The sequence below is a fragment of the Triticum urartu genome, chromosome 7A (genome assembly GCF_056163025.1).
Source record: "Triticum urartu cultivar PI428250 chromosome 7A, HENAU_Tu73, whole genome shotgun sequence".
Lineage (NCBI taxonomy): Eukaryota > Viridiplantae > Streptophyta > Magnoliopsida > Poales > Poaceae > Triticum > Triticum urartu.
In genome coordinates this window covers 660,698,084-660,842,262 of record NC_141879.1, presented here as the reverse complement: position 1 = coordinate 660,842,262, position 144,179 = coordinate 660,698,084, and the positions used below count along the sequence as shown (strand labels likewise).

The following is a 144,179-nucleotide window of genomic DNA, read 5'->3' as shown; positions in this document are numbered from 1 at the left end:
AATGAAAATTTCGATCCATTCTGCCCTATAACTCCATCCATCCATGATCCATCCATCCGACTCTTCTAGATCTAGCCCTACAGGCTACAATACATCCATCCATGATCCATCCATTTAGCCCTACATCTACATGACTACATCCATCCATCGATCCATCCATCCATCCATCAGATGCATGCTAGTTTAGACACCTACGGCTAAGGATTGGGACGGAAGAACTACATGAGTACATCCATCGATCCATCCATCCATTGATCCATCACATGCGTAATTAGTAGTTCAGAGAGTTGCGGCTAGGGATTGGAAAGGAAGGAGGTACCTGTTCCTGCTCGTCACGTTCGGCGAGAAACCAGGGGAGGTGCGTCCGTCTACGTCCGACGTGGTGAGGAAACGTGGCGTCGCTCGTCGCCGTTGAGCCCGTTGCTATCGGTGCGGTTAGGAAGCGCGGCGTCGCTCATCGTCGCCGATCCAGCTTTGGGCACAAAGCAGAGAAAAGGGCGAGGTAGTACAGAGCAGAGAAAGGGGGAGGCGGCGCTCTCTCTGCTTCTCTCGTGCCCTAATGCGTTGCGTGCGATGGAGATGGACGAATTGGGCTGGGCCTCGAGCGAGTCACCGAGTTGGACCGGGCAAAACTCGGCTCGGCTCGGTCGGGAATCGGGCCTCTTTTTCCAACTGGGCTTGCTCGTTTATTGTATCGGGCCGAGCTGTAACGGGCCGAGCTGGAGTGAGCTTCGGGCCGAGCCGAAAAGCTCGCTCGGACGTCCAGTCCTAACCACGTGCATCTGTAAATCCAACAACTGAACACATTGACTAACCGCCTCCTTTTCCACGTGCAAAAGATGTTCTAGGGTTTCCAACAGATCTTGCTCTGCTATAATAGGCAAACCTTTTAACTTCATTCTCTTTATGATAATATTACAGTCAACCTGCCCTGCAAAGTTCTGTGATGAATGTGGTTCTCCATATTTAGGATGCACCATACCAAAGTGATGTGCAAACTATCGCACCATGAGGCTAGGGATCTGATGTAATTGTCTCTGCCCATGTTTAATCTCTTGTTGCATTGTGTCCTGTCATCGTACGTAATATATTACTATCCGTTTATTTTTCATTCTTCCGCAGGATGCTTCTTCAAAATTTTGCACACATCTTGTGATCTTGTCTAGTTTTCCCAAAAGAAATATTAAGTTTTTTCTTTGGTTTTCAGTCATGTAATCCAAAAGATTTGGTCTGCAGGTCTTAGCTGAAATCGAACTGACATTACTAGTTTCCAACAAAATGGCATTCATATCCTTCTCCGGTGAAAATTTTGATCGTCTTTGTATGTTTGTTGGTTCCTTTGAAACTTTTGACCATGTGCAGTAACTTGTTTACCTGTTTTAACGACATCAAATACAACAAATTAGGCCAGCCCATCCGGCTATCTTTGATTGTTTGTTGCTCTTGCTAACAGATGCCCATTGACATATTTTAGCCATTACGCAGATATTTGAATAATTGTTTGTTGAATTGTAAATTTGATTGCACATTCCTCTGCCAAGTAATTCTACACTATACTCTTGAACTCCGGATAGATAAACAAATGACATCATGTCAGTAGCATCTGATAAACAAATGACATCATGTCAGTAGCATCTTTCTGAGAATATATTACAATCACTAGTGTGTGTACTAGCCTGGTTGGCATGCAGGTTCTATTTTTTTCGAAACGGAGGCAAAGATTGCCTCATCTATTAATTAAGCAGAAGAGAATTGCCCAGTTAATTACGGAAAATCGAGCAAAAACCGGAACAACAAGGGCCGAGCCCACTCCCATAGACTGAAACACACAGGGCAAAGCCCACCCTCCTCGACAACATGTCGACCTGCGGATAGACAACGCAGCTCCGATTCTGACGGAGAACTCAGAAGAACGAAACCAGGCACGGCTGGCGCCACGGAAGATCGCCGAAAGGACACCTGGAACCAGTCATCATATACCACAGGGCCTCGCCGCCGCAGCTTCGACTCCACAGTAACAAACAAACCGAGGCAATATCGTGGACACGCCGGAGAAGAGCCGATTATCGCAACCATTGCCGCGTCGCCGACATCGCTCCCACCATCATCGTTGCCACAGAAGTCTGGACGCCATAATGATTTTCTCGGGGCTGCCGCCCCGACATCCACCGCTCCGTCGCGCCTAGCACAATCAACCGGCACCACCTTCCGGGGCCGCCGCCCCGACGTACCACCGCTCCGCTCGAGCAGCAACGCCGCGCGACCCAGCTGCCCGCAGCCCGCGCTGCTCAGGGCAACCGCTCGTAGACCACGAACGTCGCACCACATCCGGGGCCGCCACCCCGACGCAAAGTCAGACCGCCCCCTCTGGAACGCGTCGACCGGACCGACAAGCCTGCCACCCAAGTGGCCCAAGATTGCCACCCAAGTGAAGGCCGAGCCACCGCCCCGCCCCATGGAGCCGCACCGCGTATCACTTTCCGAGGCCGCCGCCTCGGCATTCATCAGTCGCCCGGGGCCGCTGCCCCGGCATCCACCAAACCCGACGTAGGAGAAAACCAAACGCACCAAGCACAAGCTAACTCTCCCAAGCAACGCCCCCAAGAGGGAAACGACGAAGACGCCGCCGTCGCCCGCTCCAGAAAATCTGGAGCTTAGGTTTTCACCCGGAGAGCCCGAGCCCCACATAGAAGAAGATGAGTTCCACAACGACGCCTCCAAGAAGGGAAACGATGCCCGAAAGCGCCGCCGTCGACGGCACCGACAAAGTCGGGTCAAGGCTTTCGCCCGGAACACACACATCCCTATGGAGGCCCGCAGATCTGATCCACCCAGAAGCGTGGAGATCATTGGAGCCGGTCCTGTTGCGCCTTGCACTCTCAAACGCCGACCACCAAGCTTCACCGCGTAGCACCCTCAGCAGCAGCACCTCAAGCTGCGAATGAGAAGCGAGCGCACACGACACCATGGCCAAAACACCATGGCTTCCAGCCCGGGGCCGCCGCCCCGGCTTCCTCCTCGCGTCACGCCCGCCTGTCGAGCTTCCCTGCCCGTCGCCTCCTGAGCCGAACCACCTCCCGCCCACACGCCCGACTTGCGCCGCACACAATGCACGCACCGCGCGAGACGCACGCCCGCACGCATCCGTGCCTCCCCTTGATGGCGGCCCTACTTGAGCGCCAGACCCCGCGCCCCCTCGGACCGCCCGCGATTGAGCGAGCCCCCCGCCGTGCCGCGACACCCCTCGGACCGCCGGAGCCTCACCAGCCCGAGCCAGAGCCACGCCCGTGATCCCGCCCAAGCTCACCGCGCCCTCGCGCCTCGCAGAGAGATGCTCCGCCGCCACCCTCCCTGGAGCCAGACCGGGCTTCACCGGCGAACTCCTCAGGCGGCGGCGAGGTGGGGGGTGGAGATCATTGGAGCCGGTCTTGTTGTGCCTTGCACTATCCAACGCCGACCACCAAGCTTCACCGCGTAGCACCCTCAGCAACAGCACCTCAAGCTGCGAATGAGAAGCGAGCGCACACGACACCATGGCCAAAACGCCATGGCTTCCAGCCCGGGGCCGCCGCCCCGGCTTCCTCCTCGCGTCACGCCCGCCTGACGAGCCCGCCTGACGAGCTTGCCTGCACGGCGCCTCCCGAGCCGAACCACCTCCCGCCCACGCGCCCGACTTGCGCCGCACACAATGCACGCACCGCGCGAGACGCACGCCCGCACGCATCCGCGCCTCCCCTTGACGGCGCCCCTGCTGGAGCGCCAGATCCCGCGCCCCCTCGGACCGCCCGCGCCGGAGCGAGCCCCCCGCCGCGCGGCGACACCCCTCGGACCGCCGGAGCCTCACCAACCCGAGCCAGAGCCGCGCCCGCGATCCCGCCCAAGCTCGCCGCGCCCGCGCGCCAGATGCGCCCTCGCGCCTCACAGAGAGATGCCCCGCCGCCACCCTCCCTGGAGCCAGACCGAACTTCGCTGGCGAACTCCTCAGGCGGCGGCGAGGTGGGGGGTGGAGGGAGGAGGGAAGGTGGCGGCGCCAGAGTGGTTCCCCCCGTGCCGCCAGGGAGAGGCGACGCGGGGGTCGGGAAGGTGCGGGCTTGTGACCAGCCTCGACTTGGATGGGTTGCAGGTTCTATTTTGGTTGCTATGATTGCAGTATCAAAATCGTTTGTTTGCATGTGCAACGAAATACCTCATTAGGACAATAACTAAAATTAGAAGAACACCCTAGGTCTTTAAGTCAGTAAATGCACACTTTAGGCCATAATCTATTTAAGCACTAAACATAAAGCCAAAAAATGATTCTAGAGGGGAAAAGCCCTTTAATGCCCCCTCCATCAGAGGCCCGTTTCACCTTGCTTGGCATTTGTCACAATAATATAAATTTGTCACAATTGTAGTGTCATCTTGTTGCGTGCATTAGGAATATTTGCTACGTAAGACAGGATTATTCGTTGCTGTATATTTGACATATGCGTTGTCATAGTAGTATGTTTTTGCTGCAATCTGTTGGACAAAACACTGGTGTTTTGTTGCATAATTTGTTGTATGATGTGTATGCATAATTCATAATTCTTTTTCCTATATGTTGACCAAGTCATGGTCATTTTTTCAGGTGTCTATTTTGCATAGACTAGGAAGTTCTCATGGGTACCAAAATAATGTTGCATATACGCATGTATTTTTCCCCATGTTCTTTTTTTGTAAATAAAGTGTGGCCTTTGGATGGCATACACGAAGGAAACACATGGATTTTCCTTTAAAAGGGAAACGCACGAATTTTGGAGAAATGACTAGAGACAATATATTGTACTGGGGTTTTGAAAATAAATATCTAGAATGAGATTGAGATTATGCTAGTTTTTCCACAAAATTAAGGGCGTAGCCAGCATTCCTTGGGAATTTAAAAACTCCAATCTATCATAATGCCCAACATTGGTCCTCCCAACTTTGATCCTCAATCTAATGGGATGTCATGTGTATGTCTTCTCTCTCTCTCTCTCTACCATCTCCTCTGCAACACACACATCCCCTACACCAATGCTCTCCTCATCTTTGGCATCGCCCTAGAGTCACTAGGTATGTTTCCCTCTCCTTTACTTCTACTACATCAACTCTAGTGTAGGTTGACTGAGAGTAAAAAAGTTCTTGATTATCCTTAAAAGGACAATAATTAATAGGATGAAAGAGAAGAAACAACAGGGATCATGTAAAGTAGCTAGTCCAGATACATTTTACAGGACAACCGAGTAATACTCAGCAAATCTAATTAACACTAAGCACGACAAAATGAGCATCTAAGACGACGTGTATCATCATCTATATGTCGGAACTCTATTATTTAGGATACATCAATGTCTCTTCTAATAAGATTATAGATAACGTAATATGTGTTCCACTTATTTGCCTTCCTCATCACTGTCGTCGATGAACTCGTACTAGTCGTCGGGGATATTGTAGGCACCCACGCGTGGACCCTTTGGAATTGTCGCAATAAATTAGTGATCGAGCGCGTCATCCCTTGCCGTGTCACTGACGCCGTCTTTAAAATGTATGGCTTCTTACAGCTCTGGAGACCGCTTAGCAAGCGACGGGATTGTGACTACATCGACTCGATCGTCACCGCTCTTCGCTCTTCGGCCGCCGCGATGTCTCCGCCGTCTCCACCACCGCCTCCGGATCCGGACTAGAGCTTCTTTCTTGTGATTCGAGCTTGTTGTGGCTGTGCCCCCAGCCAGACCTCCGTGTTTTTCTTTTTGTTCTTTGTTCTGTTATCTGTTGTCATTGGATGCTTGGCGGTTTGTTTTATAATTTAAAGCGGGGGGGGGGACCTTTTTCGTGATATTGTCCCTTGGGTTGTGGCCATTAAAGATGTCATCCTAGACTTAGGTGGGGTCACAACACTGGAAGTTGGCGAGGATCCTCTCATTCTTGTCGCGCTCGGCCTTGATGGCATCTAGGGCCTCGCAGACCTCCCCAGGCAGGTTGGGTAGGGGAGGGCGAGGATTCTTCTCCCACTCAAGCATCAAATTGATGTAGTCATGCCGCTCGTCCATCTTCATCATCACCTACCACTAGTAGAAAAAGGGCCTTTAGTCCCGGTTCTGGAACCGGACTAAAGGGTCGGTACTAAAGCCTCCCCCTTTAGTCCCGGTTCTAACTGGAACCGGGACTAAAGGCCCTCCACGTGGCCGCTGCATGGAGGTCCACCTTTAGTCCCGGTTGGTAACAACAACCAGTACTAAAGTATATTTTATGATTTTTTTTTGAAATTTTTTTTTGAATTTAAAATTTCTGAATTATTTTAACCTCTAATTTCTAATCACCCCTCATCACTGCTCAATTTAACCTTTAATCTCTAATCACCCCTCATCATTCCAAATCATCTAACTTCCCGAACGGTCACCCATCCTCTCACTACTCCAGCCTGAGCACGCTTAACTTCCGGGTTCTATTCTCCCTCGTTTCCAAGTCTGCACTTCTAAAAATCAATAATTATTTAGTAACACTAATATTTCTTGAATAAGTAGTTTGACCACAGTTTGACCTTAGTTGACCAAAATTCAAAAAAACTGAAATAATTATTTAGTAACACTAATATTCTTGAATAATTATTTAGTAACACTAATACTTCTTGAGTAAGTAGTTTGACCATAGTTTGACCAGATTTAACAAAAATTAAAAAAAAGGAAATTTGAGCATAACTTTTTTTTCCTTTTAGAATTTGAGGATTCTTAAAATTTGCAAACAGGCCTACTAATTGATTAAATGGCCAATTAATTTGCTGATTAGCCTATTAATCCCCTACTCGCCAGCCAACCGAAAAGCTACCAGTTAACGATTTCCTCAACAATGGACAAAACACTACTGTTTTGTTGCATATTTTTTGTATGATGTGTATGCACAATTCATAATTCTTTTTGTTATGTTGATGAAGTCATGATCATTTTTCTCATGTGTCTATTTTGTAGACTAGGAAGTTCTCATGGGTACCAAAATAATGTTGCATATGCGCAGGCATTGCATGTGTTTTCCTGTGTTTTATTATAAATAAGTGAAGGAAATATGCCCTAGAGGCAATAATAAAGTTATTATTTATTTCCTTATATCATGATAAATGTTTATTATTCATGCTAGAATTGTATTAACCGGAAACATAATACATGTGTGAATACATAGACAAACAGAGTGTCACTAGTATGCCTCTACTTGACTAGCTCGTTAATCAAAGATGGTTATGTTTCCTAACCATGGACAAAGAGTTGTTATTTGATTAACGGGATCACATCATTAGTTGAATGATCTGATTGACATGACCCATTCCATTAGCTTAGCACCCGATCGTTTAGTATGTTGCTATTGCTTTCTTCATGATTTATACATGTTCCTATGACTATGAGATTATGCAACTCCCGTTTGCCGGAGGAACACTTTGTGTGCTACCAAACGTCACAACGTAACTGGGTGATTATAAAGGAGCTCTACAGGTGTCTCCAAAGGTACATGTTGGGTTGGCGTATTTCGAGATTAAGATTTGTCACTCCGAATGTCGGAGAGGTATCTCTGGGCCCTCTTGGTAATGCACATCACTTAAGCCTTGCAAGCATTGTAACTAATGAGTTAGTTGCGGGATGATGTATTACGGAACGAGTAAAGAGACTTGCCGGTAACGAGATTGAACTAGGTATTGGATACCGACGATCGAATCTCGGGCAAGTAACATACCGATGACAAAGGGAACAACGTATGTTGTTATGCGGTCTGACCGATAAAGATCTTCGTAGAATATGTAGGAGCCAATATGGGCATCCAGGTCCCGCTATTGGTTATTGACCGGAGACGTGTCTTGGTCATGTCTACATTGTTCTCGAACCCGTAGGGTCCGCACGCGTAAGGTTTCGATGACACTTATATTATGAGTTTATACGTTTTGATGTACCGAAGGTTGTTCGGAGTCCCGGATGTGATCACGGACATGACGAGGAGTCTCTAAATGGTCGAGACATAAAGATTGATATATTGGAAGCCTATGTTTGGATATCGGAAGCGTTCCGGGTGAAATCGGGATTTTACCGGAGTACCGGGAGGTTACCGGAACCCCCCGGGAGATATATGGGCCTTAGTGGGCCTTAGTGGAAAAGAGAAGAGGCAGCCAGAGATGGGCCGCCCGCCCCTCCCCTCCCTTGGTCCGAATAGGACAAGGAGAGGGGGCCGGCCCCCCTTCCTCTTTTCCCCCCTCCGCGAATCCTATTCCAACTAGGATTGGGGGGAATCCTACTCCCGGAGGGAGTAGGACTCCACCTGGCGCGCCACCTCTAGGCCGGCCGCACCCCCCCCCCTTTGAGCCTTTATATACGGAGGCAGGGGCACCCCTAGAGACACAAGTTGATCCACATGATCATATTCTTAGCCGTGTGCGGCGCCCCCTGCCACCATAGTCCTTGATAATATTGTAGCAGTGCTCAGGCGAAGCCCTGCGACAGTAGTACATCAAGATCGTCACCACGCCATCGTGCTGACGGAACTCTTCCCTGACACTTTGCTGGATCGGAGTCCGGGGATCGTCATCGAGCTGAACGTGTGCTAGAACTCGGAGGTGCCGTAGTTTCGGTGCTTGATCGGTCGGGCCGTGGAGACGTACGACTACATCAACCAAACGCTTCCGTTGTCGATCTACAAGGGTACGTAGATCACACTCTCCTCTCTCATTGCTATGCATCACCATGATCTTGCGTGTGCGTAGGAAAATTTTGAAATTACTACGTTCCACAACAGTGGCATCCGAGCCTAGGTTTTTATGGTTTGATGTTATATGCACGAGTAGAACACAAGTGAGTTGTGGGCGATATAAGTCATACTGCTTACCAGCATGTCATACTTTGGTTCGGCGGTATTGTTGGATGAAGCGGCCTGGACCGACATTACGCGTACGCTTACGCGAGACTAGTTCTACTACCGTGCTTTGCACATAGGTGGCTGGCGAGTGGCAGTTTCTCCAACTTTAGTTGAACCGAGTGTGGCTACGCCCGGTCCTTGTGAAGGTTAAAACAGCACCAACTTGACAAACTATCGTTATTGTTTTGATGCGTAGGTAAGATTGGTTCTTGCTTAAGCCCGTAGCAGCCACGTAAAACTTGCAACAACAAAGTAGAGGACGTCTAACTTGTTTTTGTAGGGCATGTTGTGATGTGATATGGTCAAAACGTGATGAGATATAAGTTGTTGTATGAGATGATCATGTTTTGTTGAAGTTATCGGCAACTGGCAAAAGCCTTATGGTTGTCTCTTTATTGCATAAGATGCAAGCGCCAAATAATTGCTTTACTTTATCGCTATGCGATAGCAATAGTTGCAAGAGCAATAGTTGGCGAGACGACCATGTGACAACATATTGATATAGATCAAGATGATGGAGATCATGGTGTCATGCCGGTGACGATGGAAATCATGACGATGCTTTGGAGATGGAGATCAAAGGCACAAGATGATGATGGCCATATCATGTCACATATTTTCATTGCATGTGATGTTTATCTTTTATGCATCTTATCTTGCTTTGATTGATGGTAGCATTATAAGATGATTCCTCACTAAATTTCAAGATAAAAGTGTTCTCCCTGAGTATGCACCGTTGCCAAAGTTCGTCGTGCCCAGACACCACGTGATGATCGGGTGTGATAAGCTCTACGTCCATCTACAACGGGTGCAAGTCAGTTTTGCACACGCAGAATACTCAAGTTAAACTTGACGAGCCTAGCATATGCAGATATGGCCTCGGAACACTGAGACCGAAAGGTCGAGCGTGAATCATATAGTAGATATGATCAACATAGTGATGTTCACCATTGAAAGCTACTCCATTTCACGTGATGATCGGTTATGGTTTGGTTGATTTGGATCACGTGATCACTTAGAGGATTAGAGGGATGTCTATCTACATGGGAGTTCTTAAGTAATATGATTAATTGAACTTTAATTTATCATGAACTTAGTCCTGGTAGTATTAGCATATCTATGTTGTAGATCAATAGCTCGCGTTGTTGCTTTCATATGTTTATTTTGATATGTTCCTAGAGAAAAATTGTGTTGAAAGATGTTAGTAGCAATGATGCGGATTGGATCCATGATCTGAGGTTTATCCTCATTGCTGCACAGAAGAATTATGTCCTTGATGCACCGCTAGGTGACAGACCTATTGCAGGAGCAGATGCAGATGTTATGAACGTTTGGCTAGCTCAATATGATGACTACTTGATAGTTTAGTGCACCATGCTTAACGGCTTAGAATCGGGACTTCAAAGACGTTTTGAACGTCATGGACCATATGAGATGTTCCGGGAGTTGAAGTTAATATTTCAAGCAAATACCCGAGTTGAGAAATATGAAGTCTCCAACAAGTTCTATAGCTAAAAGATGGAGGAGAATAGCTCAAGCAATGAGCATGTGCTCAGATTGTCTGGGTACTACAATCACTTGAATCAAGTGGGAGTTAATCTTCCAGATAAAATAGTGATTGACAGAATTCAATAGTCACCATCACCAAGTTAGTAGAACTTCGTGATGAACTATAATATGCAAGGGATAACGGAAACAATTCCCAAGCTCTTCGTGATGCTGAAATCGACGAAGGTAGAAATCAAGAAAAACATCAAGTGTTGATGGTTAACAAGACCACTAGTTTCAAGAAAAGGGCAAAGGGAAGAAGGGGAACTTCAAGAAGAACAGCAAGCAAGTTGCTGCTCAAGTGAAGAAGCCCAAGTCTGGTCCTAAGCCTGAGACTAAGTGCTTCTACTGCAAAGGGACTGGTCACTGGAAGCAGAACTGCCCCAAGTATTTGGCGGATAAGAAGGATGGCAAAGTGAACAAAAGTATATTTGACATACATGTTATTGATGTGTACTTTAGTAGTGTTTATAGCAACCCCTCAGTATTTGATACTGGATCAGTTGCTAAGAGTAGTAACTCGAAACAGGAGTTGCAGAATAAACAGAGACTAGTTAAGGGTGAAGTGACGATGTGTGTTGGAAGTAGTTCCAAGATTGATATGATCATCATCGCACACTCCCCTATACTTTCGGGATTAATGTTGAACCTAAATAAGTGTTATTTGGTTTTTGCGTTGAGCATGAATATGATTTGATCATGTTTATTGAAGGAAATATGCCCTAGAGGCAATAATAAAGTTATTATTTATTTCCTTATATCATGATAAAAGTTTATTATTCATGCTAGAATTATATTAACCGGAAACATAATACATGTGTGAATACATAGACAAACAGAGTGTCACTAGTATACCTCTATTTGACTAGCTCGTTAATCAAAGATGGTTATGTTTCCTAACCATGGACAAAGAGTTGTCATTTGATTAAACAGGATCACATCATTAGTTGAATGATCTGATTGACATGACCCATTCCATTAGCTTAGCACCCGATCGTTTAGTATGTTGCTATTGCTTTCTTCATGACTTATACATGTTCCTATGACTATGAGATTATGTAACTCCCGTGTGCCGGAGGAACACTTTGTGTGCTACCAAACGTCACAACGTAACTGGGTGATTATAAAGGTGCTCTACAGGTGTCTCCAAAGGTACATGTTGGGTTGGCGTATTTCGAGATTGGGATTTGTCACTCCGAATGTCGGAGAGGTATCTCTGGGCCCTCTCGGTAATGCACATCACTTAAGCCTTGCAAGCATTGCAACTAATGAGTTAGTTGCGGGATGATGTATTACGGAACGAGTAAAGAGACTTGCCGGTAACGAGATTGAACTAGGTATTGGATACCGACGATCGAATCTCGGGCAAGTAACATACCGATGACAAAGAAAGGGAACAACATATGTTGTTATGCGGTCTGACCGATAAAGATCTTCGTAGAATATGTAGGAGCCAATATGGGCATCTAGGTCCCGCTATTGGTTATTGACCGGAGACGTGTCTCGGTCATGTCTACATTGTTCTCGAACCCGTAGGGTCCGCACGCTTAAGGTTTCGATGACAGTTATATTATAAGTTTATACGTTTTGATGTACCGAAGGTTGTTCGGAGTCCCGGATGTGATCAGGACATGACGAGGAGTCTCGAAATGGTCGAGACATAAAGATTGATATATTGGAAGCCTATGTTTGGATATCGGAAGTGTTCCGGGTGAAATAGGGATTTTACCGGAGTACCGGGAGGTTACCGGAACCCCCCGGGAGATATATGGGCCTTAGTGGGCCTTAGTGGAAAAGAGAAGAGGCAGCCAGAGATGGACCGCGCGCCCCTCCCCTCCCTTGGTCCGAATAGGACAAGGAGAGGGGGCCGGCCCCCCTTCCTCTTTTCCCCCCTCCGCGAATCCTATTCCAACTAGGATTGGGGGGGGGAATCCTACTCCCGGAGGGAGTAGGACTCCTCCTGGCGCGCCACCTCTAGGCCGGCCGCACCCCCCCTTTGAGCCTTTATATACGGAGGCAGGGGCACCCCCTAGAGACACAAGTTGATCCACGTGATCATATTCTTAGCCGTGTGCGGCGCCCCCTGCCACCATAGTCCTCAATAATATTGTAGCGGTGCTTAGGCGAAGCCCTGCGACAGTAGTACATCAAGATCGTCACCACGCCGTCGTGCTGACGGAACTCTTCCCCGACACGTTGCTGGATCGGAGTCCGAGGATCGTCATCGAGCTGAACGTGTGCTAGAACTTGGAGGTGCCGTAGTTTCGGTGCTTGATCGGTCGGGCCATGGAGACGTACGACTACATCAACCAAACGCTTCCGTTGTCGATCTACAAGGGTACGTAGATCACACTCTCCTCTCTCGTTGCTATGCATCACCATGATCTTGCGTGTGCGTAGGAAAATTGTGAAATTACTACGTTCCACAACAATAAGGTGTGGCATGTGGAGGGCATACACGAAGGAAACAAATGGATTTTCCTTTAAAACGGAAATACACTGGAGAAATGACTAGAGATAAAGAGATATTATTCTTGGGTTTTGAAAATATAAATAACTAAAATGAGACTTGAGCTTATGCTAGTTTTTTTACGAAACTAGCAAAAGAGTCTGTGTGTTGCAACAGGAGAAAAAGATAGCACATGCCCAATCAGGAGTCATGGCCCCAATAGGTCCACATTCTTTATTTAAACATCCTATCCCATCTATGTAGTTATTTGTCTTCCATCCCATCCCCGCCTACGATGATCTTAGTGCTATAGAAGCACAACGTGTTTGAATGTGGTCAATCCTAAGTCGTCTCTTTCTCAACATAAGATGAGAATATCTTTTGCTTGCTAGGTTTGTCCAGGCGTGCATGTGTGGTTATCGACAATTTCTTTCGTCTACAAATTTGTTTGTCGAGGTGTTCATTTGCAATCGAGATCGGCGCTCATATGAAGGAAATACGGAACACACACTATTGATTAAAGTTTCACTCTAAATAACATTTTTAAAATAGTTAATAGATAAAATAACATCGTATTCAAATTATACACATTTTTCTAATCAAATTTCATATATAAACATGTTTTGTACTTAAAAGTGAACTGCGGGTTAATTACCAGAAATTGTAGGGGATTTTCTATAAAATCAATAAAATCAATCCGTTTTGTCACCTAAAAGTGAACTGTGGGTTACTTACCTGAAACTGTAGGGGGGCTTTTCTGTAAAAACATAAAAACGATTCTTTTATTGATACTGCGGGTTGATTTGTCAAAACGTAAGGGACTTTCTACAAAACTGCCACGACGGTGAATGGGCAGAAGCAAACCGTACTTTATTAGTAGGTATCTATTAAGGGCGTATCGTGCATTCCTTGGGAATTTGAAAGCTTCAATCTATCCTAATGCCCAATGTTCGCCCTCCTAACTTTGATCCTCAATCTAATGACCTGTGTTGCATACGTCGTGCTGTCTCGAGTTTCTCCCCCCCCCCCTCTCCCCACTCTCAAAATATTTTCTCAAACTACATGCTTGGGACTTGGAAGTTGTGGTCTTGAGATTGTTTCCTATTTTCTGACGAGTTTGGGTCCCAAGCATTTTTTCTTCTCTCTGAGGATGGCGGCTGCTGCCAAGCCAACGATGCCATGCTCCTCGCCGGTGTGTCCCTCGTGTCGGGCGTCGCTCCGCTACACATGCATCCCCTACGCCGATGCTCTCCTCATCCTTGGCAACTCCCTAAAGTCACTAGGTATGTTTCACCCTCCTTTACTTCTACTACATCAACTCTCCCCTCTAAAGTGTAGGTTGACTGAGAGTAAAGTTCTTGATGTTTTCTTAAAAAGACAGTAATTAATAGGATGAAAGAGAAGAAACAACATAGATCATTTAAAGTAGCTAGTGCAGATACATTTTATAGGACAACTGAGTAACACTGAGCAAAACTAATCAACATTAAGCATGACTAAGTGAGTATCTAAGATGACGTATCATCGTCTATGTCACAACTCTATTATTTAGGACACATCCATGTCTCTTCTGAAAAGATTAGAGACGACCTAGTATGTGTTCTACTTCTTTGCCTTCCTCATCACTATCGTTGATGACCTCGTACTGGTCGTCGGGGATGTCGTCCCTTGGGTTTTCGTCGTTGAAGACGTCATCCTGGACGTAGGTGGGGCCGCAACACTTGAAAAGTCGAGGAGGACCCTCTCGTTCCTGTCGCGCTCGGCCTTGATGGCATCCAAGGCCTTGCAGACCTCCCTAGGGAGGTTGGGCAAGGGAGGGCGATGATTCTTCTCTCACTGAAGCATCAAATTGGTGTAGTCATGCCGCTCGTCCATCTTCATTATCACCTACTCCTTGATCACGTACCCCTCATACAGGTCAAACATAAACCAGTTAGAGGATTCGACACCAGCAACCATTGTTGCCTTCTCCATCGAGATTGAAGCCTCCTTATCCATTGAGATCGATTGATTCCGATGGTGGATGTTGTGTTGGTAAGGTGCCCCGAGGGGGCACATGCATAGTTGCCCCAGGGCTTAGGCCATCCAGAAATGGATTATGTAACAGATGGCCCATGGGATTCTACCACAACCTGAATTTTATTGAATTGAAAACCGGTTTTACTTCCCTAAAAAAGACAAATCGAGCATACGAGCGGTGAACGATCTAAATTTTCCAGTCGCTTCTGATTGCTTGCTTGTGGTGAAGACTTTCAAGACAGATGGGCTGCTTGCTTATGACCACATCATCGTTGAAATCAGATTACCAGATGCCTTACGTAGGCATCGAATCATTTGCTGAGAAGAGGCAACAAGGAGGGCTATCGAGTAACCCTAGCTACCACGGCATCACCATTCATCTACCCTCTCACTGTCGTCAGGGCTCGTCGTCTAGCAAAGCATGTGTGGTGTCGGCCACAGTGGGGAGGTCCATATAGGGGGGTTCTGTTGTGGAGTTGGGGGGTTGTTCTGGGATGGTGAAGGAGATGTTCGATAAAGCGAAGGCTTTCATCGAGACTCAAACACTATACCACAGTGGCATTGGTGAAGCTGGCAACGGCCTGAGGGAACCAGCACGAAGATCCTCATTGACGGTCTAGCCTGGTTGGATCATCGAAAAACAAAGCGTCAGTGTACTCCCTTCTATACAGCGGCGAGCTCGACATCGGATCCAGACATGCGATACAATGACAATTGTGATTTTTTCTAGGTCTTTTAGGGAGTCTTCGTGTTAGATTTGGGGCGGTGAAGTGGCAGCGTTGCCTCAATATAGGAATATTGTTCCCCCCGCCCTAACCTCGTTCCAGTGGTGTGGTTTTTTGCCGGCTGATGGCATGTGGGGTCGTGTCTTTGGCGGGTTTTGGGGGATCCATGCGATTTATGTTTCCGCTGAATACGTCTGGATACAGTTCGCTTTTGTGATTTTCACAGCCCTTGAAGTTTCTACATGCCCTTATCGGTATTTTTTTCTCATGGGCGGTGACTTGCTTCATTGATCGCGGCCGCCGGCATCTCCAAGGCGGAGGCCCAAGCTGGCATCAAACTATGCTTACGACGTGCCGTCGGTAGAAGCTGGAAGAAGAAGACTTTGACACCTTCAAAATTTTGAATGTTTTTCTGTTTTGCTAAAAGGGAATGTTTGTAAGGACCCGTAAACTTTAATATATGAATTTAGGCTCCCTCAACAAAAATATATATGAATTTAGGCCTTTAAAAAAACATCGTCAAAATTATTGAGCGTTGCAAATATTAAGAAGGTACGTTTTTTTTATGTGAAGGTCGGTTTTGTTCGATATAGTAGCGCTGAGTTATGACTCATGGGCTGTGGTAGAAGCCCATGGGCCGTCTGCTACGGAATCCGTTTCGAACAGGGCTAGTCCGTTTCGAACAGGGCTAGCCTTGGGGCGACTTATATATGCACGGCACGGCACCCCGGGAGCACCCGGCCAACACCATCCACTCCTGTAATCGATCGATCTCGATGGCGAAGGCGGCTTCGATCTCGATGGAGAAGGAGGCGGCGCCTGCTGGTGGTGCTGCATCCCCCGAGAGATTGAGGCTCAACCCGTATGAGGGGTATCGGATCAAGGAGCAGAAGATGGTGAAGATGGACCATCGGAACAGCTACATCAAGTGGCTGCTGGAGTGGGACAAGAAGCCACGCCCTCCCCTGCCCAACCTCCCCGAGACGCTCCGCTCCATGGTCGCCATCAAGGCCGAGCGCGCCCACCATGAGAGGGTCCTCGCCGACTTCAAGCGCGACGGCTACGCCTACGTCCAGGTCGATGTCTTCAACGACGACGACCCAAGGGCCAACGTCCCCGACGATCAGTACGACGTCATCCACCACGACAGCGACGAAGAAGCTTGATCTACTCAGCAACATCTATCTATCTAATATGTGCCATGGATTAGATTGTGATTCCTCCTAGCGATATACTGAGTCTGAAGCTTATTTATGTCCGCAAGTGATGATGTTTGTATCGTAGCTATGCAGTGTGTCCTCTGTCTTTTGTAACCAGGCAAGCTAATATTGTGCTAGTGTTATTTCGCTTATTTGTATGACACTCATGGTATTTAATCTCTCTGTTATGTTGCTCTTCAAATCTGAATCATTTTGGAGGTCTAAGATATGTTCCATATATACTGCAAAACATCTATCGGGAGACTGGCCACAAGCTGGATTATAGCTCAGAAGCTGATGAAGCTCAATGTGATGTCAAAACACTAAGGTGTGATTACCTTCACTATCACGAATAAGTTCACCTGCCTTCGGTTTTCTCATTCATGCCTTTAACTACGCACTAAATACATATATATAGTATTATTGTGTCATGTGGTGCTGTAAGTTTCTTTTTTGTGTGTGTTAAAAGTGATTTGTAATTGACTGATTGCTGACTGGTATGACTTTAAGCCGCACGGTCATAGTTTCTCTTTCATGTTTATTTTGGTATGTGGGACTGACCAGGGAAAGAGTCCTGCCTATTTTTGTTGCTATTGTCTTTTCTTTGTATGATCCCAGAAGTAAAATCAGTCATTTTTATCCTTCTGTCCATAAAGTTTATAGGTGTCAATCTTCATAGTTGGTGCTTTAGACAAGTTCAGAGGGTGAAGATAGCTGCAGGATATTTTTCAATAATGAATAGCCATGTGTCATATTAAACTTTACACCATGGTTTGCACTTTCACGATGGTAGATTTTGACCGCAAGCACCTGTAATTATGTGAATCCATAAGTAATACCACGTGCATCTGTAAATCCAACAACTGAACACATTGACTAACCGCCTCCTTTTCCACGTGCAAAAGATGTTCTAGGGTTTCCAACACACCTTGCTCTGCTATAATAGGCAAACCTTTTAACTTCATTCTCTTTATGATAATATTACAGTCAACCTGCCCTGCAAAGTTCTGTGATGAATGTGGTTCTCCATATTTAGGATGCACCATACCAAAGTGATGTGCAAACTATCGCACCATGAGGCTAGGGATCTGATGTAATTGTCTCTGCCCATGTTTAATCTGTTGTTGCATTGTGTCCTGTCATCGTACGTAATATATTACTATCCGTTTATTTTTCATTCTTCCGCAGGATGCTTCTTCAAAATTTTGCACACATCTTGTGATCTTGTCTAGTTTTCCCAAAAGAAAGTATTAAGTTTTTTCTTTCGTTTTCAGTCATGTAATCCAAAAGATTCGGTCTGCAGGTCTTAGCTGAAATCAAACTGACATTACTAGTTTCCAACAAAATGGCATTCATATCCTTCTCCGGTGAAAATGTTGATCGTCTTTGTATGTTTGTTGGTTCCGTTGCAACTTTTGACCATGTGCAGTAACTTGTTTACCTGTTCTAATGACATCAAATACAACAAATTAGGCCAGCCCATCCTGCTATCTTTGATTGTTTGTTGCTCTTGCTAACAGATGCCCATTGACATATTTTCGCCATTACGCAGATATTTGAATAATTGTTTGTTGAATTGTAAATTTGATTGCACATTCCTCTGCCAAGTAATTCTACACTATACTCTTGAACTACCGATAGATAAACAAATGACATCATGTCAGTAGCATCTTTCTGAGAATATATTACAATCACTAGTGTGTGTACTAGCCTGGTTGGCATGCAGGTTCTATTTTTTTCGAAACGGAGGCAAAGATTGCCTCATCTATTAATTAAGCAGAAGAGAATTGCCCAGTTAATTACGGAAAACCGGGCAAAAACCGGAACAACAAGGGCCGAGCCCACTCCCATAGACTGAAACACACAGGGCAAAGCTCACCCTCCTCGACGACATGTCGACCTGCGGACAGACAACGCAGCTCCGATTCTGACGGAGAACTCAGAAGAACGAAACCAGGCACGGCTGGCGCCACGGAAGATCGCCGAAAGGACACCTGGAACCAGTCATCGTATACCACAGGGCCTCGCCGCCGCAGCTTCGACTCCACAGCAACAAACAAACCGAGGCAATATCGTGGACACGCCGGAGAAGAGCCGACTATCGCAACCATTGCCGCGTCGCCGACATCGCTCCCACCATCATCGTTGCCACAGAAGTCTGGACGCCAAAGTGATTTTCTCGGGGCCGCCGCCCCGACATCCACCGCTCCGTCGCGCCCAGCGCAATCAACCGGCACCACCTTCCGGGGCCGCCGCCCCGACATACCACCGCTCCGCTCGAGCAGCAACGCCGCGCGACCCAGCTGCCCGCAGCCGATGCTGCAGGGCAACCGCTCGTAGACCACGAACGTCGCACCACATCCGGGGCCGCCGCCCCGACGCAAAGTCAGACCGCCCCCTCTAGAACCCGTCGACCGGACCGACAAGCCTGCCACCCAAGTGGCCCAAGATTGCCACCCAAGTGAAGGCCGAGCCACCGCCCCGCCCCATGGAGCCGCACCGCGCATCACTTTCCGAGGCCGCCGCCTCGGCGTTCATCAGCCGTCCGGGGCCGCTGCCCCGGCATCCACCAAACCCGACGTAGGAGAAAACCAAACGCACCAAGCACAAGCTAACTCTCCCAAGCAACGCCCCCAAGAGGGAAACGACGAAGACGCCGCCGTCGCCCGCTTCTGAAAATCTGGAGCTTAGGTTTTCACCCAGAGAGCCGAGCCCCACATAGAAGAAGATGAGTTCCACAACGACGCCTCCAAGGAGGGAAACGACGCCCGAAAGCGCCGCCGTCGACGGCACCGACAAAGTCGGGTCAAGGCTTTCGCCCGGAACACACATATCCCTATGGAGGACCGCAGATCTGATCCACCCAGAAGCGTGGAGATCATTGGAGCCGGTCTTGTTGTGCCTTGCACTCTCCAACGCCGACCACCAAGCTTCACCGCGTAGCACCCTCAGCAATAGCACCTCAAGCTGCGAATGAGAAGCGAGCGCACACGACACCATGGCCAAAACGCCATGGCTTCCAGCCCGGGGACGCCGCCCCGGCTTCCTCCTCGCGTCACGCCCGCCTGACGAGCCCGCCTGACGAGCTTGCCTGCACGGCGCCTCCCGAGCCGAACCACCTCCCGCCCACGCGCCCGACTTGCGCCGCACACAACCCACGCACCGCGCGAGACGCACGCCCGCACGCATCCGCGCCTCCCCTTGACGGCTCCCCTGCTGGAGCGCCAGATCCCGCGCCCCCTCGGACCGCCCGCACCGGAGCGAGCCCCCCGTCGCGCGGCGACACCCCTCGGACCGCCGGAGCCTCACCAGCCCGAGCCAGAGCCGCACCCGCGATCCCGCCCAAGCTCGCCGCGCCCGCACGCCAGATGCGCCCTCGCGCCTCGCAGAGAGATGCCCCGCCGCCACCCTCCCTGGAGCCAGACCGAACTTTGCCGGCGAACTCCTCAGGCGGCGGCGAGGTGGGGGGTGGAGGGAGGAGGGAAGGTGGCGGCGCCAGAGTAGTTCCCCCCGTGCCGCCAGGGAGAGGCGACGCGGGGGTCGGGAAGGTGCGGGCTTGTGACCAGCCTCGACTTGGATGGGTTGCAGGTTCTATTTTGGTTGCTATGATTGCAGTATCAAAATCGTTTGTTTGCATGTGCAATGAAATACCTAATTAGGACAATAACTAAAATTAGAAGAACACCCTAGGTCTTTAAGTCAGTAAATGCACACTTTAGGCCATAATCTATTTAAGCACTAAACTTAAAGCCAAAAAATGATTCTGGAGGGGAAAAGCCCTTTAATGCCCCCTCGATCAGAGGCCCGTTTCACCTTGCTTGGCATTTGTCACAATAATATAAATTTGTCACAATTGTAGTGTCATCTTGTTGCGTGCATTAGGAATATTTGCTACGTAAGACAGGATTATTCGTTGCTGTATATTTGACATATGCGTTGTCATAGTAGTATGTTTTTGCTGCAATCTGTTGGACAAAACACTGGTGTTTTGTTGCATAATTTGTTGTATGATGTGTATGCATAATTCATAATTCTTTTTGCTATATGTTGACCAAGTCATGGTCATTTTTTCAGGTGTCTATTTTGCATAGACTAGGAAGTTCTCATGGGTACCAAAATAATGTTGCATATACGCAGGCATTTTTCCCCATGTTCTTTTTTTGTAAATAAAGTGTGGCCTTTGGATGGCATACACGAAGGAAACACATGGATTTTCCTTTAAAAGGGAAACGCACGAATTTTGGAGAAATGACTAGAGACAATATATTGTACTGGGGTTTTGAAAATAAATATCTAGAATGAGATTGAGGTTATGCTAGTTTTTCCACAAAATTAAGGGCATATCCAGCATTCCTTGGGAATTTAAAAACTCCAATCTATCATAATGCCCAACATTGGTCCTCCCAACTTTGATCCTCAATCTAATGGGATGTCATGTCTATGTCTTCTCTCTCTCTCTCTCTCTCTACCATCTCCTCTGCAACACACACATCCCCTACACCAATGCTCTCCTCATCTTTGGCATCGCCCTAGAGTCACTAGGTATGTTTCCCTCTCCTTTACTTCTACTACATCAACTCTAGTGTAGGTTGACTGAGAGTAAAAAAGTTCTTGATTATCCTTAAAAGGACAATAATTAATAGGATGAAAGAGAAGAAACAACGGAGATCATGTAAAGTAGCTAGTTCAGATACATTTTACAGGACAACTGAGTAATACTCAGCAAATCTAATTAACACTAAGCACGACAAAATGAGCATCTAAGACGACGTGTATCATCGTCTATATGTCGGAACTCTATTATTTAGGATACATCAATGTCTCTTCTAATAAGATTATAGATAACGTAATATGTGTTCCACTTATTTGCCTTCCTCGTCACTGTCGTCGATGACCTCGTACTAGTCGTCGGGGATATTGTAGGCACCCTTGCGTGGACCCTATGGAATTGTCGCAATAAATTAGTGATCGAGCGCGTCATCCCTTGCCGTGTCACTGATGCCGTCTTTAAAATGTATGGCTTCTTACAGCTCTGGAGACCGCTTAGCAAGCGGCGGGATTGTGACTACATCGACTCCATCGTCACCGCTCTTCGCTTTTCGGCCGCCGCGATGTCTCCGACGTCTCCACCACTGCCTCCGGATCCGGACTAGAGCTTCTTTCTTGTGATTGGGGCTTGTTGTGGCTGTGCCCCCAGCCGGACCTCCGTGTTTTTCTTTTTGTTCTTTGTTCTGTTATCTGTTGTCGTTGGATGCTTGGCGGTTTGCTTTATAATTTAAAGCGGGGGGACCCTTTTTCGTGATATTGTCCCTTGGGTTGTGGCCATTAAAGATGTTGTCCTGGACGTAGGTGGGGTCACAACACTGGAAGTCGGCGAGGATCCTCTCATTCTTGTCGCGCTCGGCCTTGATGGCATCTAGGGCCTCGCAGACCTCCCCAGGGACGTTGGGTAGGGGAGGGCGAGGATTCTTCTCCCACTCAATCATCAAATTGATGTAGTCATTCCGCTTGTCCATCTTCATCATCATCTACCACTAGTAGAAAAAGGGCCTTTAGTCCCGGTTCATAAGGGCCTTTAGTCCCGGTTCTAGAACCGGGACTAAAGGGTCGGTACTAAAGCCTCCCCCTTTAGTCCCGGTTCTAACTGGAACCGGGACTAAAGGCCCTCCACGTGGCCGCTGCATGGAGGTCCAACTTTAGTCCCAGTTGGTAACACCAACCGGTACTAAAGGAAATTTTATGATTTTTTTTGAAATTTTTTTATTTATTTTTTTTGAATTTTTTTTGAATTTCAAATTTTTGAATTATTTTAACCTCTAATTTCTAATCACCCCTCATCACTGCTCAATTTAATCTTTAATCTCTAATCACCCCTCATCATTCCAAATCATCTATGTCACACACTAGCTAGTTCAAGTATTAAAGTGTGCATCATGTTTAAATTCCTCTTAAATTTGAAATGGGGATGACAGAACCCCCAGCACCCCCCTGGAACAACTAGGGTTTACTAAAAACTTTCCCAATGAACCTAAAATGCCCTTCTAAAAAGCCCACCCTTTTTGTTTTGGGTTAAAACCCCTGACAAAAATGGTGCACATTTTTCTAGGACATCTTAAGGTCATTGGATTAATCCTTATAGTATTTGCATTTGGGCATTTAAATGCTATAAAATATTTCAAATGCTCAAATAATCATAAACTAAAATGTTTGTTGCTGGTTATATTCTAAGCAGTAGCCATGATTAATTTTATGATTTGTGGAAATGCCCTGGCATTTTTAATAAAGCCCTGAAGTTACAGAAATAATAGATTAAATAAAAAACAGGAAAAGAAAGAGAGAGAGGAACTTACTGGCGCAGCCCACCTAGCCCACCAGACGGCCCACCTGGCGGCCTAGCACTATGCTGGCCCGCGCCAGCCAGCTGCTTCTTCCCCGCCAGGCAGGCAAGGAGGTGACGTTGGCGCGCCTGGGCTCGCCACGGCGCCACCTGCTTGCCGCCCGCGCCCCTGGACGCCTGGACGCCTCCACGCCGCACCCCGAATCCCCTGGACACGCCATTCCCCCCTGTCTCTCTCCCTCGCCGTTCCCCACTACGGCCGACGCCCCTGTCGCCGCACCGTCGTCGTAGCCGCGCCCTCCGTCGTCCTCGCGCCGCGCCATCGTGTCCATGAGCTCCGCCATCATCGACTACATCGAGTAGGCCGAGCCATGAGCGCTCGCTCGCCCCGGAGACGCTGCACCGAGCTCGTCCTCAACTCCGGCCACCGGAGATCCCCTTCGCCGTCCCTGCCGCATCAGCCCATCCCCGACCTCTCCGACTGCCTCGACGAGACCCCCATGAGCTCAGCCACCTCCCCACCCTCTCCGTTTTCTCTCTCGAGCCCTGTAGCGACCGCACGTCGCTCACCCGCACGCACCGCCGCGGAGCTCGTCGCCGACGAGGCTCCGGCCACCCAATGGCCGCGCCACCCTGTCCACTAGTCCTACCGCACCTCCAGGAGCTCAACGCACCAAACCACACGCCTCCCCGTGCCCCCTAGCGACTAGTTCATCCTCACCTGAGCTCCGACCGCCGCCAAACTCGTCGTCGGCGATGTTTCCGGCCACCCCAGCTCCACCCACTGCCACCACTCGACGCGGCTTCCTCCCCGCATCACGTAGATAGTCTCCGCCGTCCTTTTGGTCGCCGGAGTGCAAATCCTGCACTGCTCCGCCGCGTCTGGCCTCGCCGGCGGCTAGACGCCAGTGAGTTGACCCTGTTTGACCCCGTGTGGGCCCAGGTTGACCCCCCCTGAGTCTATGACAGGTGGGCCGGCCTGCTAATTAGTTTAGGATTAGTTTTAACTAATTTTAAAGTTTAGTCACTGACATGTGGGCCCAGTCCCCTTTGACAGTTAATTAGTGTTAATTTAATTCTGTTAATTAGCTGAGTCACTGACAGACAGGGCCCACTAGTCAGGTTTGACCTGGTCGACCCAGTTGACCGCTGACGTCACACCTATGTCATGCTGACGCATTAATTCAATTACTGGATTTATTCTTATATAAGAAATTCCAGAAAATAGCCAAAACTTCTAAAAATCATAGAAAATCAACCATAGCTCCAAATCAAACAATTTATATATGAAAAATGATCAGAAAAATTCAATATATCCATCTGTAATGGTTTCATGCATGACAAAACAAGTTAACCTTGCTGTTTAAGCAGAATAAGGTAATGCACTAATAAGGCCATATTAAATGAGCTAACATTTGGATCTTTGATTCAAATGAGCTCATTCCTTTCTGTTTTAGCTTGCATTAGGCCAACTTACTTTCATTTTGCCATGTCATAGCATGCATCATATTGTTGCATATTGTCATGTGTTGCTTATGTTCGGTGTGACTTCCGTGGTAGGTTCTACCTCCGAGGATAACCCCGAGTATCCGTCTGAAGGGCAGTACCCTACTACCACTACAACAGGCAAGCAACCCATTGATCTTTCCGATACAAACCCATGTTCTCGCTTATGCTCTTGTTTACTGCATTAAGACAACACGATTCAAACTGTTGTGTGCTACGGTAGTTGAACCCTTATCCTCTACATGACCTGTCATTGCCACAGTAACTAGATGAAACCCACTAGCATGTGTAGGAGTTGATTGAGTCATGTATGTGATTCCTACCTTTCTATGCCTGCTATGCTTAGAGTTGTGTCAGGTCTGGTTCATCTGGGTGATGGGCTAGAGTGAAAGGATTATGTCGGTAATGTGAGGGATGTGTTGAACATGACTTGGTAAAGGTATCGATGAGAGGCCATGTAGGAGTACATGGTGGGTTGTTTCATTGAGACCGTCCCTAAGAACTGAGATCTGTATGTGTGATTTTAAGAATCAGCTACTACCATGCATTGGGATCCTTAATTGACCCTCTCGGCTTCTTAATCACCCTAGTACTCTGTCTAGGAGTTGCAATTAGTTTATGGTGTTTGTAGGTTATGTGTTGGCGGCCGTGCGTAGCGCTGACCCTAGGGGTGGGCTATGTTGCGATAGATACACCGTGGCACGGTGTACCAAGTCACCCGTTTGGAGTCTCGGGAACCCTGTTCATATCGTTCGGGGCCGTATGTGGAAACCTCGGACGGACTTCCTGCAGATGGAACCTAAATAGGCGATAAACCTGGACTAGAGGCTTGAGTGCTTAGGTAGGCCGTGGCTGACACCCTCGTTGGGCTTCCGCTTGAAGGTTGCCGAGTACATGTCGTGTAAACGGCGGTAAGTGGTGAAAGCGTGTATGAAGAAGTACACCCCTGCAGGGTATAAAACTATTTGAATAGCCGCGTCCGCGGTAAAGGACCACTTGGTTGCCTATACAGTTCATAGACAAGTTAATGGATACTACTAAAAGACTCAAGATAAGTGTGAGTACCGAGGAAGGCCTCTCGTAGGATGACGAGGGAGGATCCCCAGTGGAGTATTGTGTTGGTGAGTAGTGGACTCGTGTGCGAAAACTATTTTACTAGTGGAGTTCCGTAGGATAGTTTAGCCAAGAGTCAAAGCTGGCTTGCTGCAATAACCCCACCACCTTCTTGAGAATGAGCATGTATAGTAGGTACTGTTGTAAGACTTGCTGAGTACCTTTGTACTCATGTTTGCTTAATTACTGTTTTCAGACGACAACACCGCCCCCTCCGATGGGTTCTACGTAGACCTTGGTGTCGATGAGTGACTAGCCACCCAGGTGGTGATCCTGGCCATGGAGGGCCCTATGTAGATAGACAGGCTTCGAGAAGCCTTCTTTCTTTCTAGTGTCTGTACTCAGACTATTTGCTTCCGCATGTGCTTGTATGCTTGTATGACTTGAGTGTTGGGTCATGTGACCCCTACCTGTATGAACATATTATGTATGGCTCTCTGGAGCCTTTAAATAAAGTACTTGAGTTGTAGAGTTTTGTTGTGATGCCATGTTGTATGTACTCATATTGGGCATATTGTGTGTATGATTGAAATGCCTGGTATGAGCGGGATCCGACAATCTAGTTGTTTATCCTTGGCAGCCTCTCATATGGGGAAATGTAGTCTAGTGCTTCCTGAGCGATAGTAGTCCGCTACAGCCCGGTCCACCGGAGTCCTGCTAGCCCAGCACTACTGCTCTTGACACTTGACTGGTCGGCATGTGTTTCACCTCGTTCCTATGTCTGTCCCTTCGGGGAAATGTCACATGGAGACATCCGGAGTCCTGCCTAGCCTGCTACAGCCCGGGTTCCCCGGAGTCCTGTTAGCCCAGTGCTACAGCCTGGATTCACTCGCTGATGACCGACATGTTCGATGTGACTCATGTATGCCTGTCTCCATAGGTCTGTGCCGCTTTGGGTTCACGACTAGCCATGTCGGCCCGGGTTCTCTATCATATGGATGCTAGCGACACTATCATATACGTGAGCCAAAAGGCGCAAACGGTCTCGGGCCATGGTAAGGCGACACCCGTGGGTTACCGTGCGTGAGGCCGCAATGTGATATGAGGTGTTACCGGCTAGATCGATGTGATATGGAATCAGGGTCCTGACAGCGTTGGCATCAGAGCCGGACTGCCTGTAGGTTCGTTGAGCCAAACTAGACGATGTCGAGTCTAGAAATGCTTTAGTTATATGTAGGGGAATTGATTGTGGGAGGGAACATAAGGCTCTTTTACTCCTTTACCTTATGCCTCTGATCTGAGTCATTCTCTTCTCATTCAACATGGGTTAAGGACTAGGCTCTCTTCTTCTATCAGGTTCACGTGTTACTAATCCGTCGTAGCTTATAGGATTGTTGTTACAAGCCTCAGTATAGTTTCTACTACTTTTAGTATGTTGCTAGTTGAATCAGAACCTCGATATGATGTTGTTGAGTGGTATTGCAAATTGTTGTGGATGTCTCAAATCTTTTTCTGAGCATTTACAGCTGTTATGTTGTCCAATTTTCCCTAGAAATTCTAATGTCTTTGCATTGTGGTTGTGCTTTCAGATGGCCACCCGTGCTCAAAACCAAGTGGTTCGCCTGACCCGGTGCCTTGATGTGCCCGGTCATACTGCTATGTTAGTCCGGGTAATGATCGAGACGGGTTACCGTTGGTATCCCGAATACACTGTCGAAGAGAAGTTCCGAGACTTTAATCAAAGCCAATATTTCTGCACCGTCAGGATATTTCCTTCTTATCCTGGATCTACCGATCCCCTCCACTGTTCCTATGAACTAGGGGTTACTGTTGAGATGGCTGTGCAGGATGCTGCCTATTCCATGATGACCATCATGCGAGTCCGGACTGGCCTGCTTCGGAACACCGACTTCCGTTACATGCCAACTTCACTTCTGGGAGCGCAAGGGTATCTTCAGGCTATCTATGCTGACTCCACTCAGGAGGACTCATTAACTCGTACCACTACCTAGATGCTCGAGGATAAGGATCGAGAGAATCGGGCCTTGAGGCTGGAGCTTTTCAACACCCGTGCTGATCATTGGGCCACATTGACTCGGTTTGCACCTGCGGTGCAAGCATGATGTATGGATACAAGGGATCTGTATCCTGTGAGATCTGCTCTGCCAGACATGGTGGATTGGCGTGATGTGGGAGGCATCACCCCACCCCGTGGTCCCCGCAGGCCACTGTTTGTTGGTCCAAGACCTCATCCTAGCCCCTTTGGTCCACAAGCTCCTCAGGACCGTCTGTTCCCGGATGATCATGTTGAACTCCCAGGCTATGGAGGTGACTTCTATGAGGACTACTACGGAGCTGTCTGAGTTAGTAGTAGTATCACTAGTATTGTAATGGTTGTATCTCCACTGTCCTGCGTGACTTGTGGAATATGACTTTGTGTGTAATCAATCCCGGAGGTGTAGACAAATAATGTATAGGAGCTTGGAATGCCTCCGATGAGATGTAACGTCTTTCTTCATAGTTGTACTGTAGTCTGGGCTTGTACTAAACTATGTACGGTGTGTATGACCAATGGTATATATATGGCAGTTTCTATATTACCATGTCGTGCACTGAACATCTCTGCATTCCATGTTATCCATTACATTCTGCACTTCCTTGCTAGGTTGTGCCGTCCTTATCTAAACCGTTGTTTTGTTTTCTCCTAGGATGGTCAACACCCGCAGCAACCCTGCTGCCCCGGAGCAGGGGGAAGCCAGTGCAGCTAGGGGTGAAAATCTGCCTCCGCCTTCCCTGGCCGAAGTGATGCTGGAGGCGGAAAGAAACAAGTGTGAGACTAACCGCTTGCTGGAGCGGGTTGAGCAGAACACTGCATGTCATCCGCGAAATGACTTGGTGTCAATCAATGACTTTATCAAGCTGTACCCACCAAAGTTTAACCATTCCGTCGAGCCCCTCGACGCGGATGACTGGCTTCGCAGCATCACCCACAAGCTACGTTCAGCCAACGTAGCCGAAGCTGACAAGGTTACTTATGCTGCCTATCACCTCGAAGGTCCTGCTAGCCTTTGGTGGGAAAATTTTGAAGCCATGCGCCCGGTCGGCCAAATCACTACTTGGGCTGAGTTCAGTGAGGCTTTCCGTGAGCATCACATTCCGGAAGGTCTCATAGATCGCAAGAGGGAAGAGTTCTGCAATTTCACCCAAGGAAGACTGACTGTGGATGCATATAGTCGTGAATTTGGGAATCTGGCACGATATGCTCCTGAAGAGGTATCTACCGACGCTAAGAAGCAGGCAAGGTTCCGCAAGGGACTTAGCCCTGAGCTTCGCCGCGATCTTCGTCTGCATGAGTGCACCTCCTTTCAGAAATTGGTCAATAAGGCCATCAGTGCTGAGTCAGGCCAGTCTGACTATGACGCTTCACGCAAGCACTCACGTGATTTTGGCTCTTCATCCGGCTCTGGATCTCAGAAGCGCCGGGTGTGGATTCCAAGCATGGCACTGCCACCCAGGTTCATTCCGAGGCCATCCTTTGAGGCGCCTCGTCCCAACCAGCAGTTTGCACCGCCCAAGCCCTATGGTGGCCCCGCTGCTAATGCTGCTCCACGCCCCAATGTTGTGACATGTTTCAAGTGTGGAGAGCAGGGTCATTATAGCCGACAGTGTCCTCAGAAAAACAACCCCAATCAGTCTGGGAAGTCCGTTGGTCGTGGTAAGCCAGCGGGAAAGACAATCTACACCAAGCCGGTCACCACTGCACTTGGCCATGTCAACTATGTCTCAGCCGAGGAAACTCATGAGGATCCTAACGTCGTCCTTGGTACGCTCCTTGTTAATTGCCATCCGGCATCTATTCTTTTCGATATTGGAGAATCTCATTCATTCATATCCGAGAACTATGCTCGATTGCATAACACGACATTCTGTGACATGCCCACTTCCATGGTAATTCAAACTCCAGGTTCCAAATGGCAAACTTCTAGAGTAAGCCATGGTAACGAAATTCTTGTTGATAGACTTGTCTTTCTTGCATCGTTAATAGCTCTCAAGTCCTCGGACATTAACATCATCTTGGGTATGGACTGGATGTTAGCCCATTACGCAAAGATTGATTGTGCCACTAGAACCGTTCAACTTACTCACCCATCGGGCAAGACGGTCAATGTCTTAACTCGAGTGGCCAAGCGCCAGCTTTACTCCCTAAACGCCAACCCCCTTCCAGACCTTGAGGATGTTCCGGTAGTCCGAGACTTTCCGGATGTCTTTCCAGAAGAACTGCCAGGTGTTCCACCTGACAGGGATGTTGAGTTTGTGATAGACCTTGTTCCAGGAACCGTTCCAATTTCTAGAAGACCCTACAAGATGGCACCCTTAGAACTAGCCGAGCTTAAGAACCAACTCAATGAGTCCTTGAAAAAGGGTTTCATCCGTCCTTGTTCCTCTCCTTGGGCTTGCCCCGTCCTCTTTGTCAAGAAGAAGGATGGAACGGATCGAATGGTTGTAGATTACCGACCTGTCAACTTGGTCACCATCAAGAACAAGTATCCGCTTCCCAGGATCAACGATCTGTATGATCAGCTCGCTAGATCCTCAGTCTTTTCCAAGATGGATTTGAGGTTGGGCTACCATGAAATCAAAATCAGAAACGGGGACATTCCCAAAACGGCCTTTGTTACTCGCTATGGCCAATACGAGTACACCGTTATGTCCTTCGGTCTAACCAAGGACCCAGCCACCTTCTCTCGGTTAATGAACTCGGTCTTCATGGAGTATTTGGATAAATTCGTCGTAGTATACCTCGATGACATACTCATCTACTCCAAGAATGAAGAGGAACATGCCGAACATCTAAGGCTGGTATTGACGAAACTTCGAGAGCATCGCCTTTATGCCAAATTCTCCAAGTGTGAATTTTGGTTGCCAGAAGTGACCTATCTAGGCCATGTAATCTCTGGTAAGGGTATTGCTATCAATCCCAAGCGAGTTCAAGCCGTCCTTGATTGGACTCCACCTGAGACGGTCAAGCAAGTTCGGAGCTTCATTGGCTTAGCGAGCTACTGCCGCCGCTTCATCGAGAATTTCTCCAAGGTTGCTAAACCTCTAACTGAACTCCTCAAGAAAGATAAAAGGTTCGAGTGGACTCCATAGTGAGAGTTCAGCTTTCAGGAACTGAAAAGACGCCTGACATCTGCTCCCGTACTGGTACCACCAGATTTCTCCAAGGACTTTATTATCTATTGCGACGCCTCATGACAAGGACTAGGTTGCATACTCATGCAAGATCGTCAGGTAATTGCCTATGCTTCATGGCAATTACACCCACATGAGGAAAATTATCCCACACATGATCTAGAGCTTGCAGCTGTAGTCCATGCACTTAAAACTTGGCGACATTACCTCCTCGGTAATCGTTGCGAGATCTTCACCGATCACCAGAGTTTGAAATATATCTTCACCCAACCAGATTTGAATCTCAGGCAATGACGTTGGGTCGAGTTGATCCCGGATTACGACTTAGGAATAACTTACACCCCGGGCAAAGCCAATGTCATGGCTGATGCACTAAGCCGTAAATCCTATTGTAACAACCTGATGTTACAAAAAAGTCAACCACTTCTCCATGAGGAATTTCGTAAGCTTAATCTTCACATTGTTCCTCGAGGATTCCTATCCACCCTGGTGGCGAAGCCTAATCTTATGGATCAGATCATAACCACCCAGCGGTATGATAAGGGCATTTCCCGAATTAAGGAAAACATAGCTAGCAGAGTTGCTAAATGTTTTTCCATAGATGAGCGAGGTGTTGTTTTCTTCGAGAACCGCTTGGTGGTTCCCAAGAAACAACATTTACGCCAGTTGATCCTTAAGGAAGCTCATGACTCCCCTCTCACCATTCATCCCGGTAGTACTAAAATGTATCAAGACCTACGCCAGAGGTTTTGGTGGACTAGGATGAAGAGAGAAATTGCTCAATACATTGATAATTGCGATGTTTGTCATCGTGTTAAAGTAGAGCATCAACGGCCTGCTGGCACCCTTCAACCTTTGACTATTCCTGAGTGGAAATGGGATAAAATCAGTATGGATTTCATTACTGGGTTTCCCAGGACCAAGAGAGGGAATAATGCCATCTTCATCGTGATTGACCGTCTTTCCAAAGTAGCCCACTTTCTACCTGTTCGTGAGAGTATCACCGCTAGCCAGCTAGCCGACTTATACATCTCCCGAATAGTGTCTCTTCATGGTGTTCCATTGGAAATTAACTCAGACCGTGGGAGTCTCTTCACCTCTCAATTTTGGGAAAGTTTCCAAAATGCTATGGGAACTTGTCTCTCTTTTAGCACCGCCTTTCATCCTCAATCAAGTGGTCAAGTAGAGCGAGTCAATCAAATTCTGGAAGATATGCTCCGAGCTTCTGTCATCTCATTCGGAATGGGTTGGGAGAAATGCCTTCCATTCGCGGAGTTTGCTTATAACAATAGTTATCAAGCTAGCTTGGGTAAAGCTCCTTTCGAAGTCCTCTATGGACGAAAATGTCGAGCGCCTCTTAACTGGTCAGAAACCGGGGAAAGACAACTCTTTGGCCCGGATATGATTCAAGAAGCAGAAGAGCAGGTTCACGTTATTCGTGAAAAATTGAAAAAAGCCCAATCTCGTCAAAAGAGCCAATATGATCGTAAACATAAGCTCATGACTTATGTAGTCGGCGAGAAGGCTTACCTTCGGGTTACTCTGTTAAAGGGAACCCATCGTTTCGGTATCAAAGGCAAGTTGACTCCTCATTACATTGGACCCTTTCGCATTCTTGCCAAACGAGGAGAAGTTGCCTACCAATTGGAACTACCTTCGCATCTTTCCAGAGTCCACGATGTCTTCCACGTTTCACAACACAGGCGTTGCTTCGCGGATCCTATCCGTGGAGTGGACCACGAAACGCTTGATCTACAAGATAACCTCTCATATCGGGAATATCCCGTTCGTATCCTTGATCAAGCCGAGCGTACCACTCGACGCAATAATATCAAGTTTCTCAAGGTTCAATGGTCACACCATTCCGAGAAAGAGGCCACTTGGGAAAGGGAGGATCGTCTTCGACTCGAGTACCCCACTTTCTTCCCGGAGGATCCTAAATCTCGGGACGAGATTCTTTTGAGTGGGGGTGAGTTGTCACACCCTAGCTAGTTCAAGCATTAGAGTGTGCATCATGTTTAAATTCCTCTTAAATTTGAAATGGGGATGACAGAACCCCCAGCACCCCCCCCCCCTGGAACAACTAGGGTTTACTAAAAACTTTTCCAATGAACCTGAAATGCCCTTCTAAAAAGCCCACCCTTTTTGTTTTGGGTTAAAACCCTTGACAAAAATGGCACACATTTTTCTAGGACATCTTAAGGTCATTGGATTAATCCTTATAGTATTTGCATTTGGGCATTTAAATGCTATAAAATATTTCAAATGCTCAAATAATCATAAACTAAAATGTTTGCTACTGGTTATATTCTAAGCAGTAGCCATGATTAATTTGATGATTTATGGAAATGCCCTGGCATTTTTAATAAAGCCCTGAAGTTACAGAAATAATAGATTAAATAAAAAATAGGAAAAGAAAGAGAGAGAGAGGAACTTACCGGCGCAGCCCACCTAGCCCACCAGCCGGCCCACCTGGCGGCCTAGCACTATGCTGGCCTGCGCCAGCCAGCTGCTTCTTCCCTGCCAGGCAGGCAGGGAGGTGATGCCGGCCGCGCCTGGGCTCGCCACGGCGCCACCTGCTTGCCGCCCGCGCCCCTGGACGCCTGGACACCTCCACGTCGCACCCCGAATCCCCTGGACACGCCATTCCCCCTGTCTCTCTCCCTCGCCGTTCCCCACCATGGCCGACGCCCCTGTCGCCGCACCGTCGTCGTAGCCGCGCCCTCCGTCGTCCTCGCGCCGTGCCATCGCGTCCATGAGCTCCGCCTTCGTCGACTACATCGAGTAGGCCGAGCCCCGAGCGCTCGCTCGCCCCGGAGACGCTGCACCGAGCTCGTCCTACACTCCGGCCACCGGAGATCCCCTTCACCGTCCCTGCCGCATCAGCCCATCCCCGACCTCTCCGACTGCCTCGACGAGACCCCTGTGAGCTCTGCCAGCTCCCCACCCTCTCCGTTTTCTCTCTCGAGCCCCGTAGCGACCGCACGTATCTCACCCGCACGCACCGCTGTGGAGCTCGTCGCCGACGAGGCTCCGGCCACCCAATGGCCGCGCCACCCTGTCCACTAGTCCTACCGCACCTCCAGGAGCTCAACGCACCAAACCACGTGCCTCCTCGTGCCCCCTAGCGACTAGTTCATCCTCACCCGAGCTCCGGCCACTGCCAAACTCGTCGCCGGCGACGTTTCTGGCCACCCCAACTCCACCCACTGCCACCACTCGACGCGGCTTCCTCCTCGCATCACGTAGATAGTCTCCGCCGTCCTTTTGGTCACCGGAGTGCAAATCCCGCACTGCTCCGCTGCGTCTGGCCTCGCCGGCGGCTAGACGCCGGCGAGTTGACCCTGTTTGACCACGTGTGGGTCCAGGTTGACCCCCCTGAGTCTATGACAGGTGGGCCGGCCTGGTAATTAGTTTAGGATTAGTTTTAACTAATTTTAATTAGTTTAGTCACTGACATGTGGGCCCAGGCCCCTCTGACAGTTAATTAGTGTTAATTTAATTCTGTTAATTAGCTGAGTCACTGACAGACAGGGCCCACCAGTCAGGTTTGACCTGGCCGACCCAGTTGACCGCTGACGTCACACCTATGTCATGCTGACGCATTAATTCAATTACTGGATTTATTCTTATATAAGAAATTCCAGAAAATAGCCAAAACTTCTAAAAATCATAGAAAATCAACCATAGCTCCAAATCAAACAATTTATATATGAAAAATGATCAGAAAAATTCAATATATCCATCTGTAATGGTTTCATGCATGACAAAACAAGTTAACCTTGCTGTTTAAGCAGAATAAGGTAATGCACTAATAAGGCCATATTAAATGAGCTAACATTTGGATCTTTGATTCAAATGAGCTCATTCCTTTCTGTTTTAGCTTGCATTAGGCCAACTTACTTTCATTTTGCCATGTCATAGCATGCATCATATTGTTGCATATTGTCATGTGTTGCTTATGTTCGGTGTGACTTCCGTGGTAGGTTCTACCTCCGAGGATAACCCCGAGTATCCGTCTGAAGGGCAGTACCCTACTACCACTACAACAGGCAAGCAACCCATTGATCTTTCCGATACAAACCCATGTTCTCGCTTATGCTCTTGTTTACTGTATTAAGACAACGCGATTCAAACTGCTGTGTGATACGGTAGTTGAACCCTTATCCTCTGCATGACCTGTCATTGCCACAGAACTAGATGAAACCCACTAGCATGTGTAGGAGTTGATTGTGTTGGGGAACGTAGTAATTTCAAAAAAATTCCTACGCACACGCAAGATCATGGTGATGCATAGCAACGAGAGGGGAGAGTGTGATCTACGTACCCTTGTAGATCGACAACGGAAGCGTTAGGTTGATGTAGTCGTACGTCTTCATGGCCCGACCGATCAAGCACCGAAACTACGGCACCTCCGAGTTCTAGCACACGTTCAGCTCGATGACGATCCCCGGACTCCGATCCAGCAAAGTGTCGGGGAAGAGTTCCGTCAGCACGACGGCGTGGTGACGATTTTGATGTACTAATGTCGCAGGGCTTCGCCTAAGCACTGCTACAACATTATCGAGGACTATGGTGGAAGGGGGCACCGCACACGGCTAAGAATATGATCACGTGGATCAACTTGTGTCTCTAGGGGGTGCCCCTACCTCCGTATATAAAGGCTCAAAAGGGGGGCGGCTGGCCAAGAGGAGGCACGCCAGGAGGAGTCCTACTCCCTCCGGGAGTAGGACTCCCCCCCTTTCCTAGTTGGAATAGGATTCGCGGAGGGGGGAAAGAGGAGAGAGAGGAGGAAGGGGGTCGGCCCCCTCTCCTTGTCCTATTCGGACCAAGGGGGGGAGAGGCGCGCGGCCCATCTCTGGCCACCTCTCCTCTCTTCCACTAAGGCCCACTAAGGCCCATATACCTCCCGGGGGGTTCCGGTAACCTCACGGTACTCCGGTAAAATCCCGATTTCACCCGGAACACTTCCGATATCCAAACATAGGCTTCCAATATATCAATCTTTATGTCTCGACTATTTCGAGACTCCTCGTCATGTCCGTGATCACATCCGGGACTCCGAACAACCTTCGGTACATCAAAACGCATTAACTCATAATATAACTGTCATCGAAACCTTAAGCGTGCGGACCCTACGGGTTCGAGAACAATGTAGACATGACCGAGACACGTCTCCGGTCAATAACCAATAGCGGGACCTGGATGCCCATATTGGTTCCTACATATTCTACGAAGATCTTTTATCGGTCAGACCGCATAACAACATACGTTGTTCCCTTTGTCATCGGTATGTTACTTGCCCGAGATTCGATCGTCGGTATCCAATACCTAGTTCAATCTCGTTACCGGCAAGTCTCTTTACTCGTTCCGTAATACATCATCCCGCAATTAACTCATTAGTTGTAATGCTTGCAAGGCTTAAGTGATGTGCATTACCGAGAGGGCCCAGAGATACTTCTCCAACGATCGGAGTGACAAATCCCAATCTCGAAATACGCCAACCCAACATGTACCTTTGGAGACACCTGTAGAGCACCTTTATAATCACCCAGTTACGTTGTGACGTTTGGTAGCACACAAAGTGTTCCTCCGGCACACGGGAGTTGCATAATCTCATAGTCATAGGAACATGTATAAGTCATGAAGAAAGCAATAGCAACATACTAAACGATCGGGTGCTAAGCTAATGAAATGGGTCATGTCAATCAGATCATTCAACTAATGATGTGATCCCGTTATTCAAATGACAACTCTTTGTCCATGGTTAGGAAACATAACCATCTTTGATTAACGAGCTAGTCAAGTAGAGGCATACTAGTGACACTCTGTTTGTCTATGTATTCACACATGTATTATGTTTCCGGTTAATACAATTCTAGCATGAATAATAAACTTTTATCATGATATAAGGAAATAAATAATAACTTTATTATTGCCTCTAGGGCATATTTCCTTTCAGTCTCCCACTTGCACTAGAGTCAATAATCTAGTTCATCTCGCCATGTGATTCGACACTAATAGTTCACATCACCATGTGATTAACATCCATATTTCACATCGTCATGTGACCTATACCCAAAGGGTTTACTAGAGTCAGTAATCTAGTTCACATCATTTATGTGATTAACACCCAAAGAGTACTAAGGTGTGATCATGTTTTTCTTGTGAGATAATTTTAGTCAACGGGTCTGTCACATACAGATCCGTAAGTATTTTGCGAATTCTATGTCTACAATGCTCTGCACGGAGCTACTCTAGCTAATTGCTCCCACTTTCAATATGTATCTAGATGGAGATTTAGAGTCATCCAGATCTATGTCAAAACTTGCATCGACATAACTTTTTACGACGAACCTTTTGTCACCTCCATAATCGAGAAACATATCCTTATTCCACTAAGGATAATTTTGACCGCTGTCCAGTGATCTACTCCTAGATCACTATTGTACTCCCTTGCCAAAATTAGTGTAGGGTATACAATAGGTCCGGTACATAGCATGGCATACTTTATAGAACCTATTGCCAAGGCATAGGGAATGACTTTCATTCTCTTTCTATTTTCTGCCGTGGTCGGGCTTTGAGTCTTACTCAATTTCACACCTTGTAACACAGTCAAGAATTCTTTCTTTGACTGTTCCATTTTGAACTACTTCAAAATTTTGTCAAGGTATGTACTCGTTGAAAAAACTTATCAAGCATTTTGATCTATCTCTATAGATCTTGATGCTCAATATGTAAGCAGCTTCACTGAGGTCTTTCTTTGGAAAACTTCTTTCAAAACACTCCTTTATGCTTTGCAGAATAATTCTACATTATTTCTGATCAACAATATGTCATTCACATATACTTATCAGAAATGTTGTAGTGCTCCCACTCACTTTCTTGTAAATACAGGCTTCACTGCAAGTCTGTATAAAGCTATATGCTTTGATCATCTCATCAAAGCGTATATTCCAACTCCGAGATGCTTGCACCAGTCCATAGATGGATCGCTGGAGCTTGCACATTTTGTTAGCACCTTTAGGATTGACAAAACCTTCTGGTTGTATCATATACAACTCTTCTTTAATAAATCCATTAAGGAATGCAGTTTTTGTTTATCCATTTGCCGGATTTCATAAAATGCGGCAATTGCTAACATGATTCGGACAAACTTAAGCATAGATACGAGTGAGAAATTCTCATCGTAGTCAACACCTTGAACTTGTCGAAAACCTTTTTGCGACAATTCTAGCTTTGTAGATAGTAACACTACTATCAGCATCCGTCTTCCTCTTGAAGATCCATTTAATCTCAATGGCTCGCCGATCATTGGGCAAGTCAATCAAAGTCCATACTTTGTACTCATACATGGATCTCATCTCGGATTTCATGGCCTCAAGCCATTTCGCGGAATCTGGGCTCATCATCGCTTCCTCATAGTTCGTAGGCTTGTCATGGTCAAGTAACATGACTTTCAGAACAGGATTACCGTACCACTCTGATGCGGATCTCACTCTGGTTTACCTACGAGGTTTGGTAGTAACTTGATCTGAAGTTACATGATCATCATCATTAACTTCCTCACGAATTGGTGTAGTAGTCACAGGAACAGATTTCTGTGATGAACTACTTTCCAATAAGGGAGAAGGTACAATTACCTTATCAAGTTCTACTTTCCTCCCACTCACTTCTTTTGAGAGAAACTCCTTCTCTAGAAAGGATCCATTCAAAGCAACGAATATCTTGCCTTCAGATCTGTGATAGAAGGTGTACCCAACATTTTCTTTTGGGTATCCTATGAAGATGCACTTCTCCGATTTGGGTTTGAGCTTATCAGGTTGAAACTTTTTCACATAAGCATTGCAACCTCAAACTTTAAGAAACGACAGCTTAGGTTTCTTGCCAAACCATAGTTCATACGGTGTCGTTTCAACGGATTTAGATGGTTCCCTATTTAACGTGAATGCAGCTGTCTCTAATGCATAACCCCAAAACGATGGTGGTAGATCGGTAAGAGACATCATAGATCGCACCATATCTAATAAAGTACGGTTATGACGTTCGGACACACCATTACATTGTGGCGTTCCAGGTGGCGTGAGTAGTGAAACTATTTCACATTGTTTTTAACTGAAGGCCAAACTCGTAACTCAAATACTCTTCTCTACGATCAGATCGTAGAAACTTTATTTTCTTGTTACGATGATTTTTCACTTCACTCTGAAATTCTTTGAACTTTTCAAATGTTTCTGACTTATGTTTCATCAAGTAGATATGCTCATATCTGCTCAAATCATATGTGAAGATCAGAAAATAATGATACTTTTCGCGAGCCTCAATATTCATCGTACCACATACATCAGTATGTATGATTTCCAACAAATCTGTTGCTCGCTCCATTGTTCCGAAGAACAGAGTCTTAGTCATCTTGCCCATGAGGCATGGTTCGCAAGCATCAACTGATTCATAATCAAGTGATTCCAAAAGCCCATCAGCAAGGAGTTTCTTCATGCGCTTTACACCAATATGACCTAAACGGCAGTGCCACAAATAAGTTGCACTATCATTATTAACTTTGCATCTTTTGGTTTCAATATTATGATTATGTGTATCACTACGATCGAGATCCAACGAACTATTTTCATTGGGTGTGTAACCATATAAGGTTTTATTCATGTAAACAGAACAACAATTTATTCTCTTACTTAAATGAATAACCGTATTACAATAAACATGATCAAATCATATTCATGCTCAATGCAAACACCAAATAACACTTATTTAGGTTCAACACTAATCCCGGAAGTATAGGGAGTGTGCGATGATGATCATATCAATCTTGGAACTATTTCCAACACACATCATCACTTCACCCTTAACTAGTATCTGTTCATTCTGCAACTCCCGTTTTGGGTTACTACTCTTAGCAACTGAAGCAGTATCAAATACCGAGGGGTTGCTATGAACACTAGTAAAATACACATCAATAATCTGTATATCAAATATACCTTTGTTCACTTTGCCATCCTTCTTATCCGCCAAATACTTGGGGTAGTTCCGCTTCCAATGACCAGTTCCTTTGCAGTAGAAGCACTTAGTATCAGGCTTAGGTCCAGACTTGGGCTTCTTCACTTGAGCAGCAACTCGCTTGCCGTTCTTCTTGAAGTTCCCTTTCTTCCCTTTACCCTTTTCTTGAAACTAGTGGTCTTGTCAACCATCAACACTTGATGTTTTTATTGATTTCTACCTTCGTCAATTTCAGCATTACGAAGAGCTTGGGAATCGTTTCTGTTATACCTTGCATATCATAGTTCATCACGAAGTTCTACTAACTTGGTGATGGTGACTAGAGAATTCTGTTAATCACTATTTTATCTGGAAGATTAACTCCCACTTGATTCAAGCAATTGTAGTACCCAGACAATCTGAGCACATGCTCACTAGTTGAGCGATTCTCCTCCATCTTTTAGCTATAGAACTTGTTGGAAACTTCATATCTCTCAACTCGGGTATTTGCTTGAAATATTAACTTCAACTCCTGGAACATCTCATATGTTCCATGACATTCAAAACATCTTTGAAGTCCCGATTCTAAGCCGTTAAGCATGGTGCACTAAACTATCAAGTAGTCATCATATTGAGCTAGCCAAACGTTCATAACGTCTGCATCTGCTCCTGCAATAGGTCTGTCACCTAGCAGTGCATCAAGGACATAATTCTTCTGTGCAGTAATGAGGATAAACCTCATATAATGGATCCAATCCGCATCATTGCTACTAACATTTTTCAACACAATTTTCTCTAGGAACATATCGAAATAAACACAGGGAAGCAACAACGCGAGCTATTGATCTACAACATAATTTGCAAAATACTACCAGGACTAAGTTCATGATAAATTTAAGTTCAATTAATCATATTACTTAAGAACTCCCACTTAGATAGACATCCCTCTAATCCTCTAAGTGATCACGTGATCCAAATCAACTAAACCATGTCCGATCATCATATCTACTGTATGATTCACGCTCGACCTTTCGGTCTCCATGTTCCGAGGCCATATCTGTATATGCTTGGCTCGTCAAGTATAACCTGAGTATTCCGCGTGTGCAACTGTTTTGCACCCATTGTATTTGAACGTAGAGCCTATCACACCCGATCATCACGTGGTGTCTCAGCACGAAGAACTTTTGCAATGGTGCATACTCAGGCAGAACACTTCTTGATAATTTAGTGAGAGATCATCTTATAATGCTACCGTCAATCAAAGCAAGATAAGATGCATAAAAGATAAACATCACATGCAATCAATATAAGTGATATGATATGGCCATCATCATCTTGTGCTTGTGATCTCCATCTCCGAAGCACCGTCGTGATCACCATCGTCACCGGCGCGACACCTTGATCTCCATCGTAGCATCGTTGTCGTCTCGCCAATCTTATGCTTCCACGACTATCGCTACCGCTTAGTGATAAAGTAAAGCATTACAGCGCGATTGCATTGCATACAATAAAGCGACAACCATATGGCTCCTGCCAGTTGCCGATAACTCGGTTACAAAACACGATCATCTCATACAATAAAATTTAGCATCATGTCTTGACCATATCACATCACAACATGCCCTGCAAAAACAAGTTAGACGTCCTCTACTTTGTTATTGCAATTTTTACGTGGCTGCTACGGGCTTAAGCAAGAACCAATCTTACCTACGCATCAAAACCACAACGATAGTTTGTCAAGTTGGTGCTGTTTTAACCTTCGCAAGGACCGGGCGTAGCTACACTCAGTTCAACTAAAGTTGGAGAAACTGTCACCCGCGAGCCACCTATGTGCAAAGCACGTCGGGAGAACCGGTCTTGCGTAAGCGTACGCGTAATGTCGGTCCGGGCCGCTTCGTCCAACAATACCGCCGAACCAAAGTATGACATGCTGGTAAGCAGTATGACTTATATCGCCCACAACTCACTTGTGTTCTACTCGTGCATATAACATCAACATATAAAACCTAGCTCGGATGCCACTGTTGGGGAATGTAGTAATTTCAAAAAAATTCCTACGCACACGCAAGATCATGGTGATGCATAGCAATCAGAGGGGAGAGTGTGATCTACGTACCCTTGTAGATCGACAACGGAAGCGTTAGGTTGATGTAGTCGTACGTCTTCACGGCCTGACCAATCAAGCACCGAAACTACGGCACCTCCGAGTTCTAGCACACCTTCAGCTCGATGACGATCCCCGGACTCCGATCCAGCAAAGTGTCGGGGAAGAGTTCCGTCAGCACGACGGTGTGGTGACGATCTTGATGTACTAATGTCGCAGGGCTTCGCCTAAGCACTGCTACAATATTATCGAGGACTATGGTGGAAGGGGGCACCGCACACGGCTAAGAATATGATCACGTGGATCAACTTGTGTCTCTAGGGGGTGCCCCTGCCTCCGTATATAAAGGCTCAAAAGGGGGGGGGCAAGAGGAGGCGCGCCAGGAGGAGTCCTACTCCCTCCAGGAGTAGGACTCCCCCCCTTTCCTAGTTGGAATAGGATTCGCGGAGGGGGAAAGAGGAGAGAGAGGAGGAAGGGGGACCGGCCCCCTCTCCTTGTCCTATTCGGACCAAGGGGGGAGAGGCCCCCTCTCCTCTCTTCCACTAAGGCCCACTAAGGCCCATATACCTCCCGGGGGGTTCCGGTAACCTCCTGGAACTCCGGTAAAATCCCGATTTCACCCGGAACACTTCCGATATCCAAACATAGGCTTCACATATATCAATCTTTATGTCTCGACTATTTCGAGACTCCTCGTCATGTCCGTGATCACATCCGGGACTCCAAACAACCTTCGGTACATCAAAACGCATAAACTCATAATATAACTGTCATCGAAACCTTAAGCGTGCGGACCCTACGGGTTCGAGAACAATGTAGACATGACCGAGGCACGTCTCCGGTCAATAACCAATAGCGGGACCTGGATGCCCATATTGGTTCCTACATATTCTACGAAGATCTTTTATCGGTCAGACCGCATAACAACATACGTTGTTCCCTTTGTCATCGGTATGTTACTTGCCCGAGATTCGATCGTCGGTATCCAATACCTAGTTCAATCTCGTTACCGGCAAGTCTCTTTACTCGTTCCATAATACATCATCCCGCAACTAACTCATTAGTTGCATTGCTTGCAAGGCTTAAGTGATGTGCATTACCGAGAGGGCCCAGAGATACCTCTCCGACGATCGGAGTGACAAATCCCAATCTCGAAATACGCCAACCCAACATGTACCTTTGGAGACACCTATGGAGCACCTTTATAATCACCCAGTTACGTTGTGACGTTTGGTAGCACACAAAGTGTTCCTCCGGCACACGGGAGTTGCATAATCTCATGGTCATAGGAACATGTATAAGTCATGAAGAAAGCAATAGCAACATACTAAACGATCGGGTGCTAAGCTAATGAAATGGGTCATGTCAATCAGATCATTCAACTAATGATGTGATCCCGTTAATCAAATGACAACTCTTTGTCCATGGTTAGGAAACATAACCATCTTTGATTAACGAGCTAGTCAAGTAGAGGCATACTAGTGACACTCTGTTTGTCTATGTATTCACACATGTATTATGTTTCCGGTTAATACAATTCTAGCATGAATAATAAACTTTTATCATGATATAAGGAAATAAATAATTGTTAGGGAACGTAGCATAAATTCAAAATTTTCCTACGTGTCACCAAGATCCATCTATGGAGAGACCAGCAACGAGGGGAAGGAGAGTGCATCTACATACCCTTGTAGATCGCTAAGCGGAAGCGTTCAAGAGAACGGGGTTGATGGAGTCGTACTCGTCGTGATCCAAATCACCGATGATCAAGTGCCGAACGCACGGCACCTCCGCGTTCAACACACGTACAGCCCGGTGACGTCTCCCATGCCTTGATCCAGCAAGGGGATAGGGAGAGGTTGAGGAAGACTCCATCCAGCAGCAGCACAATGACGTGGTGGTGGTGGAGGAGCGTGGCAATCCTGCAGGGCTTCGCCAAGCACCACGGGAGAGGAGAAGGACTTAGGAGAGAGGGAGGGGCTGCACCAAAGGCATAAGGGGTTGTGTCAAGATGCCCTCCTACCCTCACTATATATAGGGAGCCCAAGGGGGGGGGGGGTGCGCCAGCCCTAGGAGATCCAATCTCCTAGGGGGCGGCGGCCAGGGGAGGTTTCCCTCCCCCCCAAGGCACCTAGGAGGTGCCTTCCCTCCTTGGGACTCTTCCTTAGGGTTCCCCCTTCACCCTAGGCGCATGGGCCATAAGGGAAGTGGCGCCCCAGCCCACTTTGGGCTGGATCCCTTCCCACTTCAGCCCATGGGACCCTCCGGGATAGGTGGCCCCACCCGGTGGGCCCCCGGGACCCTTCTGATGGTCCCGGTACAATACCGATGACCCCGAAACTTGTCCCGATGGCCGAAATAGGACTTCCTATATATTAATCTTTACCTCCGGACCATTCCGGAACTCCTCGTGATGTCCGGGATCTCATCCGGGACTCCGAACAACATTCGGTAACCACATACAAACTTCCTTTATAACCCTAGCGTCATCGAACCTTAAGTGTGTAGACCCTACGGGTTCGGGAGACATGCAGACATGACCGAGACGTTCTCCGGTCAATAACCAACAGCGGGATCTGGATACCCATGTTGGCTCCCACATGTTCCACGATGATCTCATCGGATGAACCACGATGTCAAGGACTTAATCAATCCCGTATACAATTCCCTTTGTCTAGCGGTATTGTACTTGCCCGAGATTCGATCGTCGGTATCCCTATACCTTGTTCAATCTCGTTACCGGCAAGTCTCTTTACTCGTTCCGTAACACATCATCCCGTGATCAACTCCTTGGTCACATTGCGCATATGATGATGTCCTACCGAGTGGGCCCAGAGATACCTCTCCGCTTACACGGAGTGACAAATCCCAGTCTCGATTCGTGCCAACCCAACAGACACTTTCGGAGATACCTGTAATGTACCTTTATAGCCACCCGGTTACGTTGTGACGTTTGGCACACCCAAAGCATTCTACGGTATCCGGGAGTTGCACAATCTCATGGTCTAAGGAAATGATACTTGACATTAGAAAAGCTTTAGCATACGAACTACACGATCTTTGTGCTAGGCTTAGGATTGGGTCTTGTCCATCACATCATTCTCCTAATGATGTGATCCCGTTATCAATGACATCCAATGTCCATGGTTAGGAAACCGTAACCATCTATTGATCAACGAGCTAGTCTACTAGAGGCTTACTAGGGACATGGTGTTGTCTATGTATCCACACATGTATCTGAGTTTCCTATCAATACAATTATAGCATGGATAATAAACGATTATCATGAACAAGGAAATATATAATAATAATCAATTTATTATTGCCTCTAGGGCATATTTCCAACAATAATAACTTTATTATTGCCTCTAGGGCATATTTCCTTCAGATTGAGCCATGTATGTGATTCCTACCTTGCTATGCCTGCTATGCTTAGAGTTGTGTCAGGTCTGGTTCATCTGGGTGATGGGCTAGAGTGAAAGGATTATGTCGGTAATGTGTGGGATGTGTTGAACATGACTTGGTAAAGGTATCGAGGAGAGGCCATGTAGGAGTACATGGTGGGTTGTTTCATCGAGACCGTCCCTAAGAACTGAGATCTGTATGTGTGATTTTAAGAATCAGCTACTACCATGCATTGGGATCCTTAATTGACCCTCTCGGCTTCTTAATCACCCTAGTACTCTGTCCAAGAGTTGCCATTAGTTGCTGGTGTTTGTAGGTTATGTGTTGGCGGCCATGCGTAGCGCTGACCCTAGGGGTGGGCTATGTTGCGGTAGATACACCGTGGCACGGTGTACCGAGTCACCCGTTTGGTGTCTCGGGAACCCTGTTCACATCGTTCGGGGCCGTATGTGGAAACCTCGGCCGGACTCCCTGCGGATGGAACCTGAATAGGCGATAAACCTGGACTAGAGGCTTGAGTGCTTAGATAGGCCGTGGCCGACACCCTCGTTGGGCTTCCGCTTGAAGGTTGCCGAGTACATGTCGTATAAACAGCGGTAAGTGGTGAAAGCGTGTATGAAGAAGTAGACCCCTGCAGGGTATAAAACTATTCGAATAGCCGCAGCCCCAAACTTTTAAGAAATGACAGCTTAGGTTTCTCTAAACTATAGTTCATTCAGTGTCATCTCATCGGAATTACGTGGTGCCCTATTTAAAGTGAATGTGGTTGTCTCTAATGCTTAACCCATAAACTATTGTGGTAATTCGATAAGAGACATCATGGTATGCATCATATCCAATAGGGTGCAGTTATGATGTTCGGACACACCATCACACTATGGTGTTCCAGGCTGTATTAGTTGTGAAACGATTTCCACAATGTCTTAATTTTGTGCCAAACTCGTAATTCAGATATTCATCTCTATGATCATATCATAGATCTTTTACCCTCTTGTCACGACGATCTTTCAACTTCACACTGAAATTACTTGAACCTTTCAATAATTCAGACTCGTGATTCATCAAGTAAATGTACTCAACATCTACTCAAATCATCTGTGAAGAAAGAACATAACGATATCCACTACATGCCTCAGCACTCATTGGACTGCACACATCAAAATGTATTACTTCCAACAATTTGCTTTCTAGTTCCATTTTACTGAAACCGAGGCTTTCAGTCATCTTGCCCATGTGGTATGATTTGCATGCCTCAAGTGATTCAAAATCAAGTGAGTCCAAACGGTCCATTTGCATGGAGTTTCTTCATGCATACACACCAATAGACATGGTTCGCATGTCTCAAACTTTTCAAAAATGAGTGAGTCCAAAGATCCATCAACATGGAGCTTCTTCATGCGTTTTATACCGATATGACTTACGTGGCTGTGCCACAAGTAGGTTACTATCATTACTATCTTTTGGCATGAACATGTGCATCACTACGATCGAGATTCAATAAACCATTCATTTTAGGTGTAAGACCATTGAAGGTATTATTCAAATAAACAGAGTAACCATTATTCTCCTTAAATGAATAACCGTATTGTGATAGACATAATCCAATCATGTCTATGCTCAACACAAACACCAATCTCGATGGTAGAAGGAGCGTACGATATTTGATTATATCAACATTGGAAACACTTCCAACACATATCATCAGCTCACCTTTAGCTAGTCTCCGTTTATTCCGTAGCTTTTATTTCTAGTTACTAACACTTAGCAACCGAACCGGTATCTAATACCCTGGTGCTACTAGGAGTACTAGTAAAGTACACATCAACACAATGTATATCCAATATACTTCTATCGACCTTGCCAGCCTTCTAATCCACCAAGTATCTAGGGTAATTCTGCTCCAGTGGCTATTCCCCTTATTACAGAAGCACTTAGTCTTGGGTTTGGGTTCAACCTTGGGTTTCTTCACTAGAGCAGCAGCTGAATTGCCGTTTCATGAAGTATCCCTTTGTTCCCTTGCCCTTCTTGAAACTAGTGGTTTCACCAACCATCAACAATTGATGCTCCTTCTTGATTTCTACTTTCGCGGTGTCAAACATCGCGAATATCTCAAGGATCATCATATATGTCCCTGATATATTATAGTTCATCACGAAGCTCTAGCAGCTTGGTGGTAATGACTTCGGAGAAACATCACTGTCTCATCTGGAAGATCAACTCCCACTCGATTCAAATGATTGTTGTACTCAGACAATCTGAGCACAAGCTCAACAATTGAGCTTTTCTCCCTTAGTTTGCAGGCTAAGAAAATCGTCGGAGGTCTTATACCTCTTGACGTGGGCACTAGCCTGAAATCCCAATTTCAGCCCTCGAAACATCTCATATGTTTCGCAATGTTTCAAAACCGTCTTCGGTGCCTCAACTCTAAACCGTTTAACTGAACTATCACGTAGTTATCAAAATGTGTATGTCAGATGATCGCAACATCCACAGACAACGTTCGAGGTTCAGCACACTGAGCGGTGCATTAAGGACATAAGCCTTCTATGAAGCAATGAGGACAATCCTCGGTTTACGGACCTAGTCCGCATAATTGCTACTATCAACTTTCAACTAATTTTTCTCTAGGAACATATCTAAACAGTAGAACTATAGCGTGAGCTACGACATAATTTGCAAAATCCTTTTGACTATGTTCAGGATAATTAAGTTCATCTTATGAACTCCCACTCAGATAGACATCCCTCTAGTCATCTAAGTGATTACATGATCCGAGTCAACTAGGCCGTGTCCGATCATCACGTGAGACGGACTAGTCATCATTGGTGAACATCTTCATGTTGATCGTATCTACCATACGACTCATGCTCGACCTTTCGGTCTTCTGTGTTCCGAGGCCATGTCTGTACATGCTAGGCTCGTCAAGTTAACCCTAAGTGTTTTGCATGTGTAAAACTGTCTTACACCCGTTGTATGTGAACGTAAGGATCTATCACACCCGATCATCATGGCGTGCTTCGGAACGACGAACTGTAGCAACGGCGCACAGTTAGGGGAGAACACTTCTTGAAATTGTTGTAAGGGATCATCTTATTTACTACCGTCGCTCTCGGCAAATAAGATGTATAAACATGATAAACATCACATGCAATCAAATAATAGTGACATGATATGGCCAATATCATATAGCTCCTTTGATCTCCATCTTGGGGCTCCATGATCATCTTGTCACCGGTATGACACCATGATCTCCATCATCATGATCTCCATCATCGTGTCTTCTTGAAGTTGTCTCGTCATCGACATGCAAGTGGTGATTCCCTTGACAAGAACATGATCAATCTCATACATCACATATATCATTCATCACATCCTTTTGGCCATATCACATCACATAGCATACCCTGCAAAAACAAGTTAGACGTCCTCTAATTGTTGTTTGCATGTTTTACGTGGCTGCTATGGGTTTCTAGCAAGAACGTTCCTTACCTACGCAAAACCACAACGTGATATGCCAATTGCTATTTACCCTTCATAAGGACCCTTTTTATCGAATCCGATCCGACTAAAGTGGGAGAGACAGACACCCGCCAGCCACCTTATGCAACTAGTGCATGTTTGTCGGTGGAACCGGTCTCACGTAAGAGTACGTGTAAGGTCGGTCCGGGCCGCTTCATCCCACGATGCCGCCGAATCAAGATAAGACTAGTAACGGCAAGCATATTGAACAAAATCAACGCCCACAACTACTTGGTGTTCTACTCGTGCATAGAAACTACGCATAGACCTGGCTCTGATACCACTGTTGGGGAACGTAGCATAAATTCAAAATTTTCCTACGTGTCACCAAGATCCATCTATGGAGAGACCAGCAACGAGGGGAAGGAGAGTGCATCTACATACCCTTGTAGATCGCTAAGCGGAAGCGTTCAAGAGAACGGGGTTGATGGAGTCGTACTCGTCGTGATCCAAATCACCGATGATCAAGTGTCGAACGCACGGCACCTCCGCGTTCAACACACGTACATCCCGGTGACGTCTCCCACGCCTTGATCCAGCAAGGGGATAGGGAGAGGTTGAGGAAGACTCCATCCAGCAGCAGCACAACGACGTGGTGGTGGTGGAGGAGCGTGGCAATCCTGCAGGGCTTCGCCAAGCACCACGGGAGAGGAGAAGGACTTAGGAGAGAGGGAGGGGCTGCACCAAAGGCATAAGGGGTTGTGTCAAGATGCCCTCCTACCCTCAGTATATATAGGGAGCCCAAGGGGGGGTGCGCCAGCCCTAGGAGATCCAATCTCCTAGGGGGCGGCGGCCAGGGGAGGTTTCCCTCCCCCCAAGGCACCTAGGAGGTGCCTTCCCTCCTTGGGACTCTTCCTTAGGGTTCCCCCTTCACCCTAGGCGCATGGGCCATAAGGGAAGTGGCGCCCCAGCCCACTTTGGGCTGGATCCCTTCCCACTTCAGCCCATGGGACCCTCCGGGATAGGTGGCCCCACCCGGTGGGCCCCCGGGACCCTTCTGATGGTCCCGGTACAATACCGATGACCCCGAAACTTGTCCCGATGGCCGAAATAGGACTTCCTATATATTAATCTTTACCTCCGGACCATTCCGGAACTCCTCGTGATGTCCGGGATCTCATCCGGGACTCCGAACAACATTCGGTAACCACATACAAACTTCCTTTATAACCCTAGCGTCATCGAACCTTAAGTGTGTAGACCCTACGGGTTCGGGAGACATGCAGACATGACCGAGACGTTCTCCGGTCAATAACCAACAGCGGGATCTGGATACCCATGTTGGCTCCCACATGTTCCACGATGATCTCATCGGATGAACCACGATGTCAAGGACTTAATCAATCCCGTATACAATTCCCTTTGTCTAGCGGTATTGTACTTGCCCGAGATTCGATCGTCGGTATCCCTATACCTTGTTCAATCTCGTTACCGGCAAGTCTCTTTACTCGTTCCGTAACACATCATCCCGTGATCAACTCCTTGGTCACATTGCGCATATGATGATGTCCTACCGAGTGGGCCCAGAGATACCTCTCCGCTTACACGGAGTGACAAATCCCAGTCTCGATTCGTGCCAACCCAACAGACACTTTCGGAGATACCTGTAATGTACCTTTATAGCCACCCGGTTACGTTGTGACGTTTGGCACACCCAAAGCATTCTACGGTATCCGGGAGTTGCACAATCTCATGGTCTAAGGAAATGATACTTGACATTAGAAAAGCTTTAGCATACGAACTACACGATCTTTGTGCTAGGCTTAGGATTGGGTCTTGTCCATCACATCATTCTCCTAATGATGTGATCCCGTTATCAATGACATCCAATGTCCATGGTTAGGAAACCGTAACCATCTATTGATCAACGAGCTAGTCTACTAGAGGCTTACTAGGGACATGGTGTTGTCTATGTATCCACACATGTATCTGAGTTTCCTATCAATACAATTATAGCATGGATAATAAACGATTATCATGAACAAGGAAATATATAATAATAATCAATTTATTATTGCCTCTAGGGCATATTTCCAACAATAATAACTTTATTATTGCCTCTAGGGCATATTTCCTTCAGATTGAGCCATGTATGTGATTCCTACCTTGCTATGCCTGCTATGCTTAGAGTTGTGTCAGGTCTGGTTCATCTGGGTGATGGGCTAGAGTGAAAGGATTATGTCGGTAATGTGTGGGATGTGTTGAACATGACTTGGTAAAGGTATCGAGGAGAGGCCATGTAGGAGTACATGGTGGGTTGTTTCATCGAGACCGTCCCTAAGAACTGAGATCTGTATGTGTGATTTTAAGAATCAGCTACTACCATGCATTGGGATCCTTAATTGACCCTCTCGGCTTCTTAATCACCCTAGTACTCTGTCCAAGAGTTGCCATTAGTTGCTGGTGTTTGTAGGTTATGTGTTGGCGGCCATGCGTAGCGCTGACCCTAGGGGTGGGCTATGTTGCGGTAGATACACCGTGGCACGGTGTACCGAGTCACCCGTTTGGTGTCTCGGGAACCCTGTTCACATCGTTCGGGGCCGTATGTGGAAACCTCGGCTGGACTCCCTGCGGATGGAACCTGAATAGGCGATAAACCTGGACTAGAGGCTTGAGTGCTTAGGTAGGCCGTGGCCGACACCCTCGTTGGGCTTCCGCTTGAAGGTTGCCGAGTACATGTCGTATAAACGGCGGTAAGTGGTGAAAGCGTGTATGAAGAAGTAGACCCCTGCAGGGTATAAAACTATTCGAATAGCCGCGTCCGCGGTAAAGGACCACTTGGTTGCCTATACAGTTCATAGACAAGTTAATGGATACTACTAAAAGACTCAAGATAAGTGTGAGTACCGAGGATGGCCTCTCGTAGGATGACGAGGGAGGATCCCCAGTGGAGTATTGTGTTGGTGAGTAGTGGACTCGTGTGCGAAAACTATTTTACTAGTGGAGTTCCGTAGGATAGTTTAGCCAAGAGCCAAAGATGGCTTGTTGCAATAACCCCACCACCTTCTTGAGAATGAGCATGTATAGTAGGTTCTATTGTAAGACTTGCTGAGTACCTTTGTACTCATGTTTGCTTAATTACTGTTTTCAGACGACAACACCGCCCCCTCCGATGGGTTCTACGTAGACCTTGATGTCGACGAGTGACTAGCCACCCAGGTGGTGATCCTGTCCATGGAGGGCCCTATGTAGATAGACAGGCTTCAAGAAGCCTTCTTTCTTTCTAGTGTCTATACTCAGACTATTTGCTTCCGCATGTGCTTGTATGCTTGTATGACTTGAGTGTTGGGTCATGTGACCCCTACCTGTATGAACATATTATGTATGGCTCTCTGGAGCCTTTAAATAAAGTACTTGAGTTGTAGAGTTTTGTTGTGATGCCATGTTGTATGTACTCATATCGGGCATATTGTGTGTATGATTGAAATGCTTGGTATGAGCGGGATCCGACAATCTAGTTGTTTATCCTTGGCAGCCTCTCATATAGGGAAATGTAGTCTAGTGCTTCCTGAGCGATAGTAGTCCGCTACAGCCCGGTTCACCAGAGTCCTGCTAGCCCAGCACTACTGCTCTTGACACTTGACTGGCCGGCATGTGTTTCACCTCGTTCCTATGTCTGTCCCTTCGGGGAAATGTCACGCGGAGACATCCGGAGTCCTGCCTAGCCTGCTACAGCTCGGGTTCCCCGGAGTCCTGTTAGCCCAGTGCTACAGCCCGGATTCACTCGCTGATGACCGACATGTTCGATGTGACTCATGTATGCCTGTCTCCATAGGTCTGTGCCGCTTTGGGTTCACGACTAGCCATGTCGGCCCGGGTTCTCTATCATATGGATGCTAGCGACACTATCATATACGTGAGCCAAAAGGCGCAAACGGTCCCGGGCCATGGTAAGGCGACACCCGTGGGTTACCGTGCGTGAGGCCGCAATGTGATATGAGGTGTTACCGTCTAGATCGATGTGATATGGAATCGGGGTCCTGACAATCTAACTTCCCGAACGGTCACCCATCCTCTCACTACTCCAGCCTGAGCACGCTTAACTTCCGGGTTCTATTCTCCCTCGTTTCCAAGTCTGCACTTGTTGTTTTCCTAACAATAGTAAGATGTCAATCCTATTAACCCTCAGGAATTTAACTTTAGCATGAAGTCACACATTTCACTGTTTGAGTTTGAAACTATTGTTCTAAAAATCAATAATTATTTAGTAACATTAATATTTCTTGAATAAGTAGTTTGACCACAGTTTGACCATAGTTGACCAAAATTCAAAAAAACTGAAATAATTATTTAGTAATACTAATATTCTTGAATAATTATTTAGTGACACTAATACTTCTTGAATAAGTAGTTTGACCATAGTTTGACCAGATTTAACAAAAATTCAAAAAAAACTGAAATTTGAGCATAACTTTTTTTTCCTTTTAGAATTTGAGGGTTCTAAAAATTTGCAAACAAGCCGTAGGCGGTCTCCATCGGATGCGGATTTTCGTTCTGAACATTTTGATATATTATACGTTTTTTTTCCGATATCGTATGCAAAAGTTATAGCCGTTTTACATTTTCCCTACATTTTTTGCAAAACATGTCCAAATTTAAGTTTTTAAATTTTCCTAACTAGTAGATGTAGTAATATAACTACCTCTTGAAGGGTTTTATTTTTTGAAGTTTTTATCATTTTCTTTTGATTTTTTTCAAAACAAAAAAGACGATCCACCGGGGGGAGGGGTATAGTTTGAAAATGGGACTTGTAGTCCCGGTTTGAGACACAAACCGGGACTAAAGGGCATCGCACCCTTTAGTCCCGGTTCGTGTCTCAAACCGGGACTAAAGGTCTAATCTTTAGTCCCGGTTTGAGACACAAACCGGGACTAAAGGGCATCGCACCCGTTAGTCTCGGTTCGTGTCTCAAACCGGGACTAAAGTGCTCAGGTGAACCGGGACTAATGCCTTAGCCGCACAAACCGGGACCAATGCTCACATTAGTCCCGGTTCGTGACTGAACCGAGACTAATGTGAATATTGCCCCGTGACCAAAGCCCTGTTTTCTACTAGTGTACTCCTTGATCGTGTAGCCCTCATACGGGTCGAACTTAAACCTGTCAGAGGATTCAGCACAAGCAACCATTGTTGCTTTCTCCACCGATATCAAAGCCTCCTTATCCATTGAGATCGATTGATTCCGGCTGTGGATGTTGTGTTGGTAAGGTGCCTCAAGGGGGTAGATACATAGTTGCCCCAAGCCCTATTCTCTTTCGGGAATGAATTCCGTAACTGATGGCCCATGGGCTTCTACCACAGCTCGGATTTCATTGAATTACAAATCAGATTTACTTCCCTAAAAAAGAAAAATCAAGCATATGGTGGTGAACGATCCAAATTTTTCAATCGCTTGTGGTTGCTTCTTTGTGGTGAAGACTTTCAGGACAGCTGGGTTGCTCGCTTACAGCCACATCATCATCGAAATCAGATTACCAGATGCCTTACGTAGGCATCGAATCATTTGCTGAGAAGAGGCGACAAGGGGGGCTACTGAGGAGCTCTAGCCGCCACGACACTACCATTCATCTACCCCTCTCAATGTCGTCAGGGTGGGTCATCGGGCAAAGCCTGTGAGGCATCGGCCACGGTGGGGAGGTCCTGGTAGGGGGGGTCTGCTATGGAGTTGCTGGAGGGTTGTTCTGAGAGATGTGTGATCGAGCGAAGGCGTTCATCGGGACACAACAGTACATGACAGTGGCGTTGGTGAAGCCGGTGGCGGCCGGAGGGAATAATGCCCCCCTCTCCCTATTCTCGTTCCGGTGGTGTGGTTTTTTGCCGGCAGATGGCATGTGGGACTGTGTCTATGGCGAATTTTGGGAGATCCGAATTGTTTATGTTTCCGGTGGATCCGTCTAGATTCGGTCGGCTTTTGTGGTTTTGATGGCCTTTGGAGTTTCTACATGCCCTCATCGGCATTTTTTTTTCTCCGGAGTGGCGATTTGCTTCACAGATCGCGGCCGTCGGCGTCTTTGAGGCGGAGGCTCATGCTAGCATCAAACTATGCTTACGACACACCGTCTGTAGATGCAGGAAGGAGAAGACTTCGACACCCCTAAAATTTAAAAAAAAATCTATTTTTCTGAAAGGGTGTGTTTATAAAGACCCGTGAAATTTAATATATGGCTTTAGGCCTTTCAAAAAAACATTGTCTAAATTGATGAGCGTCGCACATTTTTTTTCAAACACAGTATAAACGCAACCGCTCATATATACATGCATACACTCATCCTATGAATGCACACACGCACACCCCACCCCTATGAGAATCTCCGAGAGACTGGCCAACATATCATCTTGAATTCTTATGAAGTCACCACACTGAATGCGCACCGTCAGAAATTTTGAAATAAATCTAGGATAAATGCAAGCACCACTGTTCACCTAACCATCCAACCACAACCACATGTTGATTTGTCGCAAATATTTTCAGGAGGTTGCTTTTGTTCTATAGTAGCGCTGAGTTTTTTTTAGGCAACGATAGTAGCGCTGATGTTGACTGATGAAAACTATCACTGTAATTAGGGCTGTGGTAGAAGCCCATGGGCCGTCTGCTAAGGAGTCCGTTTTGAACAGGGTTAGCCCTTGGTACGACTATATATACGGCACGGCACTTCACCTGGCCTACACTATCCACCCTCGGAATCGATCGATCTCGACGGAGGAGGCTTCGATCCCGATGGAGAACGAGGCGGCGCCTGCTGGTGGTGCTGTAGACCCCGATTGGTTGAGGCTCGACCTGTATCTGGTTGACGGGTATGGGTTCAAGGAAAAGAGGATGGTGAAGATGGACCATCGGAACGGCTACATCAAGTGGCTGCTCGAGTGGGACAAGAAGCCGCGCCCTCCCCTGCCCAACCTCCCCGAGGAATGCCGCGAGGCCATGGACGCCATCAAGGCTCAGCGCGACCACGACGAGAGGGTCCTCGCCGACTTCAAGCGCGACGGCTACGCCTACGTCCAGGTCGACGTCTTCAAGGACGACGACCCAAGGGCCAACCTCCCCGACCACCACTACGACATCATCCACTACGACAGCGAAGAAGTAGGCAAAGAAGCGGAACGCATCCTAGGCCGTCTCCAATCTTATTAGAAGATCCTTCGATGCGTCCTAAATATTGAAGTTCCGACATAGACGACGATACACGTGGTCTTGGCTCATTGCTAGTGTTATTACTTTGTTGTGCTATTAGATCTATCTTAATTAGTTAGTTGTGTTATATGATCTCTATTGCTACTTATATAAGTAGAAGCTGATGCGCAGCACAGCCGATGTTTGCTGTCTTTGTACCTTTTTCAGTTCAAGATGTTTGTTGAACGACGTGTGTTGCGTTGTTTGTTTTCACAGCCTGCTGGTGTCGTTTAATTGCTGATGTCTGGTGTTGATGTCGTTTAATTGCTGATGTTTGTTGAACAACATGTGTTTTGTCTGTTTTCGCAGGTCATTGTTGTTTCTTAATTGCTAATGTTTGTTGAACTACATAAGTTGTGTTGTTTGTTTTCATAAGCCATTGGTGTGACTAGCTTCGCCCTCATCTCTTCGACATTGGATTTACCTGCAGCAGTGGTGGCTGATTGTGGTTGTTGCGTTCCTACATGTATAATCTGTGGCGCAAGCGTGAGCCATGAGAGGCCGTATATGTGACACATGATTCAATTAACTCTACACGCATGTCTATCCAGGGTGACATGACTCGAAGAACTCGTTCAGTGCAGGAGAGGCAGTGGGCTGACGCCGGCTCCAAGGGCGGGCATGGAGGCAACGACTTTCTTCCCCTTGATGGAGAGGAGGTTGGGCTAACCATGTCTCGTGTCTAACAATTTCATGTGTCGTGTGCTATGCTTTCCATTTTAACAAACAAGATTTCTCATAGGTGTGGATCTTTGGGACACGCCGACACGGGAGGATGGAATCTACGTGATTCACACTTTATATAGCGTTTCTACAATACGTTGGATTTTACATCATGGTTGTGGCAACATCGTGAGTGATATCCTTTGAAATGCACTGCACGTGGCGCCCAAGAATTAGTGGCAGAGGTTGAATGAAATCTTTGGAGGGGCGAAGCTAACGATATCCTTTGGAATGCAGTGCACGTGGCTTCCGCCCAAGAAGTGGTGGAGGTTGAATGAAATCTCTGGAGGGGCGAAGCTGTAAAAAAACAAATACAGAATCATACGAATACAACAAGTTAGATATTGCAAATATAAAGAAACTTAGATAATTGTATTGATCTTCTCCGCACTAGCTTACAAAATACAAAATACAAGTCTGGAGAAGAGTTTGCCCTAGCCATCTAGGGTTAGGGAAGGAATTCGAGAGAAGATCTCTCGACAGTATAGAAAACTCTTCTTCTCTCTCAAATATGTCATTCTTTATCCTTTTTGCATGCTTGTTTGGTGTCAATCTTAATATTTTTTTGCGAGAAAACGACTGATCTATTCATCTTTAATCATGATAGTACGATGAACATCATAAATAATAAAAATTACATCCAGATCCGTAGACCATCTAGCGAAGATTACAAGCACTGAAGCGAGCCGAAGGCGCCCCCCCCCCCCCCCCCCCGGTCGGAGCTGGGCAAAACTAGTTGTAGTAGATAGTTGGGAAGTCGTCGTGCTAAGGCCCCATAGGACTAGCGCATCAGAATAGCAATAGCCGCCATTGAAGAGTAACATAGATCGAAAGTATCCAACTTGAAGACACATGAACGTAGACGAACTACGACCAGATCCGAGCAAATCCACAAGGACACATCCGTCGGAGCCACATCTTCACACGCCCACCAACAATGCTAGATGCACCACCGGGACGGGGGTTAGACAGGGAGAATCTTATTCCATATACAGGGAGCCGCCACCGCCTCGTCTTCTTAAGTAGGAGACAAACCCTAAGAAAACTCGAAGGAACAACTAAAAACAAATCCCCCCCCCCCCAGGGCAAGGGTTGGGATCCACCGCGCCGCCATGACCCTAAGGTCACCGAAGACAAGGCGGACCTACGGGAGGCAGAGAAACACTAGCCTTTTTGGGGTTGTGATTGCTTAGGCAAACGCATCGTTACAGAATTGTCTTTATTTGCCGTCAATCTTAATAATTGTCGCTCTGTTTTCGTGGTTGCACTTATAAAATTTTATGGAATTTGGTTGGCAAGTTCGAGGTGTGAAGGATAGTTGTATGATATATTTCAGAATGATGAATAGCCACATGTCGGATGAAACTTTACACCATGTCATGCACTTGTACGGTAGTTGATTTATGTGAATTCATAGGTAATACTATCTGCATCTGTAATTTTTGAACAACTGAACACAATGATTAACTGCCTCATTGGCCGCAGTGGGGAGGTCCTGATAGGGGGCCTGTTGTGGAGTTGCTGGAATGTTGTTGTGGAACGGTGACAGGAGATGTGTGATCGAGCGAAGGCCTTCGTCGGGACTCAGGCATTACAAGATAGTGGTGTTGGTGAAGCTGGTGGTGGCCGAAGCAAACTAGCGCGGAGATCCTCATTGGAGGTCTGGCCTGGTTGGATCATCAGAGAGGAGATCTACAACAACAAGGGTGATGTTCTTCAGGTTTTCTTTAAGGAGTCTTCATGTTAGGTTTGGGGCGGTGAAGTGGCGGCATTGCCCTGTTATGAGAATAATGTTGTCCTCGCCCTATCCTCCTTCTGGTGGTTGATATGTCTCCAACGTATCTATAATTTTTTATTGTTCCATGCTGTTATATTATTATTCTTGGATGTTTTACAATAATTTTATAGCAACTTTATACCATTTTTTGGGACTAACCTATTGACATAGTGCCTAGTGTTAGCTACTATTTTTTTGCTTGTTTTTTACTTCGTAGAATATCAGTACCGAACGGAGTCCAAACGCAGCGAAACTTTTTAAAGAATTTTTCTGGACCAGAAGACACATGTTGGGCCAAAGAAGTACCAGAGGGGTGCCCCGAGGGGGGCACAACCCTCCTGGGCGCGTCTGGGGCCCAAGCGCATCCTGGTGGGTTGTGCCCACCTTGATGGCCTCCCGCACCGCCTCTTCGCCCTATAAATCCCCAAATATTCTAGAAACCCTAGGGAGTCTACGAAACACAATTTCAGCCACCGCAAGTTTCAGAACCACGAGATCCAATCTAGACACCATCAAGGAGGGGTTCACTATCCTCATTGGTGCCTCTCCGATGATGCGTGAGTAGTTCATCATGGGCATACGGGTCCGTAGGCAGTAGCTAGATGGCTTCTTCTCTCTTTTGATTCTCAATACAATGGTCTCTTGAAGATCTATTTGATATAATTCTTTTTTGACATGTGTTTGTTGGGATCCAATGAACTTTGAGTTTATGATCAGATCTATATATCCATGAAAGTTATTTGAATTTCTTTGATCTCTTATATGCATGATTGCTTATAGCCTCGTATTTCTTCTCCGATAATTGGGTTTAGTTAGGCTAACTAGATCGAATTTTCTTGCCATGGAAAGAGGTGCTTTGTGATGGGTTCGACCTTACGGTGCTTGATCCCAGTGACAGAAGGGCAAATACACGTACGTATCGTTGCTATTAAGGATAATAAGATGGGCTATTCCTACATGAATAGATCTCGTCTACATCATGTCATCGCTCTTATTGCATTACCCCATTTTTTCATAAACTTAATACACTAGATGCATGCTGGATAGCGGACGATGTGTGGAGTAATAGTAGTAGATGCAGGCAGGGGAGTCCGTCTACTAATTTTGGACGTGATGCCTATATAACGGTCATTGCCTGGATATCGTCATAATTATTTAAGGTCCTATCAATTGTTCATCAGTAATTTGTTTACCCACCGTATGCTATTTTCTTGAGAGAAGCCACTAGTGAAATCTATGGCCCTCGGGTCTATTCTTTATCATATTTGCTTTGAGATCTATTTTTATTCGCTTTTGTTTTTAGATAAATTATTTCAAAAACCCAAAAATACCGGTGTGCACTTTTTATTTGATTTTTTATTTCATGTTTTATTCATATCTTTTTATCCAATTTATCATAATTTTATCCCGTCAACTTGACAATATCTGACGCTGTTACCCGAAAAAGAGATTGACAACCCCTTATAAGCATCGGGTTGCAAGTATTTGTTCTTTGCGTGCAGGTACCATTTACATAATGTTGCTTGGTTTTCCTACTGGTTCGATAACCTTGGTCTCGTCACTAAGAGAAATACTTATTGTAGCTGTGCAGCATCATCCCTTCCTCTTTGTGGAAATACTGATGCAGATTCAAGCTATCAGTGGTGTGGTTTCGCCCGCGGATAGGATGTGGGGTTGTATCTCTGGCGGGTTTGGGGGGATCCGGACGGTTTATGTTTTTGCACTACTAGGAAAAAGGCTACTAGCAGCGCGTGTAAAATGACTACTAGCAGTGCGGGTACCCGCGCTACTAGTATCGCGCTACAGCTAATAGTTAGTAGTAGCGTGGGTTAAACCCGCGCTTGTTAGTAGTAGCGTGTGCCACCCACGCTACTGCTATTTCGTACCCGTGCTACTACTAACGAAATAGTAGTAGCGCCTCTATAATACCAATGCTACTAGCAACGTCTCAATTTGTTCCCACGCTACTACTAACTATTTAGAATTTTTAAAAAATAAAATCGACCAATTCCATTTTATGCATACAATTCCAAAAAAAACTCAATAGTGATGGAAAAATGGGAAAATACACAAGAGCTCTCATGTGCTCCGCACCCCTATACGAAAAATATTCATAAAAAATTTCCAGAAAATCAAAAAAATCCAAAATTTCGGGATGTCAAACCTGGTTTCCCAATCTACTTCCTTGTGAAATTTTGTGAAAAAAATACCAAAAAAACGTATCCGTGGCGAAGGAATTACTGCCCGGAAAAAAACATAGCCAAACAGTGTTTTGCTATATATAGGAAATTTTTGTCTTTTTTGTCGTGAATACGTTTCCTGGTATTTTGTCACCAAATTTCAGACGGGAGTACATCAGAAACCCACGTTTGATATCCTAAAATCAAAGATTTTTTTTAAATTTTTTAGTACTTTTTCTTGGTATTGTACGTATAGGGGTGCAAAGCGCCCGAGTGCTCTAAATCCTCGTCCTGGAAAAATGTCACTATCACACAGTTGCCATATTCCTTATTCCTGATTCTACTATCACACAGTTGCCATATCTATCACACAGTTTCTCATTCTACATGTCCTCACTCCAATAGTAAGAAAAATGAAAAGGAAAAATATAGCTAATCTGCCATTGAAATGTCCTTATTCCTGAGTAATATTCAATGTAATGTTGAGGATATCGCTTATCGTTAGCGTCTCGGTCAGCTGGGGATTAGAGATTAATCGGAAATCAGACGATTAATCGATTTTATCGGTCGACTATTAATCGGCCAGTTTTTGCAAATCTCAGGTTACCAACACTAAAATATGTATATTCAACACCAAAACAATATTGGACATAAGTGTTCGCTTACTTACTAGCCTTTGAATCCGCTTATAATGATTTTATCGGTCGACTATTAATCGGCCAGTTTTTGCAAATCTCAGGTTACCAACACTAAAATATGTATATTCAACACCAAAACAATATTGGACATAAGTGTTCGCTTACTTACTAGCCTTTGAATCCGCTTATAATGACAAACAAAATAGGACAATACTTTCTCTGTTCCTTTATGTAAGGTGTATTATTTTTGGCACGGTAACCAAGGCACATAATTATAGACATGTTACGACGAAATTACCCTTGGCAAATTTGTTCCTTAAGTGCAAGTAAATCAGTTAGATCAGGAAAGTAAGACACACATGCAATGGACAAAAAGATACTTTCCTTCTTTTGCTACAAGGAGAGATACACACAACCATGAGAGAGATACTTTCCCTTTTTTAAGGGATAACAAAGGAATTATGAGAAATTATAAAAAATGCACCTTAGATTCTGGAATTTCACCTTATATAAAGGAATGGAGGGAGTAGTAGATATTGCAAAACAAGATCCACAAAACACAAACAAACATAGTTTTTGCAAACATAATGTTAGGAATAAGCCTGATTTATCGGTAGATTCATGATAAATCACTTGTTAGAGTGATAAATCGGCCAAAAAGATAAACGGTGAAGATAAGGCATAATCTTATCGGTCACCCTATGAGTAGCGATAAATCGGGCGATAAATCGTTGAATCAGAAGATTTCTTGAACAGTTCAATGGAACGGTGCAATTGCACTACAGTCTCATGGATTCACTCTGCCACTTCAACATCTCATTATCCTACAGCGATGGAAATGAGCATCAGCAAGGCATATAGTATAATGAATAAATGGAGAGGAAGCATAATCTCAGATGATACAGGAGACAGGGACTAAGATTCTGATACAATGCGAATATGCACTGTAAGTACACATATATTTCAGTTACAAAAAGATATTCAGTTAAAAAGTGACAAATAACTGAATGAAACTCAGACTATATATTTCAGTTACAAAAAATATTTCAGCTTAGGAATGCAGTGTATAAATCAGACTAAATAGATAACACTACCAAAGCTTAAATTTTAAATGTGCAGTTTAAGTACGAGCACCTACCAACTGAATACAGCTAGCTAGCATAAATGTCAATTGGCGCAGGATTTTCCTTAGTGCATTTGCACTAGGAAACTAGTCCTAACATATCAACATTTTGATCAGCATTATAAATCCCTTTGTGAATCCAAGGAAATAAACAGTTCTATAAGATATGGCTAGAAAATACTAGACAGAACAGAAAGTAGCCATTGCTTTGCTGTGTGGAAAATTCCCCGGCATTACTTCACTATGGATTGGATAAAGAATCAATAAGGACAACAACCACGGTAAAACTCTTGCGTCAATGTTTGCAGTTTGGACCATCAGTTAAAATAAATGCACTAGCAAGTTAGCCTCTACATCAACCAGCCACCCAGACGTGCATTTACTGACATGTACTTGGAGCTGCAGTGGCTTCAGATACTCAATGGCCTCGTCAAGCATGGATGCCTTGCTGGTTTTGTGGTGCCGACCTTGTTGGAATTGGGTATCAGGCTCTGCAATGCCTTCATCTTCTCGTTGATCCTGCTCCTCCGCCGCTGCACCCCAATCAAGCAAGCAAGCAATGAGCAGCCGAGAAAATAGGGCGAGAAGAGAACAGTAGAAAAGCGGGGCGAAACTCAGGGAAAAGTGGTTAACGATGGGGAAGCGGGACACCGCCTTCTCGGAGAGGTTGTGCAACTCGGCCGCACGGGTGCGCTTGCTGCCGGATTCGGCGGTGGCGCGGGCGGGCGGACGTTTCGTATCTATTTCTTTGGCGTTCACTACTGCATTTCCTTAGCCTCTACTGCAACTAGCTCACTCTAGGAGAGCTGATATGCCACGCCGCCACCACTGCTCCCATACTCTGCTGCCGCCGGCCAACTCCATGCGTTCTATGGATTGTAAAACTCCAGTATAAAGCACCAATCCATTGGGGGGAACTCGATTGTACAGCTTCAACCTTTGCTGAGTAGAGGAACAGAAGTAGGAATACATCAGAGAAATGTAACTTTCATTCTTGCAGTTGTGACAAATAAATAACTCAAACAAATGTTGAACAGGTTAATGGACATACAATGGTAGATAGGAATTGGAATCTTCGTTGATAGGACATAGAATGGATGCCTACTCAACCAGTTAAAACAGTGTAGCAGAGTTGATGATCCTATTATCCTACAGACCCGGCACTCAAGTGCATAACTAACAGTAGTAACCATCAACAGTACAGACATATGTAATAACATTACTACTCAAAGAAGATGCTAGGGGTTCGTTAAGAATGCTAAATATCTCTAAGTTACCAAAGCTAGTGAGAATCATCTCAAATTCATAAACCCACTTCATTTATCTTGTTCCGACTTATGAATGGCGACTGAATTTGTTTTAGACAGTAAGTAAGGTAACGGTGCAGCAGAGTGGCAGGATTCAGATACTATTGCAGAAAGAATGGTGGTGGTAATGCAGGAACAAAAGGCGGCACATCTCTAGGAGGAAGCTTAGAGGCACAAAAGTCAATAGGCCAATTCAGTCGAGGAATCTGGGCTCTAGGGGTGACTACGTTCAGTTCAGGAAACTTCATCATCCAAGACGACATGTACGCGCACAACTCCCAGCCCGCCGCCTCGCCTAAGGTATCTGCCGGATTTCCAACCGGACAAGGAGGAGAAGCCAAGAGCGCGGAGAGAATCGACACCCTGGCGGAACAGAGTAAGTCGAGAAGAGAGCGCCCACCTCCATTCCCGGCGACGGCGTCAATGCGCCACCCTGAGGCGGCGGCCGCCGATCTCCCAACGCATCTGGCAAAGGAAAAGGCGACGACGACGAGGGCGGACTCGCCGCGGGCCGGCGCACGGAGGGGCCGCCGGCAACGAACGGGCAGCTCATGCAGGAGAGCGCCATGGGCCCTCCCTCGCTCGCTCGGTGGCCGTCTCTGTCCCTGCCATAACCACTAACTAGCAGCAGCATCAATCCATCAGACCGGTGACCAAATACGAAATAGAACTGGGATCGACCTATGGATCACCTGCAGCAAGGGATCGACGACCCTGGCGTTAAGCCATGCGAGGACCACCGCCATTTCTTCCCCTCTCCGTGCGGATCGGGTCTGGGTTGGTAGGCGAACCGAAGGATGGCAACGGAGCCGAGCTTGGTGGCGGGGAGGGAGGAGACAGATCTGAGAAGGGCGCTGATGGGCACACGGGCGAACCAGGGGGTGGACGGCAGAGGAGAGAAGGGGCAAGGGGTGGCCGGCGGTGGAGGGGATCTCAATCTACATTGGGGTGTGGGTGGTGTGGGAGTGGAGTGGGACGGTTGTTGGTGGGGTGGGTGGTGCGGGTGGAGTGACAAGATTAGTATTACTAGCGTGGGGTGTTTCATCAGCGCTATAGCTATTCACTTAATAGTAGCGCAGGTTTACAACCCACGCAATTAGTATGGCATGTCTGTGAGATATGGTTGGAGATATTTAGTAGTACTGTGTTATTGGGCCACGCGCTACTAGTAAATATTACTAGTAGTGTGGGTCAATATAGCGCGCTACTAATAATTAGCAGTAGCGTGAGTTCATATAGCACGCTACTAGTCAGCGACTACCTATAAGCTTTTCCCTAGTAGTATTGGTGGATCTGTGTGGATTCGGTCGGCTTTTGTGGTTTTCATGGCCTTTGGAGTTTCAACATGCCCTTGTCAGCATTTTCTTTCTCCGGGGTGGTGGTTTGCTTCACAGATCGTGACCGTCGGCGTCTTCGAGGCGAAGGCCCAAGCAGGCATCAAACTATGCTTACGACGCGCTGTCGGTATATACGGGAAGAAGAAGACTTCGACACCCCTAAAATTTTGAATGTTTTTCTTTGAAGGGTGTATTGGTAAGGACCCGTTAAATATAATACTCCTATATGGCTTTAGGGCTTTTAGAAAGAAAAAAACGTTGTTAAAATCGACGAGCATTGCAAATATTTTTAGGTGGTCGGTTTTGTTCGATAGTAGCGCTGAGTCATGACTCATGAAGCACATAGTCTAGGCTTCGAATCACTGAAATTAGGGTTGTGGTAAAAGCTACATCACCAGATCCAACTTCTGTGGGTTTGTCTTGGTGACTCAACGAAGTTCTTTTTAATCATGAATAGCAGGGTGGTGTACCTCGTGCTCATAGATATATGCAAAACTTCCGTGATGCCCTAGACTATTGTAATTTGCATAACCTCGGTTTAGAGGGGGATGTTTTCATTTGGAGAAATAAAAATTACCGTGTTGATGGGTACATCCGTGTGAGCGCCTCGCCCGTGTGATTGCTACACCTGAGTGGTGCCATCGTTTTCCAGCATATAAAATTGTCAATAGCGACCTGCATAAATCTGATCATCGCCCTATCATGTTGTTGATGGATGGGAGCCCGAGAGTTCAGAGGGCTACATGCGGCCAACGTCTAATACGTTTTGAGGCTAGGTGGCTTCTAGAGGAAGGGTGTGACAATGTAGTAAAAAATGCTTGGGAGGGGCCCAAGGACCGGCGGTCAGAGACAAACTGGAATCGGTGGTGCAAGCGTTGGATATATGGAGTCGGGAGGTTTTGGCTGACTTGTAGAAGAGGGAAAAAAAAAGAGAGCTAGAGGAGGTCCGAAGGTTTCCCTTGTCAGATGGTCAGGTGAGGAAGGAACAAACTCTATACTTTCGGCTGGACAAACTTGAAGAACAAGAGGATTTGGTGTGGAAGCAACGGGCTCACATAATCTGGTTGGTCATCAAGAACATATGCGTTAGAGGCAATAATAAAGTTATTATTTATATTTCTTTATATCATGATAAATGTTTATTATTCATGCTAGAATTGTATTAACCGGAAACTTACTACATGTGTGAATACATAGACAAACAAAGTGTCCCTAGTATGCCTCTACTTGACTAGCTCGTTAATCAAAAATGATTAAGTTTCCTAACCATAGACATGAGTTGTCATTTGATGAACGGGGTCACATCATTAGAGAATGATGTGATGGACAAGACCCATCCGTTAGCTTAGCATTATGATCGTTTAGTTTTATTGCTATTGCTTTCTTCATGACTTATACATATTCCTCTGACTATGAGATTATGCAACTCCCGAATACCGGAGGAGCACCTTGTGTGCTATCAAAGTCACAACATAACTGGGTGATTATAAAGATGCTCTACAGGTGTGTCTCCGAAGGTGTTTCTTGGGTTGGCATAGATCGAGATTAGGATTTGTCACTCCGAGTATCGGAGAGGTGTCTTTGGGCCCTCTCGGTAATGCACATCACTATAAGCCTTGCAAGCAATGTGACTAATGAGTTAGTTGTGGGATGATGCATTACGGAACGAGTAAAGAGACTTGCCGATAACGAGATTGAACTAGGTATGATGATAACGACGATCGAATCTCGGGCAGGTAACATACCGATGACAAAGGAAATAACGTATGTTGTTCATGCGGTTTGACCGATAAAGATCTTCGTAGAATATGTAGGAACCAATATGAACATTCAGGTTCCACTGTTGGTTATTGACCAGAGATGTATCTCGGTCAAGTCTACATACTTCTCGAACCCGTAGGGCACGCACGCTTAACGTTCAATAACGATTTGTATTATGAGATATGTGTTTTGGTGACCGAAGTTTGTCGGAGTCCCGGATGATATCACGGACATGATGAGGAGTCTCGGAATGGTCGAGAGGTAAAGATTCATATATTAGAAGGTAGTATTCGGACATCGAAATGGTTCCAAGTGATTCGGGTATTTTTCCAGAGTACCAAGGGGTTACCGGAACCCCCCGGGAAAGTGTTGGGCCTACATGGGCCTAAGGGAGAGACAGGGAAGCCCGCGGGGGGGTGGCGCACGCCCCCCTCATATGGAGTCCGAATAGGACAAGGAGTAGGGGGCGCGGCCCCCTTTCCCTTTCCCTTTCCCTCTCCTTCCTTTTCCCGCTGGTGGAGAAAGGAAAAGGGGGGAGGCGAATCCTACTAGGACTAGGAGTCCTAGTAGGTCTCCCCCCTTGGCGCGCCCCTCCTGGCCGCCGGCCTCCTCCTCCCCTCCTTTATATACGGGGGCGGGGGGCACCCCAAAGGCACAACAGTTGATCTCTTTATCCGTGTGCGGTGCCCCCCTCCACAATTTACTCCTTCACTCATAGTGTCGTAGTGCTTAGGCAAAGCCCTGCGCGGATCACATCACCATCACCGTCACCACGCCATCGTGCTGACGAAACTCTCCCTCGACCCTTTGCTGGTGGATCAAGAGTTCGAGGGCATCGAGCTGAATGTTTGCTGAACACGGAGGTGCCATACGTTCGGTACTTGGATCGGTTGGATCGTGAAGACGTTCGACTACATCAACCGCGTTAACCTAACTCTTCCGCTTACGGTCTACGAGGGTACGTGGACACACTCTCCCCGTCTCGTTGCTATGCATCTCCTAGATAGATCTTGCGTGATCGTAAGAATTTTTTTAAAATTGCATGCTACGTTCCCCCAACAGGTCAATGGTGATCGTAATACACGTATTTTCAGGCTTTTGCATCAGAAAGAAAGAAGAAGAATACCACTAAAAAATTGAGAAGGGAGGATGGGGTGGTTGTGGAAGATGTAGAAGGGATGAAGTCGCTTATAACTAATTACTTCTCCTCCTTTTTACTCCCGTTGCAGGTGCGGGCGCTAATGATATTCTGTCACATATTGCACCAAAAGTGACCGCACAGATGAATGAGTTCCTTTCTGCTGTATTCACTAAGGAACAAGTGAGGAGAGATCTTGATGGGATCGGCGACCTGAAGGCATCGGGTATGGATGGTTTACCGGCAATCTTCTATAAGCATTATTGGCAGTTAATTGGTGATGATGTGGTAAGTGAGGTGTTGCATGTGTTGCGCAGTGGCAGTATTCCGAAGGGATGGAACGATACACTCGTGGTGCTTATCCCAAAGGTTCAGAACCCTGAAACTTTGAAAGATCTTTGCCCTATTAGCCTTTGCAAAATTGTGTACAAACCTATGTCCAAGGTCATTGCCAATAGACTCAAGTGCATACTATGGGGGATTATATCGCCAAATCAGAGTGCCTTTGTGTTGGGTAGACTTATCTCAGAAAACACAATCATGGTCTACGAGATGACTCATTTTTTGAAGAGGAAGAGGACAAGAAGGAAATCATATGCCGCGCTGGAGCTGGACATGAGTAAAGCCTATGGCCGCGTGGAGTGGGGTTTTCTGGAAAAGGTCATGCTACAACTCGGGTTTGCTCAAGGGTTTGTGGAGCTGATCAGCAAATGCATTTGCACAGTGTGGTACAGGTTTAAAGTGAATGGCACATGTACCGACCAAGTGATTTCGGGTCGTGGCCTTCGGCAGGGGGATCCAATATCGCCGTACATGTTCCTATTTTGTGCCGAGGGACTCTCTGCTTTGCTCCAGCATGCTGAGACCACGAGACAAATCAAGGGTATTGAGGTGGCTCCGGGCACCCCATCGGTGAGCCATCTGTTGTTTGCCGATGATTCCTTCTTGTTGTTTGAGGCTACACCTGAGAGTATACAGATAATAAATCAGGTTTTGCATGTCTATGAGTTGGGTTCGGGACAGATGATCAACAGGGATAAATCTGCAGTCATGTTCAGCAAGAACACTTCGAACCGTGTTAAAACTTAGTTGCTTTCTCTCCTAGGACTTCAGACAGAGAGCTTGTAAGGGAGAGTATATAGCAAAAAACTACCACATTTCAGGCTATGGGTACAAAAAACTACCACTTTTCTTAATCTTTCAAAAAACTACCACAAGATTGGTTCGTTGTTCCAAAAACCCCAAATTGTTATGTGCTTAAACTTTAAACCGTTTTATGATAGCTGGGGTTCACTCATAAACATTAATCATTAACACTGTAATCATTGACCGTTAAGTTGGGCCAGACCCACCTGTCAGTCACATTTCCTAAGAAAAATAAAAAAATCTAAAAAAATAGTTGACCGCCACGCCGCGGCACCGGCGAGTCCCTTTTCTCCGGCATCAGGTCCACATGGCTAGCCAGAGCGAGCTAGCTCACGACGGATGCAGCCAGAGCTAGCTAGCTGTTGGGGAACGTAGCAATAATTCAAAAATTTCCTACGTGTCACCAAGATCAATCTAGGAGATACTAGCAACGAGAGAGAGGGAGTGCATCTTCATACCCTTGAAGATCGCTAAGCGGAAGCGTTCAAGAGAATGGGAGTCGTACTCGTCGTGATCCAAATCACCGATGATCCTAGCGCCGAACGGACGGCACCTTTGCGTTCAACACACGTACGGAACGGAGAGACGTCTCCTCCTTCTTGATCCAGCAAGGGGAGAGGAGAGGTTGATGGAGATCCAGCAGCACGACGGCGTGGTGGTGGAATCAGCGGGGTCTCGGCAGGGCTTCACCAAGCACCAACGAGAGGGAGAGGTGTCACGGAGGGAGAGGGAGGCGCCAGGGACTTGGGTCCGGCTGCCCTCCCTCCCTCCCACTATATATAGGGCCCCTAGGGAGGGCGCCGGCCCTAGGAGATCCCATCTCCAAGGGGGGCGGTGGCCAAGGGGGACTTGCCCCCCAAGTCAGGTGGGGCGCCCCCCACCCCTAGGGTTTCCAACCCTAGGCGTAGGGGAGGCCCATGGGGGGCGCACCAGCCCACCAGGGGCTGGTTCCCCTCCCACTTCAGCCCATGGGGCCCTCCGGGATAGGTGGCCCCACCCGGTGGACCCCCGGGACCCTTCCGGTGGTCCGGGTACAATACCGATTACCCCCGAAACTTTCCCGATGACCGAAACTGGACTTCCTATATATAAATCTTCACCTCCGGACCATTCCGGAACTCCTCGTGACGTCCGGGATCTCATCCGGGACTCTGAACAACTTTCGGGTTACCGCATACTAATATCTCTACAGCCCTAGCGTCACCGAACCTTAAGTGTGTAGACCCTACGGGTTCGGGAGACACGCAGACATGACCGAGACGACTCTCCGGTCAATAACCAACAGCGGGATCTAGATACCCATGTTGGCTCCCACATGTTCCACGATGATCTCATCGGATGAACCACGATGTCGAGGATTTAATCAATCCCGTATACAATTCCCTTTGTCTATCGGTACGATACTTGCCTGAGATTCGATCGTCGGTATCCCGATACCTCGTTCAATCTCGTTACCGGCAAGTCTCTTTACTCGTTCCATAACACATCGTCCCGTGATCAACTCCTTGGTCACATTGTGCACATTATGATGATGTCCTACCGAGTGGGCCCAGAGATACCTCTTCGTTACACGGAGTGACAAATCCCAGTCTCGATTCGTGCCAACCCAACAGACACTTTCGGAGATACCCGCGGTGCACCTTTATAGCCACCCAGTTACGTTGTGACGTTTGGTACACCCAAAGCATTCCTACGGTATCCGGGAGTTGCACAATCTCATGATCTAAGGAAATGATACTTGACATTAGAAAAGCTTTAGCATACGAACTACACGATTTTGTGCTAGGCTTAGGATTGGGTCTTGTCCATCACATCATTCTCCTAATGATGTGATCCCGTCATCAACGACATCCAATGTCCATGGTCAGAAAACCGTAACCATCTATTGATCAACGAGCTAGTCAACTAGAGGCTTACTAGGGACATGGTGTTGTCTATGTATCCACACATGTATCTGAGTTTCCTATCAATACAATTCTAGCATGGATAATAAACGATTATCATGAACAAGGAAATATAATAATAACTAATTTATTATTACCTCTAGGGCATATTTCCAACAGTCTCCCACTTGCACTAGAGTCAATAATCCAGTTCACATCGCTATGTGATTAACACTCAAGGTCACATCCCCATGTGACTAATACCCAAAGAGTTTACTAGAGTCAACAATCTAGTTCACATTACCATGTGATTATAACACTCAATGAGTTCTGGGTTTGATCATGTTATGCTTGTGAGAGATGTTATAGTCAACGGGTCTGAACCTTTCAGATCCGTGTGTGTTTTACAAATCTCTATGTCATCTTGTAGATGCAGCTACCACGCCCTTTTGGAGCTATTCCAAATAACTGTTCTACTATACGGATCCGGTTTACTACTCAGAATCATCCAGATTAGTGTCAAAGATTGCATCAGCGTAACCCTTTACGACGAACTCTTTTACCACCTCCATAATCGAGAAAATTCCTTAGTCCACTAGTTACTAAGGATAACCTTGACCGTTGTCCTGTGATCCATTCCTAGATCACACTTGTACCCCTTGACTGACTCAAGGCTTAGCACGCTTCAGGTGCGGTACACAACATTGCATACTTTAGAGCCTACGTCTAAAGCATAGGGGACGACCTTCGTCCTTTCTCTCTATTCTGCCGTGGTCAAGTCTTGAGTTTTACTCAATACTCATACCTTATAACACAGCCAAGAACTCCTTCTTTGCCGATCTATTTTTAAACTCCTTCAAAATTTTGTCATGTTATGTGTTCGTTTGAAAGTACTATTAAGCGATCTTGATCTATCCTTATAGATCTTTATGCTCAATGTTCAAGTAGCTTAATCCAGCTTTTCCATTAAAAACACTTTTCAAATAAGCCTGTATGCTTTCCAAAAATTCTACATCATTTCCGATCAACAATATGTTAACAACATATACTCATCAAAAATTCTATAGTGCTCCCACTCACTTCTTTGGAAATACAAGTTTCTCATAAACTTTGTATAAACCTAAAATCTTTGATCATCTCATCAAAGCGTATATTCCAATTCCGAGATGCTTACTGCAGTCCTTAGAAGGATTGCTGGAGCTTTGCATACTTGTTAGCATCTTTCATGATTGACAAAACCTTCTGGTTGTATCACATACAACCTTTCCTCAAGAAAAATGTTGAGGAAACAATATTTTGACATCCTATCTACAAGATTTCATAAATAATGCATTAACTGCTAACATAATTTTGACAGACTCTTAGCATCGCTACGAGTGAGAAAGTCTCATCATAGTCAACTCCTTGAACTTGTCGAAAAACATCTTACACTATAACAAAATAGCCATGTAGAGACGTTTTCGATTCGACGCTTTTGTGTACGTCTCATTACTAAAATCCACTTGGTGCATACGGACGTTTTTTGAGACGCAGAGCACATCGTCCCTTGATTTTCCGATTAAAAAAATATGAGTGGTTCCGTATATTTTGTTCAACCACCATCGCCCACTAAAATTAACCCACCATCGGCCATACATCGTGCGATGTGGGCTAAGAAGATAACTACCGTGAAAAAAGAGATCGATCTCTCACCTCTAAACCTAGCGCCGCCATGCCACGCCGCCTCCTCTGCCAAGCTCCCCTACTTCCTACCCCGGACTCGCCATCGTAGCTCCACCGCCCTGCGCTCGCCGGCCGCCAGCAGCAGCCCCGGGGACGCCGTCCTCCAAGCGGCGGCCCAGCCCCAGTACGCCCGTCCTCCAGGCGGCGGCCCAGCCTCAGGAACACGGTGATTTGGAGGCCATGAGGGATCCTGCGATCGAGCGCACAAGGCATGGTCACTGGATCTTTAGCAACAGCTTGGCCAGTTCATCTGTAGGTGAGTCGATCTACCTTTTCTTTTCAGATGTTCTATCAATTCATTCAAAGTAAAAAATTGGAGCCTCTCCCTTATGCGTAATTAATTGTGGAGAAGAATCTGACACTGCACGTACTTCAGATTATTTATATTAAGATAGGACAACACTACTTTGTCTTTTTCCGAACTCTTTTTTTACTAATTATACCACTGGTTCAATTTAATGTCGATCTTACACATAGCTTTCTTCATTGTTTTCTCCCAGATTACGGACACTCACGTATGCAGGTGTTTGATAAACAACCTCTGAGAATACCCTGATAATACAAGATGGTCAGTGTTCTAAACATATATTAATACTACCAGCTCGTGTATCAACTATCAAAGCACCTCATTCCCACCATAAATAAAAATTAGAATTTTGCGCCCATGTTCTAATATTTTCTGGAATAAGTACTAGCATACATGTAGTTTCTCATCTGCAGAAACTTTTCTCATGTTATCTGATAAAGAGCGGTCCTTGGATGGATATATTATCATGTTTGGTAAGATTTAATCATATGTGCTTATGTGAAACATCTGGGTCACATGCCTCGCACTATGTCAGGAGCAGCAAAATGGTGTGATGCTCACTTATGTAGATGTTGTATTAGAAGGAAGATTATTAATGTGAACTACCTTGAGAATTCAGTCTTTTAATGGTAAACTGTCGTCTTATGTAGAGCTAGTGTTAAGGCTTAGATATTATTAGTGTCAACAACCATGAGAATTCAGTCCCTGTATGTTAAACTGCTGTTATTTCTGTGCATATACTTCTTAGTAAATTGTTGTTATTTTTTCTTACAAATATACTTCATGCATTCTCACCTTAGTGAATCCATCAATGACATCAAGATTTATCTCTCTTTTTACAGTATGTCTCTACACTTCATATGGTTACATGACATCTACCAGACTAGATTGAACTTCTGCAGTGCATGTTTACCTCGATGTGGTGCGTAAATATCGCTCTTCTCTATTCTTATGGTAGTCTGTTCAGCAAAGTAAAACTTACTAGTAGAAGCTCCAATGAATTTATTTATATGTCATTTGCCTTTCTTTGCAGAAAAAACTTCTATGTATGGATTTTAAAGGCAGCAACCACAAGGATAAACTAGAGAGGCAGAGAAAAGAGGGAGCTATTGTTCCATTACCAGCATGTAGATACTACAAGTCATATATGTTTCAGCTAGTTTGTGAGACATGTAATTCTTTTATAGACGATGTGTACAATTGAATTTGTAAACTACTACTGGCTCCTTCTCTCAGTTATGGTGTAATACAACATTATTATTTTGTGTGATGACATACAAATTTTTAATATATTCTGATATGTAAATGAGAGTCAAATTATTTGGTATTAGCAAGTAATTTCATTATGCACAATTGAACAATAATTTTTTTATACAATATAAATAGGATATATCATATATGCAGTTGCATCTAGTATGAATTTTTCAATGCGTCCCTAGGGGCATAAGGATGCTCTCTAAACGTCTCATATCCATGTAGACACGCTTTGTAAGGACGCTCTTAAAACGCCTCATTTCCATGTGGACGCGCTTTATATGCGCCTCAACTGTCTTTGAGACGGTCCGTGAGGAGATGCTCATGGGACGCTTTAGTGAGCGACTCTAAAATCTGCTAGAGATGATTTAATGCGCCTTTAGCACCTACACTGAGCGTCTCTACATGGCATTTTTGTTGTAGTGTTAATGACAAGTCGAGCTTTCTTAATGGTGACACTTACCATCATTGTCCGTCTTCCTTTTAAAATCCATCTGCACCCAACAGCCTTACGACCATCAAGTAGTTCTTTTCAAAGTTTATACTTTGTTTTATACATGGATCCTCTCTCGGATTTTATGGCCTCGAGCCATTCGTCGGAATCCGGACCCACCATCGCTTCTCCATAGCTCGTAGGTTCATTGTTGTCTAGCAACATGACTTCCAAGACAGGATTACGTACCACTCTGATGTAGTACACATCCTTGTCGACCTATGAGGTTTGGTAGTGACTTGATCCGAAGTTTCATGATCACTATCATAAGCTTCCACTTCAATTGGTGTAGGTGCCATAGGAACAACTTTCTGTGCCCTGCTACACACTAGTTGAAGTGACGGTTCAATAACCTCATCAAGTCTCCACCATCCTCCCACTCAATTTTTTCGAGAGAAACTTTTCCTCGAGAAAGGACCCGTTTCTAGAAACAATCACTTTTGCTTCTGGAACTGAAATAGGAGGTATACCCAACTGTTTTGGGTATTCTATGAAGATGCATTCATCCGCTTTGGATTCGAGCTTATCAGCCTGAAACCTTTTCACATAAGCATCACAGCCCCAAACTTTTAAGAAACGACAGCTTAGGTTTCTCTAAACCATAGTTCACACGGTGTCGTCTCAACGGAATTGTGTGGTGCCCTATTTAAAGTGAGTGCGGTTGTCCCTAATGCCTAACCCATAAACGATAGTGGAAATTCGATAAGAGACATCATGGTATGCACCATATCCAATAGGGTGCAGTTGTGATGTTCGGACACACCATCACTCTATGGTGGTCCAGGCGGTATTAGTTGTGAAACAATTTCCACAATGTCTTAATTGTGTGCTAAACTCGTAACTCAGATATTCATCTCTATGATCATATCATAGACATTTTATCATCTTGTCACAACGATCTTCAACTTCACTCTGAAATTACTTAAACTTTTCAATAATTCAGACTTGTGTTTCATCAAGTAAATATACTCAGCATCTACTCAAATCATTTGTGAAGTAAGAACATAACGATATCCACTGCGTGCCTCAGCACTCATTGGACTGCACACATTAAAATGTATTACTTCCAACAAGTTGCTTTCTTGTTCCATCTTACTGAAAACGAGGCCTTTCGGTCATCTTGCCCATGTGGTATAATTTGCATGTCTCAAGTGATTCACAATCAAGTGAGTCCAAATGATCCATCTGTATGGAGTTTCTTTATGCATATCTACCAATAGACATGGTTCGCATGTCTCAATCTTTTCAAAAACGAGTGAGTCCAAAGATCCATCAACATGGAGCTTCTTCATGCGTTTTATACCAACATGACTCAAATGGCAGTGCCACAAGTATGTGGTACTATCATTACTATCTTATATCTTTTGGCATGAACATGTGTATCACTACGATCGAGATTCAATAAACCATTCATTTTAGGTGCAAGACCATTGAAGGTATTATTCAAATAAACAGAGTAACCATTATTCTCTTTAAATGAATAACCGTATTGCGATAAAAATAATCCAATCATGTCTATGCTCAACGCAAACACCAAATAACAATTATTTAGGTTTAACACCAAACTCGATGGTAGAGGGAGCATGCAATGCTTGATCATATCTACCTTGGAAACACTTCCAACAGATATCGTCATCTCACCTTCATCTAGTCTCCGTTTATTCCGTAGCCTTTTATTTCGAGTTACTAACACTTAGCAACTGAACCGGTATTTTAATACTCTGGTGCTACTAGGAGTACTAGTAAAGTACACATTAATATAACGTATTTCCAAAATACTTCTGTCGACCTTGCCAGCCTTCTCATCTACCAAGTATCTAGGGTAGTTCTGCTTCAGTGACCGTTCCCTCATTACAGAAGCACTTAGTCTCGGGTTTGGTTCAACCTTGGGTTTCTTCACTAGAGCAGCAACTCATTTGCCATCTCATGAAGTATCCATTCTTTCCCTTGCCCTTCTTGAAACTAGTGGTTTAACCATCAACAATTGATACTCCTACTTGATTTCTACTTTCGCGGTGTCAAACATCGCGAGTTGCTCAAGGATCATCATGTCTATCCCTGATATGTTATAGTTCATCACGAAGCTCCAATAGCTTGGTGGCAGTGACTATGGAGAATCATCACTATTTCATCTGGAAGATTAACTCCCACTCGATTCAAGCGATTGTAGTACTCAGACAATCTGAGCACATGCTCAACGATTGAGCTTTTCTCCCTAGTTTGCAGGCTTAAGAAACTTGTCAGAGGTCTCATACCTCTTGACGTGGGCACTAGTCTGAAATCCCAATTTCAATCTTTGGAACATCTCATATGTTCTGCGACGTTTCAAAAACGTCTTTGGTGCCACAATTCTAAACCGTTAGTATTACGCACTGAACTATCACGTAGTCATCAAAATGTGTATGTCAGATGTTTCCCAACATCTACAAACGACGCTCGAGGTTCAACGCACTGAGCGGTGCATTAAGGACATAGCCCTTCTGTGCAGCAACGAGGACAATCCTCAGTTCACGAACCCAGTCCGCATAATTGCTACTGTCAACTCTCAACTAAATTTTCACTAGGAACGTATCTAAAACAGTAGAACCAAAGCATGAGCTACGACATAATTTGCAAAGACCTTTTGACTATGTTCATGATAATTAAGTTCATCTAATCAAATTATTCAATGAACTCCCACTTAGATAGACATCCCTCTAGTCATCTAAGTGATACATGATCCGAGTCAACTAGGCCGTGTCCGATCATCACGTGAGACGGACTAGTCATCATCGTTGAACATCTTCATGTTGATCGTATCCACTATACGACTCATGTTCGACCTTTCGGTCTTCCGTGTTCCGAGGCCATGTCTGTACATGCTAGGCTCGTCAAGTCAACCTAAGTGTTTCGCATGTGTAAATCTGGCTTACACCTGTTGTATGCGAACGTTAGAATCTATCACACCCGATCATCACGTGGTGCTTCGAAACAACGAACATTCGCAACGGTGCATAGTTAGGGGGAACACTTTTCTTGAAATTTCAGCGAGGGATCATCTTATTTATGCTACCGTCGTTCTAAGCAAATAAGATGTAAACATGACAAACATCACATGCAAATCATAAAGTGACATGATATGGCCAATATCATCTTGCACCTTTTGATCTCCATCTTCGAGGTGCGGCATGATCACCTTCGTCACCGGCATGACACCATGATCTCCATCATCGTGTTTTCGTGAAGTTGCCTCGCCAACTATTACTTCTACTACTATGGCTAACGGTTAGCAATAAAGTAAAGTAATTACATGGCATTTTCATTGACACGCAGGTCATAAATAAATTAAGACAACTCCTATGGCTCCTGCCGATTGTCATACTCATCTACATGCAAGTCGTGATTCCTATTACAAGAACATGATCAATCTCATACATCACATATATCATTCATCACATCCTTTTGGCCATATCACATCACATAGCATACCCTGCAAAAACAAGTTAGACGTCCTCTAATTGTTGTTGCATGTTTTACGTGGCTGCTATGGGTTTCTAGCAAGAATGTTTCTTACCTACGCAAAACCACAACGGTGATATGCCAATTGCTATTTACCCTTCATAAGGACCCTTTTCATCGAATCCGATCCAACTAAAGTGGGAGAGACAGACACCCGCCAGCCACCTTATGCATCAAGTGCATGTCAGTCGGTGGAACCAGTCTCACATAAGCGTATGTGTAAGGTCGGTCCGGGACGCTTCATCCCACAATGCCACCAGATCAAGATAAGACTAGTAACGGTAAGCAAATTGAACAAATCATCGCCCACAACTGCTTTGTGTTCTACTCGTGCATAGAATCTACGCATAGACCTAGCTCATGATGCCACTGTTGGGGAACGTAGCAATAATTCAAAAATTTCCTACGTGTCACCAAGATCAATCTAGGAGATACTAGTAATGAGAGAGATGGAGTGCATCTTCATACCCTTGAAGATCGCTAAGCGGAAGCGTTCAAGAGAACGGGGTTGATGGAGTCGTACTCATCCTGATCCAAATCACCAATGATCCTAGCACCGAACGGACGGCACCTCCGTGTTCAACACACGTACGGAACGTAGAGATGTCTCCTCCTTCTTGATCCAGCAAGGGGAGAGAAGAGGTTGATGGAGATCCAGCAGCACGACGGAGTGGTGGTGGAATCAGCGGGATCTCGGCAGGGCTTCACCAAGCACCAACGAGAGGGAGAGGTGTCACGGAGGGAGAGGGAGGCGCCAGGGACTTGGGTCCGGCTGCCCTCCCTCCCCCCCACTATATATAGGGCCCCTAGGGAGGACTCCGGCCCTAGGAGATCCCATCTCCAAGGGGGGCGGTGGCCAAGGGGGACTTGCCCCCCAAGTCAGGTGGGGCGCCCCCCACCCCTAGGGTTTCCAACCCTAGGCGCAGGGGGAGGCCCATGGGGGGCGCGCCAGCCCACCAGGGGCTGGTTCCCCTCCCACTTCAGCCCATGGGGCCCTCCGGGATAGGTGGCCCCACCCGGTGGACCCCCGGGACCCTTCCGGTGGTCCAGGTACAATACCGATTACCCCCAAAACTTTCCCGATGGCCGAAACTGGACTTCCTATATATAAATCTTCACCTCCGGACCATTCCGGAACTCCTCGTGACGTCCAGGATCTCATCCAGGACTCCGAACAACTTTCGGGTTACCGCATACTAATATCTCTACAACCCTAGCGTCACCGAACCTTAAGTGTGTAGACCCAACGGGTTCGGGAGACACGCAGACATGACGAGACGACTCTCCGGTCAATAACCAACAGCGGGATCTAGATACCCATGTTGGCTCCCACATGTTCCACAATGATCTCATCGGATGAACCATGATGTAGAGGATTTAATCAATCCTGTATACAATTCCCTTTGTCTATCGGTACGATACTTGCCCGAGATTCGATCGTCGGTATCCCGATACCTCGTTCAATCTCGTTACCGGCAAGTCTCTTTACTCATTCCATAACACATCATCCCGTGATCAACTCCTTGGTCACATTGTGCACATTATGATGATGTCCTACCGAGTGGGCCCAAAGATGACAAATCCCAGTCTCGATTCATGCCAACCCAACAGACACTTTCGGAGATGCCCGCAGTGCACCTTAATAGCCACCCAGTTACATTGTGACGTTTGGTACACCCAAAGCATTCCTACGGTATCCGGGAGTTGCACAATCTCATGGTATAAGGAAATGATACTTGACATTAGAAAAGCTTTAGCATACGAACTACACGATCTTGTGCTAGGCTTAGGATTGGGTCTTGTCCATCACATCATTCTCCTAATGATGTGATCCCGTCATCAACGACATCCAATGTCCATGGTCAGGAAACCGTAACTATCTATTGATCAACGAGCTAGTCAACTAGAGGCTTACTTGGGACATGGTGTTGTCTATGTATCCACACATGTATCTGAGTTTCCTATCAATACAATTCTAGCATGGATAATAAACGATTATCATGAACAAGGAAATATAATAATAACTAATTTATTATTGCCTCTAGGGCATATTTCCAACACTAGCTAGCTCACGCGTGTACCGCGGCCAGCCGGAGCTAGCTAGTTCACGACGGACATAGCCGGAGCTAGATAGCTAGCTCACGCTCATACCGCGGCCAGCCGGAGCTAGCTAGCCACGCGCGACCGCCACTTGCTGCTGCTGCTTGCTGTCTCTCCCGCTTGTTGTCCATTGCTGCTGCTTACTACCGCCACCACTGCTGCTTGTTGTTGCTCCCGCTTGCCGCCGCCACCGCAGCTGCATGCCTCTGCTGCCGCTTGCCATTGTCACCGCTGCTGCATGCCTACGCTCCGCTTACTACTGGCTGATGTGGCGTCGGGGCTACGAGAGAGAAACCGGCCAACACCCACAGAGCCGCCGACGAGCTCGCCGGCAGGGATCTGATTGCTTTTTATTTTATTTTACAGGGACCCGATCGCTTTTAAAAAATTCTTTAGGGACCCGATTGCATTTCAAAAAAATATTTGGGCCCTCACTTGTCATAACCTGGCAATGGTCAACCTGACGAGTGGACCCCAGCTGTCATAAAACGCTTTAAAGTTTAATCACACATGAATTTGGGTTTTTTGGAACATCGAACCAATTGTGTGGTAGTTTTTTGAAAGATTAAGAAAAGTAGTAGTTTTTTGTAGCCATAGCCTGTAATGTGGTAGTTTTTTGTAGCCATAGCCTGTAATGTGGTGATTTTTTGCTATATACTCTTGCAAGGGAAGTACCTCGGTTTACCTAGCTATATTGGTCAGTCTAGGCAGAACTGTTTCGAGTATTTACAAGAGAATATATGGGAGATCATGAAGGGTTGGAAAATAAAACTTCCCTCTAAAGCAGCAAAAGAGGTCCTAATCAAAGCAATGATCCAAGCTATACCGACATATGCCATGTCGTGTTTTGACCTCACAAAAGCTCTATGTGAGAGCATCAGCCATATGGTGTATAATTTTTGGTGGGCTAACCAAGAAGATGAGGAGAAACATGATTGGGTAAGTTGGGAAAAGATGACGTTGCCGAAGGAGCAGGGTGGTCTGGGCTTTCGCGATCTACATGCGTTTAATGTTGCCATGTTGGCACGTCAGGTGTGGCGTTTGATCCAAGTTCCGAAAGTCTATGCGCACAAATTCTGCAAGCCAAGTACTTTCCCCATGGGGACGTCCTGAAGGCTACAACACAGCCGGGGATGAGCTATGTATGGAGGAGCCTGTTACAAGGTGTTCAGGTGATTAAGGCAGGGATTATCTGGAGGGTGGGATCAGGGGAACAAATTAACATGTGGACGGATCCATGGCTGCCCTTAAATGACACACGGCGCCCACGTACCCTCTAGGGAGGACACCTTCTCACGCGAGTGTTTGATCTGATTTTTTTTTGAGGGTGAGTGTTTGATCTGATTGATCCTACCACGAACTACTGGGATGATGGTCTGGTGAGGCAAACTTCCTGTCCAAAGGATGCAAGTACAATCCTGACCATACTAATCTATGATCAATATGATGACTTTGTAGCTTGGCATTTCGACAGTAAGGATTGTTTTTCGGTCAGATCAGCTTATAGGGTGTACGTGCAGTTGTTGCAACAGAAAAAACACGACAGGCAGGCGAAATTTCATCGAGACAAGAGGATAGATCAATCTTCTGGAGAGCCCTGTGGAAAATTCAGTGCCCTCCAAGGGTTCACCATTTTATGTGGAGATTCGCACATAACAGCCATCCTATGTTCAGGAATATTGTAAGAATTGGGGTCGAGTTGGATGCTAGATGCTTGCTGTGTCATCGGCAATTTGAGGATGGGGGCCATCTTTTTCTGCGCTGCAAGGAGGTGAAGAAAATATGGAGGAGCTCTGGGCTTGAATATGAGTATTTGACAAAAAACTACCACATTGGGGGTATCCGTCCCACAGAACTACCACTTTCAAAAAAGTGACTAATAACTACCGAAAATTTCAAATTTTGTGGCAAAAAACTACCAAGTCGTGTTGATTGTCCAGTTAGCCGTTTTAACCGCTTAACTGACAAGGATGGCCCACATGGCAGGCCGACGGCGGCCCTAACGGCTAACGGACGCCGCTCATGGCCGTTAGTGGCCCGGCTCGGTCGGAACCAGCCAGGGGCTAGGTCAAAATGACCGACCGACCGGCCGACCCTCACTCACTCTCACTCACTCACTCCTCTCCCCGAGCTCTCTCTTCTTCCTCTGTTTCCTCCGGCGACTGCGACGCGGCGGCGCGAGGATGCCTTCCTGGCCCAACAGCAACGAGACATCCGACACCGACGATGACGAGTACATGGATGAGTACAGCAGCATGCAAATGGAGTATTTTGTAAGTGAGCTCACTCTGTTCTATCCTATGCTAGGGTTAGGGTTAGGGTTTGAGCTCACTCTGCTCTTCCATGTAGTTCTTATGTGTGAGGTGTGTGGCTGATATATATGGGGTTGATACTGCAGCAAACTCCTGACACGGTGATAGATCCAAGTTTCAGTGGGCTTGTGGTTGAATCTGACCGTAGGTGCATCCTGCACAGGCAGAGACCAGGCAGGTTTGTGGCATTTGAAGGGACTGACACTGGAAGGAGATTCATTGGATGTGCTACTATGGTAAGAGCAACTAATTGTTAGTGGTTTTCATGTATAGATTTATTTGGTGGTACATAGTGCAAACAACATTGATATTCTTGTTGTTTCAGTATCTGTTTACTGAAAATTGAAGTACAAAGCTGGTGTGGTGTTCATGTGTTAGTTAAATCTCTGATAGGAACTGAATTTAGGGAACATCTAAAATTGGTCTAACTGAATTTCTTTGTTACTGCATTCAGACAAACATTGATATGTATGTATGAATTATGTAACTGAATTTTACTGGATTTAGGTATCATTAATATTTCACTGCATTTTCAGGATGGTGTGAACTGTGGTGTTCTGGAGTGGGTAGATGCCCCTTGGCCAGTAATTCTGCAGAGGTGTTTAACCAAGCTGTGGGATATGTATCATGAGGAGAACCTTGGTAGAGTCCAAGACAAAGAAGCTCATGAGATAGAGGCTGAGAAACTGAAGAAGGAGCTGGATTCTCTTGCCAATCAGTACAGTCAGCTTGTGGATGATGTATCCAAGCTATTTGATTACCAGGATGGGAAGAAATCCCATGACATGGATTACACAAGCCAGGCAATCAATGAACTTAAGGAGAAGAAGCATTAGCTTGATGAGAAGGCAAAGATTGAGGTTCAAATGGAGAAGCTTAAGCTGAAGAAAGAACAGAGGTGCATCCTGCAGAGTCAAGCTGATATCATTCAAAACACCAGGAAGGCCATGAAGGAGATACAAGTGGAGAGAGACCTCCTTAAAGAAGAGAAGAAGAAGCTAGAGCATGTCATTTCTGAGCTACTGAAGGCTGGTCATGGGTGCAAGGAAAAGCTGGACAAGATCAAAGAAGTTGTCATGGAGGAGTGATTTTTTAGGCATGGTTGCTAAGTAAATATGAGGCCTTTATATATAACTGGCCTAGCAATGAAGGAGTCTGATGCAAATATGCATCTCAGTAATAATATTAGCTAATGAACTGCCTAAGCCTAAGAACTATCTATGGTTTCAGATCATTTTGGTTGTGGTGTGGGGTGTTGTTATGGCCTTGATCTATAATGCTCTAAGATGATGTTATCTTTAATGCCCTGATGCTAAGTTAAGAACCTTATTATCTAAGCCTGCTGCAGTTTCTATCTGTCTTTTTTATCCTACCTGCAATATGGTCTTGAGAAGTTTGTTGTAACATTTCACACATTGCACAAACTTGGTAACACTAAACAAAGGTAGGTAGTTCACATAGGAGGCACCATAGGTAGCATTACATAGATAGCACAATACTTGCTAAAACTGAAGATTACTGACACTGACGAAACTGACATAGGTAGTTCAATTGACGAAACTGACATAGGTAGTTCAACTACTGACGAAACTGAATCTGAAACTTATACAGTTCAACTACTGACGAAACTGAATCTGAAACTTATAGTTTCAGATTCACTTAGTTGTCTGTCCTGCTAAGCGTCCGGATCGTCGTACCTCTTGCTTCAGTTGGGTGGGATTTGGCTGCACCTCCACCTCCTCTTCCTCATTGTCTTCATCGATGACGATGATGGGAGGAGGACGGCGGCGAGCCTGCATAGCTAGCTGTGCGACGATCTGTAGGTCGTCGTCGTCTTCGTGCACCTTTGCTGTGTTTGCATTTGATGTAGCTTGTGCTGGAGCGACATAGCGGTGGTCTGCCCACCGCTGCCTCTGCCCAGCATCGCCGGAGTCGGCCTCCTTCATTGCCCATAGGAGAATGTCGATGGGCATGACCACCTTACCTGGGTTTCCATAGCGCTGCTCCATGCGCTGCTTCTCCTCGCTAGTCGCCTTCTTCCTCACTGCCTCTGCTGCATCTACCAGCCCAATAGCGCTGGTGTACCTCATGGTGACCTTCATGTAGTCGAGGAAGAGTTCTTGGTCGTCGCGTGCTGAACCAAGAAGCATGGCAACCCATCCCTTGCCAGTTGAGAATGGGTTTAGCCATGGGTCTAGGGAAGGGGAAGAGGAAGAACCAGCCATGGTTGGAGCTAGGGAGAGGAGGAGTAGTTGTGGGTGCGGCAGAAGTGAGGTGGATAGGTGCTGGAGTAGTAGTTATATGGAGGAGTTAAGTGGGGGGAGGTGTTGTGTGGCAGTGGAGTAGTAATAGTGAGGAGATTTTACTAGTCTGTACAGGTGGTAGATGTGCTGTATTTAATGTTCACAGTTTCAGTGTGTTGAAACTTGTGATAATTTTCTGCCATTTCTCATCGGGAAAGTGAAAGTTAGGTAGCATGCTCTCAAACCAGATTCTCAAGTATTTACAAGACATTCATGAACGTAAAGCTGATTCATAAACTTAAACCAAATTTAGAAACATTCAGCAATGCTTAGATAGCATGATCCTTAACCAGATTCAGACATAGACAGAGACTTTCAGTACCACGCATTAAAACGCATAAAACATAGATAGTTCGAGCTGATTTAAGCAAACTTAGTACTAATACAGACGACGAAGATGACGATAATTTGCTGCCGCATCTCCATTGTTGCATGCTCTCTCACTCTGCAGACGACGAAGATGACGCCGCTCTAAACATTCAGAAGTAACAATAATAAGTGCAGGCAAATGTAGTATGAAGGAAGAAATAAGTTCAGAGACATACATAAACAGAAAACACAGAGCAAGCAGAGAACATGCGGAGAACTAATCCTCTCTTCCTTCGAACGCAGCCAACATCCTAGTCCACCGAGTCCTTGTTACTTGGAATCGATGGAAGCTTGCCCTGTCTCTTGCCCACCAGATGACAAGGTCATCTGTGATGTGTGTTCCTTTTGGGAACGCCTCATTGAACTACTTGACATCGTTGGCGTTGCGTTCTGCCATAATCCTGGCAGCCAGCCTCCGTCGTCGCTCCAGCGCACGCGCTCTGCGATTGGCCCTCGCAGCAGCCCTATCAACCTCCTCATGGTCATCCACTACCTCTCCTAATGTTGGATCCATCTCTGGCTGAACTAGGGTCCGTGTGCTTCCGCGGCGACTAGGTTTTGGGCTAGGGGAAAGATGTTGTACGATCGCTACGCCTTTTGTAGACAAAATGGCAGGCTTGGGAGGGGGGGGTGGGCAGAGAGATCCAATAACCGAGCCTAGTACCAGGCCCAAATTAATAAAGCATAACAGGGCAGCAGGCCCATCTTAGACAAGTTCAATTTCACACAAGTTCAGTTTCAGACAAGTTCAGACAAGTGCAGAAAGTAAGAGCAGAAACTAAGAGCAGAAACTAAGTTCAGAAACTAAGTTCAGACTTACCATTAGTTACCACTTGCATAGAAGTAGCCCTTCAATTTGGAGCTTGGATACCTCTTCCTTTTTGGTCCCTGCCAAACCTTGTGCAGAAATTGTGGCAGATCTTGGTGCACTGAAACCAGAATTTCTCCTTCTACCTGCAGGCCTGCCCCTTCTGGATGTACCAACAGGGGCTGGTGCTGATGCAGAAGGTCCTGGAACAGAATGTGATGCTCTATTTGATGTTGCAGCAGGGACTGATATGGTAGGATTGGCTCTTCTTCCAGTTGTAGCATGGCCTTGAGCTGGTGCAGCTGGTGTATCTGCATAAACTGCCCTGTTTTCCTGCATTCAAGAACCAGGACACATTTAGTGAGGTAAATACCATGGAAAAGGAAACTTTTAAGTCATGTAATTACCTGATGTTTGTTTTTCCTCATCTGAAGCTTAGGCCTCAGAGCCTTCTGGCAACTTGTATACTTGTGTCCTTCTAGCCCACAGTTGCTACATGTTATAGTCCCCATCCTACTACTATCTCTTGGACCTGGAACTTCAAACTGCCCTTTCCTCCTTGCAGTTTATTTTTTCCCTGCCTTTTCTTTAAAAACAGGAGGCTCAATGTCTGGTGTGTTTGTTTGAGGCCAGCAATCTGGACCAGGGACAGGGTATATAATTTCTTTGTATGTCTCAAAATATAATGTCTTCTTGAAAAATTCACTAACATAGTCCTCAGGATGCAGTTTTTGCTTTGTCATTGCAGATATGGCATGACTGCAAGGTACTCCTGACATGTTCCATCTCTTGCAATCACAGGTACATTTTTCCATGTTAATAGAATATTGTTTTTCTTTGCTGGTAACTTGCCATATTGTTTCACTTGCTCTATCAGCCTGGCAATACTTGGCATATTTCTTGTTCTCTTCTAAAATCTCTGCATAATTGGGTGTGATTGTCCACCTACTAATCTGTAACTTCTCTCTGGTCTGCTGCCTCTTGATCATCTGCTTGGTCCTAATCCCTTCAAACATTGTCCTTATAGGCTTAGCCCTAACATCCAGTATCATCTTGTTGAACACTTCACTCAGGTTGTTCACCACTAGATCTGTTTTGCATGTATGATCCATAGCAAACCTAGCCCAAGCAGAAGCATCAATCTTTTTTAGCCATTTCCAAGCATCCTCACACTGTGCTTTCAAATCTGCCATCCCTAATTCATGACCATGTTTTGTGTAAGAGTAGCTAGCCTGGTCCACACATTTCTTTAGTTCCTGCCCCCTAAATCCAGCGGCTTGGAAATTTGCATATATGTGCCTAAGACAGTACCTTTGAGGTGAATCAGGGAATACCTCATTTATTGCCTTAAGCAAGCCCTGTGCATTAACAAATTAGTAATGCACATGATCAAACTTAAATAATTCCAATATTTACTAAAACAACATTTATCTAACATATTTGTGCATAAGACACTAACCTTTTGCCTGTCAGATATGATGGTGTATGTTCCAAACTTGTTGCCACTACCAATGCAACATCTCAACTAAGTTAAAAACCAAGTCCAACTCTCTCCGTCTTCCTTGTCAACCACACCAAAAGCTATGAGGTAGATGTTGTTGTTGCCATCCCTTCCTGTGGCTGCAAGTATTTGTTATCCAGTGGTTAACTTGATGAAGCATCCATCAAGACCTGGATTAAGTGACAAATTAGCTACAACATAGAACTACTAGGAAACCACTAATTAATAACAGTTAAATCTTCAAAAGTTACCTATAAATGGTCTGCAACCATTAAGGAAACCTTCCTTTGAAGCTGCTAAACAGTAGAAAAGATACTTGAATCTAGGAGTAGGTGCTGGGTTTTCTGGATCTTCAAATGTTGTCACTATACACCTGCTCCCAGGGTTTGTATCAAGAACAGCTTGAAGATAATCTCTTAACCTCAAATACTGCTGCTTGTGATCACCTTGCATCACATCAACAGCCTTCCTCCTTGCCCTATATGCCACACTCCTTGACACATCCACTGAAAACTTGGTCTTTGTCTTTTTAATTAATGCATTCACAGGAGATCTAATGTCTTCTCTCAATGCTTCCTGTACTGATCTGGACAACCACTTTGTAGTAACCTTTGTGGACTCTGCACATGCTCCACAAGTGTGCACAATATCACACTTCTTAATGCAGAAAGTTTTCTCATGAGCTATTTTAGAGGCAGTGATATAAAAATCACATCCTTGTGCTCTCTCTGAGCACCAAACAATAATCCTATCTGGGGCATTTCTATGGTATTGAAAGTTCCTCAATGTCCTAATGTGAAAATCCCTAAGTGCATCTCTGTACTCATAAACACTGGTGAAGCACAATCCCTTACAAAACTGATCTTCTGGATTTGGTAGTTTGGGATTGAACCATACCCTTTCCTTCAACTTCATATTCCTTCTCTTCCTACCACTTGGTAGTTTATAGGATCCTTCAGGCTCATCTTCTTCATCACTAATGCCATAATCATCAGGAAAACATTTTTCATCAGCTTCAGGCAACCAATTTGGTTTTTCCATTTTCTCAGCCTCATTGTGTGATCTAATTGTTGGACCAGGATTTCTCACTGGCTTTAGTTTTTGTGTCATTGGTCTATCTTCATCATCAGATGAAGAAACTGCTTGCAGTTCCACACTGTTGCCATCTGAATCAGACAGAAATTCTGATACATCAGTGTCACCTTCAAAATGATTGAGGTCAGCTTCTCTTTGAAGAATACTTTTCTTAAGCTCTTCCTTTTTGTGCATGCTTGTATCCACCAACTTAGTGCAACTTTGTGGGTGTTAATGCAATGATCAACAAAATAATAATCTCTGTTTTCATGTGCATTACACAGCTCATTTTCTCTCACAACTCTTATGTTCACACTCTTTTCATTTAGAGAGTGGAGCAACATCTGCTGCACATCATCTTCAGAAGATATTTTCTCTAAGCCTTCTATCCCTTTATGAGCATCACTAACATAGTACATATAATCATCAGAGCAGCAACCCTCACTCCTAATAAGATATATCAGAGTCCCAAATGATATGTCTGACTGGTACATGTTTCTAACAACAGAATCTCTGCTTTCTAAATGGAACAAAATTCCCCATTTTAGGTCATCAATACTGGACAAAAATAGAATGAATTATTATAAAGAATGCACACTACTAAAGTTTCTAACAATTTGCAATTACTCTATTATTATACATTAGGGGAAATTGACCTAAAATACATCCTGTCAATAAAACTGAAAAGGAAGAAGATATGTTGTACCTGCCGCCTCCCGCACGAGGAAGCTTGCGCCGACCACGAGGTGCACTTCTTGTCTTCGTCGGTGGTGGAGCCGCCGCCAACTCCTGGGATGGCTCGTCGGTGGTCGAGCCGCCGCCGCCGCCAACTCCAGATTCAGGCTGTTGGGTCGCAAAGCTAGAGCTTCCTAGCCACGTATCGACCTCCGAAAGGTCGACGCGGCCCCCAACTACGTCAGGAGGTTGGCCGCCGAACAAATCGCCGTCGGGGTTTGGATCCACCGCCGCCATTACCACCGCCGCCTAGGAATACAGAGGAGAGAGCTCGGGGAGAGAGATGTGGTTCGGCCGGTCGGTCGGTCGTTTTGACCTAGCCCCTGGCTGGTTCCGACCGAGCCGGGCCACTAACGGCCGCAAGCGGCGTCCGTTAGCCGTTAGGGCCGCCGTCGGCCTGCCATGTGGGCCATCCCTGTCAGTTAAGCGGTTAAAACGGCTAACTGGACGATCAACGCGACTTGGTATTTTTTTGCCACAAAATTTGAAATTTTCGGTAGTTATTAGTCACTTTTTTGAAAGTGGTAGTTCTGTGGGACGGATACCCCTAATGTGGTAGTTTTTTGTCAAATACTCGCTTGAATACACTAGGAAGCAACTTCTTACTTGTGCGTCGCCGAAAGAACTACTCGGTTCTTCCAACATCTATATGACCATGTTCCTGCTACTAGGCGTGAGATCTCCGGCTCCGGTCGTCTTTGGTCTCCGCCGCCGCAGGGTTCGGTTGTTGCCTTCTCTGACGCTGCCGTGTCGGAAGAGCTGGGAAAATCTGCAGTGGGCGTGGTGATGCTTGACCATGAGGGCCGTTGCGTGGCCGCGTGCTCGGAGCCCCTATCGGGCGCACTGTCTCCTGAGATGGTGGAGGCCATGGCGCTTCGACGTGCTGTCATCGTGGCTCGGGAGGAGGGCTTCTCCAATGTCTCCTTCAACACTGATTGTCTCTCGGTGGTGCAGCGTCTCTCGTCTTCCCTCACTGATCGCTCGGCGGTGGGGTCTGTTCTCTCGGAGGTGAAGATCTTGGCTAACGGTCTTTCTTCTGCTCGCTTTCAGCATGTTCGTCAGCATTGTAATGTTTTAGCTCATATCCTAGCTAGATCTAGTTTGAACTCTTTTAGTTTTTGTTTTTTCCGTTCTGCTCCGGATTGCATCCGGGAGACTTTGTGTAAGTTTGTTGCTTAATCAATAAAGGCCGACGTTCTCTCAAAAAGAAAGAACTACTCGGTGCGGTTTTTAAGCTTCCCCAAGCTACCAAACTACGGACAGTCTGCCTATTATGGTCCTGGTGGTCGGAGAGAAATGCTGCAAATCACCAAAACAAAAGGCTCTCAGCCGAGGAGTTCCAAGCTCGAGTTGGTTTCCAAACTACTGAATGGACTTATCTTGGTCGTAAGGAGGAAAAGAACCCTGTTGTCCAAACACCAAAGTGGGCCGCTCCTCCACCGGAGTTCATAAAGATAAATATTGATGCGTCGTACAGGCCTGACGAGAACGCTGGAGGCTGGGGGATCATTGCACGCGATAGTTCAGGAGAGGTAGTCATGGCACGCGATAGCTCAAGAATATTTCCTGTGCGTTACACGCGGAGTCTGAAGCACACCACTGCTTAGAGCTATCAATATAGCTGTATCTTTTGGCATGGGCCGTGTTCTTTTTGAGACGGATTGCATCAACTTGCAGCAAGCGGTCAACTCTACTACCCAAGATCGTGGACCTCTTGGTGTGCTGTTCCGGGAAGCAAAATTTCAGCTTCAGCTAGGCTTCATCGAGTACAAAATCATGTACTGTCCTAGAACTTGTAATACCCCAGCACATGTGTTGGCAGGAGTTGGGTCGAATGATGAGTTTGTAGGCCAACATATCTGGCATAGTGACCTCCCGGTCGATGTATTCTGTGCTGTGACCGCCGATTTGGTCGGTCTCTCGTAACTTTTTGAAATGCAAGGTGTTCCTGATAAAAAAAAACCATCGGCCGTCTGCTAAGGAGTCCGTTTCGAACAGGGCTAGCCTTGGGACGAGTATATGTACGACACGGCACCCCGGAGCACCCGGCCTACACTATCCACACCCTCGGAATCGATCGATCTCGACGGAGGAGGCTTCGATCCAGATGGAGAACGAGGCGGCGCCTGCTGGCGGTGCTGCAGACCCCGATTGGTTGAGGCTCGACCTGTATCTGGTTGACGAGTATGGGTTCAAGGAGCAGAGGATGGTGAAGATGGACCATCGGAACGGCTACATCAAGTGGCTGCTCTAGTGGGACAAGAATCCTCGCCCTCCCCTGCCCAACCTCCCTGAGGAGTGCCGCGAGTCCATGGACGCCATCAAGGCTCAGCGCGACCACGACGAGAGGGTCCTTGCCGATTTCAAGCGCGACGGCTACGCATACGATGTCTTCAACGACGACGACCCAAGGGCCAACCTCCCCGACCACCACTACGACATCATCTACAGCGACGAAGAAACTTGATCTACTGAGCAACATCTATCTCTCTCTATATGACTATATCCATCAATTCGTAGTCCTCCTGGGCATTCTATTGCGTCTTAAGTTTATGTTTTTGTAACCCGGCAAGCTATAGTGTTTTCCCATTGCTATTTGTATGCCACTCATGTTACTGAATCTCTTAGTTACGTTGCTCTTCAATTCGGGGATTGCATTGGTCACGAATCTTGGCAGGGTATCTGGGTATGGCTCATTGTGAGCAAAGTTATATATAATTTGTTCCAGTAATCTTTTTGGAGGTCTGAGATGTGTTCTACACTTGTACTTCTACTGCAGAACAGAACATCTATCAGGAGAGCATCGCCACAATCTGGATTATATGAAGCTCAATGTGAAGTCTGTAACACCAAGGACGTGTTTGTTTCACAGTTTTTCGCCCGAGAACCGTCACCTACGTTGGTTGAGCTAGGATGGAATTGAAATATTTATTCCGTGCTATACAAAATTGATTACGCCACCTTTTGGTAACAAAAGCCAATGCATGTTGTTGATTTCCAATTGCCTGATTGCTGCACCTTAAGCTGCACAGGGTCATAGTTGTTCATGTTTCACTAGTAGAAAACAGGGTTTTGGTCCAGGCCGGGTCAGCCCATTAGTCCCGGTTCAGTCCAGAACCGGGACTAATGGTGGCATTGGTCCCGGTTCGTGAGCCCAGGGGGCCGGCCGGGCCACGTGGGCCATTGGTCCCGATTCATGTGGACCTTTTGGTCCCCTTTGGTGGGATGAACCGGGACCAATGGGCCTCGCTCCTGGCTCACAACCATTGGTTCCGGTTCGTGCCTCAAACCGGGACTAAAGATTAGACCTTTAGTCCCGGTTTGAGGCACGAACCGGGACTAATGGGGTTGAGACCTTTAGTCCCGGTTCGTGCCACGAACCGGTACTAAAGGTCCCATTTTCAAACTCTACCACCCACCCACCCACCACCACCCCCCCGGTGGATCGCCTTTTCAGATTTGAAAAAAATAAAAGAAAATGATGGAAATGTCAAAAAAATAAAAGAAAATAAGTTTCCCATGTGATATGTGGTCTAGTTGTTGGGAAAATTTGCAAATGTGAATTTTGACTTTATTTGCAAAATCTCTCTGAAATTTGTAAAAATGGGCATAACTTTTGCATACTAACTCGGATGAAAAAGTTTTTTATATGAAAAATCATCTACTCGAAAAGTTACATCCGAATTTAACGGGGGAACATTTTTAAAATCTTCAAAAACCTAATAGAAAAAAAGTTACGGGGCTTTTAAGATCTAGAGTGAAAAAAATCAAAAAAATTCAAACAGTGGGCAAACTGTGGTCAAACAATGGTCAAACTAATTATTCTAGAATGTTAGTGTTACTAAATAATTATTTCTGTTATTTCAATTTTGGTCAAATCTGGTCAAACTGTGGTCAAACTATGGTCAAACAATGGTCAAACTAATTATTCAAGAAATATTAGTGTTACTAAATAATTATTGTTTTTAAAAATAATAGTTTCAAAATAAAACTATGAAATGTGTCACTTCATGCTCAAGCAAAATTCCTGAAGGTTAATAGGATTGACATCTTAGTATTATCAGGAAAACAACAAGTGCAGACTTGGAGCGAGGGAGAATAGAACCCGGAAGTTAAGCGTGCTCAGGCTGGGGGAGTGGGAGGATGGGTGACCGTTCGGGAAGTTAGATGATTTGGAATGATGAGGGGTGATTAGAGGATAAATTGAGAAGTGATGAGGGGTGGTGATTACAGAATAGAGGTTAAAATAATTCAGAAATTTGAAAATAAAAAAAAAATTCAAATTTTTTTTCAAATAAAATCATAAAATTTCCTTTAGTCCCGGTTGGTGTTACCTTCCTATGATCCGAGATCCATTGTAAGGGCTCACGGTCCTTACAATCCATGTTTCCTTCCTATGATCCGAGAAGATTTCTCGAAGAAATCCGTCGGGCCGTGAGCCCTTGGATCGAGCGCAATCAAGCGTCCAGTGACAACTTCGTCTGGCGATGGGGTCGCCCTTTCGGCCGAAACACGCACGCCACTAGCCCCAAGGCTGTCACAACCAAGCAATATCCCCGCCCCAGCGCAATCACAACCAACAGCCCACTTCCGCACCAATCAGCATGTTGTGGAAGCACCAGCCATGTTTTGCACAGCGCTGGCGAAGCACCGGCCATGTTGTCGAAGCAACAGTCTCGGCAATGAGCATGCTGCGAAAGCACGGCGAAGCACTGGCCATTTTGGCGCAGCACCGGCGAAGCACCGACTATGTTACCGCAGCACCCACGAAGCACCGGCCATGTTGTCGAAGCAACAGCCGCAACAACGAGCATGTTGCGGAAGCACGGCGAAGCACCGGCCATGTTGGCGCAACACCAGCAAAGTACCGACTACGTTGCCGCAACACCGGCTATGTTGTCGAAGCGGCGGCCGCACCAAAGAGCATGCCGCGGAAAGCACCGGCTATGTTGCCGCAATACCAGAAAAGCACCGACCATGTAACAGCAGCACCGGCGAAGCACCAACTATGCTGCCGCAGCACTGACCATGTTGTCGAAGTAGTGGCCGCCGCAACGAGCATGCCCCGGAAGCACCGACTATGTTGCCGCAACACCGGAGAACCGGGCATATTGCCGAAGCAGTGGCCGCGACATTGGTGAAACCAGCGAGCTCGCAGCACCAGTCATGTTGCCGAAGCAGCATCCGCAAGATGGGAGATGTTGCAACTCGGCGAGCTAGGAGTGCTAGCACCCAGCAGCACGGCCCGGAGCGCCGACGCCAGCAGAACGAGCATGTTGCCGAAGCAGCGCCCGTAACATGAAGGATGTTGAGTTGGTCGCTTGATGGCAGCTGGTTTGTAGCAGCGGGCGCGCTTACAAACAGCAAATGGGTCGGTTGCAACTGTCAATAAAGAGAGAGATACACGTGAGAGACACAAAGCAGAAGAAGAGGCAGCGAACCATCATGTGGTTGGATGGTTAGAGGGACTGTGGTATCCCCAACCCATCAGGGTTCAAATCCTGGTGCTCACATTTATTCCTGAATTTATTTTAGTATTTCCTGCGATGCGCATTCAGTGGTAGGAGACGTTACCATCGACGACGAAGTGCTTACGGTGACTTCGTAAATTTCAAAATGATATGTCGGCTCAGTCTTTCAGAGGTGCTTATAGGAGCAGGGTGTGCGTGTGTGTTTTCATAGGGGTGACTGCATGCGTGTGTATATGAGCGCTTGTGTCTGATGTTCAAAAAAAAGAAGAAGAGGCAGCGACTCAAGCAGCGGGACGAGACTTGCCTGCTCCTTAAGCGTGCACCCATCCGTGCTCCCGCCTACGTGGCTTGATTTGATTGGAACAAAATAAGACCCGACCCCACCCCCTTAAAATCAGAGGGGAAGATGATTAGATTAGAAAGGAAAAAAAAGACAGCTGTAGGATGAGATGGGAGCACGGATGGGAGCATGGGAAGGGAGCAGGCAAGCCGGATCCCAAGCAGCGGACGAGACTTGCCTGCTCCTTAAGCGTGCGCCCATCCGTGCTCCCGCCTACGTGGCTTGATTTGATTGGAACAAAATAAGACCCGGCCCCACCCCCTTAAAATCAGAGGGGAAGATGATTAGATTAGCAAGGAAAAAGAAAAAAGACAGCCGTAGGATGATATGGGAGCACGGATGGGAGCATGGGAAGGGAGCAGGCAAGCCGGATCCCAAGCAGCGGATGAGACTTGCCTGCTCCTTAAGCGTGCGCCCATCCGTGCTCCCGCCTACGTGGCTTGATTTGATTGAAACAAAATAAGACCCGCCCCCATCCCCTTAAAATCAGAGGGGAAGATGATTAGATTAGAAAGGAAAAAGAAAAAAAGACAGCCGTAGGATGAGATGGGAGCATGGGAAGGGAGCAGGCAAGCCGGATCCCAAGCAGCGGACGAGACTTGCCTGCTCCTTAAGCGTGCGCCCATCTGTGCTCCTGCCTACGTGGCTTGATTTGATTGGAACAAAATAAGACCCGCCCCACCCCCTTAAAATCAGAGGGGAAGATGATTAGATTAGAAAGGAAAAAGAAAAAAAGACAGCCGTAGGATGAGATGGGAGCACGGATGGGAGCATGGGAAGGGAGCAGGCAAGCCGGATCCCAAGCAGCGGACGAGACTTGCCTGCTCCTTAAGCATGCGCCCATCCGTGCTCCCGCCTACGTGGCTTGATTTGATTGGAACAAAATAAGACCCGGCCCCACCCCCTTAAAATCAAAGGGGAAGATGATTAGATTAGAAAGGAAAAAGAAAAAAAGACAGCCGTAGGATGAGATGGGAGCACGAATGGGAGCATGGGAAGGGAGCAGGCAAGCCGGATCCCGAGCAGCGGACGAGACTTGCCTGCTCCTTAAGCGTGCGCCCATCCGTGCTCCCGCCTACGTGGCTTGATTTGATTGGAACAAAATAAGACCCGGCCCCACCCCCTTAAAATCAGAGGGGAAGATGATTAGATTAGAAAGGAAAAAGAAAAAAAGACAGCCGTAGGATGAGATGGGAGCACGGATGGGAGCATGGGAAGGGAGCAGGCAAGCCGGATCCCAAGCAGCGGACGAGACTTGCCTGCTCCTTAAGCGTGCGCCCATCCGTGCTCCCGCCTACGTGGCTTGATTTGATTGGAACAAAATAAGACGCGGCCCCACCCCCTTAAAATCAGAGGGGAAGATGATTATATTAGAAAGGAAAAAGAAAAAAGACAGCCGTATGATGAGATGGGAGCATGGATGGGAGCATGGGAAGGGAGCAGGCAAGCCGGATCCCAAGCAGCGGACGAGACTTGCCTGCTCCTTAAGCGTGCGCCCATCTGTGCTCCCGCCTACGTGGCTTGATTTGATTGGAACAAAATAAGACCCGGCCTCACCCCCTTAAAATCAGAGGGGAAGATGATTAGATTAGAAAGGAAAAAGAAAAAAATACAGCCGTAGGATGAGATGGGAGCACGAATGGGAGCATGGGAAGGGAGCAGGCAAGCCGGATCCCAAGCAGCGGACGAGACTTGCTTGCTCCTTAAGCGTGCGCCCATCCGTGCTCCCGCCTACGTGGCTTGATTTGATTGGAACAAAATAAAACCCGGCCCCACCCCCTTAAAATCAGAGGGGAAGATGATTAGATTAGAAAGGAAAAAGAAAAAAAGACAGCCGTAGGATGATATGGGAGCACGGATGGGAGCATGGGAAGGGAGCAGGCAAGCCGGATCCCAAGCAGCGGACGAGACTTGCCTGCTCCTTAAGCGTGCGCCCATCCGTGCTCCCGCCTACGTGGCTTGATTTGATTGAAACAAAATAAGACCCGCCCCCATCCCCTTAAAATCAGAGGGGAAGATGATTAGATTAGAAAGGAAAAAGAAAAAAAGACAGCCGTAGGATGAGATGGGAGCATGGGAAGGGAGCAGGCAAGCCGGATCCCAAGCAGCGGACGAGACTTGCCTGCTCCTTAAGCGTGCGCCCATCTGTGCTCCCGCCTACGTGGCTTGATTTGATTGGAACAAAATAAGACCCGGCCCCACCCCCTTAAAATCAAAGGGGAAGATGATTAGATTAGAAAGGAAAAAGAAAAAAAGACAGCCGTAGGATAAGATGGGAGCACGAATGGGAGCATGGGAAGGGAGCAGGCAAGCCGGATCCCAAGCAGCGGACGAGACTTGCCTGCTCCTTAAGCGTGCGCCCATCCGTGCTCCCGCCTACGTGGCTTGATTTGATTGGAACAAAATAAGACCCGGCCCCACCCCCTTAAAATCAGAGGGGAAGATGATTAGATTAGAAAGGAAAAAGAAAAAAAGACAGCCGTAGGATGAGATGGGAGCACGGATGGGAGCATGGGAAGGGAGCAGGCAAGCCGGATCCCAAGCAGCGGACGAGACTTGCCTGCTCCTTAAGCGTGCGCCCATCCGTGCTCCCGCCTACGTGGCTTGATTTGATTGGAACAAAATAAGACTCGGCCCCACCCCCTTAAAATCAGAGGGGAAGATGATTATATTAGAAAGGAAAAAGAAAAAAGACAGCCGTAGGATGAGATGGGAGCATGGATGGGAGCATGGGAAGGGAGCAGGCAAGCCGGATCCCAAGCAGCGGACGAGACTTGCCTGCTCCTTAAGCGTGCGCCCATCTGTGCTCCCGCCTACGTGGCTTGATTTGATTGGAACAAAATAAGACCCGGCCTCACCCCCTTAAAATCAGAGGGGAAGATGATTAGATTAGAAAGGAAAAAGAAAAAAAGACAGCCGTAGGATGAGATGGGAGCACGAATGGGAGCATGGGAAGGGAGCAGGCAAGCCAGATCCCAAGCAGCGGACGAGACTTGCCTGCTCCTTAAGCGTGCGCCCATCCGTGCTCCCGCCTACGTGGCTTGATTTGATTGGAACAAAATAAAACCCGGCCCCACCCCCTTAAAATCAGAGGGGAAGATGATTAGATTAGAAAGGAAAAAGAAAAAAAGACAGCCGTAGGATGAGATGGGAGCACGGATGGGAGCATGGGATGGGAGCAGGCAAGCCGGATCCCAAGCAGCGGACGAGACTTGCCTGCTCCTTAAGTGTGCGCCCATCCGTGCTCCCGCCTACGTGGCTTAATTTGATTGGAACAAAATAAGACCCGGCCCCACCCCCTTAAAATCAGAGGGAAAGATGATTAGATTAGAAAGGAAAAAGAAAAAAGGACAGCCTAGGATGAGATGGGAGCACGGATGGGAGTATAGGAAAGGAGCAGGCAATCCGAATCCCAAGCAGCGGGCAGAATAAACAAATGGACAACTAAATTCGGGAAAGGAGATATAGATAAAGCCAACCTGGGACACATGACAAACGCTGAAGGCGACGGACGCAATCGTGGGATCAGCCAGTTGTTTTGAATCATTTTCCTTATCTTTACCTAATAATAAAGTAAATTGAATTTCTTTCGTCCGTTATGGCATTTTTTTAAAAAGTTCCTCTATTTCAGAGAATTCAACCCGCAGTCCTGCTTTATGTTAAAACGAATCGTTATTTTCGTATTTTACACAAAGGTCCCTGTCTTTTCTTGAAATCAACCCGTCATCCGGATTTAAGTCACACCCGAACCGTTATTTAACATTTTTCGAAACCCCCCTGATGTTTTAGGTAATTCATCGGCAGATCATATTTAAGTCAAACAAATGCTTTTTAAAATCATCCATATCTTTTAAACCGTAACTTCGATTTGAACATGTTATATATGAAATTTGATTAGAAAAATATGTAGAATATGAATATAAGATTATTTTTACCAGTTAAGTATTTTTAAATATTATTTTATAATATATTTGAGTCAAACCAAATGATTTTCTAAATTATCTGTATCTTTTAAACCGTAACTTCGATTTTAACATATTATATATGAAATTTTATTAGAAAAATGTGTGGAATCTAAATATGATGTTAATTTTACCTGTTAAATATTTTTAAAATACTAGCAGAATGCCCCGGGCGTTGCTGCGAAAATTTGTATGAAACAAAAAATGCATGAACTAATGAATCTAGTTAGTCTCTTTACAGTTCATCTTGTAGCAAGATAACTTGGTTTCCTCTCTAAGCAAAATCCGCATGTAGAAGTGTAAGCTACATGCATGCGGCCGTTTCTCTCCGGACTAAAACAGATCCGGCTTGCCTGCTCCCTTTCCATACTCCCATCCGTGCTCCCACCTCATCTGTATTTTTTCCTTTTTTCTTTCTAATCTAATCATCTCCCCCCTGATTTTAAGGGGGTGGGGCCGGGCTTTATTTTATTCCAATCAAATCAAGCCACGTATGCGGGAGCACGGATGGGCACACGGGAGGGGAGCAGGCAAGTCTCGTCCGACTAAAACACACTCTAGGCGTGAGTTACTGCATGCATGCATCAGTTACTATATGTGCCTGGTGGGGCTGCTCTCAGCACGTAGATCAGATGGCTATTGTAGATTGATCTAATATATCCAACAGCTAAGTTAATTTTGATGATGTGGCTTAAGGAGAAGTTAGAGAATTCCTTGTAGTGAGGGCTAGCTATTTAGATATAGTAGATGGGTCCTACGCCGAGGAAAAAAATATGGTGAATCATTTCAACATTTGGTAGTTCCATAAATTTATATCAATATTGTTTTGTAGCTTTTTTTACATCATAAATACGCAGGACTACCGCCCTTGGTTGGCGTAGAGCAAAAGGGCCCGTGTGTTGCAACGGAAGGAAAAAAAACATAATCTTCAATGGCTATGAGCCTATGACCACATTTTGCTGATTTCAACATACTATGTACAATAATACTGTTGTGGTGAATTTCCTTACAAAAATTGATTGTGCAATTGGGAGGAGATAAGAATGATAACAACAGTTGGACATTGTACAGTTTGACTACGTAGCCAGCTAGCAAAGCTAGCCGTATCAAGTTGCGGTCTACCGGAAGTTCCTAGGTCATCACACTGCAGCATGCGAGCACCTCGCTATACTAACTTATAGTTTCATGGACAATTCCCAGGATTTATTTTCCTTCACCCTATACAACCTTCCTTCCCGTGATATATGTGCATGGCAGCTTTTCCTTCACAATTCTGGGAATTTATTTTCCTTCAGCCTACAATCCCTCCTCCACGTGAGTGTGCATGCATGGCCCCGGGAATTTATTCCTTCATTGCAGCCTCACAATCCTGGGGATTTACAATTAATTCCTTCGTGGCAACATCCTTTTGTTCCCTCTTTCTATTGATCTTTCAGGTGGCTTGCATATTTCAAGTCATAACCGTATTTAAATTGATGGGTTTGGATATGAAGTACCGAGGTGGTACTATCTTTGAACAAATAATCTCTTATATATAAATACAAAAGGGGGATGCTAGCTCAGTTGAAACTTTCAGTGTGCACGTACAATCATAATTGTTTTTTAGTACCATCTCGTGTATATGTTTTAAATTTAACCAGAAAGTGTAAATTCACGGGAAGAAGCGTATTGTGACGGTGAACCCGACAAAGTCAATCCGTGCTTTATTATTAGGGATAGATTGTTATGGAAGCAAACTTATAATTTATAGCGCAAGATTCTTTTTTTTTCATACCGACGGCGATCCGCATTGCAAATAAACACCCCACTATAATCATATACGAAAAAAAAACATCGATAACTACACATGCATACCTCTAAAAAATGTCGCAGGGGAAAACAACAGATTTCTCATCGCGAGAGTGAGAGAAAGCGAGCGAGAGAGAGAGGGAGAGAGAGAGGGGGGGAGGGAGAGAGAGGGAGAGGGAGGAGAGAGGGAGAGAGATACGCATTAGGATTAACCATATTCAAAACACGTTTTTTGTTGTTTTGTGTGAACACCAAGGCCATCGTCGGCGAGGGTGAGAAGGAGGATAAGCGGCAACACATATATGATGCCTAGGAAAAATAAAAGAGATGGACCTATTATGGTCTTGAGTGATGGTTGTTGAGTTAAGAGCGTGTGTTATGTTTTCTCTCCCGTTGCAACGCACGGGCTCTTTTGCTAGTATTTATTATAAAAGTTGATTGGAACTACAAAAGCATATCAAACATAAAAAAAAAATACATCGAGATTCCGAGACAATTAAACGACCACTACTGCCGCTAGCTATCAGAGCTGGTTTGACCTTGTCTTTGACAGCAAAAAAGTCTTCATGCACCCTGGAGCCATAGTCGTTACATTGAACAATTGCATATATCAGAAGCACCTACCACATGACGAGAAATCCTAACCTCACCGCTCCAAGGGGACCGCAAAAAATCTATGTCGGAGCTTCGTCGATTATGTCCAGACAGACGAACTCAATGACGATCGAAGCCCGAAAGATAAACTCGAAGAAGAAGCGTCGCGATCCACCTAAGAGCCGCACCTGCGAGGACTAAAAAACCCGACATAAACTACTAATCGAAGAGGAGGCACCAGGATTGCCCTCCCCGCCACCGACCGCCAGAGCGGCAGGCAGAGGGTAGGCGAATCCACTGGCTCGCCAATAAAGTAAGGAGAAGAGAGTTTGCCCTAGCCGTCTAGGGTTAGGGAAGGAATTTGAAAGGAGATCTCTCGGCAGTATGGAAAACTCTTCTTCTCTCTCAAATATGTCATTCTTTTTATCCTTTTGCTGCTGTGTTTTTGTGGTTGCACTTATAAACTTTTATGGAATTTGATTGGCAAGTTCAAGGTGTGAAGGATAGCTGTAGGATATTTTTCAGAATGAATAGCCACATGTCAGATGAACTTTACACCATGGCATGCGCTTGTACGGTAGTTGATTTATGTGAATTCATAAGTAATACCATCTGCATCTGTAATTTTTCAACAACTGAACACATTGATTAACTGCCTCATTTTTTTTAAAAGAAAGGGGTTTCCCCCTGCCCCAACTTTATTAAGCCAAGGCAAACGGCAACCAACATAATACTGTTAACAGCGCTCAGCGGCAACCAGAGAGTAGCTGCCACAGACAGAGAAAAGCAAAGATCTGAAACTGCCCTATTACAAGTTTCAAGAGGGTCCAACTAGGAGGGTACATAACCAGGTGACAGAACATGCCAGCTTATACAAAGCTAAGATAGGTTAGAGTACATCACCCAGCGGTACCCTGATAGCAGCATCACCGCCACACGATCCTAAGCAATTCCTTCCTTCGATGATCCAAAAGTCTTAAACACCGGAGAAGAAGTGCACCTTGAGCCTCTGAGCATAAGATTTTCCACCGTCTGATCGTTGCCCCCAACAGGTCTAGGACACAGTGTATACTTCGCCATCTTCTCCCCTGGAAAACAAAATCATTCCGAAATCGCCATAAGCTCCACAAGGTAGCAGCAGTAAAAATATTTAAAGCTTCACAGTACTTTCTCCTCTTCCAGAAAGAAGACAGTAGTTCAAAAGATTCAGGTGCAGAAATATTAAAGCTATCAGCAACCACCTCCCAAACATGTCTGGCAACAATGCAATCAAAAAATAAATGCTGGATGGTTTCAGGTTCACTACAGAAGACACACGACATGTCATTCACATGCCTACGCTTGGCCAGATTATCCCTAGTTAAGCTCTTATTATAGTAGATCAACCAAAGAAAAACATGAATATTGGGTGGAACTCTAATTTTCCAAATATCATCCTTGATAGTAGAAACTATCCCACCAAAGTTAATCATTTTATAGAATGATTTGATAGAATATTTGTTAGATGGTTCTAGCAACCAAACTGGCTGGTCTGGGGAATCAGACAGACATATTGGCTCAATCACTTTGACGAGCTCCTCCCATCTTTTTAAAGTGTTTTCCATCACACACCTTCTAAAAGTTAAGTGCAGTTCCCCATTCACCAAAACCTGTGCAAGAGTAGAGTTTTGTTGTTGACAGATAGTAAACAAGTCCCAAAATGAAGTTTTAAGAGAACAGTTCCCAACCCAGGTGTCGTGCCAGAAGGCAATACTCTTACCATCTCCAGGAATCCATCTATAAAATTTTTTAGAGGCTGCAAGAGCCCAGGACAAACTTTTCATAAAAGGGGACCCCAGGGTCACCCTAGTATTAAAGAGATTAGGGCTGGAAGTGTTATACTTGTAGTTTAACATCTTCTTCCAGTCACTATCCCTGTCATCATAGAATCTTTTTCCCCAAGAGGCCAGAAGGGCCATGTTGAATTCTCTAAGATTTGGAACCCCCATACCCCCAAACTCTTTCCTTCTGGAAATCAACCCCCAATTAGCAAGGTGGTATTTATGATTATCACCCATATTCCCCCAAAAGAAGTGTGACATTTGAGATGTAATCATGTCAATAGCCCATTTGGGGAATTTCATAATAGACATTAGGTAAGCAGGAATGCTGGCAATGCAAGTGGTAAGTAAAATCAGTTTCCCTCTATAAGAGAGCAATCTTCCCAACCATCCAGAGATATTTTTGATAATTCTATCAATAATGGGTTGGAGGTCCTCCCTTCTAAGTTTTTTAATGTGAAGGGGGACCCCAAGATACTTAAAGGGGAAATCCCCAAGCTGGCAACAGAAAACCTAGGTAAAATCCTTAGATAATTGATCAGAGATATTAATAGCATGAAGATCACTTTTATGGAAATTAATTTTCAAACCAGATAAATTTTCAAAGCAGGATAAAATCCACTTCAAGTTCTTGGCATGCTCAAAAGAGTTATCCAGGAACAAGATGGTATCATCAGCATATTGCAGGCTGACTACCCCACTTGGAAAGACATGGGGTAGCAACCCACCAATTAAACCACTACTAGTAGCTTTATGAAGCATTTTATAAAAAAACATCAGCTACTAGATTGAATAGGAGGGGTGAGTGAGGATCACCCTACTTCAATCCTTTTCCCCTAGAGAACTGGGGACCATTAGTGTCATTGATCCGAACCTGAAAAGTCCCTTGGTGGATAGTAGACATCACCCAATTCACCCACTTACTACCAAAGCCTCTAGAAAGAAGCATTTCTTTCAGGAAGTCCCAATTGACTCTATCATACGCTTTCTCATAGTCAAGTTTAAGAATCAGTCCAGAAGACCCAGATCTATGAATTTCATGAATGACCTCATGGGCCATAACCACACTCTCCAGAATGAATCTGCCTTTGATAAACGCAGTTTGGTTAGAGGATATAAGCTTGTCACATAAGGGAGAAACCCTAGTAGTCATAGCTTTAGAGAAAATTTTAATAGCACAGTTACTAAGGCTGATAGGCCTAAAGTTCTTCATATCTCTGGCCATAGTTATTTTTGGAATAAGAGTAATGATGGCATGATTTAATTTATAGATATCAAGTCTACCGTTCTCAAAGTCTCTAACCATCCACATAAAGTCATTTTTAATCAGATCCCAAAAGGTTTGATAAAATAAAAAGGAAAGGCCATCCGGGCCAGGGGCACCACAAGCATAGGAACTCATTACAGCTTGCTTGATTTCCTCTTCAGTAAAAGGTCTCTCTAAATGTTCTCTCTCATCATCATGGACTAACTCATCCTCTGCCCAAAAGTCAGCATCCAAATGGATGTCATGTTTGGGTTCAAAGGCAAACAAGTCTTTGTAAAAAGACGTGGCAACCTCAAGCATCTCCTGGGTCGAATTGACCACACCATCTGGACTGTTTAATTCAGAAAGATGGTTCTTCCTATGTCTGTGGTTAGCAAGGGCTTGGAAATAGGCATTATTCCTATCTCCCTCTAAGATTTTTCTGTCCCTAGATCTCTGCCAAAGAGCAGTCTCCTCTTTTTTCCACACTTCATCCAGTTCTTTTTTAATCTCCTTCATCTTGTCATAGTCAGATACAGACAGTTGTTGGGTTTCTGATATCACATCAAGTTTGTCAAACTCCAAAAGGAGTGCCCTCTTTTTTTTCTTCAATGCAACCTCTCTATTAATACTCCATCCTTTAGTTTTCTTCCTGAGAACTCTAGTCTTAAGCATCCAGTTATCAGCTGAGGATATGGATGAAGACACCGAATTCCAGGCATCTTCGACCATTTGATGAAAGCCTGGCTGGGAGAGCCACCATTTTTCAAACCTAAAAGGTTTGGGGTTGGATGGGGTTCTAGCACCAGTATCAATGACTAAGGGAGTATGATCACCCCACCCTGAGAAGGGCTGTCAGGGTGGAAAAAGGAAAATGGGCATCCCAGTTCACAGAAATGAACACTCTATCTAATATAGCAAACACAGGGGAAGTCTGGTTATTAGACCAAGTGAATATCCTATTAGAGATAGAAATCTCCATCAAGGCCCATCTGTTGATCCAGTCATTAAATAAAAAAGCAGTCTGTTGATTAACTAAACCACTACTTTTTCTGTATCATTCCTGATCAAGTTGAAGTCACCACAAATCATGATAGGGTAAGAAGCATTAGATAAAGTACCATGTAACTCAGCTATAAAATCAATCTTGAGTTCAGCATAAACAGACCCATAGACTAGTACCATTTGCCAGACAAAACCATCAATTTTATTTCTAACAGTAGCAATGATGGAAAAAATTTGGTTAATAAAACCCACCACCTCAAAAATCATTTTCTTAAAACCCACAAGGATCCCCCCAGCAGTATTATCAGCTGGCAAAAAATGCCATATGAAATTATCAAATCTATCAATAGCTTTGAGGAAACCCTCAAAAATATGCTCCTTCTTTGTTTCTTGAAAACCAATAAAATCAGGATCAGACTTAGCAATAGTATCACAAAGGCACAGTATCTTCCCATGTTGCCCTAGCCCTCTAATGTTCCAAATGAGACCTATCATACTAATTAATTTTGAAAGGGTGGGATAAGCCACAAGGCCTAGCTTTAGTTAACACAGCAGGTGTCCCCCTAGTAGCATCAGAAGTGCCAACTGGCTCCAAGGGAAGGACATCCTTAGGTGTACTAGCTAAATCATTACAGTCAAAATCAAGATTATCAGGAAGTACAATTTCAGGATTATTATTGGCAAACACCAAACACCTCTCTTTCTCCATAGCAATCATATCATCAATGGTAAACGACTTTTGATTATCATCCCCCCAATTATCAAATTCATTTGACTCATTTGACTAACAAGAACAGATTTATCCATAGTAGAAAAGGATTTACCTTTGAATGTTTGTGGGATCTCCAAGTTCTTCTTCCTTTTATATGCAGCCGCTTTCTCCATAATGTTCACATTGCCATGCCCTCTAGTAGCAGGCCTTTTAGCTAGCACAGGACCCCATTTAAGCTTCTTCTCATGGATACTCTCATCATTTTGGGTTTGGTTAAGTGATTCCAGCAGTGATCTCTTCCAAGACTCACTTTGTAAGATTTGGACAGCCTCAAGAGGGAGAACCCCCAACTCTTCTTCCTTTGAATCCTCATTTTCAGAGTCAGAAACATCAATCGATCTTAACAGATCCTCACAGTATTCCATGCTACCAGTTTTCTTCTCAGGGGTTATGTAAGCGGCATTTTCCCCAAGTGGAGTTTCTAGAATCATCATTTTTCCCTCTTTCTTTTCCTTCCCATAAGAAATGTGGTTTTGTTCTTTGAGGTTACCAGCAAAGCCAGTGTGCCCAACAAATGATGAATCCTCAAAATCAACAGCAGCCAAAGCACACTTCATGATGAACTCCTCCTGATCAGTATCATTTCCATATCCCATAGGTGTAACCACCCTTTTTTGACTACCAGACTTGTTTGAAGTTACCTGTTTAGTTGTAAAATTAGCTTTGTCTAGTTCATCAATTGCCTGATCATCTTCACCTGATCCTTCAGAAGCATGCTCCCCTTGAGCTCCATTCTCTTTTTTAGTTTGTTCTTCCTCAGCGCCCTCATCCTCCTCATTACCATCCTCATCCTCATCCAAGTCAATGACAGAGTCAACACCTCCCGCTTGCTCAAACCCTTCCACAGTAAAACCAAGTAGGAACAGTTTTTTCTTCATCTCAATCAATCTCTCAAAAGGAATCTTGGTTGGGTCTCTACATGCTATTTTGATTCTGACATTCTCAAAGAAAGTTCTAAACATACCATTCCAGTCCACATCTGTAAGCACTCCAAATAGTGAAGCAATTTGGGCAAACACCTTCCAGGTACACCACTTGGGAGGAATCCCCTCAATCAGCACCCATGCTTCAATCAACTCTCCAAAAGGCTCACACCCCCCCTTTCCATTCAGTCAGTGTCACATTCACATCTTGCGGCAGGGAGAACCCATGTAATTCGATGAGGTCCTCCACTTTCTTCCAAGGGGGAAATCTAACTAAAAACGTCTTACTGGAGAGCCATCTGATTTGCCAAGGCCAGTGTTTAGTTTTGCAAAAAGTAGCAGATAACAGTTCCATCAGCTTAGCACAGTCCACTTCTCCTTTCAGAATGTTAACCACCGCACAGTTCTGGAAGTTTAGCCACTTTGACTCATTTGCAACAGGAACATCTACATGGTAGAAACCAAGGCCTTGAGCTCCACTACCAAAAAAGGCAGCAGTAGGTTGAATCTTAGACCACGCTGCACAATTATTCACATTGTGATTCTGTTGACAAATAAAGCAGGCTTTTGGCTTCACGCAATTCCCCACATAATGCCCAGGTCCACCACAATTAAAACATATCATGTCTTTATACCTAGGATCAAGGACTTGTTCCACTTCGACCTCGATGGACTGGGATGATTGTACCTGAGTGGAACCAGCCGTGGAGGTTGTAGATCTGGTAGGCTTGGGGGCAGGGACAGATTCCTTTGCGACAGGCATAGTTGTTTTTCGCCCAGCAAAAGAAGTGGGTTTCTGCCCCACTCCTTTGGACTGACCAGCAGCAAGATTGTCGCTCCCTCCTGCACGGCGTTCGGCCATCTTCACCCCTCGCTTGACAGCTTCCGCAAAAGAGATTGAACCAGGGCCAATCCCTTCACGAACCACTTTGATTTGTTTTGGAGGTGGATCAAATGGTCGACGAGACGCAGGGAAACAATCCGCAGCCGATAAGGAGTTTTTCTCAACCAAATCTCTCCGGATCCAGCAAAGGAATCCGGTTTTCGGTGGAACTTGTGGTTGCAGGATAGGGTTTCTAGGGTGGCGGCGGCGAGTGGGGGAGGGAATGAGCCAGAGCTGGCCAAAGTGCTCCTCCACATTATCTAGGGAATCAGTTTTACGTATTCCCCTCGCCCTTCCCGCTTTCTCGCCCACAACACGTAAATTGAGTGTGGGGCCATGGACACCTGGATTCAGAGAAGGGGCACGACAGAGCGGCTCCTCCCCAACTTTTTGGATAGCTTTTAAACTAAGGCCAAGCCCCTCGCCGGAGACCAACTCCGACGAGGTCTCACCAGCTGCAGAAGCAGCAAAGGAATCCTTACTATTACTAACAACAGGAGGGAGAACCCTCAAATCTAACCCAAAATCCTGAAGATGCGATTGAGAAGTTTGATCATGACAAGCCTGAATCCCACGATGGCGCAAACGAAAATCCCGCAAACAAGCCTTAAGAATCGAATTAGCACGAAGGTGCAAACCTAACTCACCAGGCCAAGGCGGGGGATCGATGGGTCGTCGCTGCGTCTAAACCAGTCGGGGCAGCCGATCTACTGGCGGCGTGGGGGCCAAACGGTCCCCGGCGGGATGAACTCCGGCGGGATGTTGGCGATTCCCTCCCACGATGGTGGCCTGATGTTGAGCCTCATTTTTCTATGTGCAAAAGATGTTATATTGTTTCTAAGTTTTTTTTCGAGAAATTATAGGGTTTCCTTTTCTTTTGGAGGAGAATTATTGCCTGTATAGTGTATACCATGGGAAATTAGAGAAGGGCCGGAGGAAAAAAGAAAAGCCCAACAAAACAATGCCTTAGGTGCCCTACTCGTCCTGACCCATCCACTAGCCCAACAAATTGCCTAAAAAAAAAACTAGCCCAACAAACAACGCAGTAACGCACGGACAGCCTGCGTGCCACTGCCTCCTGAATCACGACTCCACCGCTCCCAATCTCGCCTGCTCGCCGCCTGCCGCGCCGCCAGACGCCAAGGAGCCGCCCTGCCGGCCCCACTCGCCGGGCGCCACCTCGCCCGCCCCGCCCCTGCCAGCCGGTGCCCGCCTCCCAATCCGCACTCGGCAGCAACCCTGCCCGGCGGCCGGCGGTGTGCAGCGTGCAGGCGTGTAGCTGCTGCGGCCAGCCGGATTTGAGGTAAGTTTTCCACTGCCCATTCCCCGATTTCTGGTTGGCTAATCACTTATTCATCCTCTGTTTCTATAATTTTATATTGATGGATTATGATAGTGCTAACCAGCCTGCCACGTACATGAGCACATATGCGGATATGCCACATATACATAATTTGCTGTGTCCATCTTCGAATTGTTTAGTACCCAATCCCACGATTCCTGATTTCATGGACGGAGTCCTGTTTGTTTGCAGTCGAATGTTGTTCTTCCGGGTTTACTTGAAAATTGTTCAGACGACTGTATGCCATAGCTAGCTGGGATGGATGGATGGCGCAACGGAGCATAGCATAGTGTTCTTTTTGAAAAGTAAAAAGTGGTCGAGTAAACCTGTTTTTATTTTCTTCAAAACTAGTGCGCTCTTCCTCCGCGTGTAGAAAAGGAAGAAATAAATCAATCAAATTACGAGAAGCCTCTGAATCAACTCTGTACAGGATCAATAGAATAGGAAAGGCAAAATACTCATCCAAGGTCACTTGCAACACTCCCATTGTCTGTGAGATTCAGAGGCCGTGAGTTTGTGAGGCTGCATGTTTTTCCTCCACCAACAGCCTTTTTCTTTGTAGCAACTCTCTTCAGAAGAAACGCCTTTATTCCGTGCATCCGTATTCGTCTCATCAGCATCCTTGCCTTCTCTGGACCGCTCCTTCTCAGCTGTTGGCATAGCTTTTCTGTCTCTGCACTCTGTATCCCTTATTCTCCCTTGGTGGGTTCTTTTGGATGAACGCAATGAACTTGCCACTCCTGTCAACACCTGAGCGGAAGCCATGTGTGGTGCATTCCAAAGGATATGAATCTGTTCTTCGAGACGAGGACCTCGGTCACAGTTCTGCCATAACCATAACACTCGACATGCCACAAAGCTTCTAAATATAGGCCGATATGCCTGTCATATCAGCATTGGTTAGCATATCCTCGCAGAAATATAGTCCTCACAGATATCGACGATATATTAGCCGATGTGGGTGTTATTTGGCTTGAAATCCCGACGTGGGTACACACCACAGTGAAACATAGCCCATAGCCTAGTGTTTCTGCATGGTCCCACTTGTGTGTAATTTGATGCGCACAAGCTCACCAACAAATCCTGCCGGTAATTTGATATGGACTTACAAAATTTCCCCCATGGGTTACACACACCTCTGATGATTGGCTCACTCGGAAAGCTGTGCCTAGACCGCCGTCTTATCCAGAACCACCGTTCTAGGGTTAATGAGGCCATCATATTCTTCCATAAGCAACGCCTGATTTGTGAAGAACCATGGTCCCATGATCATCGCCTTGTTCCAGTTGCCTAGGCAATCAAACTGGACTGAATAAATTCTCCTCGACATGTCTCCAGATTACTTACTTTGTCGGGTTCCACGCCGAGCTCATATCCACGAACAGCGTGCTAGTGCTAAACCCTCGCGTAGTATGTACCTTAGCAATTGCTATCCACTTGGCTTTCTCGACGGGTCTGTGATCTCATCTTCGCATACGAACTTTTCGACACCTTCTTCATGCAGATGTAGCCAACCAAGCAGTTCTTCGGCCGGATCCTTAACCGATCCGCTCGACTCGCCTTTATGTTTCATGCTCTCTGCCACTCAGAGTGATCACGCCAACTACAGTAACCCCAGCAATTCCACGGAGAGCCCACCATCATACTTGAAGTAGTGGCATATCAGATTAGATCCATCCATGTACAGGAAACAAGCATATCAGATTATCTATACACCAATGTTTTGGAATGCCATCTTGTTAGGTAATTACGAAATGATATAATTTGAAATTCATGACATGCTTCAAAGTTTGGAATCTCTGAAGAAGTCTTAACTCGGACATATTTGAGTAACCCTTCAGTGCATATCATTGTTGACTTGGGATACTTTTGTAATTTCATGTATACCGATGTGACCTAGTTGTCCAATTTGTTATGCGGAATTGCGTCGCTCTTTCTATTTCTTGGACTACTACATGAAAATAGATGCTCAAATCCCGAGAAACTATAACAGTCCTAGCTTTCTTCAGCCGTCTACACATTGAATTATGCAGGGGTTGGGTTGTGTAAGGATGATTTTTCCATGAACTCCTATAAATATTGAATTGCCTTTGTGTGTTTGTAATATTATGCGATGGCGATTGCTCAGAAAATTGGCAGCATTGTCACATGTGTTTTTTGGAGGCAAATTTGTACTTGAATTGTTGTCAACCCAGTATTTCTAAATTAACCTCACCCCTACACATTTAAAAAGTTCATTTTATCTTATGTCCAATTTGCAGTGACAAAGAGCAATTGTGCTCCCAGGAATACGGCACTTCTTCTGGAAGCAGTACCAACAGTATATCGAGTCTGCTTCCTCCCTTCCGATGGCGACCGCTGCCGAGCCCGACGACGCCGTGCTCTTTGCCGGCGTGTCCCTCGTGCTGGGCGCCGCCTGCCGCCACCTCCTCGACGGCACGCGCGTCCCCTACACCATCGCCCTCCTTGTCCTCGGTGTCGCCCCAGGGTCATTAGGTCTGTTTTACCCCCCCCCCCCCCCGGGGAAAAGCTGATTCTCCTTAGAAAGAGAGTAATTCGTGGTTCCATTCCTTTGCTGCACGACGGACTCAGTCTGACAGTTTGGTTTGTAAATACTGTTCAACATCCAGAGTACGGGACAAAAGACGGTCTAGGCAAACTTGGAGCTGGCATGCGTATCTGTGAGTGAGTTCGCCATGGATGTATTATTTTGAAGACTGGAACAACACAGTACTTGAGAATTAGTTTATTCATCTTCTGAATTAACCGCTTGCTGATTGTGCTTCAAAAATTGCAGGGGCTAACATAAATCCTGATCTTCTCCTGGCTGCTTTCCTTCCGGCCCTTTTGTTTGAGAGTGCCTTCTCAATGGAAGCACACCAGATAAAGGTATCTTTCCAAGTCTGCCTATCTACGCTGAAATCTGAGTTGCTTAATTAAAAGCTGAGTGATCTTTATTCAGTTATGATTACTATTTCTTGCCAAGCAGTAAATAGTATAGTAAAAAAGAAAGGAAACTAGACGGCGATCAGAGAATAAAACTAAGGAACACCATACAACATCAGGGCCGGAGGACAGGCACCCCAGGCCTGCTGCTCATACCTTGGTCCAAACTGAAGTTTTATTCTGGATGATGTGAGCACAGATAACACGAGTTCCTCTGTGGTTGAACACATGGCAGTTTATTTCTTTCGATCCCTCCCAGAGCGAGAGCTGCATCGGGTACAAAAGGCAGCTCTTTAGAACAGAGGAAACGACCAAACCAACATCAAGAAAACTTCACAGGCCAAACTAATTCTCTGCTCAGCTAATATCATTGATCATCCATAATATTTTCCATCCAGTTAGTCACATATGCTCATGTGTGATACAACCATGGCCTCAATGCAAACCAGCTTCAGTTCCTATTGTTCTCTGTTAGCACACATATTTGGTTTCTTCAGTATTGGTGCTTATGTTGATTTACTCCCCTGCCAATTTTCTGTTGTGATATTAGCACTGGGGTGCATATGTCTTTGTTCTGTGTCTACTAATATATTAAAATGCTTATTTTGTAGAAATGCATGGCGCAGATGCTCTTACTTGCTGGTCCTGGTGTACTAATGTCAACATTTTTGCTTGGCACTGCTCTCAAGGTGTGTACCTATGTTTAAAACGACATATACCACTGGCTTTAATACTTTGATACTAGCTAGTCCATTTTCTCTAGCTTACTTCTCCATATGATTGGAACTGGGAAACATCATTGTTGCTTGGTGGTCTGCTTAGTGCCACTGATCCTGTGGCCGTGGTTGCAGTTCTAAAAGAGCTTGGAACAAGTAAAAAGCTCAGTACGATTATTGAGGGAGAATCCTTGATGAACGATGGGTATGCCTTTTTTCAATCTAAACATGTTTTTCTGTTTTCATGTCAATTTTGTTGGAGCAACTCCGATTATGAGAAGAAAGATACAACCTGTGACTCAAATATATAGGTTACAAGTTTTTTTTTCTCTCCGAATATTCGACTGGTCCACTCTCTGGTTGGAAAAATGCTCATTAGTAGTTGTACTTAAAACTAAAATTCAAAGTATTAGTTGTAGCAGTACAGTTGTTCCTGAGACTTGACACACATGTTTATGGCAAAGGTTCTGGAGATTACAGTGTACAAGTTAATCCGTGCCTCCTTCAATGAGGGAAGACTTCACGCATGACAATACTAAATCCAAGGCTGTTTTCCTTTTCCAATCTAAGGGATTATGAAGATTAAAACAAGATTTACTTAACTTAACTATGGCCTGAATATCTGATCTTTGTATCTGCACATACTTCTGTTAAGGTATCCATCAACTAATGTGTGGGGTAGGGAAAGCTTAAATAAATGAAAATAACTTTTGGATGTTGTAAAATTGCATTGTGCACCATTATAATATTTTTGTGTTTGAACCGCAATTCCCGCTAAATGGACACACACTTTCTACAGGGTTTCTGTTGTTGTCTATCAGTTATTCTTACAAATGGTGCTCGGAAGAAGCTTCAATACAGGGTCTATATTGATGTTCTTATCGGAAGTTTCACTTGGAGCGTATGTAGAATGATTTTTCAATCAATGCCAAATATGCCTACCATGCTTCTAATACTAACTGGTATCTTCTTTGACCAGTGTTGCTCTGGGCCTTGCATTTGCAATCATATCTTTACTATGGCTTGGCTTTACTTTCAATGATACAATCTTGGAGATGACGCTAACTCTTGCTGTCAGCTATATTGCTTTCTATACTGTAAGATAATGAACATATTCAAGCTCTCGTACTCCTGCTTTTTCTTTTGAAGGGCACGATTGGTTCAGTTTATTGAAATAGTTCACAACAAATGGAAGGAGTCTTAGCATCAGTCCTAGAATCATGTTTCTCCTTTTGCAATATTGCTTTTGATGCTATTTTACTTGTAATCTGAGGTAACTTCTTGATATGCATATGGCAAAGTACCTACCTGATTTAGATATCTAGAATCTGAAGAGAGTGACTGTTTTCATCCCAATGATAAAGAAGATATTCAAGCTCTCATACTCATTTTATAAGGCTATGATTTGTTCAGTTTCTTGAAATAGTCCACAACAAACTGAATGAGTTGTGAGTCTTAGTACCAGCCCTAGAATTATCTTTTGTGCTAGCTCATTTAGCAAATTGCTCATGAGTCGTGATGCTTTTTTAGTGGTAATCTAAGGCAAGTTCCAGATATGCATGTACAATGTTGAAGTATATGTGGATTGCCCAACCTTCTTCATCAGTTCGGACTTTTGGTTCTATTGGTTGGGTGCATTAAACTTAATATGAATTCAGAACCAAGAGGTCTTGGGTTCAAGCCTCTGCCTTTTCAATTTAAATTTAAAATTTGCTTGCCCTCTTTCTGTCCATGTTTAAGATTGCCCAACCTTCTCCATCAGTTCGGATTTTTGGTTGTACTGGTTGTTCTTTGTCATGTTTTCTCCAGATTTTTTTTCACCTATGAGTTCTGATATAGAAGCCACCAGTTATTTAGTCTTTTGGTGGTTGTTTTCTTTAGCTAATATTGTTCACTATCAGGTGCAAGATGCACTGAAGTACTCTGGTATTTTGACCGTCACAGCTTTGGGAATGTTAGTAAAACTTGTCTTCACATCCGATTGGCATATCCTTTAATCTCGTTCCTCCAGTGTTAACTTTGCCATGTCTGGCAGGTTCTATTCAGCTTTTGCAAAAACTACTTTTAAGGGCGACAATTGCCGAAGTTTGCATGATTTCTGGTATTGTTCTAGCAACATATATCCTTTCATATTATTTTTATATTATCAGCAAGATCAAGATTCTGAACAGTGATCATGGTATTCCTGGTCCCATAGGCTAACTTGTTCACTGTTCCTCATGTGTTCTGTCAGTTCCATAATGCTGGTCATGCTTTTTTTTTCTGTCAGCATAACCTATACTTTCAGTAGATTTTGGTAAATTTATGTCCTTGCATTAGGATACCAGTTGCCAAGTTTGTTCATGCCCAGTATATAGTTACTTGTCCACTTCTATTTTTTCCCTCGCAAAGACACAAACACACCCGATTTAATATTTTGTCTTCTAAATGACCATCATCGTCGTCATCATCGTCATCGTCCTGATTCCTGAAGTAGCCTTAGTAGAATTTTAGAGTTTGTAACTGGCAACAAAGTGAGAGTAAAGATTACACCAAATTTTACTGTACTACCAAACTACTCCCTCTGTTCCTAAATATTTGTCTTTTTAGAGATTTCAAATGGACTACCACATACGGATGTATATAGACATATTTTAGAGTGTAGATTCACTCATTTTGCTCTGTATGTGGTCACTTGTTGAAATCTCTAGAAAGACAAATACTCCCTCCGTTCCAAAATAGATGACCCAACTTTGTAAGTTGAGTCATCTATTTTGGAACGGAGGGAGTATTTAGGAACGGAGGGAGTAGTAATCTGTGCACGTGGTAGGAATGTTTTGTCATATTCCATCCCTGAGCTCTCAATCCTGGGGTCGTAATATGCATACACTTTGGGTGTCGAGCAACGCGCGTCGGTACCCCATAGATGACTCAGTTGACACAGATTTACCCAAGGTTCAGGCTCCTGTATAGGTCATATCCTCGCCGGATGGCGATCTCCATGCTTGGCTCCTCAAAAGAACAGGGTCGTGTTGCTTGAGGTTTGAATTGAATTGTCCTCCTACATATGCGTCTTTTCGTCAGGGTTTGATCCTCTCCGGGTTTGTCTCATAGATGGCACCATCCTTAGTCGGCTTAAACGCTGGATCCTTCAGGGTAAGTCCTTCCCTAGTACAATGAGTATTGGGTATGGTCTTGTAGAAGACCCCTTAGGCCTTGTGTATGAGCAGGTCATCTTATGTAAGTACGCTTTCTCTCGTGCGCTCGTGACACCCTGATACGCCTCAAGTAGCGTTGAGACGATTTTTGGAGTGGCCTGATCTTTCACCGCACGCACACACAGTAGCAATGAGTTCACCAGCAAGAACGAACAGCAGTAGATGATAGACTATGCTTGTAAACGTGTAGTAGCTAGATGAAGAAAATATAGTGGAAAGAAGTAGCACCGTGGCGTAGTACTACTACAGCTAGATTAGATGGATGGATTATGCTAATGATGATCAGCGGCGACGGCGGCGACGGAGCGATTAACAGATGGAGCAGAGAACAAAAGTACTAGATGAGATGAAAAATAGAGATGATTCGACCCTTGCTGATCAAGAACCGAACTGAAGCTTGTGTCCTGACGATCAACGCCGACGAAACACCATGCAAATATCAAACCCTAATAAGGGACGCAGGAGCACAGATAAGGCGCATCCATTAGATGCAATTTCTGAGTATTTTTACTTCCAACTAAAACCTAACTTTTACATGGCCATATGGCCTTTATTTATAGGCACACGCAGGCACCTAGGCTAAGCCCGTAACTAACAGAATCACAAACCGGACTCAACAAGGAAAAAAAATATAAAGCATCCAACTAGGATATGGCTGGGACAAAACTAAAAACTAGGAGACTTTGACCTTCACGTAAGCTTGCTTTCCTGATTAGAGTTGTACAAGTAGTTGCATGGAGTTCTAAAACAAGGCTCCACTTCATCTGAAGGAATTAGCTCAATAGGCATCTCACCAATACTTGGACCCCTGAATAAAATGTCTTGTTTTTGACTTCCTTGGATATTTCGTGAGCAAGGCATGGAGCCTAATATACCTCTTTGATTTGTTGAATGCAACACCTTTGACGTAAAGCAGGCACAATATATTTTGATGTATTATCCTCACTATCAGAGTCTCGTTTCGAAGGTATCTTATTTAGCACCAATGGTGAAACAACAATATTACCTAGGGTGACCGCATCACACCCTGAGGAGACGCGATGACACACTCAAAAATTATGTATGTTCTCATATTTTCTGAGATTGCCTATTTGTATCTTACTGCTGTTTTATTTGTATTCAGGGAAATAGTTGCTTACATTGCGAACACACTTATTTTCATACTGAGGTATCAATATTTGTCCAACTTCCAATTTTTTTGATTTTTTCAGATCTTCTATTTTTCCTAGCTAAACACCCAAACCAGACTATGCTTGCATTTATTTAGTTGATAGTTCACTTTATATTGACACCATTATGATGTTTCTTACATGTGTGTATTACCCTCAATGGGGTTATTATTGCAGATGGCGTGCTAAGACATAATGTCCATTTTGAGAGGCACGGTAATATCTTCACTTATCTTTGTCTACTGTTTGTTTTCATGCAAAACTGCAAAACAAGCATGTCTACTTCATTTTAATTTCTCCTTGTTCATTGCCAACTGAACCTTTCTTTCGTTTATTATAAAGCATGTTGTTCGTAGTTTTCATCATGCAGCACCGTTTCATGCCTGTGTTGGTTCAGTGAGTGCTTTATTTATACATCATGGTAACAAGTTGTTGACATAGTTATTGGGCTAAATCCTCTTATAACACACTTCTGTGTCATGCTTATCGGTTTTACCGGGGATCATCAGCTCAATTATGAATGCTGCAACTGCAGCCAACAGATTATGTGGACAAACACTTGGCATCTCAGTTAGTCAATAGTTCTGCTGAGATATGTTGTTTTAACCACCCATCTTTGGGGCAGCACAATTGGTATTTGCTGTCATTGCATTTTTCTTTTCTTGACCTTGAAAAATATGAATCATGTTTGTCAGTAGAATTACAGTTTGATCATATTTGCAAGTGCTTAAAACAACTTCTGTGCACTATACTTTTTGTTCTAATCCGTCTTCATGCTGTCGAACCAGAAATACGTATACATGTCTAACTACTGCTCCTAGTCTCTAGGTTGGGGCCTATCCTGTACCCCCCCCCCCCCCCTTTTCTCCTCCTATACCGAAAAAGGCTTTCGCCCTGCTTTACATATAAAGCAACTACCACCAACAGCTCGATACAAACTCACACCACCCCAACACACGCACACACCCAAGGCGGATACACCAGCGCTGAGCGCAGCGATACCACCCCTACCACTACAAGAGCTACCAGGGTTCTCCGCTGTTAACACGCCAACACGAAGAGATGAAGCTGCATATGACGACCCGTGCGCTCCAAAGCAGTGCCTTCAGGAAGGATACGACGCCAGAGCACCACCATTGCCTGATCCAAGGATGAGGGTTTCCCCTGGAGCAACACGACAGGCAATGAGGACTGTGGCGATGCCTTCAAGAAGGGAACGAACATCGCCACCGCCAGCCTGCCCGAAGACGGAACAAATTTTCACCCCGGCCCACACTCATCGCCCCCGACATAGACATAGATACGGACGCCGCACGTCCGCCGCCGATTGTCACACCCCGGCCGCCACGCCGCCCACACGGCTATCGCCACCGGGCAGCACCTGAGCACGGGCTCCGCCCACGAGCCCCACGTTCCCACCACCAGAGCCGTCGCCCCGGCATCCAAGACCACCCCACCCACATCAACATGGACCATCGACGATCTTGCCGGAAAAGCAGGCCCTTTTGGTAAGACTGGGGCCCCGCCGGCTGGAGCAGGGCAGGGGGAGGCCACCGGCAGCTGCCGGCCACGCCACAGCCGCCGCACCATTTCTCTTACCGGGGTCAGGTCGCCATCGCCACCCCTGGCAACAGAAACACCCATAGGCACCCCTGCCACCGAGGCCAGCCAAAGACGAGAAGCGTTGAGCCGCCATGCTCCACCCGTTGGACGGGTCGCCAACCGCAGAACTGAACGCCCCATGAATCAGAAGGAGGGGGTCAAACCACCGCCACTGCGCCGCCACCCCGACCAGCCGAGGGGGGCCCGGTCAGGGCAGCCGCTCGCAGCCCTAGCCACCCGCGGCCTGCGCCGCCGTGAGGTCAGATCTGGAAGAGCCGCCGCCGCCGCCGTCCCCAACCTCTGGTCTGCACCAGCACCACCTGCTGCAGCCACGGCAGCGGCGGCCACCTGCAGCCTGCGCCGCCTGGAGCAAGATCTGGCCGCGCCGGACCAAGCCGCCGCCATCTCAGGCAACGCAGGCACGCCACCCACCTAACCGCCCGCCGGGCCGCCGTGGAGCCCGGCCACAGCGCCACGTATGGGCCCGGGGTGCCGGCCTGCGCCAACATCGCCCGAGCGGGAAGAGACAGGGCCCCGCCGCCGCCGGCGACGGCAGGGCTTTGCCCGGCCGCGCCCCCGGGCGATGGCGAGGGGGAGGAAGGGAGAGGGAGGGGGCGGCGGTGAGGGTTAGGGTTGGCCTCCGGATTGCCTCGCGGGAGGTGACGTGGAGGTGAGTTGGTCTCTTCCTCACCAATTCCTCGCTTTTTCTCCTCCTATATGTAGCATGTTATACAATCATCGGGGAATTCAGTAAACCTACTCATTCCGTTTATCGCTTGCTCTTTCAGGCACTTCATGGGGGTTTCTTCTTCTGCTCTATTTCTATGTACAAATGGCACGGGCTGCAGTTGTCGGTGCTCTGTATCTTTTGTTGCGCTACTTTGGGTATGGTTTGGACTTAAAAGAAGCCATAATTATTGTTTGGTCTGGGCTGCGAGGTGCTGTTTCCCTATAATTAGCGCTGTCTGTTAAAGTAAGTTATATTCATGCACCACTTGACCATCTCATTTGTCTCTTATTATCACTATATTAGTCTACTTTTGTTCAAAAAATTAATCTATGATAATAATTTGAGGTTACTGGGTTACTTTTTACCAGCGTGCTAGTGATACAGCTCAACCTTTTCTGAAACCAGAAGTCGGAACAATGGTAGGTTAGTTTTTCCTGACAAAATACAAAATCAGAAAATTTAATTTGAGCAAGGCTTATTTTATCCATCTTTTTGTAGTTTGTGTTCTTCACTGGCGGCATCGTGTTTCTGACACTAATATTGAATGGTTCTACCACACAATTTTTGTTGCACGCACTTGGTATGGACAACCTGTCAGTAACAAAGGTTAGCTTTACAAATTACAAGTTTCATCTGTGGTTTTTTTTAACCTTGGAGTTAAAGAATTTGCTTTTCTGTGTGCTAATAAGAAATCTTTTGACTCCTCTTTCATTTCCCTTAGATTAATTAGTAAATAGGAAGATTATATGGTGTGATTGTTACACATATTTTATTTCTGTGCCTATGAGTTCAGGGTTGGTGGATTAGCATCTTACATAACCATGGCATAAAAATGATTAATTTCTCTTTCAGTTGAACCTATTTGTAAGTCCAAAAGGTGTTCTGAGCCTTGCTTGCTATTTAGTTAGACCTCTTCATCCAGCAACTCCGAGGAGTAGGTTTTGTGTGACTGATACCTTGTTGCTTCCAGAAATATTAGTACTTTATCGTTTCACATGTGATTGATGATATGTATGTAGTATAGTAATGTTCTGCTCAGGCTCGGCATAAAATTATATTCTGATTACTGGTGCACAGCTTCGCATGTTGAATTATACTAGACATGAAATTCTAAACAATACATTAGAAGCTTTTGGTGATCTCAAAGATGATGAGGAGCTTGGTCCTGCTGACTGGGTTACAGTTAAGAAATATATCACAGGCTTGAGTAACTTGGAAGATGAACATGCACATCCACATGATGACAATCATGATCACGTACATACCATGAATTTAAAGGATGGTCGAGTGCGTCTTTTGAATGGTAGGCACCCCCCCCCCCCCCCCCCCCCCCCCAGTTTGTTTGCTTTTCTGTTTTTGCCCCTAAATAGTTGGCTTTATATTTCGTCCATAATTCTATCTTGTCTCCGTATTTTATGGAGATGTTTAGTTTCATACTAAATGCAATCAGTTAACAAAGATTTTTTTCCTTTTTGTAAATATTGCTTTCAGGTGTGCAAGCCAGTTACTGGGCAATGCTTGACCAGGGACAGATAACTCAAGCTACAGCAAATATTTTGATGCGATCAGTTGATGAAGCTATGGATCTTGTTTCTAGCCGACCATTATGCGATTGGAACAGTTTGCAGTCCAGTGTCTATTTCCCAAGTTACTATAGGTTCCTTTCTGCAAGCATGTTACCACAAAGTTTTATCACATACTTCACAGTACAAAGATTGGAGTCAGGATGTTACATCTGTGCTACATTTCTTCGTGCTCATAGAATTGCAAGGAGACAACTACAAAATTTTCTTGGTAAAATCTTGGAAAACTTTTAGAATGCTTTTATGTGCTTGTTATTTACCATTTCTTTGTGCTACCAATTCCAGACCTTAGTACTCAATCCATGGATCGGAGGGAGTACATGAATATTGGTCACAATACGTGGTGCATATGCCAGATGTTATGCGTAGGTGTTCGTCGCTATAGTCGCCAGTCTATCTTTCTGTAGAATCAATCAGCTACAGACCCTATTTTTTAAGATACGTGGAAAGTAGTATGGTGCAGATGGACGCATGGCTCCAACCATTTAGCTTATTAAGGTTGAACTATGTAAAGCCTGTCTAAAGTCATCGTCCTCAAAAGTTTTAAATCCTTCTATTTTCTCCTCTGACCCCATTTTTTAAGGTACGTGGAGTTCAACTTGCATATATGATCCTAGTTACTTACCAATGTTCCGTATACTTCATTCATCAGGTGATAGTGAGATTGCAAAAATTGTTATTGATGAAAGTAATGCTGGGGGAGAGGAAGCTAGGAAGTTCTTGGAAGAAGTTCGCTGTACATTCCCTCAGGTTTGTGCTTACAATGTGCATTTATCTGTTGACTTAACTAATATGGAGCCTTCAGCCTCCAGCACAATAGTTCAACAGTTCACTCAACAACCCATTATCTTTTGCAAAACTCAAGAAAGCACCATCTCAACTGAACTGGAATTCTAGTTTGATCTGTAGAGAATTTCCATGTGCTTGTATGGCATCGCTGGGGTGAGTGGATGTAAATGTTAGCTTTAGAGTTTGGAAATGATTTTGTTAGTTTTATTTTCCAGAATTATTTTGTTTCCTGCAAAATTCATGTGAAATTGTTCCAGAACTCTACATTCGAGACAGGCCCTACTTTTATAGCACTTCGGAATACTTCATTTCATTGTCATACAACAATTCGGCAGTAGTGATGAAAAACCTCATTGTATGAATAAACAAGGCAGTCTCCCATTCTTGAATCTGAGAGTTCATTATTGCCTAGATTCTGAAGGTGTTTCCACATTTTCAGCTTCTTTGTGTGCTAAAGACTCGACAAGTAACATATGCTGTATTGACACACTTGAGTGAGAATGTTCAAAACCTATGGAAGACTGGGTTACTGGAAGAAAAAGAAATGGCACATCTGGATGATGCTTGGCAGGTAGTGGAGTGTTTGACTTGTCTTTTGCTTCGAAAATTAATTGCCAAAGTGGTTTCAGTTCAAAAGTTGCAACCAATATGCTTATTCATGTAAGTTAATCACTTGTCAGACAGACCTGAAGAAGCTTAAGAGGAATCCACAATTAGTGAAAATGCCAAGAGTTGGCGATCTTTTAGGCACTCATCCATTAGTCGGCATGCTGCCTGCTGCTGTGCGTGCTCCTTTGTTAAGCAATACAAAAGAAAAAGTAAAAGGGCATGGTGCAGCCCTATATATGGAAGGCTCAAGAGCAACTGGTATATGGATTGTTTCGATCGGAGCAGTAAAGGTATGTTTCTGCTTAAGACTGCTCTAAACTGTACTGTATTTTGTTGGAGTATATACCTAACACATTTTTTACGAATTTACTGTTCACCCTGGGAGCATGTGCTTTTGGCAGCCGTTTCGCCGCCCCCTAAGTTATCCCCTTTTTTTGACAGTGGAGAAGTCAGAGGCTAAGCAGCAGGCATTCTTTGCACCCAATTTTCCCACATGGAAGCACTTTGGGTCTATACGAGGTGCTAACAGGAAAGTCTTGTCTCTGTGACATGATTACAGATTCTCTCGTGCGCTGTTTCTTTATTGAAGCTGAAAAGATAGATCAATTGCGTTGGTCAGATCCTTCTGTTGAGGCTTTTCTGTGGCAGGTGTGCTTTAACTTTACTGTTTGCTTGTGTACCTATTAAATCCAGTGATTCTTGTACATGTACTGCAGCTGTGCAATTAGTTTTTTTTCTTCTGAACTCTACGAGGGCATAGAAGCAGATGTTTTTCTGGATTTTACTTAATATCACCACGTAGCGTAACTGCTGGCTACCAGTTGAAGAACCAGAACCTTGCAGATGAGAAGCTCTTTCTTTTTTAACCAAGTTTGAGTATAATTGTTTCTTGTTTCTACCCAATCTCAAATTTGAAAGAGTTCAAAATTTTGAAAATTTCTAAAAAGTGGAACCCAGCTAATTTCCCCTCCACATGTTCACAAGAAAAACAGAAATGTTGAGATTGCATTTCTTCTGTTTCTGCCCTCAAATCAAAAATAAAAACACTAGAGATACTACAACATAATACTTTGATTTTTCTGCTTTCCCTTGATTGTTACATTAAGGCCTTGTTCGGTTAAGCCACTCCCCAAGTGGATTGGAGTGGAATGGAGGGGATTTGGGGGGAACCGAACAAGGCCTAAAGGGAAATGGCCCCTAGACGCCTTGTCGTGTCACCTTGTCTCAAATGATTTATGTATTTCTGTAACATTCTTGTGGCCGACAATTCATTTATAGCACGTCCCCATTTTGGTGTGAAACTATGCACGTGTCACAGCTTGCTTGGGCTTCCATCCTCTGTTCACCAAAATCGGTTACTTCGGATGTGACAATGTGTTTCCTCTGCCTTGCGCCTAACAATCTATATCGTTTTTTTGGGGGGGGGGGGGGGGGGGGGATCTAATCCGCTAGTCCTTAATCATACATACATGGAAATTGCAGGAAAGTGCTGCAGTCATTGCTAAGCTCTTGATCCCACGTGTGTTCGAGAAAATGACAATGCAAGAGACGCGGCTTCTCGTCAGCACAGGATCTACTATGAACTTCTAGTAGGAAAGTGCTGCAGTCATTGCTAAGCTCTTGATCCCACGTGTGTTCGAGAAAATGACAATGCAAGAGACGCGGCTTCTCGTCAGCACAGGATCTACTATGAACTTGTACACCAAGGGTGAAGACATCATGCTCGAGCATAATTACATCGGCATCTTACTAGAAGGAACTTTGAAGGCGGAGAACCAAAACAGCATCTTACCTCCAGGAGTGCTGCTGCCATCAAACATGGACCTGGAGTTACTTGGTCTGGAGTCTTCAGGTGCTGTACATCATCCATCAAGAAGTGAATCATTGAAAATGGAAATCTATAGCCCTACTCGTACGATTTCTAGTTATATCTACTGATTGATGTTGACACTGATGCTTTCCTGTTTACCTACAGCTATGAACCGTATGGACAGTTGCTACGCAGCAGACAGCTATCAGGTGGAAGCCCAAGCTAGAGTTCTCATCTTCGAAGTAGGGAGGCTGTTCACGGAGGCCAATGGGCAGAGGAACCAGCCGGGTGGTAGCTTCTCTGCTGAAGCCTTGCAGCTCAGCGTGGAAGAATCCACTGGAGAAGAACAAGTCATCATTACCGTCGACTCTCCGAACAAGCTGCCCTTGGGTGATTCATCAGCTGGCTCATCATCTGGCGTGACGCGAGGCAGCTGATGGGATCTTGTGCGAATATAGTAGCGTGCTTGATGGAGTAGCAATCATGAAATTGACCTCTCTTTTTGAGAAACTTGGCTTTATTACTTGCTGGTGTAACTAAATCGCCGGTAACCATAAATAGAGTGTACAAAGTTGGGTATGTCATCATGCCATTTGACATCGCTGGGTGTCATACAAGCAACGTAATTACAGATAAGAGATGCTGAAGGTGATAGTCATGAAATTAGCTTTATGGACCGAAATAGGATTTGGGACGCTCTCAGTTTTGTTTAAAAGAGCGCGTCGCTGCAACCATTCAATCACGTTATATTCAGCTTTTTTTGCTACATTGGCCAAGAGTTGGTGTTCACAGATGGCAAGTCTATTATTGGCATGAGTTAAGAACTTTGCATTTGCCCAACTTTATTGTGGTCTTCAAGATTTAGTGTCTGATTCCATATTTTATTGTTTGAGATTTCATATGTGAAAGCCAAATTTGGTAAATCTTGAAGACTTCACAGTTGGGACTAAAAGTAATCAACGTGACAAGGAAATTTTTTCCCATGCACTTGCATATTGGTATTTTTTGTGGGCCGATCGAAAACATCAAGACAGTTTAGAATTTCCGATTATAACTATGTTCAAACTTCATGCCTGTCATGCAAATCTTCTGCTATTTTCGTATGAGCGAATCAAGTAAAATTAGTAGTGCAAGAATTTTAAAGCAAACTAAATTCTTTCCCTGCAATTATTAAATAAATACTCCTATATAAACAGTCTTGAAACCAATCGCATCACATGATATCCCTCAAAAAAACATCACATTACATTTTTGAGTCTAATACAAACACACGGTACAGGGAGAACTACTATTAGCATAGACTAGAACCCCACACAAATTAAATCCCCCAAACCAAATTAATCAACCAAAGAATAGTCTCTAGCTAGCAGATCAAGCGATCAGTGTGTCTAAGTGGAACTTGGATCTCTCAGTCTAAGTGGAGCTGCAATCTAAGCATCCTTGTTGAATTTCACGAACTCATCATGATCAACGATATCCGGCAACGAGTCCCACGCCGGTTCTCCCCCCTCGACCGTCGTCTCCGCTGGCTTGTCAAGTATTCTCATGAGTTGGTCCATTGAGATGCTGAAATTATCCTCAGGCCCGTCCTCATCTTGCTGCTGCTGGTACTGACCAAGAACGTTGGCTGGCCCCATGGAGTTCTGCCCCTTCTCGCCATCGTCGTAGTGAAGAGGACCCACCGACGACATTATGTCATCCATGAAGTATTGGCCATCGTCGTCGTCGCCGTAATCAAGAAGGGGCGGGGGCGAAGGCAGCAGCTCCGACGCCTGTGGCCGTGGCGGCTCAACGTGTTCTTGCCGGAGACCACGGACACTCCCCGGCGGCATCAGCGCGGCGGCGGCGGCGAAATAGTCTGCCGGGACAGGCTTCTTGTTCCTCGCCGTCAGGCCGTCCTCCCCGTAGACTTCCCTCCGGCCCTCTTTGGTGGCGCGCGGTGTGACGTAGAGCTTGTGGAGCGCGGGCACGCCCCTCCTGCCGTCGCCCCTGTCCCTGTCGCTGGTGAACTCCTGCATGAGCCACGGCGTCTTGCGCTTCATCGGGACGCAGTAGAACCCGAAGCAGTTCTTGCGCCCGCCCTCTTCGCGAAGCTCCTCCTTGCTCTGCTCCACCCGCCAGAACCCGCCGGTCCGGACGCTGCGGTCGGCGCGCTTGTTCTCTGTCGCGCTGCACGGGCTCTGGAACTTGCTCTCGCCGAGGAACCACCACGTGTACTTGCCCTCGCGGGCGCTGGCCGGCGGGTGCAGCCGCTGCAGCGCGTAGGGGTCGTTGTCGTACATGTCGGCGTGGAGGATGAACCCCCGCGCGTCGGGCATCTTGTCGTCGCCGGCGATCCACCGGTTGAGGAACCCCATCCTGTCCGCTTTGGTCGGGTTGAAGTAGACGCCGGGAGGCAGCAGCGGCGGCTGCTGGAGCTCGTTCAACCCGCCGGGACCGGGCGGAGGCGCCATGGACATGGAGCTGCTGGCTCCGGCTCCGGCTCCAGCGTCGGCGGTGGCGCAAGTTGATCTCTTGTCTGCTTTTCTCGCTTTCGTGACGGCCATGGTTTCCTAGCAAGTTGTGTTTGAGGAGGGATTGGATTGATCGGTGGGGTGGGGATTATATGGTGTGCAGACGACGCGCTTCCGTCTGAAATCGGATTCGCCTCATCGTCCCAAGCTCTAGTCGGACATGGATTTCCATCTTTAGTTTTTTAGCAGAGCAGTCGATGCGCTTCCCGCGCGATTCTTTTTTCCCGCCTTTTCCGGAAACTCGCGCCCCCCCTCTTCGCCTCATTGGGCCTGGCCCAACAACCGTCCCATATACTACGCTTATTCATTCGAGTTACTTTTTTTTCTGTTTCTTTTTCCAGTGCCTTCCCAATTTCCTATTGTTTCAATTTGATTGTTTCTGATAGTTGTAACCAGATTCTCCCATTTATAATTTTGAATGGCATTGCCAGGAATTATCAAGACTTCAAGAGCACTGCCACCGAAATACTCCCTACGGTCATTTTTAGTCTGCATATAAATTTTGTCCAAAGTCAAACTATCTCTACTTTGACCAAACTTATCAAAAATAGTATCAAAAATCACAATGCCAAATCAATATTGTTAGATTCATTATCAAATGTAGTTTCATAGTACATATATTTGATCTTGTGGATGTTGATATTTTTTAATAAAAAATTGGTCGAAGTTTGTAATGTTTGATTTGGCAGAAATCTAGTACGCAGAGTAAAAATGACCGAAGGGAGTACAAACCATCCCTATTAGCTGGAAGAAAATCAAGAGCATCGCCGTCGACATGCATCACATGACTATATCAAGCGAACTTTTTTTTATCCGTATATAAGCTTAAATAGCACCCAAGTTTTCATTAAAGATCATAAACTAACCATGCAAATGATAGCACTTAGAATTTATATTTACCCATATCAATGGCATAATTAATTGGCAAGCAATAATAATATATCTCCAATGCCAATAAAATTCAAAACAATCATGATATAACAAAATAAAATGGTTTCTCGCTAGCCTTTTCTGAGACCGTAAAATACAAATGCAGATCACCCCTAAAGTTCAAGCAGTCACTAAACATTAAAATTCAAGGTAGGAGAGATCCAATCATGATGCACACAACATTAACTGTACTATATGCATAAGAATGACAATAGCGCTCTCAGGATTGGTGCTTAAAATGAGAAGGTGATGACTCAACAATAAAAGTAAATAACATAAAAGTGAAGACATAGACAAAGGGAATCAGAGATTTGCAGAGGTGCCAAAACTCAAAGCTTAAATCAGATATGAATACAATTTTGAGAGCTGTGTCTTTCCTATCAACATCACGACCGAGGATTTTTTTAATATCCTTCATGCTAAACACATTATCGGCGGTTTCCAAGCGGAAAGGTAAAGTTTACTCCCACTCAACCATGCAATCACAAGCCATGGCTAGCCGAATCCACTGGTCCCCTCCAAACAATCAACTTTCTAGGGGTGTTGTTTCATTATATTTTTCTTTATTTTTGATAATACGACCGACCATCCCAATTACCAGCCTCCCTCATGTAATGACAAATGAACAAACACCCATCGTGAGAATAACCCGCTTAGCATGGAAGATACTTACCGCCCGTGTCGCTCCATGAGCGATACATACACACAAAACAAATGCTTATTTGAATGTTTAGAGGTGGAACATGCAAATTTACTTAGAACAATAGGGTAATACCACATATAGGTCGATATAGTGGACTCATCTAAAACAACTTTGGTTTAAGGATTTTGGACGCACAAGAAATATTGCCGCTTAGTACAGGCGAAGGCTAACAAATAGAATGAGAAGAGACCAACTAGGGAGCGCTAGGTCATAATCATGCATTGCGAATAATTAATATTAAACACTAGCATGAGTAGGATATTAACACTCTGAACGTAAATATCATGAAAGCTGCATTGATCTTGAAACAACTACATGTGTTCAAATGTGCCAAGTCAAGCCACTTGAATCATTTAGAGGAGGATATCATTCTAAAATACTACATCATAACCATTTTAATGCATGTTGACGCTCAACATAAATCATCATCCACTCCTAGCTACTTAAGAATGGCATGAGCTGTTGGGGAACGTAGTAATTTCAAAATTTTCCTACGCACACGCAAGATCATGGTGATGCATAGCAACGAGAGGGGAGAGTGTGTCCATGTACCCTCGTAGACCGAAAGCGGACGTGTTAGCACAACACGGTTGATGTAGTCATACGTCTTCACGATCCGACCGATCAAGTACCGAACGCACTGCACCTCCGAGTTCTGCACACATTCAACTCGATGACGTCCCTCGAACTCCGATCCAGCCGAGCTTTGAGGGAGAGTTCCGTCAGCACGACGTCGTGGTGACGATGTTGATGTTCTACCATCGCAGGCCTTCGCCTAAGCACCGCTACGATATTATCGAGGTGGACTATGGTGGAAAGGGGCACCGCACACGGCTAAAAGATCCAAAAGATCAATTGTTGTGTCTATGGGGTGCCCCTCTCCTCCGTATATAAAGGGGGAGGAGAGGGCCGGCCAAGGGGAGGAGGCACGCCCAAGGGGGGAGTCCTACTCCCACCGGGAGTAGGACTCCTCCTTTTCCTATTTGGAGAGGGAGAGGGAAGGAAGAGGAAGGAGGGAGGAAGGAAAGGGGGGCCCGGCCCCCTCCCAATTCGGATTGGGCTTGGGGGGGGGGGGGCGCCCCCCTCCCTTGCTCCTTTCCCATCCTTTCCACTAAAGCCCATTAAGGCCCATATACCTCCCGGGGGGTTCCGATAACCTCCCGGTGCTCCGGTATTATCCCGATCTCACCCGGAACCACCCCGGTATCCAAATATATATAGTCGTCCAATATATCGATCTTTACGTCTCGACCATTTCGAGACTCCTCGTCATGTCCGTGATCACATCCGGGACTCTGAACTACCTTCGGTACATCAAAACTCATAATATAACCGTCATCAAACTTTAAGCATGCGGACCCTACGGGTTCGAGAACTATGTAGACATGATCGAGACACGTCTCCGGTAAATAACCAATAGCGGAACCTAGATGCTCATATTGGCTCCCACATATTCTACGAAGATCTTTATCGGTCAAACCGCATAACAACATACGTTGTTCCGTTTGTCATCGGTATGTTACTTGCCCGAGATTCGATCGTCGGTATCTCAATACCTAGTTCAATCTCGTTACCGGCAAGTCTCTTTACTCGTTCCATAATACATCATCCCGCAACTAACTCATTAGTTACAATTCTTGCAAGGCTTATAGTGATGTGCATTACCGAGTGGGCCTAGAGATACCTCTCCGACAATCGGAGTGACAAATCCTAATCTTGAAATACGCCAACTCAACAAGTACCTTCGGAGACACCTGTAGAGCACCTTTATAATCACCCAGTTACGTTGTGACATTTGGTAGCACACAAAGTGTTCCTCCGGTAAACGGGAGTTGCATAATCTCATAGTCATAGGAACATGTATAAGTCATGAAGAAAACAATAGCAACATACTAAACGATCAAGTGCTAAGCTAACGGTATGGGTCAAGTCAATCACATCATTCTCTAATGATGTGATCCCGTTAATCAAATGACAACTCATGTCTATGGTTAGGAAACATAACCATCATTGATTCAACGAGCTAGTCGTGTAGAGGCATACTAGTGACACTTTGTTTGTCTATGTATTCACACATGTACTAAGTTTCCGGTTAATACAATTCTAGTATAAATAATAAACATTTATCATGATATAAGGAAATATAAATAACAACTTTATTATTGCCTCTAGGGTATATTTTCCTTCATGAGCAACTATAATCTCTAATTTTCATCACAAACATGTTTACTCATAATATGCTGAATCATGGATACCGAGTTAAACATATTTACAAAAACAAAAACAAAAACAAGAAGATTTCATACCATCTTTTCCTTGCCACAGTCACTTCATCAAATCATCGTCATTATTGCCTTTCATTTGCACGAACAAATGATATGGAAATAATAATAGTGCAAGAGTGTTTGTGGACAAAACTGGAATTTGCAAACATTTTATTCGGGGGAGAAGACAAGGTAATATTGGCTCTTCGTTAGATCAACAAGAAAGCATATGAGAGCCACTCAACAATTTCATCGTGATCTTCTCCCTACGATGACTCAACAAAAAGAAAATAAATTATGAGAAACACACTGAAATATTTTTAGAGTTTTTAGTTTTTTTGAAGAAAGCAAAGTAACAAAGGAAAAATGAGAAAAACTATTTACATAGGAAAGCTCTCAACAAGCAAGAAAAAACGAGAAATATTTTTGGGTTTTCTTTTGTATTACAAACTAACTAAACATGAAAAGAAAACCAAAAATAAGAAAAAAATATTTTTGAATTTTTGAAGTTTTTCAAACACACTACTAGGAAAAGGCTTATAGGTAGAACTTTACTAGTAGCGCCTGTTTGGGCTACCTCGCTACTCCTAAGTACTAGTAGCGCCGGGTGCAGAGAGCGCTACTACGACAACTAGCAGCAACGCTGGTTACCCTGCGCCGCGCTATTATTAAGTGGGCCACACCGCACACCACACTAGCCCACTTAGCTGTAGCGTGGGCTCTACACATGCGCTACAGCTAGTTGACTTAACAGTAGCGCCGGTCCATACCCAGTGCTACTAGTACACCGCATGAAAAAACCACCCCTCCCCCTCTCACGCGACACACTCTCCCTTTCCTCGCGATCTTCTGTTAGGGTTGCTCCTCCTAGTCGCCACCGTCGCTGCAGGTCTTCTCGTCGCCGGCGGGTAAATGCTCATCGCCTTCCGCTGCTCCTTCCCCTCTCGCCGCCCCACTCCACCGCCGGCCCTCTCCGCCGCCTCTCCGGTCGCCTCCCTACTCCGCCGCTGCCGCCACCCCTCTCTGTCGTCCCTACCCTCTCGCCCAGCCGCCCCCTGAAAGGATCGATATGGTTGACTAGAGGGGGGGTGAATAGGCAACTAACAATTTTAGCTTTTCTTTTCCAAATTAAAACTTTGCATCAAAGTAGGTTGTCTAGATGTGCAACTAGGTGAGCAACCTATATGATGCAACAACAACGAACATACAAGCAAGCAAGAGAAGTAACACTAATAAGCTTGCACAAGTAAAGGTAAGAGATAACCAAGAGTGGACCCGGTGAAGACGAGGATGTGTTACCAAAGTTCCTTACCTTTGAGGGGAAGTACGTCTCCGCTAGAGCGGTGTGGAGGCACAATGCTCCACAAGAAGCCACTAGGGCCACCGTATTCTCCTCACGCCCTCACACAATGCGAGATGCCGTGATTCCACTATTGGTGCCCTTGGAGGCGGAGACCAGACCTTTACAAACAAGGTTGGGGCAAACTCCACAACTCAATCGGAGGCTCCCAACAACACCACGAAGCTTCACCACAATGGACTATGGCTCCGTGGTGACCTCAACCGTCTAGGGTGCTCAAACACCCAAGAGTAACAAGATCCGCTAGGGATTAGTGGGGGAATCAAATATCTCTTGGTGGAAGTGTAGATCAGGGCCTTCTCAACTACTCCCGAGCAAATCAACAAGTTTGGTTGGCTAGGGAGAGAGATCGGGCGAAAATGGAGCTTGGAGCAATAATGGAGCTTTTGGGGGAAGAGGTTAGTCAACGAAGAAGAAGGGGACCCCCTTTTATAGTGGGGGTAACAATCCAATCGTTACCCCACTAAACAACCCCATAGAGGGCGGTACTACCGCAGGGGGCAGCGGTACTACCGCCCAGCTAGAGAGGGCTAGAAGATAGAGGAGGGACTGGCCCAACGCTGTACTGCCGGACAGGCCCAGTGCGGTACTACCGCTCTCGAGCGGTACTACCGCACCTACTACCGCTGCAAGTGTCGCTCAACCCGACACGAGAAGTGCCCCCCTCGAGTCGAGGCGGTAGTGGCCCGGTACCGCAGCGATACTGCCGCTAAGGACCCTCAAGCAGTACTAGCGATGGGCACCGCGGTACTATCGCTGGGGCCAAAGACTGCCCAAACAGCAGGGAATCAAACTTCCAACGACGCGGGAAGGCCCAGAGGGTGTGAAACGAAAGTGTACATGATGATTCCACCCTACCCTTACCAAAGCGGACCCCCTCTTGATAGTACGGTGACTCCTATGAAGCTAGTCCACCAACAAGAAACGAAAGAGCTGCACCGTCTTGAAAAACACTCCGAGGGGAAAAAATCGTCTCGAGCCAAAGGATGAAACTCTGAAATGCTCAAAGCACATGGTTAGTCTGCAAATATGTTGTCATCAATCACCAAAACTACATCGAGAGAGATATGCTTTAACAATCTCCCCCTTTTTGGTGGATTGATGACAACCAGGGATTTGCACAAGGAAAAGACATAAAAGTAAGGATACTTAGAACTACAAAATATAGACGGGCTCCCCCTGAATGTGTGCACCTAGTTAGTAGTGCCTTTGGAATGCATGAGAGCAAAGGTAGATGTACACACATTAGGATCAAAATTCCCCCTATATTTTATAGTCCAAAAATTCTAAGCACAGGATACATGAGAGCAGGGTATAAAACAGGATAAGCATGCAACTCATAAGATACTACAGTACTGAATAGACATAGATAATAAAGGTAAAGATAAGGTAGCATATGTCTCACACCATATGTCTAGAACTTAGGTCTCACTGGCACCAAACCAAACCAAGCAAAACGACGAGAAAACACAAGACACCACAAACCACAAAGACACACTCGCAACACGGCAACAACACAAATCCCTAAACTCTCTCCCCCTTTGGCAGCGAGACACCAAAAGGGCAAAGAGCGTTGCTATGGCTCCAGGTGATAGCAAGCTGATGATCTCGAACATCACATCTCAGCGTGATCGTCTGCACCTCCGTCGTCGGTTGGAAACTGCTCGGCGTCTGAATCGGTCCATGGGCAATGCTGCTGAACCCACTCCTCCTCATCAGTGATCCTCTCCTCAGATCTGTTATTAACAGTGGCACCCAACTAATGCATGAGCTCCTTGTGACATCTGCGGGCCTTCTTCTCAGAGACATGAGACATGTACTGGCCATGAGACTCCATGTAGAAGAGCTTCTTCATCTTGCGCTTAATCCTCTTAGCCCATGAGGGCTCCACACCAAAGGGCTCATAGTCCTCATCCTTGTCGGCCTCAGCATCGACCTCGAACTCCATGTCAGCCTCAGAAGGTGGAGCATCAGAACGAGGGGCTTGGGTGCCCCAGTTGTCCTTCTTCCGCATACGTTTGATATCATGAGAAATCAACTCTCCAGTTTCCAGCACAGCCCTGGGATAGTGATGTGCCCAGGCCTTCTCAATGAGCAGCATGATGAAAGGACCATAGATCGGGCACTTGCGCTCAGAAATGGTAGACAGAAGCTCAGACCACATAACATGAGAAATGTCTAGGGTCTCTCCATTGGTTTCTTCCTTCTCATGCTGGCAGAAGAGAAGCATGTCCACAAGATATGAGTGGACCATATCTAGATTCCCAATGTGCGGGAAAAGAGTCTCGCGGAAGACACGGTGAAGGATGTCCAGATAGGTAGATAGCTCATAGGTTACCTTCTTTGTCTTGGGGTTAACCTTCTGAGAGCAGTAGGGCCATAGAGCTTGCTTGTGAGTGGAGGTGACATTGCGGTGTGGACGGAAGCCGACTGGATGCTCAAGCCCGTGATCTTCCACCCCAAGTAACTCCATGAAGGCCTTCCATGTGACAGTGAGCAATTTGCCATTTGTCATCCAAGTCAAGGTCCTTTCTGCATCAGTTCCAAGATGGACAGTGGCATAGAATTGGCATATGATGTCGGCATCAAAGTCCTTGTTGAACTGCATGATTCTGAGAATGTTCAACTGAGTGCACATCTGAAGGGCTTCGCCAAAGTACTCTGGGTCCTTTTCCATTGGATCGGTGTCGATGGAACGGACATCAACAAAGTGATTCTTCTTAGCCTTGATCACATCAAAGAAGATGGAGAACTAAAAGCGGTTCCAGAACGGGCGGTTAACCAAAGTGGGATCTTCGTTTTCCTCATAGGGGTTGCGGCGACGCTTTGCCCAAAATTCCTTGGCAATCATCTCAGTCACAGTCTTTCCCTTTGGCTTGTTTGCAGATCTCTTCGAGTGCTGAGGTCGCGGTGGAGCACTTGAGGTTGCGCCTGCTGGCAGCGGTTGAGCACTAGAGGAACCACCTGCTGACTCAGAAGTGCGGTAGCGCTTTGACGTTGCACGACCGGGGTTGACACGGCGGACCTGCTGCTCAGGATGATCATCACCTGGAACCAAAACACACGACCAGAAGAAACACACGAAAGAAAGAGCATAAGCCACCAAATAAAACAACAAGGATCAAAGCTTGGTAGGAAAAGATGGAACTGGGCATCTAGTGGTAGTACGGCGACCCAACAGCGGCAGTACCACTTGAGCGGTAGTACCGTGACACAACAGCGCCAGTACTACTTGAGCGGTAGTACCGCTCGAGGAGAGCGGTAGTACCGCGCCAGATGGGGAACGGCGGTTCCCTACTACCGTGGTCAGATCCGGCACTACCGGAGATGCTAAGTTCAAAAACAAACCTACCAAACTTCAATCCATAGTGCCTAGAAGCCATCTCCATCCAACTCAAGCCTCGCCTTAGCCAAAAGACGAGAAGAACAATGCCTATTGCCCCTAAAAACTAGATGCAAGATCTAGGCAAAGAGAGAGCAGGAACGGGGGCAATACCGGCATCCATGGCTAGAGGACGTGGTGGGGATCGACTCCACCGGAGGAAATGGAGAGAGACGGCTCGAAAGCGGCGGCCAGCCGGGCCCCTCCTGCGGCGAGAGGTCGCTGGAGCGACGAGGAAGACGAGCGAGTGGGGGCGAATGGGTATGGAGGAGAAACAACTCCCCCTTCCCCGACATAACCCCCCGTCGCCCGCCCCGTAGCGGTAGTACCACTGGGGTGGGCGGTAGTACCACTCACGCAGCGGTAGTACCGCTCTGCCGCAAAAAGGCCGACCAAACCGGGCTTAGCACAAGAGAAGAAACTGAGACAAAACGAGAACACACACACACAAAACCGACAAAAAGAAAGAAGACACACACCTCTTCAAGAGAGGGCGGTGGTCGAGGCCACCTATGTTTGAGTTCAGAGGTATGGCGCAGCGAAGATTTTAACCTTGGGCCCATGACCAACACTCATCTTTGAAGCACAAGTACCATAAAAAATGGCTAATGTGAAAGAGTTTGGTTAGTTTATGCATTATGGGGGGAGGGAAAGTTCATTGAGAGAACAACACTCCCCCTATGTCCATGCCTACACCTAAACTAGACAACAAGTTGAGTGAGTTGGGGTGTGCAAGGGTTCAAGTCACATTTCTCGAATCAATGATATTTATCTCATGCCTTAACTCCCGAAATCTTGCTTCATCCAAAGGCTTTGTGAAAATATCTGCAAGATTATCATGAGTGTTAACATAGTTGAGCTCGATCTCCCCTCGCCTAATGTGATCCCGGATGAAGTGATACCTAATCTCAATATGTTTTGTCTTGAAGTGTTGCACCGGGTTGAGAGAAATCTTGATGGCACTTTCATTGTCACACCAAAGAGGCACTTTGTCACAAGTGACACCGTAATCCTTTAAAGTTTGCCTCATCCATAAAAGTTGTGCACAACAACTACCGGCGACCACATATTCCGCTTCCGTGGACGAGAGAGACACACAACTTTGCTTCTTGGAAGACCAACTCACCAAAGAGCAACCAAGAAATTGGCACCCTCCGGAAGTGGACTTCCTATCCACTTTGTCTCCCGCCCAATCCGAGTCCGAATAACCTACAAGCTTAAAGTTTGCTCCTCTTGGGTACCAAAGGCTAAAGTTTGGGGTATGAGCCAAATATCGAAAGATTCGCTTGACCGCCACAAAGTGACTTTCCTTAGGTACGGCTTGAAAACGTGCACAAATTCCCACACTCAACATGATATCTGGTCTAGATGCACAAAGGTAAAGCAAGGAGCAAATCATGGAACGATATACCTTTTGATCCAACGCTTTACCATTGGGATCAATGTCAAGTTGGCACTTGGTGGGCATGGGAGTGGAAGCCGGCTTGACATCACTTAGCTTGAATCTCTTGAGCATGTCTTGAGTGTATTTGGCTTGGTTGATGAAGATTCCTTCTCTCCTTTGCTTCACTTCGATCCCGAGAAAGAACTTCAACTCTCCCATGTAAGACATCTCGAACTTTGAGGTCATGAGAGCGGCAAATTCCTCATTGAAAGCTTTGTTAGGGGAACCAAAGATAATATCATCAACATATAATTGGCACACAAACAACTCCCCTTTAACCTTCTTGGTAAAAAGAGTGGGGTCGATTAGCCCAACTTCAAAACCACGGTCTTGTAACAACTCGGTAAGGTGGTCATACCACGCACGTGGGGCTTGTTTAAGGCCATAGAGTGCCTTATCGAGTCGATACACGTGATCGGGAAAGTAGGGATCCTCGAACCCGGGGGGTTGCTTGACATAAACCAATTCATTAATAGGACCACTAAGAAAAGCATTCTTCACATCCATTTGTTGTAACTTAAAGTTATGATGAGAAGCATATGCAATCAACATGCGAATGGATTCAAGACGAGCAACGGGAGCAAAGGTTTCACCGTAGTTGATACCCTCGACTTGGGAGTATCCTTGTGATACCAAACGAGCCTTGTTGCGAATGATAATCCCATGAGCATCTTGCTTGTTCTTGAATATCCACTTGGTTCCAATGACATTGTGGTTCCCCGTTGGCCTTGGCACCAATCTCCACACTTCGTTGCGCTCGAAGTTGTTGAGTTCTTCATGCATGGCATTGAGCCAATCCGGATCTTCGAGCGCCTCATAGACCTTTTGGGGTTCAACACAAGAGACAAACACGTGATGTTCACAATAGTTTGCTAATTGTCTACGAGTGCTTACCCCTTTCTTAAGCTTCCAAGCACATTTGTCATGAGATGATCCTTGGTGGAGAGCTTGGAAGCAACCTTGGCGGCACGACGCTCCAATTCCTCCTTGGGGGTGAGACAAGGAGTGGTCACTTGATCATCTTGAGCGTCGTCTTGAGCTTGTTCTTGATCTCGTGGAAGCTCTTGATCTTGAACTTGCTCGGAGGAGGGAGCTTGACCTTGGGCATCACTTGATGTTACAACACCATCTTGAGATTGATCTTGCCCTTGGTCTTGTTCTTGAGGTTGAGGGCCCTCACTTTGTTCTTCTGAAGCGCGTGGGTCTTGGGTTGGTGAAGGTTCCACTTGAGTAGAACATTGTCCTTCTCCTCCGGCCACAAGGGGTTCCTCAATGGGTAGGATAAGACCAACACCCATTCTTCTTATGGCTTGGGGAGGAATTTCATCACCTACATCACAAGTACCACTTTGCTCCACTTGGGAGCCGTTATTCTCATCAAACTCCATGTTACACGTTTCCTCAATAAGTCCCGTGGACTTATTGAGAACACGGTAAGCATGAGAGTTTGTAGACAAACGGACACCTTTCTTGAGAATGAAACACTTACACCCGAACACCCGGAAGTACTTGAGGCTGGGCTTGTTACCGGTGAGTATCTCATATGGAGTCTTGTTCAAGCCTTTGTAGAGCTAGAGCCGATTAGATGCATAGCACGCAGTGTTGATGGCTTCGGCCCAAAAGTTGTAGGGAGACTTGAACTCCGCCACATGGTCCTTGCCGCATCCATCAACGTCCGGTTCTTCCTCTCCGATATACCATTTTGTTGAGGGGTGTAAGGTGTGGAATATTGATGCTTGATTCCCTCATCACTCAAAAACTCGTCCAAGGTGTAGTTCTTGAACTCGGAGCCATTGTCACTTCTTATTGTCAAGATCTTTGCATTGTGTTGTCATTGAGCTTCATTTGCAAAGGCGATGACGGTTTGTTGGGTTTCACTCTTCCTCTTGAAGAAATATACCCAAGTGTATCTTGAATAGTCATCTACGATCACCAAGCAATACTTTCTACCCCCAAGACTATAAAAGGATGGAGGTCCAAAAGGATCCAAATGAAGGAGCTCCAAAGGCCTCTTCGAGTAGATGATAGTCGTGGGAGGGTGAGCCTTCTCATGTACCTTTCCTTCGATGCAAGAACTACAAGCACGATCTTTGGCAAAACTAACATTTGTTAGTCCACGGACATGGTCCCCCTTGAGAAGACTTTGCAAAGATCTCATATTGACGTGGGCTAAACGGCGATGCCAAAGCCATCCCACGTCAACTTTAGCCATTAGGCATGTCGCGATCTTAGTGGGTCGCTTCGAAAAGTTAATCACATAGAGAGCATCCTCGACATGCCCAACAAAGGCTACTTTAAGAGTCTTGCTCCACAAGAGGGCCACGAAATCAATATCAAAGAAAGTGGCAAAGCCCATGAGTGCTAGTTGACGAACGGAAAGTAAATTGTATGCGAGGGACTCAACAAGCATGACCTTCTCGATCGTAAGATCATGAGAAATGACAACTTTGCCGAGTCCCAATACCTAAGAAGACAAGGCATCACCCCACTCGACATTGGTGGGCATGGATGGAATCATTTGCACGTCCACCACCAAGTCCTTGCTTACGGTCATATGATTAGTAGCTCCACTATCGAGCAACCATGATCCCCCACCGGAAGCAAGCACCTACAAGAGATCAATGCTTGGTTTTAGGTACCCATTTTGTAATGGGTCCTTTGATGTTAGTAACAAGGGTCTTAGGAACCCAAATAGACCATTCAATGTACTCATAAGGAGAACCAACAAATTTGGCATAAACATGCCCATCTCTAGCGCGGCACAACACATAAGAAGGGTTAAAGTCGCCAGCTTTGTTGGGAAGGGGAGCGTTTCCCTTCTTGGCATCACTACCCCTCATGGAGTTCTTCTCCTTCTCCTTAGTAGCACCCTCACCCTCCTTCACAAAGGTTTTCTTGAGAGGAGGAGGTCGTTTGGCCTTGTCATTCTTCTTCTTGTTCTTAGACTTGGGCACGTACCCAATCCCTTCCTTGGCCACAACTCCCTTTTGGTTGGTCAAAAGGTCGTTGAGGTTCTTCTCGCCTTGTATGCAAGACACAAGACCTTTCTCAAGTTGCACCTTTAGCTTAGCGTTCTCCTCAACAAGATGCACATGCTCACAACACGGGTTAGTAGCATTTGCATTATCAATTAACATCATACGAGGAAAAGTGGCTTTCTCCTTGGTTAGCTTTACTTGAAGTTGATCATGAGACTCTTTGAGGCTAGCATGAGAACCCTTCAAGACCTTGTGAGCCTTGTCAAGTAGATCAAACTCCTCTTTGAGTCTAGCAAGATCAACCCCAAGTTTGGCCTTCTCGGAGTTTAGCACAGGAGAAACAACGAGAGCATGATCAAACTCTTTCTTTAACTTAGTATGATCAACGTTGTGTGACTCCTCAAGAGCCAAATGAAGACCACACTCTTCCTCAAGAGCATTGGAAAGATTCGAAATCTCATCGGCATAGTCATGACTATGCCCCTCCATCTTGGAGATAGTATCTTCATGAGACTCAATCATGTCATTGGCTTCACCAAGTTGTTCCAAGAGAGCAACAAAATGCTTCTTGGATTTACCCTTGAGTTTACCCATAAAGGACTCAAACTCATTTTCCTCCACATTAGATCCCTCATATTCATCAATGCAATCCATCAAGGAAGGATTATTAATGATGGTAGTTTTCATGTTGGGGGTTACCTTGTTGGTGGCTTTAGCCATGAGGCACTTGGCGGTGATGTTCTCATTGGGTGAGTCAAAGAGGGACACTCGTGGAGTTTTTGCAATGGCAACGGAGGCCATGACTACCGACTCACCATCTTCATCATCATCATCATGGTACTCTTCTTGAACCACCAATGCCTTGTGAGGGGTCTTCTTGGTGAAGTTGCTCTTGTTGGGGAAAGACTTCGCTTTGTCCTTTCGAATGAGCTTGCCACCATTGTCTTCCCTCTTCTCATACGGGCACTCCGCAACAAAGTGGCTCACATTGCCACAATTGTAGCAAGTCCTCACATGTTTCTTGCCTTTCGTGCCACTTGAGTTGTTCTTGCTGAAGTTTGGCCTTGAGCTTTTCTTGCTCCAAAATTGCCTTGAAGCAAGTGCCATGTGTTCATGATAGGCATATTTTGTATCTTCGGGGTTGCTTCCCTCTTCTTCTTCTTCTTCAACGCAAACCTTGGCCTTCAATGCAAGGTTGGGCTTCTTTGCTCTTTGAGAACGAAGCACCGCATTGTCGGCGGTCTTGTCCAAGATGTTCATAGCCACAAACTCATCCAACACTTCACTTGAGGTCAATGTGTGGAAGTCCGGCCTTTGACGAATGACGGAGGACATCGCCTTGTGGTATGGCATCATTGCCTTGAGTAATTTGCGCTTGATCCAATTGTCATTTGTGTCCTTGCTACCATGATCTCGGAGTGAGACTGCGAGTTTAGTTACTCTCCGATAAAGCTCACGAGGTTCTTCATCTTCTTTCATTGCAAACTCATCGGCTTCGTCTTGCACTACTTCATAGTTGGAGCGTTGAATGCTTGCGCTTCCCCGGTAGAGAGAGACCACACAAAGCCATGCATCTTTGGCTAAGGTGAAGAGCCGAAGATGAGGTGGATCTTCGGGTGGGATTGCATCTTGGATGATGAAGAGAACATTCTCATTGAATTGATTATCCGCGGCTTCTCGAGGAGTGAAGTTGCTTGGGTCATGCGGACAAAAACCTTCTTCAATGATTCTCCAAAGATTAGTGTTCACATGATTTAAATGATGCTTAAAAAGATAAACCCAAGAATCAAAGTCCTCATTTTTCACAATCTTAGGGGGAGGACCGACATGATTCAAGTGAGTGGAAGGAATCGGTCCACCATAAACAAGTGGTGGTTCCACATGGGCAAAGTCGCCGGTGCCATTTTTACCACTAGAAGAAGGAGCCTTTTCACTACTAGCTTCCCCCTTGTCGGAGTTAGCATCCGTCACCTTGTCTGTGGGATCACCCACTCTCAAAGGTGCGGTAGATAGTTTAAGCCCTTCAATGAATTTAGTAAACATGCTTTCAACCTCGGTCGTCATTGAGGTTTTCAATGTCTCCAAGGCTACATTGAATTCCTCACGGGAGACCGAGGTTCCCCCATCACCCGTAGACGAGATCAGATTCACACCGGAGTGCTCCTCCACACCGTCTACGGTATCAACCATACTCTTCGGACGACAAAGTCCTTAGTAAAGAGACAAGGCTCTGATACCAATTGAAAGGATCGATATGGTTGACTAGAGGGGGGGTGAATAGGCAACTAACAATTTTAGCTTTTCTTTTCCAAATTAAAACTTTGCATCAAAGTAGGTTTTCTAGATGTGCAACTAGGTGAGCAACCTATATGATGCAACAACAACGAACATACAAGCAAGCAAGAGAAGTAACACTAATAAGCTTGCACAAGTAAAGGTAAGAGATAACCAAGAGTGGACCCGGTGAAGACGAGGATGTGTTACCGAAGTTCCTTACCTTTGAGGGGAAGTACGTCTCCGCTAGAGCGGTGTGGAGGCACAATGCTCCCCAAGAATCCACTAGGGCCACCGTATTCTCCTCACGCCCTCACACAATGCGAGATGCCATGATTCCACTATTGGTGCCCGTGGAGGCGGCGACCGGACCTTTACAAACAAGGTTGGGGAAAACTCCACAACTCAATCGGAGGCTCCCAACAACACCACGAAGCTTCACCACAATGGACTATGGCTCCGTGGTGACCTCAACCGTCTAGGGTGCTCAAACACCCAAGAGTAACAAGATCCGCTAGGGATTAGTGGGGGAATCAAATATCTCTTGGTGGAAGTGTAGATCGGGGCCTTCTCAACTACTCCCGATCAAATCAACAAGTTTGGTTGGCTAGGGAGAGAGATCGGGCGAAAATGGAGCTTGGAGCAATAATGGAGCTTTTGGGGGAAGAGGTTAGTCAATGAAGAAGAAGGGGACCCCCTTTTATAGTGGGGGTAACAATCCAACCGTTACCCCACTAAACAGCCCCGTAGAGGGCGGTACTACCGCAGGGGGCAGCGGTACAACCGCTGGACCCAACGGTACTACCGCTCCCCCTTACGGTACTACCGCCCAGCTGGAGAGGGCCAGAAGATAGAGGAGGGACAGGCCCAGCGCGGTACTGCCAGACAGGCCCAGGATGGTACTGCCATGGTGGAAGGGCGGTACTACTGCTCTCGAGCGGTACTACCACACCTACTACCGCTGCAAGTGCCGCTCAACCCGACACGAGAAGTGCCCCCCTCGAGTCGAGGCAGTAGTGGCCCGGTACCGCAGCGGTACTGCCGTTGAGGACCCTCAAGCGGTACGACCGCGGGGCACCGTGGTACTACCGCTGGGGCCAAAGACTGCCCAAACAGCAGGGAATCAAACCTTCAATGACGCGGGAAGGCCCAGAGGGTGTGAAACGAAAGTGTACGTGATGATTCCACCCTACCCTTACGAAAGCGGACCCCCTCTTGATAGTACGGTGACTCCTACAAAGCTAGTCCACCAACAAGAAATGAAAGAGATACACCGTCTTGAAAAACACTCCGAAGGGAAAGAAATCGTCTCGAGCCAAAGGATGAAACTTTGAAATGCTCAAAGCACATGGTTAGTCCGCAAATATGTTGTCATTAATCACGAAAACTACATCGAGAGAGATATGCTTTAACCCTCCTCTCTCTACCGCCCCTCCC

At 45.8% G+C, this 144,179-nt stretch overlaps 6 protein-coding genes and 1 long non-coding RNA gene across 14 annotated transcripts; 4 read left to right on the top strand and 3 right to left on the bottom strand.

Annotated features, from left to right (window-relative positions):
• Nucleotides 1-61,916: 61,916 nt before the first annotated feature.
• Nucleotides 61,917-64,857, bottom strand: LOC125532145 (uncharacterized). Of its 5 annotated transcripts, XR_007293782.2 has the most exons (5): nt 64,549-64,855; nt 64,257-64,477; nt 63,183-63,491; nt 62,937-63,082; nt 61,917-62,250 (listed from the first exon to the last, which is right to left on the bottom strand). XR_007293782.2 is itself a non-coding variant. In XM_048696303.2 (4 exons), the coding sequence occupies exons 1-4, from the start codon at nt 64,600-64,602 to the stop codon at nt 62,206-62,208; spliced, it is 462 nt and encodes a 153-aa protein (XP_048552260.1). In that variant the 5' UTR covers nt 64,603-64,857; the 3' UTR covers nt 61,917-62,205. The 5 variants fall into 5 exon arrangements, 2 of the variants coding, with proteins under 2 accessions (XP_048552260.1, XP_048552259.2); XR_007293781.2 differs by having other exon boundaries at nt 62,937-63,491; nt 64,549-64,854; XM_048696303.2 differs by lacking the exon at nt 63,183-63,491 and having other exon boundaries at nt 64,257-64,473; nt 64,549-64,857.
• A 7,915-nt stretch (nt 64,858-72,772) lies between these two features.
• On the top strand, nt 72,773-74,456 carry LOC147961170 (uncharacterized). The gene is made up of 4 exons (XR_015611905.1): nt 72,773-73,099; nt 73,344-73,411; nt 73,993-74,072; nt 74,184-74,456. It is a non-coding gene; the product is annotated as an uncharacterized LOC147961170 (long non-coding RNA).
• An 8,222-nt stretch (nt 74,457-82,678) lies between these two features.
• On the top strand, nt 82,679-83,643 carry LOC147961169 (uncharacterized). The gene is made up of 4 exons (XM_087533701.1): nt 82,679-82,768; nt 82,894-83,043; nt 83,262-83,279; nt 83,344-83,643. The coding sequence occupies exons 1-4, from the start codon at nt 82,679-82,681 to the stop codon at nt 83,641-83,643; spliced, it is 558 nt and encodes a 185-aa protein (XP_087389827.1).
• Nucleotides 83,644-102,538: 18,895 nt separating this feature from the next.
• Nucleotides 102,539-107,671, bottom strand: LOC147961168 (uncharacterized). Its single transcript, XM_087537382.1, has 2 exons — nt 106,648-107,671; nt 102,539-102,840 (listed from the first exon to the last, which is right to left on the bottom strand). Exons 1-2 carry the CDS (start codon nt 107,555-107,557, stop codon nt 102,695-102,697), a joined length of 1,056 nt encoding a protein of 351 aa, XP_087393508.1. The 5' UTR covers nt 107,558-107,671; the 3' UTR covers nt 102,539-102,694.
• Nucleotides 107,672-109,429: 1,758 nt separating this feature from the next.
• Nucleotides 109,430-120,522, top strand: LOC147961167 (sodium/hydrogen exchanger 8-like). 4 transcript variants are annotated; one of them, XM_087535135.1, is made up of 15 exons: nt 109,430-109,704; nt 112,005-112,239; nt 112,374-112,424; nt 112,541-112,632; nt 113,301-113,378; nt 113,453-113,610; nt 114,205-114,306; nt 114,385-114,502; nt 115,307-115,359; nt 115,441-115,506; nt 117,726-117,770; nt 117,949-117,987; nt 118,560-120,043; nt 120,162-120,346; nt 120,472-120,522. In XM_087535135.1, the coding sequence occupies exons 2-12, from the start codon at nt 112,092-112,094 to the stop codon at nt 117,965-117,967; spliced, it is 930 nt and encodes a 309-aa protein (XP_087391261.1). In that variant the 5' UTR covers nt 109,430-109,704; nt 112,005-112,091; the 3' UTR covers nt 117,968-117,987; nt 118,560-120,043; nt 120,162-120,346; nt 120,472-120,522. The 4 variants fall into 4 exon arrangements, with proteins under 4 accessions (XP_087391261.1, XP_087391260.1, XP_087391259.1 ...); XM_087535134.1 differs by lacking the exon at nt 118,560-120,043; XM_087535133.1 differs by having other exon boundaries at nt 117,949-120,043.
• On the top strand, nt 120,472-125,707 carry LOC125524810 (sodium/hydrogen exchanger 7). Its single transcript, XM_087535136.1, has 10 exons — nt 120,472-120,522; nt 120,602-120,709; nt 121,181-121,406; nt 121,595-121,897; nt 122,339-122,436; nt 122,915-123,046; nt 123,156-123,374; nt 123,526-123,732; nt 124,678-124,936; nt 125,060-125,707. The coding sequence occupies exons 1-10, from the start codon at nt 120,520-120,522 to the stop codon at nt 125,329-125,331; spliced, it is 1,827 nt and encodes a 608-aa protein (XP_087391262.1). The 5' UTR covers nt 120,472-120,519; the 3' UTR covers nt 125,332-125,707.
• A 53-nt stretch (nt 125,708-125,760) lies between these two features.
• LOC125524811 (uncharacterized) lies at nt 125,761-127,440 on the bottom strand. The gene has a single exon (XM_048689839.2). It carries the CDS (start codon nt 127,438-127,440, stop codon nt 126,325-126,327), a length of 1,116 nt encoding a protein of 371 aa, XP_048545796.2. The 3' UTR covers nt 125,761-126,324.
• Nucleotides 127,441-144,179: the final 16,739 nt, after the last annotated feature.

Bases quoted from the DNA above. Each gene is read 5' to 3' on its own strand.
- LOC125524810 (XM_087535136.1), top strand. The intron at 120,710-121,180 runs GTTAGCTTTACA...ACTGGTGCACAG, and splicing joins ACAACCTGTCAGTAACAAAG to CTTCGCATGTTGAATTATAC. The intron at 121,898-122,338 runs GTAAAATCTTGG...TTCATTCATCAG, and splicing joins ACAACTACAAAATTTTCTTG to GTGATAGTGAGATTGCAAAA.
- LOC147961169 (XM_087533701.1), top strand. From the start codon at position 82,679: ATGCCTTCCTGGCCCAACAGCAACGAGACATCCGACACCGACGATGAC. The intron at 82,769-82,893 runs GTAAGTGAGCTC...TTGATACTGCAG, and splicing joins GCATGCAAATGGAGTATTTT to CAAACTCCTGACACGGTGAT.
- LOC147961168 (XM_087537382.1), bottom strand. From the start codon at position 107,557: ATGTTTAGAACTTTCTTTGAGAATGTCAGAATCAAAATAGCATGTAGA. The intron at 102,841-106,647 runs GTAAATCCTTTT...TTTGTTTTCCAG, and splicing joins GATCCCACAAACATTCAAAG to GGGAGAAGATGGCGAAGTAT.
- LOC125532145 (XM_048696303.2), bottom strand. From the start codon at position 64,602: ATGGCGGTGGTCCTCGCATGGCTTAACGCCAGGGTCGTCGATCCCTTG. The intron at 64,474-64,548 runs GTGATCCATAGG...GCTGCTAGTTAG, and splicing joins TCGTCGATCCCTTGCTGCAG to TGGTTATGGCAGGGACAGAG. The intron at 63,083-64,256 runs GTGGGCGCTCTC...ATTGGGGTGCAG, and splicing joins CGCCGTCGCCGGGAATGGAG to CGGCGGAGGAGCAGGATCAA.
- LOC147961167 (XM_087535132.1), top strand. From the start codon at position 112,092: ATGGCGACCGCTGCCGAGCCCGACGACGCCGTGCTCTTTGCCGGCGTG. The intron at 112,425-112,540 runs GTGAGTGAGTTC...CAAAAATTGCAG, and splicing joins TGGAGCTGGCATGCGTATCT to GGGCTAACATAAATCCTGAT. The intron at 113,611-114,204 runs GTATGCCTTTTT...CACTTTCTACAG, and splicing joins GAATCCTTGATGAACGATGG to GGTTTCTGTTGTTGTCTATC.
- LOC125524811 (XM_048689839.2), bottom strand. From the start codon at position 127,440: ATGGCCGTCACGAAAGCGAGAAAAGCAGACAAGAGATCAACTTGCGCC.